This window comes from Micromys minutus (assembly GCF_963924665.1).
Source record: "Micromys minutus genome assembly, chromosome: 10".
In the NCBI taxonomy this organism is placed as follows: domain Eukaryota; kingdom Metazoa; phylum Chordata; class Mammalia; order Rodentia; family Muridae; genus Micromys; species Micromys minutus.
In genome coordinates this window covers 34,009,677-34,153,855 of record NC_137979.1, presented here as the reverse complement: position 1 = coordinate 34,153,855, position 144,179 = coordinate 34,009,677, and the positions used below count along the sequence as shown (strand labels likewise).

General features: G+C 44.2%; 5 protein-coding genes, 1 long non-coding RNA gene and 1 pseudogene across 8 annotated transcripts; 2 read left to right on the top strand and 5 right to left on the bottom strand.

The window, feature by feature from the left end:
• Window positions 1-45,084: 45,084 nt before the first annotated feature.
• On the bottom strand, window positions 45,085-45,423 carry LOC308426143 (small ribosomal subunit protein uS10-like; annotated as a pseudogene). Its single transcript has one exon. The product of its transcript is annotated as a small ribosomal subunit protein uS10-like (transcript).
• A 7,056-nt stretch (window positions 45,424-52,479) lies between these two features.
• LOC308425069 (MOB-like protein phocein) lies at window positions 52,480-53,395 on the top strand. Its single transcript, XM_080922268.1, has one exon. It carries the CDS (start codon window positions 52,488-52,490, stop codon window positions 53,163-53,165), a length of 678 nt encoding a protein of 225 aa, XP_080778394.1. The 5' UTR covers window positions 52,480-52,487; the 3' UTR covers window positions 53,166-53,395.
• A 3,895-nt stretch (window positions 53,396-57,290) lies between these two features.
• On the bottom strand, window positions 57,291-82,411 carry HEATR6 (HEAT repeat containing 6). The gene is made up of 20 exons (XM_080924374.1): window positions 82,161-82,411; window positions 80,304-80,411; window positions 78,677-78,817; window positions 77,739-77,854; window positions 76,913-77,027; window positions 75,430-75,531; window positions 73,832-73,969; window positions 72,719-73,017; window positions 71,686-71,863; window positions 69,765-69,971; window positions 69,246-69,345; window positions 66,396-66,751; window positions 65,058-65,180; window positions 64,548-64,634; window positions 63,629-63,763; window positions 62,788-62,910; window positions 62,171-62,295; window positions 60,790-60,886; window positions 60,105-60,309; window positions 57,291-58,373 (listed from the first exon to the last, which is right to left on the bottom strand). Exons 1-20 carry the CDS (start codon window positions 82,377-82,379, stop codon window positions 57,808-57,810), a joined length of 3,540 nt encoding a protein of 1,179 aa, XP_080780500.1. The 5' UTR covers window positions 82,380-82,411; the 3' UTR covers window positions 57,291-57,807.
• A 1,136-nt stretch (window positions 82,412-83,547) lies between these two features.
• On the bottom strand, window positions 83,548-91,853 carry LOC308426389 (protein Wfdc21-like; the record flags this gene model as incomplete). 2 transcript variants are annotated; one of them, XM_080924122.1, is made up of 3 exons in its annotated part: window positions 83,548-83,648; window positions 89,428-89,528; window positions 91,757-91,853. In XM_080924122.1, the coding sequence occupies 2 exons, from the start codon at window positions 91,851-91,853 to the stop codon at window positions 89,434-89,436; spliced, it is 192 nt and encodes a 63-aa protein (XP_080780248.1). In that variant the 3' UTR covers window positions 83,548-83,648; window positions 89,428-89,433. The 2 variants fall into 2 exon arrangements, with proteins under 2 accessions (XP_080780248.1, XP_080780249.1); XM_080924123.1 differs by lacking the exon at window positions 83,548-83,648 and adding an exon at window positions 85,029-85,128.
• On the top strand, window positions 83,625-88,628 carry LOC308425199 (COMM domain-containing protein 8-like; the record flags this gene model as incomplete). Its single annotated transcript, XM_080922425.1, has 3 exons — window positions 83,625-84,253; window positions 84,776-85,104; window positions 88,418-88,628. The coding sequence occupies exons 1-3, from the start codon at window positions 84,008-84,010 to the stop codon at window positions 88,626-88,628; spliced, it is 786 nt and encodes a 261-aa protein (XP_080778551.1). The 5' UTR covers window positions 83,625-84,007.
• A 22,402-nt stretch (window positions 91,854-114,255) lies between the features above and the next one.
• On the bottom strand, window positions 114,256-115,263 carry LOC308425674 (glyceraldehyde-3-phosphate dehydrogenase-like; the record flags this gene model as incomplete). The annotated part of the gene is made up of 1 exon (XM_080923113.1): window positions 114,256-115,263. One exon carries the CDS (start codon window positions 115,261-115,263, stop codon window positions 114,256-114,258), a length of 1,008 nt encoding a protein of 335 aa, XP_080779239.1.
• Window positions 115,264-122,533: 7,270 nt separating this feature from the next.
• Window positions 122,534-124,726, bottom strand: LOC308426540. The gene is made up of 3 exons (XR_013975214.1): window positions 124,613-124,726; window positions 123,815-123,963; window positions 122,534-122,713 (listed from the first exon to the last, which is right to left on the bottom strand). It is a non-coding gene; the product is annotated as an uncharacterized lncRNA (long non-coding RNA).
• Window positions 124,727-144,179: the final 19,453 nt, after the last annotated feature.

Here is a 144,179-nt window from a genome sequence, read left to right as displayed (position 1 = left end):
GGTTGTTGAGACCTCAATACAACCACACTCAAGGAAATAAAGAGTATAATAAAGCCCCGGCCCTTCCCCTGACTTCTAAGATGCTTGCCCAGCAATTTCCCTCTGTGAGTACTTTCAATTTTAAAATGACAGTCCATGAAGATGTCAAACAACTACTCAGTCTGCACCCATCTCTTTCTCTGAATATTTAGACACTGCTATGACTGTGGAGTTGACTGTGGAACCCACAGTGGAGACCCTATCCTTCGGTGTCAACACCAAAGGTCACTAAGCTGTGCTCTCGAGCCTTGCGTCTGCCATTGGCTGTTCAGGAGATCTTGGCATAGTTACTGCCTTTGTTTCCCCCCACCACGAAGAAGCAGAGATACTACAAACATGAGGTGGCAATTGAGAGGGTTAGAAGTAGAGTCTATGCATACTGAGAGAGAGAGAGAGAAAGAGAGAGAGAGAGAGAGAGAGAGAGAGAGAGAGAGAGAGAGAGAGAGAGAGCCGCTCATAGTTGCCACTGGAGATGAGCAGTCTCTAATACCACGACAGGCACCTTTTACAACATTTCTTCTTCCTGGGAGAAGGGGCCCAGAAGTGGAGTTGTGAAGCTCACAGACTTTTTTTGTGATTTTCTTTTTTAGGATGCATTACCTGTGCCGTCCAGGATTACAGATAGTTGTTGGCGGTGTGCACAGCATGATTCAAAGTTAGCAACCAGAGAAGGGTTGAGAGGAGGCCGATTATCATGAGAACATTGTGAAGACAAGCAGTCTTTAGGATCAAGGATGAAGCAAGGGATAGAAGCAGGGACTGAAGAGCAGCAGGGAACCAGAGATGAGGCTGAACACAATGCTACTGAAGAATGATATCCTGGGTGATGTCCATGTACACCATCTGGTCCTTCAGGGACTTGATACTAAAATACGGCTTTCCCCAAACTTATTTTCACTATTCACCCATGATGGAATTTGCCTAAGTCTTGAGCTTATAGCAAAATATCTCCATTCATTTCTCTGGTTCTTTTCTTGAGGAATTTGGTAAGCTGTAAAAACAAGGTGCTCGTCAAGTATAGTGTGGGCCAAACCTGTGACCTCAGCACTTGGGAAACTGAGGCAGGAAGATCATGAGTTCAAAGCCATTGTAGGCCACATGGTGGCCCCTGTCTCTAAGAAAGGCTGGGTATGTGATATGATGGGAGACCCCTTGTCCCCATCTAGAATACTCTGGGTTCAACCCAGCACTAAAAACCAAACAAACAACAACAAAAACAAGACCTCTACCCATCTAATCTTGAATCTTTGTGTGTTTTGTTTTATTTTTTGAGACAGGGTCTCTCTACATAGCCCCGGCTGTCCTGAACTTCACTATGTAAACTAGGTGGTCTTGAACTCATGGAGATCCAACTGTCTCTGCCTCCTGAGTGCTGGGATTAAAAGTGGGCACCATTACACGTGTATGATATTGATCCTTATAAGCCATCAAAGCTTGGTTTCTCCAACCCACCGGTTGGCTTGTTTTCCTCCAGGTGTCAGTAAGCCTTGGTGCACAACTCTCATGCTCCTCTTTGGGATGTGCAGTTGAGACTGTATTTTCACAAATGACTTGGTATTTATGGTGCTTCTCTGCAAGTGGGTAGGGCAGCACTGGGTGAGTACTAGAGTGATCTGGGTTCAGGGCTGGGCTTTTGTCACTACATGTCCTCTGAGAGGGCAACCCATGCCGGTGGCCATGCTCCTAGTGGTGAATATGGCTTTTGAGCTTTCATGAATTAGTTCTTATGATAACATGCCAAGAAGATTTTAATGAAATAATTCATCTTTCTGTAGATGCATTAATGGGCCAGAGAGATGGCTCATTGCATAAGGCATCTACCACCAATCCCCCGGGGGACCTGAGATTGATCCCAGGACCTATTTGACTGAAGGAGAGAAATGACTTCCACAAGTTGTCCTCACACACACACACACACACACACACACACACACACACACAGTCACAGACACACAGACACACAGACACACACACTCACTCACTCACACACACACTAAACAAATGAGTGTACTAAAGTACTCTGTGGGTATCCTCAAGGAAGCTACCCACCCTCTCTCCTTGCTCCCATGCTAAGGTTGAGGTTGCTAGCCCCACCATGTGACCACTGCTCTGACTCCGACTCTGTACTTGGGATCTATGGATTAGATCTCCACTTAGCTTAACTTTTTACCCCATTGGTCTTCCAGAAAGTAAGGATTAATACAGAGAACTAGAGATAGACCTTATGAGCTAATGGATTTCAGCTGGACAGCCCTCTGGACAGCTTCCTCTCCTTTCTGTTCTCTTTCTTAGACCAACTTCGGGAGCTATTTGGGGATCTCATGGGTAGAGTGGGTGTGCCAGCCCCACCGGGGGCCGGTGTAGGCTCTGCACATCTCTGAACTCTCAGGGGACCCAATCAGGAAGTGACTGCAAGCCCCAGACAGAATCTGGAGACTTACGTTTATTGCTAGTGAAAGAAAAATCCCCAGGGCAATCTAGTCAAATACAGATGAAACTATTGTAAAACATTTTTAAAAAATCTTTTAAGATAAAAATACATATATAACAAACAGGTTCATGGTGTCAGAGTAGCAGAGGGAGGGGTTCTTCAATGGAACACTACAGCTTTTGAGGCATGACAATTCATAAAGACTCGAATTTCCAACTAGATCCCTGGAAGCCCTCCCCATTCCAAGAACTCAGGTGCTCACAGCTTTCACAGAATAGAGGCTATACAGTAACAAGGGAGCTTAGAGGGCCTGGGTTACTGCCGTGTGCCCAAAGGATCTGGTGTCATTAAGGCCGTGAGTGTGTGGAGATTGAGTCCCTGGCTAGAGAGGGCACATGAGGAAGGCCACCTGGCTCTGTGTGTTCAGTTTGAGGACTCAGCATAGGGTCCTCAATCTTAGTATTAGTCACCAGGAAGGGAGTCACTGACCTGTATGGGAATAGATCAAGGTTCTTTTTCAATGGCTCACCCAAGCAAAGGTGGCCTGTTCTTCCCTTTGGGGAGTGTTTAGGATATTATATATGGAAAAGTGGACTCCACAGAGGTACCTGTGTCTGGCCTGTGTCTTTTCATAAAGCTTCTTGGAATTCTGAGCTTTGAGAGTCTGAATCTTCCTTTCTGAACGTTGCTGTTCTTTTCTACCCATCACTCCTAACTCTCAGTGTTTCTGCATCTACCACAGTTTGGCTCATATGGTATGTATGGTCAGGGATCATGGCCCCAGCATCATTTGGGAACATATTAGATCGCTCAGGCTCCATGTAGACCCATGCAGGGTTGCAGTTTCACCAAGCTTCCTAAGGGGGTGGTGGTTCATTAAAGTGTGAGAAGTACCAAATTAAGGAACTGATATTTGATGGCTGTGACAGGATGAGGTCAACAAGAGACACATGTCATCTATTGGCCGTTGCTATCTACACACAAGGCTGAGCAAGCCACTGAATTTTAGGCCTTGGATTTTTTCATGTGACATGGGGTATTTGGATTGCACCAAATGATACAAAAGTAAGTTCTGAGCATCTATAAAAGATGGACCAGCATGAAGCCTACCTTCAAGGAACTTGACAGTCCAGGGGTGGAGATAAGGGAGATATGTAAGGAATGACAACACAAGGCAAAAGATGAAAGTGGCCTGGGGGGGCAGGACTCAAGGGAGGAATAGCCCTACCAGCTCAGCCTGAAGTCTTACTCAGAAAAAGAGGTTCATGTGGGACATGTGTTTGAGGCCACCAATCACTGCCCAGACTGTATGTGCTAAGGGCCACACAGAAGTTGTAGTGGAACTGATCATCAAAGGAAGGTTTACGTCAAGGAAAAATGAAAGGCAGGGAGAGCTTTCACTTTCTACCCGTGTTTGGTCTCATCCAGCCTGTGGCTACTGTGAGGGCAAAGGCTTTGTTCTCGCTTACCTCCATGACCCCGGGGTATGGCACGGAACAGGATCCTGTGAGAACTCAGCCAGTGTGTGCAGAATGGAACCAAACTGGGATGGAGATGTAGCTCTCTGGTGGCAGGGTACTTGCCTGGCTTGTGGGAGCCATAAACAACAATCTCTAGATCCATAAACAACAAGGAAAAAATTTCTCCTCAAAGAATGGATGTCAATGGATGGTTTTCATAGGTAAGCCAAGGACACCCTGGGCACTCAGGGAACATGGGTCTTTCTTTGGCAGTTTTAGGACAGTGTGAACAAAATCCTATGGCATAGCAAATGGTCCTTCTATCTTCATCTTAGAAAGCACATCTTTAGTCTCTTAAAAACGGATTTGGATTCTCTGGGGACTATATTTCAGTCTCCCACCAGTAGCCTAGGGTATTCCTAAAGCCCAGGAAGACAACCTGGGTATGTGTGTGTATGTGGGAGGTTGGGCTGTTAGCATTGTTGGAGAGAAATCACAGGGTACAAAAGTTTCATGTAGAGTTCTTTTAAAACCTGTTTCAGGTTTCCTGGGCACACTGTATGCCAATTTCTCCCAAAATATAGCTAGTGAGAAGCTTGGTCTGTGGCCTTTCTGTTAAGTTCCCCTCACGTGGACTTTCTGGGTTCTCACCAGAAGAGCAGTACAGAATCTAACCTAAAGGAAACTCGTACGTGAGCAAATGTCTGGAGGCTGCAGGCTAATGAGACACATGGACTGATAGATCCTAATTTCTGCTATAAAACTCTGAATTAAGGAAAAAATAACACGAGACCTTTTTTTTTTTAATTTCCAAATACATTATTAAGCAGGAAGAAAGGTGTGTCTCAGATTCAGGACAGGTAGTGGGAGTTAAAATTTTAAGATCATTGTTTTAATTTAGTGTGTGTGTGTGTGTGTGTGTGTGTGTGTGTGTGTGTGTGTGTGTCCATGGAAACCAGAGGAGTTGGATTTACCTCAGAACTGGAGTTCCAAGTAGTTGTGGGCTGCAGACATGGGTGCTGCGAACAAAACTCTGGTTCCCAAAAGATCAGGACACACCTCTGGTTGACTGGAGAGAGGAGTCATCTCCCCAGCCCCAGAAGTTGTTTTAAATAGTCGGTGGATGCACAGAAGACAAACTCTGAGGGTAGAGGGACGTGAAGATGGGGCTTAGGTTGCAGAGGTCAGGACTGGAAAATCACTCCAGCATAGGGAACAAGCACGAAACCTTGATGCTCGTGACTCAAGTGGAAAAGCAGACAATGAGCAATCTAAAGCGAAGGTGTGGTGTTTGAATCACAGAACCAGGCTGGGTAGTAAAGCAACCGGTTCACATTCCTGAACTACCCAGGGCCCAGAAAACGTAAAGCAGTGCTGTAAGTGCCCACGGAAAAAGAACCCCCCCACACACACAAAAAAAAAAAAAAAAAATACAAACTGGGTTAAACTGGAAGGTAGCTCAAAGGTAGAACATGTCCCTCATCTCCAGTCTTTCTCTTTTTTCCCCCCCACCCCCACCTCTATCTCAGGAACAAGTACTCTGATGGGCTGTTGCTAAGAGTCAATAGATTACCATTGTCAGAACAGCAGGTAGCAGGATATTCAGAAAGAGATGATGAAATGTATGGATTTGAAATACTTAAAGTGAGCCAAGAATGGAATAGTTGGGAAAAGCACAAACAGGAAGTGAACATTTAAAAGAGAAAATATAGTTACTGAAACTCTAAACTTAATAGACCAGCAAGATGATAAATAGTTCCTAATGAAGAAAGAGTTGGTGAGGGCTGGAGAGATGGCTCAATGGTTAAGTGCACTATCTGCTCTTCCAGAGGTCCTGAGTTCAAATCCCAGCAACCACATGGTGGTTCATAAGCATCTGTAATGGGATCAGACACCCTCTTCTGGTGTGTCTGAAGAGAGCAATAATGTACTCATATACATAAAATAAATAAATCTTAAAAAAAATAAAGCATTTGGGCTAGAGAGATGGCTCAGCAGTTAAGAGCACTGACTTCTCTTCCAGAGGTCCTGAGTTCAATTCCCAGCAACCACATGGTGGTTCACAACCATCTGTAATGGGATCTGATGCTCTCTTCTGATGTGTATGGCTACAGTGTACTCATATATGTAAATAAATAAATATTAAATTATAAAAAAATGGTGAGACATTGTTGTTGATGGACAGGCCTATAATCCCAGTGCTTAGGAGGTTGAGGCAGAAGCGTTTCCAAATACCAGGCTGTTGAGTGACAAAACTTTTTCTAGGGAGATGGAGCACACACCCATCTATTCACCCCAGATAGGGAGCCTATGACATACCACCAAAGTCCAATTTATTAAACTGTGAGTTTTATTGGGGTTACTTACAGGAGCAGAAATGACTCAGACAGCTGCATCACCACCCCCTGTCCCCAGTATGGATGACAGCTCACAGTGCTGGGAACCTGGAGCACACTGCAAGCCTGCAGGCAGATCATCAGGTTAGAGAGTGACTTTGATCTACACCTCCTGCAGGCAGCTGGGAGGCTTCTGCTTCTCCTAGGCAATTGGTCTGGTCTCAGAGACTTTCCAGCTTAGCTCCTTGAGTCTTCTTTGCTTTTGAGGCAGTTTGGAATCTTGTTGTCGGCTCCCCCCCCCCCCCCAGCAAGTCTTAAGGAGAGGTTCAGTTTTTACTTATTGCTTACTGGGGTAAGGAGGGGCTTAGTGAATCTGGTCAGTTTCAGGGACTTCCTGGAGCTATTTTGAGTTATTTACCTTCCTGTTTAAGGAGCTTCCCTGAATGATAGATTGTTTCAATCTCAAAGGAAACTATTACACAACATGGACTAATCTAGGCTATAAGATCCTATCTAAAAATTAACAGAAAAATTTTAAAAAAGCAAAACATTTTTTAAGTGGGTCTGGTGGTGAAGGTCTGTAGCCCCAACTACTGAAGAGGTTGAGGCACAAAGGTTAAAAGTTCAAGGTCTAACTGAGCTACAAAATGAGTTCAAGACTGGCCCAGGCAACTTCGGTAAGATCCTGTCACAAAAACAATAACTGGGCCTAGAGTTGTAGGGTCTGTGGTTATGACGGTACTGATCTTGCAGAGGACCCGAGTTCTGTTCATGTTCCAGTGGCTTCCAATCGCTTTTGACTCCATCTGATGCCTTGGGCACTTGCATGTGTGCGCACACACACAGAGTCACACATGCATACTCACAGTTATTATTAATCTAAAAACAAGTGCAAAACACTTCTGCAAGTACGGGCTGGAGGATGTCATCTGAGATGAAACAGGTGGTTAAGGAGGAGCGCATCACGGAAAGGGTAGGAGCCGGAGACCCTGGTTTTCAAACTAAAATGATGAAAAAATGATGTGAGGCAATTCAGGTAAAGGAGTGTACTGAGTCTGACTCAGGAAAATTAAAAACTAAAACAAAAACAAAAAGCTTACAGTTGCATACAGCACAATGAAGCAACAGAAACAACAGACACAAAACAAAAAAAACCCCTAAAAACTGGTGGTGCATGCTTGTAATGCTGGCACCTAGGAGGCAGAGGCAGGAGGATTGCCCTGTGCTCGAGACCAGCCTGGGCTACACAGAGAATGTGTGTGTGTGCATGTCTAAGTGTGCATGTTTGTGTGTATGTGTGTGTGTGTGTGTGTGTGTGTGTGTCTGTGTATCTGTGTAAGGCAGTGTCTCACTGTGTAGCCTTGGTTGGCCTCGAACTCTCTATGTAGTTCACTCTGGCTTGAGCTCTCAGGGATCCACGTGCCCATTTCCTGAGTGTTGGGATAAGGTATAGTCAAGACTGAAAAACAATATAAAGACATTTTTTTTTTCAGATAAAGAAGAACTTACTGTCATAATCCTTCAATGAGAGAATTACTAAAGAATGTGCTTTAAAGATAACTGACCCTACATGGAGTGGCACCGTAAGAAGCAACACAAACAAAAATAAATATATACTCATATATTCCTATTTAAATAACAGTGACTATAAATTATTTCATACAATAATTTTGTTGGATACAAAATGACACCGAAGAACTAAAATACTGTACAAACTTGGGAAGGACTAAAGTTCTTATATTGGGGGAAAGAAGTTGGAAATAATATCATTACATTAAAATTTCAACCCTAGGTGGGGCCAGGGACAAAGAACAGAAAAGACTGTTTCCAAACCAGGAAGAAGTGAAGGAAATAAGATACATTGTTAAAGGGAAAGAGAGACATGGACCAAAGAAGTGAAATGAAAATGGACAGAGGCTAGAAAGATGGCTCAGAGAGGACCCAGGTTTGATTCCCAACACCCATATGATGGCTCATAGAGATCTTTAACTGTAGCCCCACTCTCTTCTGGCAACCCTGGAGACCAGGCACAAATATGGTGCTCAGATATACATGTAGGCAGAGCAAAACGCTCATACATGTTAAATAAATAATAAAACCCTTTTTATAAAAATAAAGATTAAAATGGATTCCACTAATGGAGACAATTCTAATCGGATAAAACGTGACATTTCTGAGCTCACCCTTAATGCCAGACACTATGCTGGGATAAAACGTATAAACAACTTCTTCCATAAGCTCAGTCTAGCTAGGGACAACTAGAGGTGATGTGTCATGAAAGAACAAGTAGTGCCCGGAGGCTAAGGGGAGGGGCATAGGGAAAAGGGCAGGGACAGCTTTCTGAAGATGGTGACCCCTTTGCTTCATCCCGAAGGATGAGTGAGAAGTCAGAAGAAATAGCACGTACCAGGCCAGCGTGACAGCTCAGCTCGTGGCAAAGGCATGGAACCGGGCCCGGTCTGCTCCCCGTCTTCTTTTGTTACGGATGAGGAGTTTGAAGCTCCAGAAAGGTAAGGAGTGCCCCTAAGGTCGCCCGGCTAATTGGCAGCAGAACCAGCATCTGTCCTAAAGACTCATTCACACGCACCCCCTTCAAAAGCCCCCCCACCCGTGCCTTAGGTTTGCTCCGGATGGGCTAGAGACTGCATGATGGTGAGGTTTCAGACGCCTTTGAGAAGGTGTTGCCTGTGGGTGTGGGTGCTGTGGGTGCTGGATCTGTCTCTGGCCTGTGCCGGGCTGGAGCAGAGCCAGGAACCTGGGCAGTTTTCAAGACTGTGCTGCCTGGCTCACCCCAAAGAAGCCTCGGCCTCCAGCCACCGCTCCGACGCTGGGTTTAATCATTAACTCCAGGTTCACAGGCCTGAAGCTGGAGAGCACAAGATCTGGGGAGCAGCCTGGGTCTTTAGGGAGCCAGGAGAAAGATGGCTCTGGAGGGGGTGAAGGGGGCAAAGTTTAGAATGGGCTTGCTCATCCCTGAACGGATACACTCCGAGTACAGGGACAAGGTTCTGATTGTGACTGTCGATTTTGCTGAAGTTTATACAACGTTTTGTAAGCTTGACTTAAGTCATCTTTTCAATGTTCACAGAACGTTGTATTTCTACCTGCTACAGCCTTCAGCCTGTGGGATAAGGATTAATACCTTCCCATTTGCCCCAGTAAATGTAGCTCATAGATGGCGGGACTCTCTTTCTTTCCAACAGCCTCAGTACCTGGCACAGCCTGGAATATGATCGATGCTGATTAAATTTTTGTTGGGTGAATGAAGCCCCAACTCTGCCTAAAAGTATTTTTTAAATATCCCCTTTTTAAAAAAGAGAGATGGGAACTGATTTTAATTTATTATTATGATTATTGTTATTGTTGTTCTTGAGATAAAGTCTGACTCTGTAGCCCAGGCTGCCTAGAGATAGCAATTTACCTGCTTTAGTTCTCCAAGCATCACACTAACTTGTCTTTATTTTTTTGAGGCAGAGCCCAGGCTACAGTCAAACCTGCTACTCTCCCGCCTCAGATTCTTCGATGCTGGAATTATATGTTTGCACCATCAAGCCAAACGGTGGATTTTATTTAAAAATTTCAATATACCAGGACACGGTGGAGCATTCTTTTCATTCTAACACTCAGGAGACAAAGGCAGGTGGATCTTTGTGAGTTCAAGACCAGTCTAGTCTACATAGAGAGTCCCAGGCCAGCCGGGGCACAGTGAGACCCTGTCTAACAAACAAACAAACAAACAAACACCCAGCAGCAGTAATAAAAGGTTCAGTGGAGGTTTGCAGACATCTCTTTTATAGCATCAGACCTGGGTGAAGTCTGCTGGTCTCAAACAGGTGGCAGTCCTTTCCTCTTTGTTCCTAACATCTCAGAGAAGACAGTGTGTGTCTGAAGCTGTTTTGGCGTCCTCTGGACACCAGTTGTTATTCAAGCACAAGGCCATATTTGAAGGAGGAATGGAAGCCCCTGGTCATTTCTGAGGTCTTGCAATGGGAAAGACTATTAGCAAAAGTGTTGCCAAATCCTGGGAGTTCAATCCTTTAAAAGGTATTTGTGTATTCTACCAAAAAAAAAAAAGGTCCAAAAAACCAGGCAAAAAAACACCACCTTCCACTAGGGAAATAAGGTGCAGGTAGCAAGACTCCCCATCTCTTGCTGATTCACTGAGTTCCTGGTGGGTAAATATGGCCATGCCTTCTTCCCACGGTATCTGTGAGGATTTAGTGGCTGCATGGCATGGAAATCCTTCGAGGCTATAAGATGCTCACACATGGTGGGAATACCTTCTGTCTCTTGAAAGTAAGACTCCTGACTGTCTCATAGAGCCACGCGTGGAGACACTGTTTGCGCCCAGAAGCTGTGTGAACATGGGCATCAGGTCAGAGCCGAGGCACTCTCTCTGCTGATGGGCTTCAAATGTAAACATTTGTGGGTGGTATCTCTGTATGGGATGCTGGGGGAAGAAATTCCCTTTGCAGGAAGAGCCGGCACACCTTGTTGGATCTCAGCCAAGAAATCTGACTCTTCTCCCAGCAAAATCTGTCTCAGGCCAAGGTCCCAGACTGTGAAAGAAATTGGCCAATGTCAGGGAGCCTCCATTTATGCTACCTCTGGCGGTTTACTTTAGCAGGTGGTGGCATGTATAGTGACCAAATTGCCTTCACCTCATTTGCCACTGGAACTTCCTCTGGGTTTTGAAAGTCTTTTAAGGTTCTAGCCCTCCACTGTAGTCATGTCAGGAGGTAAATCTGTTCAGAAAGGACCTCCTTACCCTCATCTCAGCCCACTGTCTCTGTAAAGTGGACACCTCTCCCTGCCCCCATCCTCTAAATCTCAATCTCTTGCCCTAAAGCCTGAGATGAAATAAAAGGTAAATTGCCAAGGGAGGTCCTCTCCTGGGGCAGATTTCCTGTCTTTTTTCTTGTGAGCACGGAGACCCTGAGTGGGGAGGCCAGTGGCAGAGCACTCTCCCAGAACCAGCCCTCGAGTGACAGGTGTATCAGAGATTAACTCCATCAGTGGTGGGGGAGGGAGGAATTAAAAAAGAAGAGGAGGTAGAAAGATCCTCAGGGCTGCCCATGTTTTTCTCTATACCACCCAACTTGAAACTGCCTCCAGGAATATAGAGAAGGAGGGGGGAGAGGAAGGAGAAAGAGGAGAGGAGAGGAGAGGAGAGGAGAGGAGAGAAAGAGAGAGAGAGAGAGAGAGAGAGAGAGAGAGAGAGAGAGAGAGAGAGAGGTGGGAGTGGGAGAAAGAGACAGGGAGGGGGAAATCAAAGAAAATTGCAAAAGTCAATGGCCTGGAACCAGAGGCAGCCTCAGCAACTGCAGTGTGACTTTGATTCTCCTATCATAACTCTGAATTAAAAATTCAGGCAATTATCTGCATGGCTTCCTTCTGATTAGAATGAACCGGAGCCTCATTAATGCAACGGCACAGAGGAAAACCATTAGGGTCTGTGAAATGGAATGTTTCTCTGAGAACAGGTTCCGCTTGATGTAAAATGCCCAGCAAAGAGAAATTTCACACATTTTTAAGTTCAGAGTCACAGGACGGCACCCTGCTTCAGGGCTACAGACCATGCCACAGCCATCCCTTCTCAGCTGGCGCTGGGTGAAAGCCACCTTTGTCTCCCCGCCTCTGCTACCTCCACGAATGCTGCTGGGTGCAGGGAGGCGAGGGTCCTGATATCAGCCTGGATCCCCCAGCCTCAAAGGACCTTGGGCCATGACAAATACCCGAACTGTCTGGGAACATAGTGTCCTCTGCAGAAGAACTAGAAGCCTGCCCAGGACAGGGAAGGTTCTAGACTCCAGAAAAGATCAAAATAGCTGCGTAGCCCCAACCAAATCGGTATTTCCTCGATCCTTGTGGCAATCTGAGCATCCCAAAGGAAGCCACGCAGGATCTGCAGAAGCTGAGCTAGCGCTGGAGGCTGGTTGATTGAGAGAGGGTAATGGGTTGGAGGTAAGGAAGGAATTTTTGGCTCATCCCTCAGGTTGTAAGGAACAAGTTGCTGGATATACACAGTTTGACTGCCCAGTGCGTGTACGAGTAGCTGTCCTTTAGTCTTTAGAATGGGAAACAAAACACAAAATAAAAGAACAACCTGTAGCCTAGGATAACCTTGAACATCTGGTAACTCTTGCCTCCACCTCAGAAGTACTGAGACTGCAGGCGAGCATTACCACATCTGGTTTACAACGTGCTGAGGATCAAATGTCACCCCCTCCCCCAACTCACTCATTCATGTGAAGCACCTTTGTGCATTTCTGGGGGTAGTATTCTTCCCCTGGATTACTTATAGGTGAGCCAAGAGCACCTATCGGTGAAAGTTCTCAACCATTTCTTTCTCAGCTCCCCCTGAAGTCATTTGGAAGAGGGTGAGAGCCTTCTGGATGACAGTGTCTAAACCAGTGGTTCTCAACTTGTGGGTTGCATATTAGATATCTTGCATAGCAGATGTTTACATTACAGCTCATAGCAGTAGCAAAATTACGCTTATGAAGTAGCTACAAAAAATAATTTTGTGGTTGGGGGTCACCACAGCAGAAGGAACTATATATTAAAGTGTTACAGCCTTGGAAAGGTTGAAAAACGCTGGTCTTCAAGCTAGTGAGTAGGACTTGAGTTCCCACATTGCAGCTAGCTCAACATTCCAACGTGAAGTCAACAAATGTTTGTCCTTGAGACAAACAACATCAGTAACTTCTTCGGGAGAGAGGCAAAGCTTGTGTGGCAAAATTCAAAACAGTAGCGGGACGATTTTGTAGGAATACAGCTGACCCCAGCCAATAGGATGGCAGGAAAAAAAATCTTCCTTTAAACTGGGGGAGCCACATTCTTCTCCTGGAACAACTGCTAATTTCTCAGAGCGAAGAATCTGGATTTGTGAGCTTAAACAGTCTGGAGTCCCTGGAATGGAGTCAAGGCTTTACTGATAGAATTTGTATCAACAGCGCCCCCTACTGGATATCCGCGCAACGCAACAAGCACTGGTCATTTAAATTTTTTCTTTCTTTTTTCTTTTCTTTTCTTTTTTTTAAAAGCGTTTTCAGCGTCTCCCACCTTAGAGGGGTACATTCCTGGTCACCAGGGAGGTTTTTCTTTTTCTTTATTTTTTTTAATGAAGTGTGTTTTTAATACTGCAGACAGTTTTATGGATGAAGGCTCCCATAGTTTACCTCATCTTCCAACACAAATAAGAGACTTGATGATTTAACCATGCCCCCCCCCCCGCCCCACACACAAGTTCTGAATCATACATTTCCCTAACACTTTGCTGGACCAAAATACAACACAATTGGATGCACCTGGGAGCCGCTGGTGATTTCAGATGATCCCTGGTCAAGGGCCGACTTCCAGGCACCCAAAGTCTAGGATAGGTGGGGGTTGTCTCTGTGGGCTCACCGGTTGGAATGAATGTTTGAAAGGAGCCAGCCGATGGTCAGGAATGTGAACCTTCCAGACCAGGCAGTCTGTCCCCAGCTCTGCAGAACAAGCTCCCTTCTGGCTCTAGGAACGAGTCTCTTAGCCATCCACCGTGTCTCTCTGGCTATTTCGGCTCATTCTTTTCTTCCTTGGAAGGCTTTCCTTTTACTACAAGACAAATGAGTGTATCAGACATTATGCTGTGAGCAAACACAGCTGGAAAAGGCGCACAGGTTGAAGACAGAGTCAACCCTGTACTTTCTCTTTGCCTCATCTGTAAAATGGGGATAAAATGGCGCTAACTTTTTTCCTGAGAGATAGATGTGAAGAACTTCACGCCCTTACTAGCAGTCAGTGATGCTGCCTCCACCCTGACCCAGCCTCCACTTGGGTCTCTTCCACCTGCCTCCAATTTACGTGTCATTTGTGAAAAAAAGATGGGCCTCCCACAGAGTGCAAGGAACCTGATAGAAATGAAGAGATGTAAAACATTTACGTATTTTGTGTGTGTGTGCATACGTCGCGAGGCACATGAGTTAGAGGACATCTTATGGCTCACTGGTTCTTTCTTTCTCCATGTGGTTTTTCAGGAATTAAAACTCTGCACTTCAGGCTTGGCGACAAATATCTTTATCTGCTTTCTCTCTCTCTCTCTCTCTCTCTCTCTCTCTTTCTCTCTCTCTCTCTCTCTCTCTCTCTCTCTCTCTCTCTCTCTCTGTGTGTGTGTGTGTGTGTGTGTGTGTATTTGTGTGTGAGTGTAGAGTCCACAAGTCAATCTCAGGTATCAAACTCAGGAGGTGACCATCTTGCTTTTGATACAGGGACTCCCACCGGCACCTGGGGCTCACAGATTGGGGTGAGCCCCGAGGGAACCTCCTGTCTCCACCTCGCCAAAGCTGAGATCACTAGATTTTTTTTTTTTTTTTTGTAAGAGTGTTGGGGAATGAGCCTAGAGCCCTAGAGCTCATGCTTACAGGACTGTCAACTTGACAGAATCCAGACTCACCTGAGAGGTGGGGCTCTGGGCCTGTCTGTGGGTGAGGGAGGCCAGCTGGGCACTTCTTGTGAGTTTCACTCTCTGCTGTGGCACTGAGGACCCAGTGTGACTAGTTGGTTCAAGTTCTTGCCGACTTGGCTCCCCCTGCCTTGGACCCTGAGCCAGAATAACCACCCCCATCCCCTTGTAAATTGCTTCCGTCCGGATCTTTTATCACAGTGACTGGAAAACAAACTAAGACGGGGTCAGCACTTTTCCTACTAAGCTGTCTCTCTCCGAATCCTTTTAAACAAAACATTTACCCAATTTTGCACAATTGATTTTGTGGGCTATTCATATCCTGCTAGGGAAATCAGGTGTCCCCTGGGGAGCCTTGCCAACATTTAAAATTACACAGTTGAGTTTAATTTCTCCCTACTAGGCATCTTTATATACAGGACCATGTACCTGTCACCTGCTTGGCTTTCTAGAAAACCAAGTCCTCAGGTGAGTTGTCACTTGCAAGCCTGTTTACAAAGAGCTCAGCCCCAAAGCAAGGAGGCAAAGGAAAACAGGTCTAACTTCTCCATACTCCCTGAATGGAGTTCAATGCAGAGATGTGGTTCTCTTTAACATAGGATTTACTAAAGGCAGGTGGTATATTTAGATTTTTTCATTAGCTTTCATTTTTTACTTGAAAAAAATCAGTCTGTACTTATATGGCTTCACAGTAATCTAAATACCACCATTATGGTCAATAGTCTCCTATGTGCCTGGCAATTGTCCCTGTCTTAGCACTGAAAACCCCACTTCCTAGAAAGCTAAGATGCCCTAAATGTCCTGGGCCAACTCTGTCAGTCAATCAATGGATCTGCCAGTCCCAGGGGGTGATGGGAAAGGGCATGAATGAAGAAGGCTCAATCTTTGAAAATAAGAGAGCACATTGTCTCTGGTGGAAAGAAAAATGGTAAGTTTGTGTGCTTTCCCCCAGACCACCCAGGTTTGGCAGGCTTATCCTCCAGAAGTTCAAATTCAGGATATCCCTTCAGAAGAACGCTTTAGTCCTCAACGAAGAAATGAGAGGCAGGTAGGAAGAGGAAAGAATCTAACAGGATCATGTGAAGGGCCTGCCACACCTGTTACAACCTTCCCAAGAGGTCCCTTGCTTTGACTGAGTCAGGTTCTGGTCCCACAATGGATTCCAGCCATTTTACCCAATCTGTTTTCCTGGGTAGGGGTAGAGGCCCTGAGATTTTTCTCTGTGCAAACACACAACCCTTCACATGGCGGTTCCTCAGCACACCCACAGTGGCCATCTAACCCTGTGTGCCCACTTCTCTCAGGACCACCAAGGGCCTTCACATTTGTTGTGTCCTCAGATTTCCCAGTGGGTAGGCTGCATGAGAAGTTTCTGGTCACAGAGAATGGAGCCCTGCCTGATCAGCTTCATGGACATATGACAGACCCAGCCATGTGGGCAGCGAGGTTTGAGGCTGGATTCTTAAGGCTGTAAGGTTGTTTCCACAGGCCAAGCTTGGACAACCAGCTTTTCTATTGGCTGGATGGAAGGAATCTTGGTTTCTCACCCCCAAACCTGAGAATCAACCTGACATAGCAGAGAAAAGTCTTCTTCTTTACTGGCTGGTTTTATGCCAACTTGACACAATCTAGAGTTATCAAAGAGAAGGGAGCCTCAATTGAGAAAATGTTCCCATAAGATCTGGCTGTAAGGCATTTTCTTAGCTAGTGATTGATGGGAGAGGGGCCAGTCCATTATGTGTGGTGCCACACCTGGGCTAGTAGTTCTTGGTTCTGTAAGATAATAAGCCGAGCAAGACATGGAGAGCAAGCCAGTAAGCAGCATCCCTCCATGGCCTCTGCATCAGCTCCTGCCTCCAGGATCCTGCCCTGTTTGAGTCCCTGTTCTGACTTTTTGATGAACAGCAATGTAGAGGTGTAAGCTGAACAATCCCTTTTGCTCCACCTTGCTTTTTGGTCATGGTGCTTCATTATAGCAATAGAGACCCTAGTACACTTTCCTTTCCTGGGGACCACAGGGCAGATTCCTTTCAAACTCACAGGTCTTTAAAAACTTTGGTAGCATTAGGAATGGTTCTCCATGGGTGAAATGAACAGGCCTGGCTGTCTAATGTGTGGGGCTGAGTATAAGAGAAAAAGCAAGGATAAGAGTCAGGAAATAGGAGACAGCCCTCGTTTCCCTGCCCCATTACTTTCAGACAGAGTCAGATCTGTCACTTTCTCCTAGTGTCAGCTTTTCCCTTCTCCTATTGGCTCCCTTTGGCCCTGAGAAAACGGATAAGCGGTCCATTGCTATGGGTGCAGAGAGGAGAGCTCTGGGCTCCTCTATGTGACTCTGGGTGAATTCCACCATCTTTTCTGTGTCGGGTTCCTTGTCTCTGTGCTAGGTTTGTGGTTTTAGGGATGACTAGCCGGATCAAATAGAAGCCCCGTGAGAACTGCCAAGCAGTTTTACTAATGTGAAGAATTTTTATTTGGGTACTGGGGGATCAGATGGGATATTATCCAATGTCTGTGAACATCTTGCTTCCTTTATTCCTGGAGGCCTGAAGGAATTGCAAACTCAAATTTTGGATTTTAATCAAATTTGGCCTAAAGACACAAACAGCAAAATAAGTCAGCAATTACCACAGAGATATGTATTGGGCCTCAAACCACTGGCTATAATCTGTACTCAGAGATAGCTAAGACATAGTCTTAACTCTTAGGGAGGGTGGCTTTGGCATTTCTGTGTGTGGGTTCGGCTCCCACTTGGCTAAATTTACAACCTGGGTATCACCAAGCTTCAGTGTCTCCTCCAGAGCCCCAGCTGACTGTACAAGGCCCAGTAGACAAATGATTTGAGCTCTGCAAATCTTGGTGACTGTGTGAACAGGTGTCTGAGATAACCAGAGAGTCCAGAGGATACCTCCTGCTGAAGCCAGCCCTTCTCTGTGGGGGGCTTTCTGGCAAGCTTTGAAGTATCTTCTGGGAGAGGGAGGCTGCCCCATCTTGTAGGTGCCATCACTTGTAATTTACTCCTCCATTCGTGCTTCAGAGGCTGTGTTCATAAATACAGCCCCCCACGAAGTCCTGCCCTGTGTAAGGGATGAGCCACAGATGCCCAAGCCACAAGGGAGGGCTAGCTGAATTACAAAGGTCGCTGGGAGCAGGTGGTCTAATGACACGAGTGAGACTCCCGAGTTTCTCTCTTCGGAGCACAAATATTTCCAACTCTGATCACAGACTCCCTTCTCATAAAAATCAATGCAACCGCAAGGAAAGTGGCGTCCCGCATGACTGCCCCACAGACATCTCAGTTCTTTCCCCTTCCCAAAACACAAGTGTGCAGAGGCTCAGGTTGTGAAACCCATCTTATGTAGAGATTAAGCTGTGAGGTGGGCGGGTCCACGCCAGGTTCATTATACTTGGGGAACCGAACAGAGGGCAGAAGCTGTATTCTGTGAGGGAAGGGCCATTTGCCTTACTGCAACACTTGCTTTTCTTTAGAGATCAGGGCTCAGGCTCTTCCTCCACGTGACTACTGATTTAGTGTTCCAGGGCAAAGCAGACATTCTCCAAGCTCAGTTTCGTGTGTTAGAGGAAGACAGTTGTTTAAATTCTACCTGTCTAATTAGAGAGGCAAAGAGATTAAAAGACATCTGTTTGTGTAAACATCTTTTTTATTGTAATCTCCTGATAATTTTATTTCAACAGTTAAGCCACTGCTTTATTTTAAGATATTTTATTTTTTAAAGTATGGTTCTTCTCCCATATAGTACATCCTGACCACAGCTGCCCCTTCCCCCACTCCTCCCAGCATCCCCCTATCAGCCCTCAAATTTCATTCCCCACCCACCCCCATCTTACCCTAGAAAAGAGCAGTCTTCTGAGGGACATCAACCAAATATGGCACGACAAAAATATAGTAAGATCAGGCATAAACATTCACATCAAGGCTGGAGGAAGAAATCCAGGAAGAGGGAAGGGTCTCAAGAGCAGACAAAAGAATTGGAGACCCTCTAGTCCCACTGTCAAGAGTGCTCCCCACAGACCAAGCCAACAACTATAATGTATATGCAGAAGACCTAGCTCAGGCCCATGCAGGCTCCATGATTTTGCTCGAGTCTCCGTGAACCCTATTCTTCTGCTGTCTGTGCTCCTCAGGTGTCCCTGACACCTCTGGCTAGCAAGTTATATAAAAGGATCGTTGTGGAGAGACACAAAGTCACTCAGAATACTCATGTTCCTGCTATGATGTCTTGTAATGTGTCTGGAATTTGAGACCAGTTTGGCCTTCAGCAAGAAGATCCTTTGACTTAACTCTCTAAGAAGAGCAGAGATAGGGGTGCTCTCATCTCTCTGCCTTCTGTGTATCACCCTCTGACTCCAACCATGTCATTAGGGCCACAAATACCCATAGTGACTGTAAGTCTCGTGTCTTCATGGGATGCCATCAGGGGAAGAGAGACTTCTTCTTAATACTTTCCTTAAAGGAGAGATGGAGAAAATAAGGACATTCCTCCTGCCCCCTGAGACTTAGATTCTGTTTCACTGGCTCTATTGATTAGCCAGGGGTAGCCTAGGCTATGAAAGCCCGGTCCAAGATCTGCAGGCAGGATGGGGATAACATATCTGCTTTGGGAGACACTTTATCAGAAGGGTAATGGTAGTTTGTAAAGTTCACACATGTCCCATACTGTTCACCATATTTAGCTGGCCCAGATCCCTACAAGCAACACCCTTCAAAATGCCCACCTTCTATCCCCGGAGATAGGGTATAATTTCATCTGATCAGGACTGTTTGGGTGGCAGGCATTCCTAACATTGGTCCTGTGAGGCTAAATGGTTAAATCTAATCGGCACCAATGCACTCCATTAATAGCAGTGGCGAAGATTGTGATTAAAGATTGTCAAGGGTGCTGGGCGATGGCTTAGTTAATAAAGCATGAGGACCTGAGTTCAGATCGCTAGCACCCATGTAAATGTCAGTCTGGTGCAGTGGCCCTCCCAGAATCCCAACACTCAGGAGGCAGAGACAGGAGGTCTCCAGGACAAGCTGGCCAGCTAGACTAGTTGAGTAAGTGACTCTGGGATCCAGTGAGAGACTATCTCAATAAATACAGTGGAGAGTGGTCAAGGAAAACATCCAATGTCATTTTATCTGGCCTCTACATGCTTGTAACATGCACACATACCCATCCATTGTACAATGGGTGCCTACATGCAACACATATACCACACAATTGCTTCAAGCCCTGATGTCATTTGGGAAATGAAACCATTCCTGGTGGTCACTGGTTTATTGCCTACTGTGTTCTGCTGGAAACCACATAGATGTCATGTTCCGGGGACGGGGTGTGGGGGGGGGCACAGCTTTCCTCAAGTCTTTTCTGCAAAAGGCTCCCTTCCCCTGTGGTTCCAGTTTTTCTCTCTTGGAAAATTCCTCCTGTGGATTGTCTTGTATAGGATTATGAAACATGTACACCTGGGAGAACATCTGGGTATCATTCTATTCTAAGAGGCATCTTCCTGCACATGTGAGTCTGGGGGTCTGAAATAATTTTCACAGACCATTGTGCCCAAGGCTTGAGGTTTCTTTGGACAGATGATACTCTTAAAACATTTGTGAGATTCTGGCTTTTTGGGTTTCTAGCCAACACTGTAGATCATCCCTGGGAATCAGAGATCTCATTGTATCCCGGCTTTTTGCCTTCCTGGCCCCACCCTTCTGCTAGTATTGGCCCAGGTGCCCTGGCATCCCATTGTACCTCGAGCTTTATGTCTTGGCCTCTAGTAAAAAATATGCAAAACCACAGGCTGGGTGGAAACAACTCACAAATTCATCCATTTTTCCACAGTTAGCACAAAAATACTGAGTTTTTATCAGTCCCTCGGTGTTGGCTTTCCTTCTCTTGAACCTCACAACTCTGAAGGTAGGAAGCTATTGGCATCGGCAGGTTCTGAAACTAGTCACAAACAGAGATTGGCTGTCAAGGCTTCGTGTTTCCAATTCCTTCTATCCACTTAGAGCTGATGGTGAAGAACATGGTCCCCTCCCCCCAGCTCTCAGAGAACTGCTGGCCATTGGCAAATAGGCAGCTCTCAAATACCCCTATCTATTCCTCTCCGGCTTTCAAAGCAGCCTGTTTTTGTCTGTTCTTTCTTACTCTTCCCTTTCTTCAGAGAAGTCAAACTTTCCCTACAGTGTCCTTCAGTGTCCCAGCCCAGGGAAGCCAGGAAAGGCTTACTAGACAATGTTTTATTTGTTCCCTGCAGTACAAAAGAGGATGGCTAAATTCTCATGGATCAACTATTCTTCTGCTCAAAGGCCAGAGCTTAGCCTTGTAACACCCAGCTCTCATCTATTAATCAGGAGTCTTCAACTTGCTACCGAAATGAACGTAAGTAAGAAAGTTTGCTAGAAGGTGGGGTGGTGTGGCTTCTCAGGTGGCTAAGGGAGGAGGCATACCTGCGCTTGGGTATTTGAAGCCAACTTGGACATCAGACAGAGATGAGGGAGAGGATGGGAAAAGCAAAGCAAAGGAGATGGCAGTGGTTTGAAGATGGCCCCCAAAGGCTCATGGGGAGTGACACTATTTGTAAGGACTAGGAGGTGTAGCCTTGTTAGATTGGTGTGGCCTTGTTGGATGGAATGTGTCACTGGGAATGGGCTTTGAAATTTTAAGTACTCAAGCTAAGACCAGTGTCTCTCTCTCTTTCTTCCTGCTTCTTGCAGACCTGGATGTAGAACTCTCAGCTACCTCTACAGCACCATAGCTGTCTGTCTGCACGCTGCCATGCTTCCCACCTTGACAATAATGGACTGGACCTCTGAACCTGTGGCCATCCCCAATTAAATATTTTCCTTTTAAGAGATGCTGTGGTCATAGTGTTTCTTCAGGGCATGACCTTAGAAACCCTAAGATAGAGACAGAGAGAAAGGATAAATAGACAGATGGATGGATAGATAGATGGATGCATGGATGGATGCAGGGATTTCATGGCAGGCTACCAGGGGCTTAAAACATTAGCAGGAAGCTAGAGGATGAGGCTGGGAAATCTCATCAGGGGCCCGGGGAGGGGCTGTGCTTGCCAGCGCTTGACAGAGTGCCACAGGCAATCCCCACGTATTTTCTCTTTGCTCAAGTTCCAACCCAAGTAAGGAACATTAGATTGATCAATCACCTCATCAGCTGCTTAGCCAAAGGTCAGGAGGACGCACCAGACTGCCTGGTGCAGCAGAAGAAAACACAGTAAAGGGGACAAAGAGGAGGAGAGGGGACAATGCTCAGCCAATGCTGTGCAGACATGAAGATCTGAGCTTAGGTTACCAGCACCTAAATTAAAAGCAGATGTGGTAGTGCACATCAGTAATCCCAGGACTAAGGCGGAGACAGGAGGATTCTCGGGGTTTGCTGGCCAGCTAGTCCAGCCAGTCTGTGAGCTCCAGGTTTGGTGAGAGACTGTCTCAAAAACTAAGGAGTAGGCACTAGAGTAATAGTTCAGTGGTGCTAACTTACTTCAAACAAAGGACCTGGGTTCGGTTCCCAACCCCCACAGGCAGCCTTGCAACTCTCTGTAACTCCAGTTCCAGAAGGAACCAACACCTTCTGACCCCTGTAGGTACCAGGCACACACAAGGTACACATATATGGTTGCAGTCAAAGCACTCATATACATAAAATAAGAGTGAAAAAAATCACAAAATAAGAAGAAGGTGGGGTAAATTGAAGATGACACCAACATTAACCTCTGGCTTATATAACCACGTGCACACTTGTGCAACAACACACACTTGGAAGAATAAAAGCGAAACACAAATGTTGTCAGAGGGTAAGAGGACACAGGGCAGCTGGTCCAAATGTAGCCAGGTCCTCTTATGCCGGGTACCATGGGTCTTCTGGCGGCATGGTTGCATTCTACATCAGCCATGGCAGGGGAGAAACCTCGAGAGGCCTAGAGGACATCAGAAAGAGGCAGGCAGTAAGAGTTAGGTTCTTAGGGAGCATCATTTTTGTCTAACGCTGTCTTTTGTTAAGTACATAAGAAGTCATTTAGGTAGTGGGTGGTTATCGTAGTCTTAGGACCTGGCAAGGAGCTGAGGAGACATAACTGTGCATAATATAATGTGTCTTTTGGTGGCAGTGGGTGACAGCAGCAGTAGAATTACTTCAGTCTACCAATGGGAAGGGCTCTGAGGTGAGATGTGAAAAAAGAGCAGTGTTGGGCTCAAACCTTGATCATGTGACTTACACAAGTTACCTCATCTCTCTGAACTTCAATTTTCTCATTTCTGTACTTGGGATGGCACCATATGCAGAACATTATATTTTATAGGAATTGATGGTCAGAATGAATATAATTCCAATCAAAACACCAACTTAAAGAATGTGTGTGTGTGTGTGTGTGTGTGTGTGTGTGTGTGTGTGTTGGCACATGGTGTATGCACACATGTGGGTACACTTGCTTTGACACATGTGAAGACCAGAAGAGGATATCAGATCTCTTGCTCTGTTACTTTCTGCCTTGTTCTCTTGAGACAGGGACTCTGACTGAACATGGAATTAGCTATTTTCCCTCTAGGGTGGCAGCCAGCCAGCCCCAGTGACCTCTCTGCTGTCCTTTCATCTCCCAAATACTGGGATTATGGGAGCATGTTCTGGGAGTTGCTCCTTGAACTCAAGAGATCTTACCTGCTGGGCCATCTCTCCAACCCCTGATGAGTGTCCTTTTAATAAACATATTTGATAAACACACGTATACCCAGGAGCAGAATTGCTAAGTCATCGAATACATCTGCGTGTGTATGTATGTTTTACCTTAATGCCTGCTTCCAAAGGGACTGATAGCTATACATTCTGTCTTTAGAAGAATTCTAGAAGCTCCAAATACTGTCTGACATTTTGCAGTACTTGTCTGTCACTGCGGCAGTCCTGTGAATATGTAGCGATGGTGCACTGGGCTCTGAAGAAAAATGAAACTGACTCCTTTCCCCCTTCTCTTCCTTCAACTCCCTTCCTCTTTTCTTTTTCAAAAAATGATTAAATCCTAATTAAATTTAACTTTATTTTAAATGAGTTTTAAAACTCAGATCTATCATTTGCTAATTTATCCCAGTTGGTATATTAGTGACTTTCAATGTGGGGGAAGGGGATGCGTTAATGACAAAATTTCTGACAGAGGCAACCTCAGGGAAGAAGAACTCAGTTTAGCTCACAGTTTGAAGGGACACAGTCATTGAAGGTCCGCAGTGGGAGCCTCTCAGTTGGTTGCAGTGTTAGAGCAGTGGCTTGTTTCCTGGCTGACCGGGACTCAGAGCTGGGCTATCACCAACAAAGGATCCCCTCCAATCACCTTTGACCACCAAAGGTTTCATAGCCTCCCTTCCCCCACAGCACCACCAGCTGGGATCAAGGTTCAGCACATGAGCCCATAGGAATTTTTTTTTTCCGCTTCAAAAACATACACTCTGCCTGTAGCACCCCTAGGCTCACAGCCATCTCCTAATACAAGATGCATTCTGTCCTACTTAAAGAGTCTCCAGAGATGGACCCAGCACTGTCCAAAAGTTCAAAGCCCAAAGCTCTTCTGAAAGACTCAAAACTCTTAGCTATGAGTCTCTTTTTTAAAATTAATTTTTATTGGATATTCTCTGTATTTACATTTCAAATGTTATTCCCTTTTTCCCCACCTCCATTCCCCCTCCCCATCAACTTACTTCCATGAAGGTGCTTCTTCTCCCAACCACCCACTCCACCTCAGTGCCTTGGCATCCCCTACACTGGAAAAATACGCTTTCACTGGACCAAAGGCTTCTCCTCCCATTGATATCAGACAATGTTATCCTCTGCTACATATGCAACTGGAGTCATGGGTCTCTCCATGTGTGCTCATTGGTTGGTGTTTTAGTCCCTGGGAGTTCTGGAGGGTTTGGTTGGTTGAAAATGTTGTTCTTCCCATGGGGCTTCAGACCCTTTCAGCTCCTTCAGTTCTTTCTCTAGCTCTTTCATTTGGGTCCTCATGTTCAGTCTGATGGTTAGCTGCAAGCATCCTCAACTGTATCTGTATGACAGTAGAGCCTCTGAGGAGGCATCCGTACCTGGCTCCTGCCAGTAAGCACTTCTTGGCATCAGCAATAGTGCTTGGGTTTGGTGGCTGCATATGGGGTGAATTCCCTGGTAAGGCAGTCTCTGAATGATCTTTTCTTCAATACCTGCTCTTCTATTTGTCTCTGTATTTCCTCCCGTGAGTGTTTTGCTCTTCTTTTTAAGAAGAACTGAGGCATCCACATTCTGATATTCCTTCTTTTTGAGCTTCATGAGATCTGTGAATTGTTTCTTGGGTATTCAGAGCTTTTGGGGGCTGGTATCTACTTATCAATGAGTGCATATCATGTGTGTTCTTTTGTAACTGGGTCACCTCACCCAGGATGATAGTTTCTAGTTCCAGCCATTTGCCTAGCAAATTCATAAAGTCATGGTTTCTAATAGCTGAGTAGTACTCCATTGTGTATATGTACCACAATCTCTGTATCCATTCCTCTGTTGAAGGACACCTGGGTTCTTTCCAGCTTCTGGCTACTATAAATAAGGCTGCTATGAACATGGTATTGCATGTGACTTTGTTATATGTTGGAGCATCTTTTGGATATATGTCCAGGAGTAGAATAGCTTGGTCTTCAGGTAGTACTATGTCTAATTTTCTGAGGAACTGCCAAAATAGGGGGGGAGGGTCCCCCTCAACCAAAAGTACTTATTCTAATATTTAATGGCACAGAGCGAGCACTTTGAACTCAAATATGAAGATTGGGGTCATATCAAGGAAAGATCCAACTAAAGCAAGACTGAAAGAAACCCAGCAGGACACACATACTGTAGCTCCATATCTGCCATTTGGGACACACAATTGCAGAATGAGGGGTCAACAGGCTTGGGGATCCTCACTCTCGTGGGTCTGCGACCTGCAGCAATGCCTGGCCTTTCTCTTAGTCCAGTTCTACTTGGTGCCTGCTACTTTCCCTGGCTCTGGAGTTTCCAGGGGTCCACCATAACTTGGGTTAACCTTCAAGGCTTTACACACTGAGCATTCTGAGTCTCCCTGCAAGGAGCCTGACTCTCTGCACGTCACCTAAGGGCAAGGTCTGGCTGTGCCAGTGCGTGTTTGGAAATCCCAGTATTCAGGCGGTGGAGGCAGCTGTGTGTGGTTGCAGCCAACCTAGGCTGCATAGGAAAGGCCCAGCTTCAGAGAGGACAAATGGGCAAACTAAAGACAGCTCAAGATTTTAGATAGTTTACCTATAAAGCAGAAGAGAGGAGCAGATGCAGGGAGCCTATACAACAGCTCGTGTCCCCGGAGAACATCTGGAGGGGAGGGGCACACAACTGGAGCAGGAGTGGGAGACCTTTTTGGATGCTATCATTAGTTTCTTCTTCTATAGCTTCCGATCCATTTCCCACAACGTGGCTCCAAAGGACTCTGTCGCATTTTCGAAGACCTTCCTTGCTCACTCTGTTTAACATCCTTAAGTGGCTCCTTGTGGCTTTCAAAATCAAATCTAATCTTCCGTGTGCATAAAGGGCCCTTTGTTACCGACTCCTGGCGTGCCTCTTCATCTCGAGCCGCTGGTTGAGCCTCCTCGGTCTGTCTGTGTTCCTCATCTCTAGCGCTGATACAGCTTTACTTAATTATTGACTTGCTTACCTGTTCTCCCTAGATTATGATCTCCTAGAAAAGAGGATCTGAATTCGAATTGCTGTGGAAGTCAGGCTGCCCGGGCTACGGTCCCCGCTGCCTCTCTCGCTATGCTACCTCCCGAACACCGGCCTGTTTCCCTACTTGCAGTCAGTGGCACGTGGCATAGAAAAGGTACTCGAAAAATGTGTGCAGAGCGCTTCCATGCAGACCAGGGACGTTCTCAAAACAGGAAGGAACTTCTCAGAGGAGAGAGAGGCTCCAGTCTGTCAGGATGTTTGATTCATTTCCGGAGCAGGGGTCCCGACCTTCAGAGTTGTGAGGATGGTTTGAAAACTTCTGACCTTATTCCTCTCATTATCCACGTGTTCATCTAAGGCTCTCAGTCTTTCAGATGCTGGGACCCTTTAATACAGTTCCTCATGCTGTGGTGACCCCTCCCAACCATAAAAAAAAAGCCTCTATTTTTTACTATTTCATTGTAATTTTGCTACTGTTATGAATCGTAATGTAAATATCTGCTTTTGGACCATCTTAGGTGACCTCTGTGAAGTGGCCTCAGCCCACAGGTTGAGAACCACTGACTTAAGGCACCTAGACACTCACAGATCATTCTTAGATTTCTAAAAATTACATCTGTTCATTTGTCTCTCTGTGAGTAAGAGGGCATAGACATGCCACAGATTGTGTGTTAAGATCAGAGGACAGTTTACAGGAAGGACTCAGTTCTTCCACCATGTAGGTCCTGGGGATTGAACTCAGGTCGTCAGGCTTGGCAGCAAAGACATTCTGCGGATTCCCCCAAAGACCATTCTTACGAGGCTGGCAAGCAGCACATCCCTTTGGGACCCAAATTTTTCCAAGTGTGAGTCTGTTAATTATCAGTCCCTGAGTGGGGATGAGGGTGTAGCTCAATAGGAGAGCGTTGTCCTGCATGTGAAAGGACCTGGTTGAGTTCCCAGCTCTATAAGGAAAGGCAAACAGAGGACCAGGGGAAGCCCAGGAATGTGCACCCATTCTGCAGATGGCAACCTTGTAATCCTCTCTAAACTCCTCGGAGCCTGAACACTTACACAGCTTGTCAGCACTCTATCGAGAGGTCTCTGCCCCACAAGCGGCCCCTCCCTTGTCAAACGGAGGTTATCTGCTCTTTTGTCCTGATATTGAAAGCAGAATCCTACGGGACACAAGTGAGTTGACTCCTCTTGACCTGTCAGCAGATGTGTGCAGAAAGGGATGGGTGGTCTGCCGTGCATCCCGTAAGAAGGCAGACGTAGTAAAGACTGAGGCTTCCCACCCTCAGACCTTCCACTTCCTGTAGCAGAGCGGGTGTGACTGGGTGACTTCCAAGGAGCCCTTTCATGTAGAACATCCTCAGCTTACTTCTGTCTTCTCCCTCTTCTCTCCCCTGCGTCACAGTGTTTACACAGGTAGAACCCACTGGAGTCACACCTGTGACATGGTTGTGTGGACAGTACAGTGAGTGTGACCCTGAGGTGGGGTGGGGTGCCATGAATTTGAGGGTGTGTTATAGTTTTCTCCTTTTCTAATGACCCTGTAGAGATCCTGTGGTCAAGAAGGGAGAGTAGCCAATGCATGTGGAGAAAGAGTGGGGGTTCCGGTCAATTTCTTGCATTACCTCCCCCCCCCATGAAGTGTTAAACTTGAGGTTGGCCAAGAGGCTGGCTAAGGGCAGGTATTAAATACAAGGATTTACATCATGTGTCATTTACATTTTGATCAAAATATTCTCATTTTTACACGTGGCCTATCTATGCTGCTCTCTGTCTAATTGGGCCCTGAGGTTGTGTGGCTCACACTAGTGCAGGATGTGTGAGGTGAACTACACCAAGCTGTTGCCAGAGAAAGCAAAGGAGGTCAGTGGAGCGTTCCAGACCTTTGCCTTGATTATACAAGAGATGCAGTCAGGACAGGAACTCGGTGACAGGAGACAAGCCTGGGTGGCAGTAATGGGTTAGGGTTCGTTGAGACTTTTGGGCACTTGAGATGTCTCTCAATAGTTGTGACTGTATTGTCATGATTGTTTGGCTCATTCCTGTCACTCTGAACATTTTCTCAAGCATGCCATCCCTAAATCCTAGTAGCAGGAGAAACCAACAGCTGTTTACACCCATCCACAGGTTGCCAGCCGAATTCGAATTTCAGATGAACATCGAGTAAATTTTTTAGTATACGTAAGTTCTGGGTTACATTGTGCTTATTTGAGATTTCTAGTTTAACTGGGTGTCATAGGCTTTCTCTTGCTAAATCAGGCCCACATCCTCCACTCCTTTGGATTGACTTCTAACAGAGACAAAAGCAGTCCTATGAAAGGCTAGCTTTTGGAACGTGTGCCACCTAGTGGCTATAGGAGCAAGGAGGCGACCAGGAGAGCAAAACCCAACTGTAAACCACAACAGAAAGATTAAGAAGAAAAAAAAATTACTCTTTAATTAAAAACAATTTTAAACATATTTCTTTACTTTCTTCTTTGGTTTTACATTTTTCTTTCTTTATATTATATGGCCTAGAACTTTGTAGGTAGACCAGGCAGGCCTTGAACTCACAGAGGCTTCTGCCTCCAGAGAGAGATGAGATTAAAGGCATGCACCTCGATATCTGGCTTTGGCTGGTTAGAACATCTTAGATTGAGCTGTGAAAACGTAAATCCCTTATGGGCCGAGCATTTGAACAGACAAAGGTCTTGGGCTCTTCTGTTGGCTCATAGAGGCTGGTACAAAGTCTTGGCCATGTTCTACTAGGGTTCTTAGTGGTTATCTTAGCAAGAAGTACAAGACATTCCCGCGGTCGCTGTCACGTACAGTGTGATTTTATTAAAGCAGTGGAGGTGAGAAGGGAGCTAGAGAAGCAAATATATCCATATATCCAGTATACTGCCTGCTGTACTGTGGTGGAGTTTGGTGTTGAAGGCCTGTCTCTGGCTCCTAGTTAGTATCACCTGGGGTGGGAATTAGCCTTGGTGTGTGGTGATAGCACTGATTTCCACACTGTAAGTGTGAAGTTACTTTTTTCCTTTTCTTTTTCTCTTTTTATCTTGTTTTGTTGCTTGAGGTAGTGTCTCCCTATGCAGCCCTGGTTGTCCTGAAACTCAACATATAGATCAGACTGGCTTAAAACTCACAGAAATCTGCCTGCCTTAGAATGCTGGGATTAAGGGCTCTTACCACCACGTCAGGGTTTGTTTGTTTTGTTTTGTTTGTTTGTTTCGTCTCTTTTTTTTTTTAAATCATGGACTAAATGGCCAAGGAGTGTTTTGTACTGAATACATTGAAAGAAAAACCTAAAAGACAAAAACAAAAACAACAAAAACCAAACTCAATTACTCCTATGAGTAGGTTTTATAATAAATTAGAGAAAGGGAATTAATGTTTTAAAATTATGTTTTCATTAGTTTGTGTATGTGTGTGTGTGTGTGTGTGTGTGTGTGTGTGTGTGTAGCATGCATGTGGCACAGTGCTTGTGTGGAGGCCAGAGGACAGCTTGGGGGAGTCGCTCTCTCCTACGTGTGGGTCCTGGTGATTGAACTCGGGTTGTCAGGCTTGGAGGCTAATACCCTTGCCTACTGAGCCATCTCAACAGCCCCAGGGAGGGTTTTCTTTGATGAAGATTTATTTTTATTTTGAGTTTGGGATTTTACTATGTGGCTGAGACTGACCTGGAACAGTCTATGCAGCCCAGGCTGGTCTTGAATGCAGAATCTTTCTGTATTACCATGACACCCAGCATGGAAATATATTTTTAAATGATCCAAACTTACAAAGTGCCTTTATAATTGCAATATTGATGAGAAATATGCCCATAGCATATTGAGTCTCTTATAGCATATTGATTGGCTGACATCAATCAGGGTGATTTTTATACATTCCCTCTATCTCCCTCTTTCCCTTTCTCCCTCCCTCCTTTTATTTCTCTCTTTCTTGAGACGGGGTCTTTCCATGTGGTCCTAGCTGTGTACTAGGTAAATAACTGAGCCTTTAATTGACATGTAAGTGTGACTTAACATTCATTCCTATTCTTTTCATTGTCTCTTTGGGGCAATGCTAGGCCAGTCTGTGTCTCTCTCTCTTGGCTTCTATAGAATTGGGAAGTTGGCTACAAGCTAGGCCTAGTACCCTCCCCACACTGTGCAGCATATGTACCATGTATGACAAAATGACTCCCCTCCCCTCCGTGACCAGAGACTGCCACAGTCTGGGTTCCCTTCTTTTCCACACCAACCCAGGCTGTTGTATTTAGGTGGCTCCAACTTCATCCCAGCCTCATTTCACCACCCCCAGAATGTGGCTCCCCACCTCCAGGGACCCAGTGAGCATCTCAGGACAACAGCACCCAGATTAGGACCCATGTCTTGGCTGTCCCCACACCCCTGCTGACATAGCACAAAGGGCAGAGTGACTCGGGTCACAGACAGATCCACGCACACACTGCACCACAGTGGAGACTCTTTCGCCCCAAGGGGCTGTTTTGGTTCAGCAGCTCCTGTGGCTCGAATAAGTTAATCACTGATGACACAAGATTAATTTATAACTGGACAGCAGACAAGATAGTTCAGGTCTCAGCGGGCGGCACTGAACTGTGGCGGGGCATGGCTCAGAAGACACCTGCGTGTGCAGCTCGGTGCTGAGGCTGGGAACTCCCAGATCCCCACTGTTTCCTCACCGGCACCTGCTGAGGCCTTTCCCTTCCTCTCCCCAGTGTAGCTGTTTGTCTTAGAAAACCTGTCCAGGCTGCAGACAGGATGGCTAGCTTGGCATGCTAGCCTAGCCAGACGTAGGGGCCACCTGTATGGGTCTGAGTGTGGAGAAGGAAGTGACTAGAAGATGTGGAAGGAGAGATGGGAGGCAGACAGCTTATGGGTTCCCCAGGAAAGCAGATATTTGGGGCCATGCGTCCCATTCCACGGGCCTCCCTGATCTCTCCTAGCCCTGGCTGCCTTATTCTGGCCTCCCCAAAGACAGAAGTGAGAACAGATGGGCAGGTCTGTCTGTGGCCTGCCCCACTGGAACTTGTGGGTGTGGGTGTGGGTGACAGGGATGGCTGCCACATACTGCCAGTTATGGCCATCTCAGACTCACCGCTGTACAGCCCAGGCTGGCCTTGAACTCATAGAGATCTGCCTGCCTCTGGATGCCTTCAGAGTGCTGGTTAAAGGTGCATGACACCAGGCTTGACCCTCCATAACGAGGGTCTTGGGTCAGGCTGGGCCGTGAGCTAGAGGGATGGATCTGTTTTGGAGGCGTCCAGGGAGAGCACGTGCCTGGAGGGAACCAAGACCACTTTTCAAACAGCATCTCGTATACATCCCACCTCGCCTGAGCTGCTGAGTCAAGCCTTTTGGAAATAGCATATACGTAATTAGGCAAAGACACATTTCTTCTTGCCGGAGCAGCCTGCCAGCACAAACAGGTGCCCTTGCCCAGTTCCACCTGTACCTCCGTGTGAATGGATAGAATTAGGTGCAGAACTTGACCCGTGGATCTCACCCTATTCATGGTCTCCCCTTGGCTCCCCTCAGCCGGGCACCAGCTTCTGTGGTGGCCCTGATGATGTGCCTCTTAAGCATTACAGGTTGGCTCTTGGCCCTTTGCCACTACTGGAGAGTTCTTTTATCTTACAAAGACATAATTACGTCTTCTATGAGCCTAAATTGGTTTGGCTATTTAGAGAGGCATTTAAAAAAAATTTTTTTTTTTCTGAAGAACCAGTTGTTTTTCTTCACTAAGTTGAAATGGTGATTCTTTTAAATGGGGTCCAACTAAGTTCTTTCATATGGAAATTCATACACTTGCTGGCTGATAAGCCTTAGACTTGGCATAAGGTTCAAAGTGGAAATTGAGTTCAGATGAGGAAGAGGGTTGCTTTTGGTCACTGGCATTGGAACCAATTTGGTCTCTGTGGTAGGTACAGGGTTGGAGAAGAAAAACATTGTGAAACCAGATTTTGTAAGAAGAACCCCAAACATGGTACCCAGAAAGCATAGAGGGGGTGTTACTGTTTGGGAGAGATAGAAAAGGAAACACTTTCTGGAGAAAGAAGATGTTCTTCATATTGTCACCAAATCTGAGGCTTTGTTTAAGTGACCCATGGAAGACACCTCTTCCAGATCCATCCATCTAACAGTGGAGAAACTGTTAGCAAACAGACAAGGCTTGGCTTTGGTCACAGGGTGAGTGGTGGAACCAGACTGGTGTCTAGCAGGTGCTTGCTTCTACACTTGAACCCAGTACTGGTGGCTTCTTCAGAGAGGGGCCATGGTGTCTGTCCATCGACTGATGGCTCATCAATCTCATTGTGGCATCAGGGACCGAGTGTCCTCTGGGAGGGAGGGAGAGGAAGACAGAGGCTACGCTCACAGGCACAGGAGTGTCTGTCTGGGAGTTCTATGACACACCTATCCCCATTTCCCAAGAGACTGCAATGATTGGTTCTGAAATGCTGGAGGCTTGGAGGAGTCAAGATGGCACACACTCTCAAGTCCAATCATTTTTGGAGAAGCATCTTCAGTGATGAACTAGCACCGGGCACCTATGGATGCTTTTTTAACAGTAGCCTCTCTCCATAGAGACCCCATTAGGGAAAGAGACAGAGGAGCTGCAGAAGCTGCAAATAATACTCCTCTCAAAGGTGCTTTAAAAATATTATTCTCTGTATCTCAAAGAGAAGCATACAGGATGTAACCCCTGTCCAAAGTCAACACACCTCTTCTGGTTCTGTGGCATTTCTTCAGAGCCAGGCCAATGTCTCTTAGACTCAACCTCTGTTCCCCACTCCCCAGAGGACATTCACGCATTTGAATAGAAGTGTGGGTCAGGGAGACAGTTGCCCAGATGGACATGGGCATCTCTTTCCTAAGGCAGAGTGACCCAGGAGCATTGTTGGGCAGCAGCTAGGCATGCATTTCTTTTCCACCAACACCATCCTGTTTATGTAGGCCCGAGCTTCATCGGTAAGCCAGGACCCTTTGTAAGTCATGCTTTGAGGTCAGTGCAGGGACTGGGGGAGTGGCTCGGTGGTAGAGTTCTTGTCTGTAATGCACAGGGTCCTAGGTCCAATCCCCAGCACCGCACACAACAGCCACTGGGTAAGCGTAGGTTCTTCTATGAGGTTGCTTCCTGTCAGTCAATGACACTGTCCCTTGTAGCCAGGTCCTCTTCCTTCCCTTGTCTCCTAGTTACTGTACATCCCAGGGAGGGACAACTTCAAGTGAAGACCACTAAGATTTCTTCAGCAAAGCTGTCTGAGGCTTCAGCAAGGCTTGCTTCCCCAATGAACCCTAAAGCCCAGCATGCAGTATTTCCAGTCTGGAGCATTCCAGCCTAGGAGGAAGGAAACTTACACTATGGGCTTGATTCAGCAGATTGCTTAACTTCTCTGGGCCCAAATACCTGTTAAAGATCCTTCTTACACAAATATAGGTTATAAACGCTGACAGAATCTTTCAATCGTCCAGTTCCTTTGTGACACCAACCTTTATACATTCCAGCTATGCTTAGAATCTTCCTTAATTTTGTTTCATTTATTTTGTTTGCTTGTTTGTCTTAGGGAAGGGTCTCACTATGTGCCCTGGATGCTCTGGAACTCTCTTTGTAGACCAAACAATAGAAGAACCCTAGGATCTACCTAAGTTCAATCCTCAGGACCCTTATGGCAGAAGGCAAGAACTGATTCCTAAAGGCTGTCTTCTGAATCCACGGGAGTGCTCTGTGTATGAACTCTTTATGTGTGTAAACTGTAATTCAAAAGAAAAGCATTCAGTAAGGCAGAATCACAGTCATGTACTAAGAAAGGCAGGATTTGGGTTAGGTCAAGCAAGAAAGCAAGGACCACAGTACGATCCTAACTGTCCAGAGAGGACTGAGAGAACAAAGAGTACTTGTCAATAGTTGTTTCTGGAAAAGAAAAAGAAGAAGAAAACAATAAGAGCAGAGGTCCCCAGCCCTACAGCCCTGCCCTCACATTCTCCATTTAAAAGAGAGGCCCAGGGAATTCCAAGGAGAGATAGATGCCTTCCCAGATAACACAGACATCGAAGACAACCAAACTTTTCAAAAGTAAGCATTCTGATCTTCGTGCAAACATGGAGTTAATCCGGGGACAGCTAAGCACAATTGCACAGATGAATTCAGTGTGCGGAATGGTCACTGAGCTCAGAGAATGCCAGTTCGGTCCAGAGTCCACGCTCTGTAGGGGTCATACCTGAACCTGCTGAGAGAGGCACACGGACGTCTCCGTGTGCAGTCAGCCTTGACCATTCCGTCTAAATCTGTTTTGCAGTTGCTCACCTGGTGGTTTCAGGAAATGCAAATCAAGTATCCAGAGCGGCATTTGAAGATGTGTGTTAAACTGAAATCGTAAATCAAACTCTTTGGGCCTCTGTTTACACTGGGGAGGGGGGTAAAGTTGTTTCGGCTCTGCTGCCTCCCACATCCTTTGCCCCTTCAGCCAGGGACATTTATTCGGGTTATGCAGAGACGCCACTGGTCCTCCATGCACATATTTCTGCTTCAGTTGTGTCTTTAGTTTATCTGGTGGTGAGATGTCTGCTCTTGGGCTTTTCCAAGGGTAGGCGCTGTTTAGGGAGGAGGAGTCAGTAGACATTCCTAAAGACCTAGCAGAGAGCATGATCCACATCAGCAAGGCCTACTCTCCAGGGTCTCACATCACTCCAGTTGTTGGGGAATGCAGGCAGGCACGTGATTCTTGGGTTCTCCCTGGTGCTCTGTAGGGAACAGTGAGCTACTGAGTGGGGTACAGTGTTTCCACTTAATCATTACACTGCTGACATCCATGAAAAGTAAGGAATGCGCATCCCCTGCACAGGACCACGATGAGCGGAAAGAAGGCCGGATTCTTAGTAAGTGATGGGCAGAGGCTGGGGAAGCAGTGTACTGTGGATCACAGCCTCACCCCCATCATCTGCCGAGGTTAAAGGTTGCAAAAAACCCCAGTGCGAGAGCAGAAGCATGCCTTTCACCAGAGGATGAGAGGACTCAGGGTAGCCTTGAAAACAAACACACCTTTTATCTCAATAGGAAGCTGCCTGTTTACTTATGCTATAAAAAGGCTGCATAAGCTGAGACGTGGCTCCTGAGCCTTCGAGTGACCTGACATGGCCCAGAAGCTCCTTCTGGAGGAAGGAGGATTCTAGGCTCTTGTGTTGAGTGCTGGGCCCAGCAGCATGTTAAGAGGAAGCAGCCCAGCAGAGGCCACAAAGACAGCTTTCTTAAACAGGTGATGAGGGCCTGTGCCAGTTCTGAGTATGTAGCTGCCCAGGTGAAGTAGAGGCCACTATAATCTGGTTTCAAAATTTATTTTGTGACATGTTAAAAATTGGACAAGGGGGCTGGAGAGATGGCTCAGCGGTTAAGAGTACTGGTTGTTCTTCCGGAGGACCCAGGTTCGATTCCCAGCCACCCACATGGTGGCTCACAATGGTCTATAACCCCAGTTCCAGGAGATTCAATGCCTTCTGCTACACTCTGCAGACACCAGCATGACTCAGTGCACACAGACATACATGTAGGAAAACACCCATACACATAAATTTAAAAAAAAAATAAAAATGTACAGGGCTGTGGTGGTCATGCCTTTAATCCCAGCACTTACATGGAAGGCAGACATAGGCAGATCTCTATGAGTTTGAGGCCAGCCTGGACTATAGAGCGAGTTCTAGGACAGCTATACAGTGAAACCCTGTCCCAAAAAAGAAAAGAGAGAAAGAAAAAGAAAAACTTGCTGCCAAGTCCCCAAACCCAACTCAACCAACATAACAAAACCCACTCAAGTCTCTATATAAAAAGTATTAATAATTGGGTTCTGCACAGACATGGTATATCAGCAGCTGCTTCCTGGAGTTTAGAAGACACGAGTGACTCCACTCCGAGGTGTGGGTAGACCAGTTAGATCCACCGGGTTCTGACACTTCCCAGTAACTCCGCTCTTGATCTTTTAAGATAATCTACCTTTTCCTTATCATTTGAGGAGTCAGTGAAACATTAGTATAAGGGGAGAAAATCAGGGGCTGGAGAGTTGGCTCAGAGGTTAAGAGCACAAAAACAAATCACCACATAGAGTTCCAGGCCAGGCAAGGCTACAGAGCGAGACCCTGTCTCAACAAACAAACAAACAAACAAACAAACAAACAAAAGCATTGGCTGCTTTTGCAGAGGCTTCAGCTCCCACATCCTGGTTCGAAACTGCCTGTAGCTCCAGACCCAGGGGACCTGATGCCTTCTGGCCTTCCTGCCCTTGCACATAGTACATAGATACACATGCAAAACACATAGACACATAATACATTTAAAAAGGAAGACAAAATTACCCATTGTCTCAGCTTTAAGAAATAACCTAATGCATTGGGGAAAAATCTCTTTGTAAACTGTCAATTGTTATAATAAATGTATAAAATGTATATATATATATAATGTACATACACATACACACACAAATACATATATCTATATATACATATATAGATATAATCTTATTTTATTTCCTTAACATTATAGTTCAAGCATGGTTCCTCTGCTTCTTTTTTTTTTTTTTTTTTTTTTTTTAAGTTTATAAACAGGGCCTCACCATATAGCCCTAGCTGTCCTGGTACTCTCTATGTAAATCAGGCTGGCCTTGAACTCACAGAGATCCTGCCTGCTCCTGCCTACAGAGTAATGGGATTAAAGGTGCGCACTACCATGCCTGGCAATGTAAAAGTTTTCTTTTCTGAACCGTTCTAACATATTTAAAGTAGATAAACCTCATATAGTCTAACCCCAGCTGTTGGACTGCCTTTGATTTCATCTTGTCAAACACAAAGACCTGTGAGTTCATTTGCATGTCTTAGTCTTCATTCCTGGAAAATTCCTGTGCTGGAGATTTTTTTTTAAAAAAGCGTTGGGATGCTGGCAGGCTTTTCTTGGAAGGATACAACCTGAGTTTCCTCAGAATAAAGGTAGTGGCAGGATACATTCTGTTTGCAAGTTGGGTGGATGCTGGAAATGGTTCAGACTCTTGGGCTTGCCGGTCTGTCACCCCACCATCTCCTGCTGACACAACAACACAAAACAACTATACACAACCGACCATCTCAGAAGCCCTCGAATGTCTCCCATTAAGGTTGGGAAAGTGTCGGAGTCCTCAGGCCCATTCTGGGAGATTTTTCCTTCGTGTAAAGGGGTCAAAGAGACTTTTGGAAAAGTACCTGTCATGGCCCATCAGTTGACGGAGGGAAGGTTTGGGAAAGCTTTCTAGCTTAGGGGAAAAGTTAAAAAAAGGCTCACACTAGGCGGTGCCACCAGCACTCTCCACTGAGCTTGTCAGTTCCCAAGCATCGTCCCTGCCCTGTGTTACAGAGAACACTATTACTCAGGACACACACACGCACACACCACACACATACCACGCACACACACACACACACACACAGAAAGAGAGAGAGAGAGAGAGAGAGAGAGAGAGAGAGAGAGAGAGAGAGAGAGAGAGAGTTGGAAACATTTATGGTAAACTGCGCCAAGCCTGATGACCTGAGTTTGATCCCTGGGATCCACAGGGGAGGTGAGAACTATCTCCTCCTATACATGGTCTTCTGACCTACACAAGCATACTTCTAAGCTCCCCCTCCCCCAAGTAAAATTGATACCAGTGAGCTCTATGCTTTAAGAAATAGCCCTGTCCCAAATCCCTGTAATTTACTCCCCAACCAAGCTCCATTCGAGCAGCTGTGTCATCTGCTCCGTTTCCCAAGCCCACGTCAACCTGTGCTGCCTTCAATGCTAGCGTAAGCCACACTTAGACGCTTAGAGCCAGCATCAGGCGTTGACAAGTATGCGCATGCGCCCCGACAGGGCTCTGGGGATGTTACTCAGAAGTTTCATAATCTGTGAGCCACAAAGCAGGAAGGATAGCATTTGTCTCACTGTTAAATATTGTTCTCAGATGACATGGCATTAGCGAAACTGCCTCACATGTAAAAGATACTCACGAAATGCCTCAGTAAGCGATGAGCTTCCCTCCCAGACAACTGACACTCCTCTCCTTTTTCGCCAGCCCTCTTCCACTGCCTTTCCCTACACTCTCGCCTTGCTATGCTTTTGAGATGGGGCCAAAAGTGCCAGAGATTCTTCTAGTACCTACTCTGGCACCTTACTCACCATCCTTGTTCAAGGCAGAAAGCATAACCAAGCCTTGCCACCCTCCCCCCTTTTCTTTTTGGTGATGGTCATTCCAGGATGGAAGTTGTCTTGTTGCTTGAGAGACATGTTATCATACAAGTCTCATGGCCACCCCAAATCCAGCCTTTCAGAACCAGAACTCCCTGGGCCCATGCCCCCTACAATCTAGGGCTCAGAGAACAGTGTTGCTTCTCCACATTTGGGCTTCTTAAGCCTCCAGGGCACATTTTGCAACGCATGAGTTATGTTGGGTTTTCACAGTTAGTGGGGGGGGGGATTCTTCCTAGCATCTGGTAAGAGATTTGAGATCCCACAATGCACCACAAGGAACCAACCTGCCCCAGGAATCAGTACCATGGCTTAGAGGGAAGCTTCCATAAGGAGGGTCTGATCATAGCAAAGCTCTGCTCACAGTGCTCCCCCCATGGTTCCCATGCTCCTCCACTTCACGGTGGAAGACAAGGCCAGGAGGTCCCACATCCCTGTTACCACACTCACCCTCCCCCTGTTCCCACCCGCTGTCCCCCTCTGCCGCCTCTGCCCTCTAAGATACCCTACGTGCCACCTGCCTGTATAGATCTTCCCTGGTCACCACAAAGTTCACCTCCTGCCTGCCTCTGCTCAAAGGTCGCCTTCCCAGGGAGAACTCCCCTCACACCCCATGCCAAGCTACAATCTGCCTAGAGCTTTCTCTCCTGCCATGGTCTGTTTTGCCTTGCCTCTGACCTCCGAGACCCCAGGTCACTCACTGTGTTGGTTTATTGTTCTGATCAAGTGTGACATCTGTAGGGAAGACTTTCCCCCCCTCTGTTCCCTGATGTTTTCTCCTGCCTAGTTCTTACAGTATATGTGATAAATCCTCCAGGCACTTTCTCCAGTGAATGGATGGACAAATAAATGGATGAAAATCATACTGTTCCACTTTATGAGATCAAGCTCATCTGACACTTGTGTCATGTGAGTGAAGTTGCCCTCATAGTCCAGAAGAGGGCACTGGATCCCCTGGAATGACAGGTGGCTGTGAGCCACGGGTCCTGGGAACCCAACTAAGGTACTTTCCCTTATTATCCCCAACACCTGTCCCCTAGGCTTAGGCAAACACTTAAACATTTCCGACTGTGGGGGTTGCCAATTCTGGACACCTCATGAAAATGGCTTCTTTGACTTAGCACAGCATTTAAAGGCTCACCCACGTTGTGGCGTGTATTGACATTTCACCGTTTCTACAGCCCAATACTATTCCATTGAGTAAACACACAACCTGCCGCTCTCCAGCCACCAGCTAAGCAGCTGTTTGGGGCTACCCCGAATGCTGCAGCTGTGGGCACTGCTGTACTTGGTCACATCATTTGTTTGGGGTGTCACCTGGAGTTGCTGAGTCTCGGTGACTGTGTGGAAACTTTGGAGGGACTGCCAGCTGTGCTTCCCTCCTAGCTCTGTGGATTCACACCCAGCACTTTCTTTCCTGGTGTTATGGCTCCACATCCAGCCAAGGGCTGAGCTCCTTCAGTCCGTGCTGACGTTGGTTGTACCTAACCTCTGCTCCTCACACCTGGGAGGTTGAGGGGGGAGCCCTCTATGGCCAGCACCTCTGTCACAAGGAAGGAAGTTTCAATATCCCAGGGCTCAGGCTACCTGTGCAGGAACTATAAAGAAGCCTCGGGTGAGGACCCTCACCTCCTCCTTTCTGTCCGTGCTCCACCTGCTACATGAGTGCTCCCTAAAGTAAATCTATTCAAGTCTAATAAGTCTACCTGACACAGCCCATGACCTCTCTACTGGCTCATCATGCTGAGAGCCACAAACTAACCCAGCTGAGGCCATCTGCTTGGCCAAACCTCCCTGCCTTGGGATAGGCCACTCCCTCCTCAAATGTGATTTCTTCCCTTTCCACCCTAATCAGGAAAAACTACCTGACTGGTTCTCCTCCTTGGTCCAGTGCTGGCCTCTGTCCAGCCCTGACTATCCTCATCTGGAAGTGCCTTTTGGCTTGAGTTGGCTCAACCTTCACCTTTGAATCTGCAAAACTTGGACCTGCCTGGTGTTTTAGTAGGTTACTCTTGCTGTGAGTTGGGGGTGGAGTGATAAATGACGGGATGAAGGAGGCTGAGTGTCTACTTCTGAGGTAGGAGAAGGGTCATCATTGCGACCTAGCCGCCTGCCCCAAGTCTCCGAGATCTTGGGAGGGTGGGGCAGGCATTCCCTTGACTGTGAGTTGGACTTTATTTACCTGCCACAGAGACACCTATCTGCATTTCCCCAGGCTTGAGTGTGTGTCCATCACTGCTTTAGCCGTTAGCATAGGTACCAAGCATGTGTTGTAAAGTCAGGGTAGGACAGTTCTTGAAGTTTGGGGCGAAAGATCCAACCTGGAGACACAGGCCACAAGTGTCCATTCAGAGAGCCAAGGATGAGTGAGCGGAAGGCTTCCAGTCCCTTGTTTCACCACCAATCTCTAGGCTTGGAAAGGCGACACGCTTCTGCGGCCTCAGCAGAGAGGGCTCCGCAGTTAAGAGAACTGGCTGCTCTCCCAGAGGGCCTGGGTTCGATTTCCAGCACCCACATGGCAGCTTACAGCCATCTGTAACTCGAGTTCCAGGGGATCCAAGGTTTGCTTTGTGGTAGGGAAGGCTGGGGTCCACTTCACTGGCTTGTCTCAGTACTAACCTTTATGACAATTTTAGCTTAGGTCCTGTGGGATAGGAAAAGCCATGTCTGGGAATTCAAATGTGGTAAAAACAAAAATAAAGCCCCAAGCTTGGAAATAGTGTTCTTTATGTGTTAAATTCCCTCCCCCCCATTCTGGGTTTCACGAATGCATGGTAGCAGAACCATGTAGGAGACAGTAGGAGATAAAGAAATCTCCAAGACCTGAATTCCATTCCCTCCGTCCCCTTGGTGAGCCTGGTCATGGGGCCTCCATTTTTCCCTTTGAGGCCTCAGTGCTCACCGATTCAAGGGGGTGTTTCATTCCTTTCCAATTCACTCGACAGATGCTTGCCAGGGCCTGCTCAGGTGGGGGAAGGTCACCCAGACAGGGAGTGACTTATATCCAGTAGGGAGGGCCGCAGATAAACAGGCGGGTGAACACACCGGAGTGGCAAAGTGTGAGTTTTCAAGCCAATACTGAACATTCAATGATAACGACCTCAGCAGACGATGGAAAGCAGAAAAGGCTCCAGGAAAATAAAGCTGCAACCTTGGACCTGGGACAATGGTTTGAATACCAGGGACAATTGGTGAAGTTCTTAGGAATCCCCTTTCATTTCTACCTCAGGCTACATCCCGGGAGATCCAGATGCCCTCTGAAGTTATATAGCTGGGTGTGGAGCCGGTGGTCCCAGTCCTGGGGAGGCCAAGGCAGGAGGGTTGTGATTGTAACTCCAGTCTGTGCATGCAGTGACAGCTCATCTCAAAACAAAAACCTACCCCCCCAAATGAACAAACAAACAAACACAGAAAACAAAATAAGGGAACTGGAGAGGACGCTCAGTAGTTAAGAGCAAGTGCTGTTCTTACAGAGAACCTGGGTTTGGTTTCCAACACCCACATCAGATAACTCCCAATGCTATCCTCAGTGTCAGGGGATCCAACATCCTTTTCTGGCCTCAGGTATCTGCACACATGTGCATATAGAAGCAGGCAAGTATATGCACACATAAAACAGCCCTCCCCCCCCAAAAAAAACCAAAACCAAAACCAAAACCAAATCAAACTCTGCCAAAAACTCTCCCCATAAAACCTCACAAACCAGAGTTACATGTAAATCACTCTTAAGTTAGAAAACACCTTCCCACAGCAGGAAGCTGGCTAACTCACTGTCTCGGAGCAGTGGACTACAAACTAGCCTTCCAAGTCATGTTTTAGAAGACTTATCAATGCTCACCACCGGGTAAGCAAAACATCCCAGTGCAAATAATCCAAAGCCAAACCTCAGCTCCAGAGCTCAGTCACCCATAGCAGATAGAATACCCACGTGCACACGCGCACACACACACATTTGCACTACCGACCCACATGTATAGTGTAGATTCCTGTATGTGCGCATACCTTCCCAAACGCCTATGATGGAATGTATCAAAACAGTAGCGATGTCCTTGGAGGGATAAGGTCATCTTTACCCACGTCCTTCTTAATTTCTCTTTTCCACAAAGATCTGTTCCTTTTGAAATGTGAAAGGCTATAGTAGATCTTACTTAGAAATTAACATGTAATGGCTGTAATGTAAGAATAATGTACACACTTTCATACGAGGAAGCGAAGGCACGCTGGTAGTTAACATTGAAAATTTCCCATGTGGTGTTTGTCAGGGGCTGGGGAGCCAGCTCAATGGTAGAGGGTTCCGCAGCATCTGAAGATCCAGCTTCTACTTACAGCGCCCCAAAGCAAAGCTTGGAAACACATGGCTCCCCTAGTTACTCTACTAGACTGGAATCTCGTGAGAAGACCAGTACTAACTGTATTATTTTATTCTCTGTAATGTTTTTGTTAACAGACTTCTTATTTATTTACACACAGGGTCTCACTAGGTAGCCTTGGATGGCCTGGAATTTGTTTTGTGGAACTGGCATTGAATTCAGAGATCTGCCTGCCTCTGCCTTCTGAGTGCTGGGGTGGATGGCCATGAGACACACACCCAGCCTGATTATACTGTTAACTTGGGTTTAACGTATTATCATCAAAGAATATGCTGATTTTCCAGAACAAGGACTACAACATCAGGGGTTCATAAATTCTCCAGAAGGTTCTGCAACCCACCAACCTACCCTCGTGGCATGTTCTGAAGTTTTAGACTTTTCTGGAAGTAGAGACAATAAAAATCTCCCACAGGCAACATACCTCAGACTACTTAACTCAGAATCTGTGAACTTCCATAAGTTATTAAAGTTGCCCCAGGTGACTTCAACATTAAACCTGCCCTGTGCCATTGTTTCTAATGAGCTCTTGATATCCACCCCACCTCACTCCACCCCACCCTAATACTCAGGACCAGTCTAAATGACTTTGTGTTCTCTGTCTCCACCTGCTGGCTATTATGCCAAACTGCAGGAGTTCAACAGTGCTACTTGTATATCTAAGATGTTGCTACTTTTTTAAAAGTTTGCTAAATGAATAAAAAAGAACCAATGAGATGAAAAGATTAAGTAATAAGAACATGTAAAAATCATATCACTTCCTATAATGAGGTTGTCTAAGAGTTTTAAATACATTAGGATAAAGCATGTAAGAGCCTGGGAAGTATTTGGGAAACAAAACGCAGCCAGTGTTAACTGTCGTTATAATTAAGCATAAGTTATAACCACTCTGTCTTGTACCAGTGATCCATTGTTAATGGATTTTAATTTACTCAAAGTATATTTCATCCTATTTTTCTGATGTATTGAACTTAGTGGTGAGGGGTGGTGGGTGGGAAATACAGGTCTTGGGGCTGGAAGAGATGGCTTAGTGGTTAAAAACACTTGTTGCTCTTGCAGAAAACCCAAGTTTAGATCCCAGACCATACGGGACAGTACAACCTCTTGTAACTTCTGCTCCTGGTGGAGTGGGGGTGTGGGAATCCGATGCCCTCTTCTGGCCTCCGAAGGTACTGCAATACTGGTCACAGGCATATAGGTAGGCAGAGCCCACACACATACAAAGTAAAACAAACAAACAAACAAACAAACAAACAAAAACCAAAAACCCGAATTTAGTGGTGGGGAGATAGCTCAGTGAGTAAGAACACCTCCTAGTCGATCTTGAGGAGCTGAGTTCAGACCCCCAGCACCCACATTAGAGAGCTGGATCAAGTGCATATAACCCCAGTACTATGCAGAGTGGAGAAAGGACAGGTCACTGGAGCTTGCTGGCAACCAGCCTAGCTCCATGTTCAGCAACAGACTCAGTCTCAAAGGAATGATGCATCAAGTGAGAGAAGAACAGATGCCCTTCTCTGAACGAACTCTACAGGCACATCACAGAGGCACAGCTGCCACACACCTGCACACAGACACACATGCACACACACACACACACACACACACACACACACACACACACGCACACACACACACAGGCACACCCACAGATGCACAGCTGCCACACACCTGCACACAGACACACATGCACACACACACACACACACACACACACACAGGCACACCCACAGATGCACAGCTGCCACACACCTGCACACAGACACACATGCACACACACACACACACACACAGGCACACCCACAGATGCACAGCTGCCACACACCTGCACACAGATACACATGCACACACATACACACACACATACACACACATACACATGTATATGCACAATCACACTGCCGCCACCACCACCACACAAACATACACACACACAAAATATAATTTTGATTCTGATGAAAAATAAAGTTAAAGGCTTTTTATACTATTGAGTTCTTCAGCCTAGGAACATGAATTTATTTTCTCTTTTTGTGTCTCTCTCTTTTTTCTTTCTTTCTTTTCTTTTCTTTTTTTTAAAACAATTTATTTAAACAGTTGACTTAGGCATCTGCAATGGTGACTTCAGCCTCCACTCCTGGCTCAGTACTGATGGAAGTGATCTGTTTAACAATCTCAGAAGGACTGTGTAAGTCAATGAGTCGCTTGTGGATCCTCATCTGGAATCGATCCCACGTCTTGGAGCCTCACCACAAGGTGTTTTTCTGGTAGTGATTCTCAATGTCTTGGTAGGCATGCGCACTGGTGCTTTCACTTTCATATTCTTTTCCTTAGCGCTTCTGATCAAGTCCGCACAAACCTTCTCCAGCGACTTCACTTTGTGGCTGGTGAGCCGCCACTTCCGTCTCCACCGGTGTCTTTCCGGTATCTTTAAATGCCATGGCTGAGGCACAGCTTCCTGACCGACTTGTTCCTCAGCAGGAGCGAACAGCGGTGAGTCAGGACGGAGCCGACTGGAAAGAGCTCCGCAACTCTCAGAAAGCTGTGTCTCTTTTTATGACCTTCAGAACAAATTTTTATTTCTGCCATAAAATATGTGCAAAATTTTTCATTGTATTTATTCATCTATATATGTTATCATCTATCTTGCCATTGTGGGTGTTAATACAAAAAACAAATTGATTATTGCTGGTCTGTGGAAAGGCTACTACTGATCTGGGCATTTTTACTTTTTACCCAGCTGCCTTATAGGCTTTTTAAATGGTCTGTTATTTTTCTGGGCTCGTTTCTTAGTTTTCTGCACATGTTGTATATCAAACTGTCTCTATACAGGAAATGATCATTTAGAATCCTTTTTAAAAGTTATTTTTGATGTTAATCACATTGGTCATTAATTCTTGTACAATGTCAGCTGACAGTAGTAAGACTTGTTTGGTTTTGACATTTTAGATGCAAACATTTGTTATTTTAATGAACTACATTTGTTTTGTTTGTTCGTTTGAGACATGGCCAGGCAAGCTTTGAACTCACAGAGATCTGTCTGCCTCTGCCTCCCAAGTGCTGGGATTAAAGGTGTGCCCCACTATACCTGGCCAATGAACTACCTTTTAATTCTTTCTATCTTTACATATTTTAAAAATAGATTCTAATTATAAAAAAATTAAATTAGGTGTGCATGTGTGTCTGGGTCTGGGTTTGTGCACAGACTGAGTGCCCACAGGGCCAGGAGGAGGTCTGGATTCATTTCCTGGAGCTGGAGTTCTAGGAGGCTGTGAACTGTCAGGTGTGGGGGCTGGGAACTAAACTAACATTTCTGTAAGAACATAAAGCACTCTTGACCACTAAGACATCTCCCCGGCCCTTCTCCATTGTTGAAGAGGAATCTTGAGTGGAAAAGGACACTGTTTTACTGTTTTACCATCCAGAAAGATGAACGGCTAGCCTCTCCGACTTGACAGGCAGATAAGGTAATGCTTACTGATGGAACTGGTCTTCATTCCCATAGTAATGTCCCCTCGCATTAGACTAGACCAGGCGTTCTCACAGATCTGTCCAAGGGATGTGACCCACTACTGCTCTCCTCTCTGCATCCCTCGACAAGCCACTGTCACTGATAGCTGTGATGGCCCTTGGCTGTGTGGACAGAGTTGGCAAACATGAGTACTTGTTATGGGAGACTCAGCCGCAACTAGCCCTAGTGTGATGTCCTTGTCTGCTAGAGCCGAGGTTCCCTTTAGCTAGGCAGGAGGACTGAGAAGGCTGGGAGGACCAGGAGGATTGGGAAGACTGGAGAACTGGAGGAGGGGTGGAGGAGGGGGAGAAGAGGACTGCCTGCTCCAATGGCCAAGTGACAGGATTACTCATTTTATGTGTGCTACTTGTGATCAGACCCAGGGCCTCATGTAGGGTAGACAAGCACTGAGCTCCACCGCAGTGGAGTTTGGCCCCATGCACAGGATACTGAACCCAATGCCTCTCTGCTGCTTTAGTATCACAGTGAATCTACTGCTCCCTGTTGTGTCTGCTCCTGTGCTAGGCAGCCTGAGAAAAGCAAGGCCCAGAACACCTCAAATGAATATCTGTCCCCTGAAGACAGAAGTGGGGACCAGGACACTTGCAATATCTAGAGGTGCTTCTATATTTTTCCCTTTAGGTGAACCCTGACATCCATACCAGAGACCCAGAAACCAAAGGGTTATGAAGAAATGGGAAATTTTATTCCAGGTGAGCAAAGGGCAGGAGCAGATGAACCACCAGATCCTGTTTCACAAATATTTTCACCAAGATGCAAACCAGTGAAAGCTCAGAGAACCAGACAGAGCCTGTCAGATTCTGTCTCAGGACAGTGTGTGAGAAGCTGTGGCTGAAGAGGGGATGTGGGAAGGTTTTGGAAGCCATGCAGGGTCAGGGCAGATTCAGCTCGGCCCGGAATCACCACTGAAGGAATGCAAGTTCACACACCGTTCTGTGCGGGCCCCTCTGTGCCGGTGGACCTTCAGAGGCTGGCCCTCTACCATCAGGACATGGAGATTTAATCAGTGTGAGTGTATGTTTCCCAGGCACTGTCTATACAGCAGTTTCTGAACCACCATGATAGAAAAGGGAAAAAGGAAACCAGGGGTAAAGGAGGAAAACTGAAGATCTATGTGCTAAAGTGTGTACTTTCTGTTAAATGACAACTTTGGTTCCTGTTGTATTTCTCGTGTGTGTCTGTGTGTGTGTGTAGGTCTGAAATGGTTGTCAGGAGTCATTCTTCAACTGGTCTCCATCTGAGGTGGGGTCTCTATTGAACCCAGGGCTTGCTATATTTGCTCATATGGTGCCCATCTGGCTTTTTAGTGGCGTCTAAGGACTCAAACTACAATTCTCATGCTTGCACAATTAAGTTTATCACGGAGCCATCTCCCCAACCCCTGTTGGGTGTTTCCGTTTATTTGTTTGGGACAGACTGTCATGTAGCTCAGGTTGGCCTGGAACTATGTAGCAAAGGATAGACTTACAAACTCCTGGCCCTCCTGCCTTGATCGACTCCTCAGTGCAGGGGTTTCAGGTGTGGATCATTGCACCTCAAATTATTTGAGCTTTCTGAGACAGGGTCTTCCAGTGTAACCCAGGCTGGTTTCAAGCTTGCTCTTCTTCTACCTCAGCCTTCAGGGTGCTGGGACAACAGATGTGCAACTTTGCCCAGCTAGCTTACATCTCACAATTAAATATCATTAGAACCAATCTCTGCATCTTTGAATTTATCCCACATCAAATATAATCGTGAAATGCTTTCTTTCTTATATAATCCTACATTTTGGATGTGAATGATTTTACTAAATTGTGGTCAAAAGTGCAAAATCTAAATGTAAACAGTTAATCAGCCAGAAATTACGTTAACAAATGGATGGCATTAATAAATAGATTTAAAAAATCTCTCAGGGACAGGATCAGCCTGCACCTGGAGCTGGCCCTGTGCTATAGATCTCTATATCTAGACCCTGCTGGGAGAGAGGCGGTCCTGCAGAAGTGCTGACACACCTGAGAGCACAGGTAAGACCATCACTTCTGCTCTCAGGGACCAGCTTGGAGCCTTCAGGACACAGGAATCGAGAATCAGTTTGGGATACAACCCTTCCAGTTTCTGTCCGTGCCCTGTGCTGACCCTCTGCCACAGCTCTCTACATCCAGACCCTGCTGGGAGAGAGCTGGTCCCCCAGTAGTGCTGAGACACAGGCTTACATGAGGGTCAAGCCACTGTCAGAATCAGCAAGACCAGCTAACACCAGAAATAAGCACATGGTGAGAGCCAAGTCCAAGAACCTAAGCAACATAAACCAAGACTACTTGGTATTATCAGAACCTAGTTCCCCCACCATAGCAAGTCCTGGATACTCCAACACTGGAAAAGCAAGATTCTGATTTAAAATCACAACTCATGATGCTGTTAAGAGGACTTTAAGAAGGTCATAAATAAGTCCCTTAAAGAAATACAGGATAACACAGGTAAACAGATAGATGCCCTTAAAGAGGAAACACAAAAATCCTTTAGAGAATTACAGGAAAACATGACCAAACAGGTAAAAGAATTGAACAAAACTATCCAGGATTTAAAATAAAAATATAAACAATAAAGAAATTACAAAGGGAGACAACCCTGGAGATAGAAAACCTAGGAAAGAGATCAGGAGTCATAGACACGAGTATCACCAACAGAATACAAGAGATGGAAGAGAATCTTAGGGGCAGAAGATACTATAGGAAACATTGATAAAACAGTAAAGAAAATGCAAAATGTAAAAAGCTCCTAACCCAAAATATCAAGGAAATCTAGGACACAATGAAAAGATCAAACCTTCTTCTTTGAGCCTTAGTAGTTTCTTTTTTGCATGTAGATGCCCTTGCATTTGGAGCATAGATATTAGAAATTTAGAGTTCATCTTGGTAGCTTTTGCCTTTGATGAGTATGAAGTGTCCCTCCTTATCTTTTTTGATAACTTTTGGGTATAAAAGAGAGCTAAGATTCTCAACTTAAAGGGTCAGTAAATATCTTCAACAAAACTATAGAAGAAAACTCCCCTAACATAAAGATAGAGATACCCATAAACATACGAGAAGCATACAGAACTCCAAATAGATTGGACCAGAAAAGAAATTTCTTCTGTCACAAAATAGTCAAAACATCAAATGCACAAAACAAAGAATATTAAAAGCACTAAGGGAAAAAGGTCAAGTAACATATAAAGGCAGACCTATCAGAATCACACCAGACTTCTCAACAGAGACTATGCAAGCTAGAAGATCCTGGGCAGATGTCATAAAGATCCTAAGAAAACACAAATGCCAGCCCAGGCTACTATATCCAGCAAAATTCTCAATTACCATAGATGGAGAAACCAAGATATTCCATGACAAAACCAAATTTACACAGTATCTTTCCACAAATCCAGCCCTAAAAAGGTTAATAGATGGAAAACTCCAATACAAGGAGTAAAACTACACCCTAGAAAAAGCAAGAAAGTAATCTTTCAACTAACCTAAAGGAAGACAGGCATACAAACATCATTCCGCCTCTAACAACAAAATTAATAGGAAATAACAATCAATGGTCCCTAATATCTCTCAACATCAATGGGCTTAATTCCCATAGACTAACAGACTGGATAAATAAAGAGGACTCAACATTTTGTTGCATACAGGAAACACACCTCAGTGACAAAGAAAGATACTACCTCAGATTAAAAGATTAAAAAAAAAAAAAAATCCAAGCAAATGGTTCCAAGAAACAAGCGGGAGTAGTCATTCTAATATCAAATAAAATCAGATATCAACCAAAAGTTATCAAAAACGATAAGGAAGGACACTTCATACTCATCAAAGGCAAAGGCTACTAAGATGAACTCTCAATTCCCAGCATTTATGTTCCAAATGCAAGGGCACCTACATGCATAAAAGAAACTTTACTAAAGCTCAAAGAACACATTGCACCTCACACAATAATAGGGGGAGACTTTAATATCACACTCTCATCAATGGACAGATCATGAACAGAAACTAAACAGAGACACGGTGAAACTAAGAGAAGTTATAAACCAAATGGATCTAACAGACATCTATAGAACATTTCATCCTAAAACAAAAGAATATACCATCTTCTCAGCACCTCATGGTACTTTCTCTAAAACTGACCATATAATTAGTCATAAAACAGGTCTCAACAGATATAAGAAGACCAAAATAAACCCATGCATCCTATCAGATCACCATGGACTAAGACTGGTCTTCAATACAGCAAAAACGACAGAAAGCCCACATACACATGGAATCTAAACAATGGTCTACACTCAATGTTAACTTGGTCAAGGAAGAAATAAAAAAAGAAATAAAAGGCTTTTTAGAGTTTAATGAAAATGAGGGCACAACATACCCAAACTTATGGGACACAATGAAAGCAGTGCCAAGAAGAAAACTCATAGCTCTCAGTGCCTCCAAAGAGAAACTGGAGAGAGCATACATTAGCATACACTTGACAGCACACCTAAAAGCTCTAGGACAAAAAGAAACAAATACACCCAAGAGGAGTAGACAGCAGGAAATAATCAAACTCAGGGAGGAAATCAACAAAGTAGAAACAAAAAGAACTATATAAAGAATCAACAAAACCAGGAGTTGGTTCTTTGAGAAAATCAACAAGATAGATAAACCCTTAGCCAGACTAACCAGAGGGCACAGAGACAGTATTCAAATTAACAAAACCAAAAATGAAAAGGGAGACAAAACAACAGAAACTGAAAAAAATTTAAAAAATCATTAGATCCTACTACAAAAGCCTACACTCAACAAAACTGGGAAATCTGGATGAAATGGACAATTTCCTAGACAGATACCAGGTATCAAAGTTAAACCGGGACTGGATAAACTATCTAAGCAGACCCATAATTCCTAAAGAAATAGAAGCAGTCATTAAAAGTCCCCCCCCCAAAAATAGCCCCAGATGGGTTTAGTGCAAAATTCTATCATAGAAGACCTAATACTAATACTCTCCAAACTATTCCACAAAATAGAAACAGAAGGAACACTACCCAATTCCTTCTATGAAGCCACAATTATACCTAAACTACACAAAGACCCAACAAAGAAAGAAAACTTTAGATGAATTTCCCTTATGATGCAAAAATACTCATTAAAATTCTTGCAAACTGAATCCAAGAACACATCAAAATGATCATTCATCATGACCAACTAGGCTTCATTCCAGGGATGCAGGGATAGTTCAATATATGGAAATCCATCAATATAATCCACTATATAAACAAACTCAAAAGAAAAAAAAACACGATCATTTCTTTAGATGCAGAGAAATTATTTGACAAAATTCAACACCCCTTCATGTTAAAAGTCTTGGAAAGATTAGGAATTCAAGGCCCATACCTAAACATAGTAAAAGCAACATACGGCAAACCAGTAGCCAACATCAAACCAAATGATGAGAAATTTGAAACAATACCACTAAAATCAGGGACCAGGCAAGGATGCCACTCTCTCCCTACTTATCCAATATAGTACTGGAAGTACTAGCCAGAGCCATCAGAGAGCAAAAGAAAGTCAAAAGAATACAAATCGCAAAGGAAGAAGTCAAAACATCACTATTTGCAGATGATATGATAGTATACTTCAGTGATCGCAAGAATTCTACCAGAGAACTCCTACAGCTGATAAACAACTTCAGCAAAGTGGCTGGATATAAAATTAACTTAAAAAAAATCAGCAGTCTTCTTCTATTCAAAGGAAAAACAGGCTGAGAAAGCAATTAGGAAATGACACCCTTCACAATAGTCCCAAATAATATAAAATACCTTGGTGTGACTCTAATAAAGCAAGTGAAAGATCTGTATAACAAGAACTTCACGTTCCGCAGGCTGCCGCCCCTCCCCGCAGCCGCAGCCCGCCGTGCCCCGCCCCCCGCGCAAGCTGCCGGCCCCCACATCCGGGTACCGCCGCCAGCCGCCCAGACTCTGGCACTATGGTCATGGCGGAGGGGACGGCAGTGCTGAGGCGGAACAGGCCAGGCACCAAGGCGCAGGATTTCTGTAATTGGCCTGATGAATCATTTGATGAAATGGACAGTACACTTGCTGTTCAGCAGTATATTCAACAGAACATAAGGGCAGATTGCTCCAATATTGACAAAATTCTTGAACCACCTGAAGGCCAAGATGAAGGTGTATGGAAGTACGAACATTTAAGGCAATTCTGCCTTGAACTAAATGGACTTGCTGTCAAACTTCAGAGTGAGTGCCATCCAGATACCTGTACTCAGATGACAGCAACTGAACAATGGATTTTCCTCTGTGCAGCTCATAAAACTCCAAAGGAGTGTCCTGCCATAGATTATACCAGACACACACTGGATGGTGCCGCATGTCTTCTGAATAGCAATAAATATTTTCCCAGCAGGGTTAGCATAAAAGAATCATCTGTAGCAAAACTAGGATCAGTGTGCCGTAGGATTTATAGAATATTTTCACATGCCTATTTTCATCACCGGCAGATATTTGATGAATATGAAAATGAAACATTTTTACGTCATCGGTTTACCAAATTTGTGATGAAATATAACTTGATGTCGAAGGATAACCTGATTGTACCAATTTTAGAAGAGGAAGTTCAGAATTCAGTTTCTGGGGAAAGTGAAGCATGAAGGAATCATGTAGAACAATGATCACATAATTAACAATTATGTACTGTATATATATATATCATTTTAGACACGTCAATCATGTATTCATATTATAGCTTACATGTTTAGTATAGGTTTTGTATGCTATGTGTTGCCTTTTTAAATGGAAATACATTCTAAGTTATTCATGAGCTGTGTATTCACTGGTTGGCACTCATGGTTTTTAAGTAAGTTTAGTATTATCTGTTTATAATGCCTGTTAATAAAAGAATTTACAGTTTGGTAAAATTGCTGCTAAACAATCATTGGATCACAATCTTTTCAAATCTATAAGAGAGTGAGCTTGTATTTCACACAAGTATTTACAATTACTAAAGAGATAATGTTTTCTTTTGTTTTCACCCCTGAGCTTTAATACTTTAGAAAATTCAGTAGTACTCCACCTGTACTGTTAACTTTTCCAAAATGACATAAAAGAGTTTTAAGAGTTCTGTTTATAGCTTTTGATATGCATAACCGATAATGTATATGTTGAGAGAAATTCAAGGAGGCGTTAGTAATACATAAATAATCTCTCTTTATAAAGTCTCCTCTAGGTCAGTGTACTTGGAAACGTTACGTTCTTTGTGACAGTGGATTATTAAATACATGATGATGATGATCAGGCACATACATGATGTTCCCGTGGACAACCCGCCCCTTCTTGTTTCCCTTAGTCCTCTGGGAAGTACACTAGTCATGAAATGTATTTACCAAGCTATGGGTAGTGCTGGCTTTTCCCGATTTATATTTGCATTAATGGCTTACAGAGCATACCTCATACTAGCCGTGACGTTACACTACAGGAAAACTGTGCTTCCTACCTTTGTTTTTTAAAATTGTTGTAACTACTTAGAAAATAATCCTTAATATAGTTGGACTTTTCCTGTGAGTAATATTAATCTTTTCACCTAACCCTAGGCAACATTAAATAGATATGAAAAAAGATAGTGTATTTATTTTTTCTCCCTCCTTAAAAGTTTATTGTTTGAATTATATGCACATGTAAGACTATTTACAATAATTCACAGGTTAAGTGGTGTTGGTAAGTGATCATACTTTGATTTCTTATTTCAGTGTCTTAAGAATTTAAGTGCAGATTTATATAACAGGATTGGTGGAGCTTCTCATTAAATGCTGAGGTCTCTATGCCACACTGTAACAAGGCACTAAGATGAAACGGAGACCTGTGCACTTAGGACAGTTGAAGCCATCTTTACCAATTGAATAAACACAAGAAACTTCTTTTTATTTAAGAGCTATTTGCAAATGAAAATGAAAAATGCATTCATCTTGTTTGTTTTTATAATTATTTTATAATTATTGTATCATAAGACAAGTACACACAGAAGAATTGGGAAATGACAGCATGCTGAGAGTGTGTGTAGCTGGCGCCTGTCCGAGCCTGTGCTGAGCCAGTGCTCACCGCCATCACTGTACCTGAGCCCACAATGTCTTCCAAGACGTTCATGTTCGCAGTGAATAGAATACTGACTGAAGTTACTGTCACCATAAATCATTGGGGTTAGTAATTTTTAAATAAACTTGGTAAATATCTGAGAGACTAACGTATACTAAGCTCATAAATTATACATAGCCTAGCAATGTTGCTGTTCTCTAGTGGGAGTCTCATGGTGGATTTCTGTCATTTGACTATTTCTCAGTGAAGAGTTTAAGGCAGTGGTTGGGTTGTAGATCTGACTGAGCAATTGGAACACTTTGTGACTATATGGCTTAGTGTTAACAGGAGAATAAAGTATGGTTTCTTTATACTACTCCAAAAAAAAAAAAAAAAAAAAAAAAAAAAACAAGAACTTCAAGTCTCTGAAGAAAGAAGTTGAAGAAGATTCCAGAAGATGGAAAGATCTCCCATGCTCATGGATTGTCAGGATTAATATAGTAAAAATGGCCATCTCGCCAAAAGCAATCTATAGTTTTTCAATACAATCCCAATCAAAATTCCCACTCAATTCTTCATAGAATTAGAAAGAACAATTTCCAAATTCATTTGGAATAACAAAAAGCACAGGAATAGTGAAAACTATTCTCAACAATAAAAGAACTTCTGGGGGAACCACAATCTCTGACTTAAAGTTGTATTACAGAGCAATAGTGATAAAAATTGTATGGTATTGGTACAAAGACAGGAAGGTAGATCAATAGAACAGAATTGAAGACCCATAAATAAACCCATACACATATGGTCACTTGATCTTTGTAAAAGGAGCTAAAACTATTCAGTGGGAAAAAGATAGTATTTTCAACAAATGGTGCTGGTCCAACTGGCGGTCAGCATGTAGAAGAATGCAAATGGATACATTCTTATCACCCTGTACAAAGCTCAAGTCCAAGTGGATCAAGGACCTCCACATAAGACCAGATACACTCAAAATAATAGAAGAGAAAGCGGGGAAGAGCCTTGAACACATGGGCACTGGAAAACATTTCCTGAACAGAACACCAATGCTCTAAGATCAAGAATAGACAAATGGGACCTCATAAAATTGCAAAGTTTCTGTAAGGCTAAGGACATTATCAATAGGAAAAAAAATGGCAACCAACAGATTGGGAAAAGATCTTTGCCAATCCTATATCCAGTAGAGGGTTAATATCCAATATATACAAAGAACTCCAGAGAATCAAATAACCCTATTAAAAATGGTGGACTGAGCTAAATAAAGAATTTTCAACTGAAGAATATCAAATGGCTGAGAAGCACCTAAAGAAACGTTCAAAGTCCTTAGTCATCAGAGAAATGCAAATCAAAACCCTGAGATTCCACCTCACACCAGTCAGAATGGATAAGATCAAAAACTCTGGTGACATCAGATGCTGGCAAGGATGTGGAGAAAGAAGAACACTCCTCCATTGTTGGTGGGGTTGTAAGCTGGTACATCCACTCTGGAAATAAGTTTGGAGGTTCCTCAGAAAACTGGACATAGTACTACCCAGCTATACCACTCCTGGGCATATACTCAAAAGATGCTCCAACATATAACAAGGACACTTGCTGTACTATGTTTACAGCAGCCTTATTTATAATAGAAGCTGCAAAGAACCCCGATGTCCTTCAATGGAGAAATGGATGCAGAAAATGTGGTACATTTATACAATGGTGTACTACTCAGCTATTAAAAACGACTTAATGAAATGCTTAGGCAAATGGATGGAACTAGAAAATATCATCCTGAGTAAAGCAATCCAATCACAAAAAACCACACATGGTATGCACTCACTGATAAGTGGATACTAGCCCAAAAGCTCAGATTACCCAAGATACAATTCATAGGCTTCATGAAGATCAAGAAGCAGAGCGAAAAAAGATGCTTCAGTCCTTCTCAGATGGGGGAACAAAAATATCCACAGGAGGAAATACGGAGACACAGTTTGAAGCAGAGAGTGAAGCAAAGGCCATCCAGAGACTGCCCTACTTGGAGATCCAGCCCATATATATCCATCAAACCCAGACAATATTGCTGATGCCAAGAAGTGCATGATATAGCTGTCTCCTGAGAGGCTCTGCCAGATCATGAAAAATACAGAGGCAGATGCTCACAGCCAATCATTAAACTGAGAATGGAGTGTCCAATGGAGGAGTAAGAAAAAGGACTGAAGGAGCTGTAGGGGTTTTCAACCCCACAAGAACAACACCAACTAACCAGAGCTTCCCAAGACTAAACCACTATCTAAAGAGTACAAATGGATGGACCCATGGCTCCAGCTGTATATGTAGCAGAGGATGGTTTTATTGGACATCTATGGGAAAATAAGCCTTTGGTCCTGCCAACACTCGATGCCCCAGTGTAGGGGAATGTTGGGGCAGAGATGTGGGAGAGGGTGGGTAGGTGAGGGGCACCCTCATAGAAGCATAGGAAGGTAGGAATGGGATTGAGGGTTTATGGAGGAGAAACCAGTAAAGAAGATAACATTTGAAATGTAAAAAAAAAAATGTATCTAATAAATTAAAAAAAAATCTCTCATTGTAACCATCTCAATTATACAAATAATCAAAAATACATACATTAAAAGGTGGTTGGTTAAACAGCATATTTAATGTATAGAACCATATTATCCTGAAGGTCATTTGTGAATTTAGACAAAAGTTGGTGTGGCTGTGGCCCAGGTTTCTGGATTGTGGGGAGGTGGAAGGGCCCTGGGCTGCATGCAGGTGCTGGTGAGCAGCTGACACTCCCCCAGAGGTGCTCTTGCAGGAGTTTGCAGCCGCTGCAGCGGTGCCAGCAGACACTGCATGAGACCTGCTCCACTGTGGCTGTGCTCTTAGAAAATCAGTTTATTATTAAAAACCAGTCTTGAAAACACAATTCTAGTAAGATTCTAATTTCTAAATTTATTGTCTTTCTTTCTGAGACTAAAAAAGACCTCCAGTTAGTTATCTGGGCCCAGGCTCCATAGGTCCTGACTCCTCACATCTTAGGTCTGGGTTAGAACGGCCCGAAATGGAACCACTCTCCAAAGTGGTGGAGCCCTTTGAGAAAAAGTTAAATAGCCACTAACCCATTTTAAGTAAATGCTGAAGGATGCTCCTGCCCTCGAATGAAGGTCCATGTGTCAAATGCACAGGCTTGGTGTTTGGTTCCCACTTGTGATGTGTGAGGACGAAAAGTCACTGATCTGAGGACCCACAGAGCACCACTTGTCCTGTGGAGTCACAGTGAATGGTCAGGATGTCCTCTAAGAAGCCCATGACCCCTCTGGCTGTGTCTCCAGCCGGTGCCTGCACACTGCATATGTGCTTCAGGGCCGCTCTGACCATCTGGTCTCTTTCCTGTGGGGTGTGGACGGCTGCGGGATCATCTCCCTCTGCTCCTGATTTTAAGAACTGTAGGACGTAGGACTGGATCATATCCCCGTTCAACTTAAGAGTTTCCTGAATGCAGGGCAGGTCTGAGGCATTGGCTAGGCTCAGGAGGTGAAGCAGCGCCTGGCAGATGTGAGTCCGCAGGCTGGCACAGTACTTGAACTCCAGGAAGTCTGTAGTGTCTTCACTCCTCTGCAGGGCAGTGACCAGTGCACTCCAGATCTGGGCAAACTGTTCCAGGGACCCGTATTGTGCTCTCTTGCCTGGAACGGAAAGGGCTGCGGCAGATCTGATGCGCACTTTGAAGTTCTTGCATGACATCACAACTGATGTCAGGGCTTTGTAGGCTTGAGAGGACCACGGCGCTGTCCCTAGGAAGAATTCACAGTCACTGCAACTAGTGAAGGTTTAGAGACAAGCAGAGTGGGCAGGAGAGGGTAGAGGGAGCATGCATTTTTGTAGTTGCTCTACTTTAATGATTGCTCCATGTAGTGAAGTTATAACAAGAATGTTTCCATAGACTCATGTGTTTAAATGCTTAGTCATCAGGGACATGGCACTATTTGATAAGGATTAGAAGGTGTGGCCTTGTTGTTTGGCTGGGCTCTGTGGTTCCATAAGCCCATGTCAGGGCCAGCCTCTCTTTCTACTCTCTCAGCACCATGTGTGCCACCATGAGGATAACGGACTGAACCTGTGTAAGTATGCCTGCAATTAATGCTTTCCTTTACAAGAGTTGTTGCCTTGGTTATGGTGTCTCTTCACAGCTACAGAACAGTGACTAAGACTCCTCATTACACCAGAGCAGCAAAAGCCAATTTGGGGGGTCACAGGGAAGGGACTAAGCACTGATCCCTGGCTTCCTTCCCTATTTCCTTAGACAAACCTAAAGCATGACCTCTGCTATCTGTCCAAAGGGGCAAAGCCTGGAGAGAGGAGCGGGAAAGAACTGCACCCACCTGCTCTCAGCAGCTCGTGGCTGTATACTGTAGGCGGAAGCACCCCCCTCCTCCCCCTCCCTCAGTTCCTGGATCTATCTGCTCCCGGCAGCGTGTGGCTGTGTATGTAGGCAGCAGCCCGATTCCTGCTTGCACCAGAGAGCAACGTGCCACAATACATCATGCATTTTGTTAAGAAGTTAAACATTCTTCTAGTTTCAAGAATAAGATGCTCACATCTGCCTTTCCCCATTTCTGTGGCCACCCCCAGATTAGTATGTTTTCCGTCTCCTTAGAAGAGTTGCTAGCCACTCTGGCTTGAGGGTCTCTCTCCACAAGACAGCTGTTCTCTCAGCCTGTCCCTTTCTTTGTTGCCCCCCAGAAAAACACTCTTTCTGTTCTGTAAATTCTAGTGACATTTACAAGGGCCTCAGATCTCACTGTCCAAACTCTGTTCCTACATCAGTCTTACATGCTCCCTCACAGCTCCCAGTCAGTCACATCTCCACGGCCTCCCTGGGGTTCCGCTGCCTGGGCATCCTGGGAGGTGTGGATACTGTGCCAGCTGCCCCTCACATGGTGCCTGCTCTGCTGGTCTACATGCTTGTCCCCTCTCTCAGGAACACACTCTTAGCTCTCCAGATGTGACAGAGGCAGAGATATAGAGCCAATGCTGGCTGCATTCCCAGTTGCTAGGGTCTGTACACAGAAGCTACTGGCTCAAGGCGATGTATCAAGCAAGGCTGCAGTATTCAGACAGCAGGACAGAGGGAGCCCAGAGCATCCATCTCTGAAACCAGAACTTGTGAGAAACCTGTACCCTCTGTTCCAGAGGTAACTCTGTGGACTTGGACAATTTCCTTTCTACCTTTTCTCCTAAGTATTTAATGAGGTGATACAGTAGAAATGAGTTAAACTCCCATTTCAATTTGCTTAACATAGTATTTTCTCAGCTTATAAGAAGCAGCTTTGGAAATACACTTTTTTAAATGGCAATAAACCACCCCATCAAACACTGACTTGTTCCATTGTCTCACCAAACTTGGTTCCTACTGTTTTTCTACTCCTGTGACAAAAGCCACTGTGATAAATATCTTGAGCAACAGCACGGACTATTCCTTCCCTAGAGACTCTTGACAGGCAAGGGGAGGGAGACCATCTTACCAAGTGGAAGAGCAGGGTTTTTAAAAACATTTCCCATTGCGTAACAAGCATTCCATCGGACTTTCATGGCAGCCTCGTTTACAACGGTGGAGATCAGAGCCTGGATGGACTCCTCAATGATTTCAGCGAACCTGGGTCTCTCTATGTGGGCGGGCTGCAGAAAATGAAGCAAGTTCCCGAGGGCCCGCACCGCATTGCTTTTGACCTGGAATGAAACATAAAAAGGCCTCAGTAATTGTACCAGAGATGCTTCAGAAAGTATAAATTCCATCTTTAAAGACCCCCCTCCCCCACCAGGTCATAAAGCAAGAGAATACATGAGACATGAATCCTGAGAGAGCTGAGTCTGAGAGCTGTGCGTGCTCACCGACCTAATGCCAGACCAGGCTTTTCAAATGTTCCGTGTAACAGGCTCGTGCAGGCTCTTTATCTTTCTTGCCAGTTCTACTTAAAGATGATTCTTTTTCTTTTCTTTCCTTCTTTATAATAGCACATAACCATGAAAAAAATCATGTGGCAATAACAAGAGAATGCTGGTTCTTTACCGGGATACAGGCAGCAGAATAAACCGTCTGGTGTACAGTGGACAGCACCCGCCTGGGCTCCTGCCAACACAGGGTGGCTGACAGCCGCCCCTGCTAGAACAGTTATGCTTAAGTGTGCACGCGCACCATCCTGCATGTACCTTGTCTTTGTCCGTGGAGGCTTGTATTGCAGACTGCAACATTTTCAAGAGCAGGAGTCCAGAAAACTCATCCTGGAAACTTGGGTCTGATGTGTCCCTGTCCCACCCAGGGCGGGATAAAAAGAAAATACCACTTAAATGTGTACGTACAAAGATAGAGTCACCAGGTATAGAGGGTAAAAGCTTGAGGGAAACATCTTGACAGGCCTTTTCAGATTACACCAACAACTCGGGCATCTTTCTTGTTTGTTTGTCTGTTTGTTTTTTAGCCAGGGCCTCATTATAGAGCTTAGACTGGCCTGGGGCCTGGTATGGAGCCTCTGTTGACTTCAAATTTGTGATCCTTCTGAATCAGCCTCCTGCATGCTGGGGGTCACAGACACGTGCTACCACACCTAGGTGTCAATCCAGCAGTTCCACACCTAAGAATGTAACCACAGGGGATATCTCAAAATGGACATTTTGTGCCTGGAAGAGTTCACTGATTGTAGATACCCGAAAGCCCAAAGCCTAAAACAAGCACTCAGGAAAGGGATGAAGGATGCATCATCCCTAGGCGGGCTCTGTGTGGCTTATTAAACACCCAGTGCAGAGAATGGCTCTGTGTACTACACATGCCTCTTATGCAGAATTAAGTGACAGAAAGTATACTGTCAGTCATCTCTAGCTATAGGAATGGGGTGTTATGGGAAGGAGGCAGATTCTATTTGCATACCCCTTAGTACTGTTCAAAATCTTTTGACTTGTGTATGTATATATATAAATAATATATATATTTCTCCAATGTTTTCTCCAGTGGAGTGTCCTGGGCATATCAACTACACTCCAGGGCAGGCTCTTGTTTTCTGAGGGAGGGAAGGAGGGAGGGAAGGAGGGAGGGAGGGAGGGAAGAAGGGAGGGAAGAAGGGAGGGAGGGAAGGAGGGAGGGAGGGAAGGAGGTTTAGGGGAAGAGAGAGAGAGAAGGAAAGGGAGAGATCAAATATGAAGTTGGATGGATAGGAAGGTGGGAGGATCTGAGAAGAGTTGGTTGGGAGAAAATATGATTAAAATATATTATATGTAAAAGCATTTAATAAAACAAAACCCAAAAGACCTCTGCTTCCTAAGAGCAGGGTAAGTGTTACAAAGATTTGTAACCTACTGCCTACACTATGACAGCACTTGGTATTTTTGAAGATATATACTGTAATAGAGTAATATGTATTCTTAATACATAAAAAATCCTACTAGGTTTACTGCTTAGAGGAATATTAAAACGGAGTAGCAAAACCGCCTGCATGAGATGGGAGAATTCTTGCTAATTCTTTCATAGTAGGGATGAAAGACACCTTTAGGAATTCTAGAACAGATGCCACTCAGGGAAAGCAGCTGAGTCACTTACATGTTGACGATCAGAGTATCTGTCAGGTTGCCCAGGGACCAGGCTGCTTTGGCACGCACGTTTAGTGACTTATCTTGAAGTGACATCAATATAGCATTTGCTGTGTCTGCAACAAATATGACGTCCTGTACAACAAAGCAGGAGTTTGTTACTAAGGAGTTCACACTGCTGCCTCTGAACTTTGCAGTTTGTTTTCACAGAAAGCTTCAGGCATTTATGGTAATTTTAATCTTGATTTCAAAAGTCTGCTGCGGAATCAATGTGAGCCTGTGGATGTCACCTGTGTGTTCTGGGCTTGGGTTGACTTCCACCTCCTTCATCAACACCGCTCTGACAGTGAAAGCATTTCCCAAACACACTGTTTCTCAATCGCTGCTTCCATGTGATACCATCCTCCTTTCATCCTTAGTCAGCCATTCACTAATTCAACATTTGCTGCACACTCAAGTCCCAGGCAGCGCGTCAGATAGTTAGGAAAGGAAGCACAGGTACTGCGCAGTGTAATCCGATCACATAACAGGCTAATTTCCTTCTCTCAACTCAGAAGCCTCACACCCACACTAGCGGTACACACAGGAGCTGAGGAACTGGAGGAGGGGTGCCAGGCTTTCTCTCACCTGTCTGAGGCAGGGGAAAAGCACGTAGACTCCAAGGGCCCTAGAGGTCGCGGCTTTCACTAAATGGTTCTTGCTGTCATTCAGGCCGAGCAACATTGTAATGCACAAGATCTGCTTGTCATTCTGCACAGAGAAGGTTCCAGAAAGGAAAAGTGAGAAGGAAGAACCCGTGAGCCAAAGTCTTCCCAGAGCGGCTGTGAGGAGACTGTGCCATGTTCAAGCCCCACTGTGACCTTCAGCTGACTCTGGTAAAGGGCAGGTGCCCAGCACCAGCGCAGGTACGTGAGCAGAGACTCTGAGTAAGCAAACACAGAGCATCTAATCACACTGCACCTTTCAAGGATGTGAACAAGGTCATCTAATCCTTCTGTTTCATTACCGCCCACCGCCTCCTGTATAAAGCTAATTTACACAGCTAAGAACAGAAACCACTGAGGAATGAAGAACAGGAGCAGCCAAAATTAGATATAAGAACCTCACCCAGAGTGCTGGGATCAGGAGGTATGGGCTGAGCAAAGATCCCAGGGTCAAGGCCTCAGAACAAGGATCTTCACCAGTTACTGCTCAGTGACTCCCCTGGTAAGTGGATGATACAAAGCTTTAAAGAAATTCCAGCAGCCAAAGAGGAATGGCTGGGATGTGGATCTAAGTCTCATCTCAGGACACGAGGTGTTCTTCTGAAACCTGCCACCCACACCCTCTAAGGCCCGGGAAGCAAGGCTTTCCTGGAGGAGTAACACTTCACTGCCCTCACCACAGCTCAAGATTTCACAACAGAGAATCACACTGGAGCCCCACTACGCAGGGCACAGTACAGGAGTGAGGGCACATGGCAGGTTACCGGCAGACTGCTGAAGGCCTCTGGCAAGATGGAGGACAGGGCATCGCAGGCGCTCGCCTGGAGAGTCGGGTGCTCTGCGGACTGCAGGGCTCGGGGCAAAGGACCATTCAGCATCGCAGTCCAGAACATCACCACCTGGAACAGAGGCACAGTGGCCAACGCGGGGCCTGCTGAAGCCATGCCCACCAGATGCATCCTTGGAGATGAGAAGAGCTTTGCTGAAGTGGTAGTGTTTTATAAGTGCTTTCACTGGTCACCTCCCACAGTAATGGAGACGTCTGAAATAACCAGCCACATCCAGTAGGACACTATGGTGCAACTGAGGTGACAGAAGAGGTGGGTGGTGACGATGATGGTGGTGAAGATGACAATGGTGGTGGTGGGGATAGAGAACAGAGGGTAGGTAGCTACAGGGTTGGTCAGCAGTAGCAGCTTATAGTTCAACAGGGGTAAGAAGTCCTGAGGCAGGTGAGATGGCTCAGTGCATAAAGGCACTTGTTGTGCAAGCTGGGGACCAGAGTTCAATCCCTGGGACCCACAAAAAAGTAGCCATAGAGAACCAACTCCACAAATTATCTTCCAACCTCCACATGTGGACATTAGCACACACGCCATATCCCAGTAATAATAAACAATTTAATAAAAATATTAACATTTTATAAAGTCCTGGTGTGCTGTTCCACAACAGGTACACCATAGATTTGTTGGGAATTTGTTATTAGTGTGTTACACGTATGACACAGGTGGGCACACTCAGACTGTCAGGGGTGCAGCCTTGGATGGCAAGCACCCTTTTACCCATAGTGCCATTTTATTGGCTCACCATGGTTTTCAAACACTGGAAGAAATGACATCACCTGCTCCACTTCATTACTGGGCACAGCAGAACAGAGGACACTGGGGATGGCGGTGAGCTTACCAGGTGGACCGGCACTCTCTGTTCAGGTGCCGTGTTGGAATCTGGCTTGTACTGCTGTATCAAGCCTGTACCCAGTTCTTCCAGGAGCTGCCGAGATACAAGAGATGAGCTGTCAGAGCAGACTCGGCTCTATGGGGGCCACAAATACTGCGCTGCAGTTTGTAGATTACCTCAAATCAGCAAAAAAGTAGTTTCTCTTCCTTTCTTTCCTTTTTGTTTGTTTTTCCAGACAGGGTCTCATTATGTAGCCCCGGCTGGCCTTGAACTTAAGAGATCCAACAGCCTCTGCCTCCCTTGTGCTGGATTAAAGGCGTGCACACAACTTATTTCTAACTGGCTTTTCTCTTCTCAGCAACTATTCTCAGAACAGAGCTATTCTTTCAAGGAGCAAAGCTGACACCTTATGCTGTTAGCTAACCCTCAGCAGAGGAACCAGGAGAGGAATGTGCCCCTCCTCACCTGAAACCTGAGAAGCCGCAGAAGAAAACACGTCACTTGTGACAAAATTACCTTCACACCGTGGAGCTGAATGGACGGGTTTGCTTCGCACATGCACTTACAGATCACCTCTCCAAGCTCCATCAAGTACAACTGAGCCATTGAAAAATAGCCCCTTGCCAGGTGAGCCAAAACCTACACAGAGAACAGGCGATTAGCTCATCTGCAAGCGGGTAAGGCTGCGCAGTCCTGAAGAGCTCCCACGTCTTGGCAAGCAACTCACAGCATGGACTTAGGTCTGCCGCCGAGGAAGGGAGAAGCAGCCGTTCCCAGCTACTGCTGCCGTTAGCTCTGTGACACTGTACTGGTCTGCGATGTCTCACTCAAGAATAAATCTTTGATGTAGATTTTTTTGGAGTTCACAGCTGAAATGAAGGGTGTGTTCGGTGTCCTCAGATGATTAACAGCCTGCAGAACCCAGCTGTTGTGGCTGAATTCTGACTACATCTGGAATTAACTAAAACCCAAGTGGCTGGGTCCATGTGTGAGGGAGTTTTTTTTTTTTTTTTTTTTTTTTTTTAATTAAATCATTTGGATCAGGAAGAGCCACTTTTAATCTGGATCTTTTCTGGTGGGAGGGTGCACCTTTAGACTGCGCCACACCTGCTGCTGGTGGCCGATATAAAGGCCATGGAAGAGGACGCTCGTTCTCTCTGCCTGCCTGCTCTTACTCTTGCTGCCAAGTCCATTCCTTTACAGGCATTCACCCTCCATTGGTAGAGAGCCATTGTTGGACTAGCTGGACCACAGCCTGTGAGCCATTCTATTAAATCTCCTTTGTGTGTGTGTGTGTGTGTTTGTGTGTGTGTGTGTGTGTGTGAGTTTTGATCCTCTGGAGAACCCTGAATACACACAAGCCTATGTCTTAAACTACTTCTGAGTAGAGGCATGTTTTCTTTTCAAATCTTTCTCTCTGTGTGTCTGTCTGTCTCTGTCTCTGTTGAGATGAGCTCTGGTGGCCTAGAACATGCTATGTAAAACAAGCTAGTCTTATATTCACAGAGATCTGCCTGCCTTTGCCTCCAAGTGTTTCCTGGGAGGGGCATGTCCTTCCTTTGAAGGAGCAGCCATTTTGTCTCAATAAATAGATACAAGATGGCCACAGGGAACCTACAGAGAGTGAACTTTAAGTTGCAGATGTCAAACTGAGCCATTGTGTCTTTGTCACAATACTTGACATGACTACAGTAGTTTAGGACAAAAGAACAAAAGGGAATAAAGGACTGATGGCCCCAAACACAACCGAGCAAAGGCCACACCAGATGGCAAGGCCATCTCATGCACCCATTTCTCAGTCACCCTCCTGAGAAGTCACCTTCCTTTCAGACAGGGGAACAGGGCGCTTCCTACCTGTAGCGCCTCCAGCCGCATGGGGGATGGCTCATAGGTGCTTCCCAGGGCGGAGCCAGCATCACTACTGGAGCAGGAATCCTCCTTGGGCAGCACCACAGTGGAAATGCAGAGTCGGACGAGCCAGCAGGGCTCTGATGACCCCTTTGGTGAGCTGATGGATGCTTCTTCCAGAGAGGGCCCTGCAGGGAATGTCTTCCAGCCGTCCGGAGTGCTGAGGTGAGGGGTTGCTGAGCTGCTGCTGCTGAGCCCAGAGGAACAGGGCTGCTGAAGAAGCAGCTGGACTTCTGGCAAAGGCGCGTGAGTGGACACTAAAGCTCCTAAGAGCGTGAGGCTTGACACTCGAACATTAACATCTGTCACAGAAAATATGGGGCGATATCATGAAGAGGCAATCTGAAAAAGCAAGAACACTAGACATTCTACATTCTACAAGACAGCTGACTACGAGTATCCAAACGTGAGGACTAGAAGAAACACTGCCAGCTGGAGGGACTTCCTCATTTAAAAAGAGCACAAACCCAGGCATGGAGCTGGACTTGTGGAATCCTAGCACTTGCTCCTGCAGAGCACCAGAGTTTGGTTGGTTCCTGGGGACTTTGTCCTCTGCTGACCTCATACACACCATATACATATTCACAGTCACAAAAATAAAACCAATGAATTGTTTCAACCCTAGAGTGCTTCATACAGTAACAAAGATGCTAATTCATCAACCTGAATGATCCTGGGAGTTAAAAGAAAAAGCTATAAAACACAAACCAGGGCCAGAGCGATATCTCAGCAATTGAAGCAAGTGCTGTAAGCATGAGGCCTAGAGTTTTGATCCCCAGAACCCATAAAATTGCTGAGTGGGTATGGCGGTCTCCTCCTAATTTCAGTGCTAAGAAGACAAGAGGTGGAACCTGGGTGCTACTGAGAGATTCCGTCTTGATGATGAATGAAGTGGAGACTTCAGAATGTGCCCAATGCCAAGCTTGGGCGTTCACATGCATGTGCCACACTCATGCAAAGGCCTACAGACACACGAACTCACACCACAGACACACACTCATACCACGGACATACATACACACCATGGACACACATGCACTCGCACCACAGACATACATGCACTCACACCACACACACACACACACACACACACACACACACACACACACACACACACACACACCACAGACATAATAAATGAGGAAAAGGAAAAGCTGAAAGACCCGCACTTGGGTTCAGTTTTTGGCATGTGGCTGCCTAGCCAGCTGCCCCAGCACCATTTGTTGAAGAGCTGTCTTGGCTCTTTTGCTGTGACCAGCTGCTGAGGAGGAATGTGAGTGTATTTCTGGGCTCTCTACTCTCTGCTACTGATCTATGTTCTATACTGTCTGTAGTGGAGTTTACAGTAGGTTTTGAGGTATTGACACAATCAGGTCATTTTTTTTTCTTCCCTGCATACACTGAGGATTGAACCCAGGGCTTTGCACATTCTAGGCAAGTGCTCCGCCACTGTGTTCAACTGTCAGCCTAACTTCTCCATCAATACTGTGCTTCCTACTCTAGCTCTGCCAGATACACCTTTTGCTGGTAACTTGCTTAGGATTCCATTATCCCCCTCTACCCTGATCAAGTTGGAAGAACCGAGACTGACTCCTGTCCATCAAAAATGGCTCTTCCACTCCTTCCATCCCTGTGTAAGTGTCCAGATAAACCTTCTATAACTTTCTTTACACTTACCAAAGTATGTTAGACTCTGAACATTTTAATAATGAAAACATTCATGTATAAAGTCAAACATCTGAAAAGGCCTGTTGAGATGTGGGGCCTGAAGATGCAAATAAAGAAAATTAGCTGCTGCCTGCAGACCTGAGGTTTTTTGTTTGCTTTTTGTTGTTTTGTTTTGAGACAAAGTTTCTCTGTATAGCTCTGGCTGCCCTGGAACTGGCTCTGTAGATGAGGCTGGCCTAGAACTCTGAGATCTGCCTGCCTCTCCCTCCAGAGTGCTGGGATTAAAGCTGTGTGGGTTGGGTTCTTAACTGTGTTTTGCCATCGCTGATGGGGGCCCTCAATTCAGGACTAATCTTTTTGTTTCCTCACTTAGACTGGTGTAAGGAGTAGGTTGAACTCAGCTTGTCATTTGAGCCTTAGGAGAATCTTTAAGAAAAGGCACAGGTCTTCCTGTTAGGAGGAAGTTGGGTTCAGCACGGGCCATGGCTGTGAGAAGCAGGAGCAGTTGTAGGTTCTTAGACTCCAGGGCCAGTGTCCCTTCTGCAGATTCCAGAAAACACCCACACTGCCTCCTTACCCTGCAACTGTGACCAAAAACTCAAAGGGCGAGTCTGATCTGAAATCTTGCAAACAAATGAAAAGGAACATTTTACAGGCAGGTGCTATATGTGGGAAAAATTCAAGACACATAGCACTAAGTCTACAGTTAGAGATGTGAACCAACTTCAGGGGGCTTTATGTGAACTTCACAGATCATGGTACAGAAGTCAGATTCTTGTACTACAGATTTTCTTCCTAATACATGACACCAGCCATCAGTCCATCCACCCATCTATCTTTCCTTCCTTCCTCCCTCCCTCCCTTCACCTCCACGTGTTGATTCCTGCACTTGACACAGCTGCTTGGACTTGGCTCACTCGTACTCTGAGACGCGGTTTCTTTACTGTGGAGAGCCAGGCACCCCACTCACGGTCAGCTCTGCTCATTCCGTTCCCAATGGTTGAAAGCCTTGGAAGGCTGAGTCTTTCAGAGACCTCAGAGCGGAGAGGCGCTGAAAACTTACTCCTCTTTATTTAAACACTGCTACTCTACATTTGATGGATATAAAGAAGCATCCGCGCTACCAACCTTTGTGGCGGATGTAAGGCTTTATGTGGTTCCAGACTTTGGTAAGCAAGCTGAGTTTCAGTCGGTTGTAGGGGGCATTTGATACTAGATTTGCAAGGCACTGCAACAAAAGAGAAATACACATTTGCAATATTTAGTTTAAAAGGTTTTTTTAAATAAAACATATTTTTACATTTATTGTTGTGAGTGTGTATGTGTATGTGGAGGTCAGAAGGCAGCTGTGGGAATCTGTCCTCTCCTACCACATAGAATCTGGGGATCAAACCTGGCAAACAACTTTTTCACTGAGCCATCCTATCAGCCCTCCCTCCCCTCATTTTTAAAGGTCTTTATACTTAAAAAAAAAAAAAAAAACAAAAACAGTTTTTTTAATGTCTATTGTTAGATTTAAAAGTATAGACTTCCAAACAGGTGTCTTTAATATAACTATTACTTATACTCTTAGGTCAAATTACTTTTAGATGATATGTAACACTATATTCTATATTAACTGAATTCTGCAGGTAATTAGGGACTTACCTTAATTATTTGAGTAAGGGTCTGGGACGAGGACTCTGCCACCAAAGCTAACAAAAGACATCTGTGTAACTCTCTAATGCTGGATGCAATCGTGACCGAAAAGGGTGTGAAAGCCCGTTTGTGGTCACTGGTGTCTTCAGCAACAGAAAGAAACTGCTTTGAGCCTTCCAAAATGGCAGACAGAACTTGAAGAGCACAGGCACGTGTCTGTAATTTCAAGGCAATTCACACTGATCAGTCAGAAGTCGGGAGCCAGGCTCCCTTTCTCCTACACACTCAATGCTCCGTATTCAGAGCCAGCTTATTAGAACTAAGGCAATGGAGGGTGTATTGGGTATTGAGGGCAGCTACACAGTAACACACACGGTGAAATCCTTGACCACATTGCCATGGGACAACTCCAAGGTCTACCACAGCACACAGATCTGCAGGTCTAAGCATAGGATGATGAGAGATGAGAGCCCTACATTACTAAGCATAGGGCCGATGGAAAGAGCCCAGCAGCTCCTGGGATAGAAAGACACAAAGCTAGAATGTAAGTCAAAGTTCTGGAGAGTATCTGCTTCCATTCTGAAGCATCTGAGTGTGTGTTTGTGCATATATTAACAATGGTAAGTCCATGTTTAGAAACACTGGGTATAGGAACTAACACCTTCAACAGGGGGCATATGTGATAAAGAATGTAATTTGTATATGTATATGTTCATGTGTGTTTTCACATGCATGCACATGTATGTGGAAGCTAGGGGTTGATGCCAGGTGTTTACCTCAGTTGCTCTCCATTTCATTTTTGGAGAGAAGGCCTCTCACTGGTTTGGATAGGCTGGTTGGCCAGTGACCCCTAGGGATCTATCCCAAGTCCCCAGATTCCTTATGGCTGTGCTATGAATCTGAGGTCAGTTCCTCATGGCTCACTTAAGCACTGAGCCATCTCAGAGATCCTAAACATCATGTTATGGATGGAATGGGGGGAACCACCAAAATCCACATCCTTGCCATGAATTGCTATTTATTAAGGAAAAGTCAGCTACAGAAGGTTGTGAGCTGTCATGTGGATTCTGAGAATTAAATCTGGGTCCCCTGGAAGAGTAGTGCTCTATACAAAGCCATCACTCCAACTACAAAGATTGTAATTAGCTATTCAAATGATTATGAAGCAGCCCACTCTACTGTGAATTACACGATCCTTTTAGAAAGAAACCTTTAAAATGGGTAAAACAGTAGGGCTTTTTTAAATACTCACTTTCAGTGGTAGTTGGGCTTCCTAAGGAAAGCCAGGAGCTACTCAGTGTGACGTTTTAATAGCCACAGTTGTAAGGCTGAGAACAGACTCCTTTTCTTCCTTGGTTGAGAACTAGTTTGAAGAGGCACGAACAGATCTGAAGAGAGGCAGACACTCCACCTGCCGTGGGGTAGCTGCTGATGGTATCAAGAGTGCCAAACCATTGTTTTCTCTTTCTTGAAAAATTGCCTTTTTTTCATTAAAACATGTAAATCATTCATGGGTTTTTAAGGTATGGGAAACTTTGTAGCACCTTATCTTATATATAGCAGTACCTTGTGCTTTCACGCAACATTACCAGCCAGCCCTGTCTAGATAGCTTCTAAGACCATTACGCCTGCAGTCCACAGAGGTAAGTCACTTCCTAATTGTGCCCATTATAAACACCAGCGCTTCAGTGGGGTTCACAGGAGACACAGAAGTTACAGCTCAGTGGGCTCTGACTTCAAGCTCTGGGCCTAAGATGTAATCCAACCATGTGGTCCACAGAAGCCTGAGCCCATGTCAATTTTTGCCTGCTAAGGTTCTCGAGTCAAGGCTTGGGATGGAACCAGTGAGAGCAGAATTCAGATAAGGCAAAGGGGGGAAAGAATACAAAATGTGACTTCTTCTCATAAAGTTTTGGTTCAGCATCCTTACCTTTGGAGAGGGATCCTTTAATGTGAGTGTCATTAAGGACACAGACTGTGGGCTTCCAAGCTCCGGTGTGTCAGGAACAAAGGCAGACCAGTAGCCATATAGAACTTTTTTTTCTATTGATTTGATAGTAGAAAGAAAGCAGGCCAATGCCCCTTGGCGAACCTTGGCTTGGTATGACCTTTCAGAATGAGAAAAAGAGTTTTAGAAGTTTTTAAAAGTGTAAATGGAAAGGCTATGTATTCTAACCAGTTCAAATGCTTTGAGAAATTAGGCATCCCGAACATCCCTAAGGATGTTATTATCCCTTTCAAAGCACAATTAAAAACATGTATCTTTGCTCCAAGCTATTAAGAGAGTCACCAGAGTTAGACAAGTGGCAAGCATCCATGCATCTGCTCAGTGGATACCCCGAGTGACTTTATATGGGTCACAGTGCTTGAGGAGGCCACACACAAAGCCCCCGCCCTTGATGCACTTTTTATTAATAGTGACAGATGATTCAAGAAAGAACTGCCAGGCTGGAGAGATGGCTTAGTAGTTAAGAGCACTGGCTGTTTTCCCAGAGGTCCTGAGTTCGATTCCCAGCAACCACAAGGTGGCTCACAACCATCTGTAATGAGATCTGATGCCCTCTTCTAGTGTGCAGGTAGAACACTGTTTACACAATAAACAAATAAAATCTTAAAAAAAAAAAAAAAAAAAAAGAAAGAAAGAAGTCACACACTTTCCATGGCACTAGGGCAAAGATTAATTACAGCGTCATGTGACTGTGAGCCTAAGCCAGAACAGAGGTGTCAGAAAAGTTTTCCAGAAAAAAAAGACTTGTGAGCTCACTCTGGAGAGGAATAGTGATTAACAAGATGGACAGGCCAGAAAGCAGCATTCACAAGGCAGATCAGGCAAGTGGCCATGAGCTAAGTGGTGCAAAGCTGCCCATGACAGAGACGTCAAGGTCAGTGCCACAGGACAGGCACGTTCTAAAAGTCACATGCAACTGAATATCAGGTAGAGCATCATAACAAAATACTACTACCTCATTTTACCCTGCATGCCTCCTTCTGCATCCGAATAGTCTGACTCACTGCTGTTGACTCTTTTCCAGCTGGAGGAGGTGAAGGGTGAGACCTGCTCTCTTCCGGCAGCTCTGTCTCCATCCACAGGCAAACCCTGGGAGCCCCAGGGGGAGGAGCACCAAGCATTGTCACCACTCGGGTTCACCCGGTCCGTGCTGAGCCCTGGCTCTGCTTCCACCTCACCACAGGGCTCCTCCTCCTCCCCTTTCTCTCCTTGTTGGGTTTTCTTTGGTTTTACTTTGTGTTTTTTCTTTTTATTCTGATTTTAGGAGCAAACAAAAACATAATACATAATATATATATATACACATATGCACATGTGTATAAACATATTTTTCCATGTACATTATGATAGTCATCCCAATACTACTTTTCACTGAAATCACTGGTAGCTTTTCATTTGAAAGTGACTGGGGATGCTCACACATGCAACAGGAGGGAAGGTGAAGAGGACAAAATCAGAGAGCAGCGTGATGTGCCCAGTGTGATACATGACACACACACCTGCTACTCTGCCTCAGAGTCTCCAAGGGAACTGAGAGAGGAGAAAGCTGTCTAGGAAGGCAGGGGTATGACCGTAGGTAGCATAGCGGAGACAGTGACCTGACAGGCAGGGGGACGTCGATAGCTCCAGAGAAGAACTGCTGAGCTATGAGCCAAAGGCTAAACACAGCTGTTTCTGTTACTACGATTCAGTGGAATGCAGCCACACCCACCTGCTTCTGCGGTGAGACCTGGCCTGCTTTTGGATTCATGTACCTATGACATCCATCCCTTTACAGAAAGGAGTGTATTGATACTTCTTGGTTTGGAGAGGCTGAGGAATGAGCCTTCCCTGTTGGATGTAAATGCTTGTAGCAGTTACACTGCCCAGACCACTGAAGCACCCGGTGCTCCAACTGGTACTTTCGGGAATCCAATTGATTTAAAATTTCTATATTAACCACACTAACTTGCAAACAAGCTTAGTGGCCTTTTGAGGAAGTCGAGAAGTAAATCACAGAAAGCACACATAGCCACACGGCAAGCACTCGCATGCTCCACAGCTGAAATCTCAGTGCACAGACACGCACCACAGATGGTCGGGCAGCACTGGATTCCGGCTGCTGGGGTTTAACAGGTGATCGCCCATCGTACTGAGGAAGTGGAGTTGGGTATAGCACCGCCGGCATCTCTATGTTTAATCCAGGGAGTCCATGAAACATGGCTTTCTAACAGTGAAAAGTGAGGAGAAACAAACACTGTGTAAATCACAAAACAATCAGCGTGTTCTTATCAGAACAAAAGCAGACCAATGTTTCAAAACTATTACAGAATAAAAATGAGGCAGAGTAAATACTGGAAGGTGGGTGCTCTAAGGAGTGTTTAATCTCATCCTCCCCTTCCCCCATGTTCCTGACTTCATCTGATCAGGGTTGAGCCTCTCACAGTGCCGAGCCTCAGCTGCTCTCTATGATCCCTTCATGACTTCAAAATAGTACCACGTGGGTGACTTACACATTACCAAGTCCAGCTGCCCAACAAGGTGCAACCTTGGCTATCTCTGGAACACAGCTTCTCTGTGCTCTCAGAAAACACTTCTAAGAAGATTTCACCTCAGTGATGCTGATCTCTTCTCACCACTAATTTCTCAGCTCCAGCTGACCAGCATCAATTGTCCCAGTGGTCCCTTCTATTCTTGACTCTAAAGCCAGAGGCACATGGTCAAAGCTGCTGAGTTCTGCTGCTTGCTGGGGTTGGAACATGGTTCCTTTGTCCTAGTACATCATCACCAACTTTGTGTACTCCTTCACGGCCTAAACTTGGCTGTCCTGGAACTTGCTCTGTAGACAGAACTTGAACTCAGAGATCTACCAGCCTCTGTCTCCTAAGCTGAGATTAAAGGCATGGTCCCCCATGCTTGGAACTAAACTTTTCATGGCCATTATGCCTCAAGATCAGGATCAAAATCTCCAAGATCTGTATTACAAATGTAACCTCCATTTCTGGATTGAAGTCATTACAGATTAAAAGTCCAAATGGAAACAATAATCAGGAAATAATAATGCCTTACATGATATAATTATCCCTTGTTCAACTGCAAACACACAAAAAAGAAGCTTAGCTGGGTGGGATCTTGTCTGGAGGTCACCATTCCCTAAATTCCATTTACTAGCCTTGAACACAGGATTTAGCTCCACTGCACTTCCTGGTGCCTATTTAATACTTGAGCCATACATTTTGTATTTTTCCTTTCTAAGCTTGCTATGCTTGATCAAAATGCTCCTTATAAAAGTGAACCACAGAACAGAGTCTAATTGATTGATTTGAGACATCCTTTATCAATGCAATTAATCTGAATCATTTCACCTTAGCCTCAGGCACACTTTTCAGACTAGGACAAAAAGCAGCCACATTCTTCCCTAAAATATCACAAGAGTCTCTAGGCACATATTAAAATTCCCCTCTGAAACATCTAGAGCCAGGCCTCACAATTCTAATTACCCTTAGCCCCAGTGTCTTCCATATTCCTTCTAGGATGGCCCATTGAGCCCCACTATTCTGCTCTTAAAATCCATGTGAGAAATTCTTATACCACAGTTAGCTGAAGAGAGGAGAGAGGAGGATATAGGCAGCCCTCATATTGAGGTATGAAATAGGAACAAGGACCTGAGGTGAAGACCTGCCTTACCTTTAGCACGGCGAGAAGTGCTCCCAGGTGCTCGGTCTGTGTCAGTCTCATCTTCCCACCATTGAGGAGTGACTGTATGCCTTTCAGTGCATTCTGTAACAGCTGAGGGTGAGGAGGCAGAGATGCAAGTTAGAAGGCAGAATAAAATCTGGCTCCTTGGGGACCAACTCGGTAGCAGAGGAAAAAGTCCCTTAGATGGTAACAACCCTTTTGAAGAACTCAGCAGAGATGAGCACTCTGGGCCACTTTCTAGAAGAGGTCTCTTACTGAGTAGTCTTACTGTGCACACCTATACACCAAGTACAAATGGTGAGCCAGAGAGGGAGCAGCTGAGACCATGGGAAAGGTCTGTGGGACAGCTTAGCAGGGATGGCCACCTGCTGCCAAGCCTGGCCACCTAATTTCAGTTCCCAGGACCCACATGACAAAGAACCAAACCACTTCTCCAACATCCTCTGACTTCAAAACAAGTGCTATGACAAGCCTCCATGCTCACAAACATGTATTAAAGTGCCACTTAAAAACTTTTGAAGGACCAGAGAGGTGAAGTGCAGATCTCTGCAAGAAAGCACCCTGAGCGGCCCAGGAAGGCGAGGCATGGGTTGGGTGGGAGGGCAGCTCTGATTACCTCAGATTTCTCAGCTCAGTAATCTCATCTCCCCGGCTCTGTCCTTCAGAAATAAACCAACAGCTGAGGGTATGAACTGGAGACTTGTTAAAACAGTGGGGGAAGTTAATTTTCATGATTATGGCTACAATGATAATACAAGAAGCTAATGCTTGCTAACTGTGAAAGTTAACAAGGACATGACTTGGCCACACTTTAAATGCTGTATCTTGTGCACCGCATAAGAGCCCCACAATATAGTTTTATCAGTCCTATTTTAGGATAAAACGTGAAGGCACCAGAGCATGATCTTCCAAAATTATCCCATCTGTTGCCACTAGAAACTATAATGTGTACATAAATATGCACTGGAAAGCTGTCCAAAAGCCATTAAAACTTAAAAAAAAAGTGGAAGGGTTGTAAAACAGCCCATCAAATGATAAATGTGCTGCTCATTCAGCCCAAAGAATGAATCACTTCCAGGCCTCAGATATGGGCGGGGTGCCAAAAATAACTTTTATTATCTAGGATCTACAGTGGTTAAAATGTATGCTTCTTAATTTAAAATATGCCCACATATCACCGTATTTGTCATTAAAAAAGACATTGAGCAGATTTTCTCCTTTTTAAAACCAGTCATAATCATTGTATTGTTTTTAGACAAGGGAGTAGAAAGAATATGGGGCTTTTAAGTTGTCAAAACAAAACTGAGAGCAAACCAAAGCAAACAAAACTGATCCTTATCATTTGAGTCCAAAGGTGTGACTTCAGTACTACTGACTTATAGACAGCATTTATGCGTGCATGCCCGCACACCTTGAAGCCTCTGTCATATGCCCCTACAACACTCGGAGGTCGAGTAGCAGCCCCACCTACCATGCAAAATGTTATATCATTTGTATCAGACGATTTTGGAGACTGTAAAATGGTCAAGAAAGCTTGGAAGCAGACATGCTGGTAGGACTCCTCTAAGTATGGCTGTCCTGGCACACTGAAACACATGGAGAAGACACAGTTCAGTTGCCTTTGAAATGATACCTTGGGAAGAGCAGGTGTTAGCAGTGGCAATGCAGGTGGATAACCCCGGACCACGCCCTGAAACAACGCAGACATATCTTTTGGAGAACGTGACTGTCTGCCTTCCTAGGCAACGGACAGGGCAGTGCTACCCAGAGACAAGCTCAAGTTTGTGCTGCCTGTTTGCTACTGTATACTACAGACCTGCTCCACCTTCTTAAAGAAGAAACTGAACTTAATGGAAACTCTCACAAGAGCCTAAATTCACACGAATATTCTTTCTAAGAGAATATGGCTAAAATTTACACCAGTGGAAAATAAAACTGATGTATTGCACACCTATTCTAGCACACATTCCTCCCTTCACTTCATGATAGTCTTTAATTAAAAACAAGCAATAAGACAACCTTGTTGGATGGCATGGAGAATGTAAACTAGGATTTTTTTCTTTCTGTCAAAATAAAAGCCTGTAGCCCAAGCTGGTCTGGAACTTGCTAAGTGGAACAGCCTTAAGATAAAAATCCTCTTGCCTTGGCCTCCTGAGTGCCAGGGTTACAGGAATGTGTTTCCAAGTATAGCTTAAGCTATGCCAGTTTTCTAAGTTGGTTTCAGGCAGACAGAACAACCTATAGAGGGCCCAAGAGAGGTCCTATCTTCTACTACTGGGAAACCTGGATGCACATACCTGAGACATAAATTTGCCATACAATGCACTGCAGCTCTCCTGACTTCAGGATCAGAGTGAGTCAAGTCACTCAACCTCATCAGGAGGCCATTCTTGCCTAGTAAGTCTGGGAGATGCTGAAACAAAATATCAACAGTGTGGGTCTAAGAACAGCTTGTAGGAAGGCTGTACTTGTTAGACAATATTTTCTTAACTAAAGGCAGTTAACTAGTAAAAAGTTATCTATTAGGTAAATCCTTCAATGGTTACCCAACATATGCTGGAAGTCAGTAGTAAGAATCAGTACTCGGTCATTGCTGGGATCCTTAGTCTTGGCTTCATGGACAAAGGGGGACGATAATAATGGCTGACAGTTAATAGAGTGCCAAGCACTATCTCACTCCATCCTCGGAACAACTATCCTACACAGCGATAACCAAGGCTCCAAGACATTCAGCAAGAACTTTCCTTGGCTATACATGCAATTAGTGACAGGATGGATACTGGAAAACAGGTATCTTGGCTCTTAAGTCTGTGCTACTAGCCTTTCAAACGAAAGACGTAATAGTTTAAACTACCTGTCATAGTTAACTTCAGGAGTTAACCTGACACAAACCTATAGCCACCTGGGAGGAGGAAACCTCAACTGAGGAATTTTCTCTGTCAGGCTGGCCTTCAGGTATATCTGTGGGGCATGTTCTTAATTGCTAATTAATGTAGCAAATACCAGCCCACTGTGGGTGGTACCATCCCTAGGCCTAGGCAGTTGAGCCTTCATTGTATAAAAGAGCAGCTGAGCAAGCTAGAGAAAGCAAGCTAGTAAGTAGCCTTTCCCCATGCTTTCTGCTATAGTTCCTGCCCTGGCTTCTCTTAATGAGCTGTAAAATGAAGTAAACCCTTTCTTCCCCAAGTTGCTTCTGTTCATTATGTATATCACAGAATAAGACCCAAGACACTACCTTTTGACATTTTGAGCCATTGCAGTAAACCAGAGCTGCCAGGGCTTGAAGAATTTCCATGTGTGTCCAAGAGCTACACTGCTGAATTGCTGAGATTGTATAGGTCAACAGGAAATCCAAGTTCTGCTCATCCACAACCACCTGCCAAGGAGAGAACAGAAATGCTCTAACTTAGGAGAGGGCATGTGCAAGTTTGATCAGGATAGGAGAGACCTTCTCCTTGCCCCAGGGTTTCTGTCACTTCTGCCCCTGTGATCTCTCCTAAGTAGAATCTGGTAGTCTTTGTAACTTTCCCCAGAACTAATTAGAAACTGACAGATATAAATACAGATACAATTTCGATACACCGAAATGTCTTAGTTCAATTAAATTGGCTTAATACATAGTAGTTACTCAACTAACACACAGCAAATAAACATATCTGCTAAATACCTGCTCTGGAACTGTCATGATTCCAGGGAAACACCAAGAAGATATGACACATTCCTGCTGCCAGAGAGTTTATAATACTCTTGAGAAAGAGAGTGGGCTAACCAAAAATCAAGTTATGGACATTTAATTCCATATACAGTGCCATCAAATGCTACATTGGCAATGGGCTGTAGGTGCCCCAGGTGATGGGAAGTTTTTCAATTGCCAGTGACACAAAGATGAAGCCCACTGGTTAACAATAAAAGCTCAGAAGCCACCCCACAGCCATCTGCGACTTTCTGGAAACAGCTTCCGCTCATGTAACACACACAGCTGGTTACACCTCAGCATGCATCTTACTCCCTGATGGCAGGGTTCTATTAGATGCCCTCCTCTCTACAGTCTAAAGGATTCTGGCTGACACAAGGCTAATCGTATTCACACATTCATCTACTTAGGGATCCACTCAGAAGTTTGTCAGATGAAGAACTGCAGAACAGATCTTCACAGAAATAACTATGGACTTTTTATCCTGGGGCTCCTTGTTCCCAAGTTACTTTGGGGGTTTTATGTAGATTTCAAAAATAATAGTTTCAGGGGGGAAAAAAACATTGGTAGGAAAGAAATAGGGAATCATGTGATTTTGTTCTGGGATATATCTTGGTCAATTCTATTTTTCATGAAAAAAACAAACAAACAAAAAAACAGGCAAACAAAACCTCAAAACCTCAGATGGCATGAAGGATGTTGGCTTATTGGACAAAACACAAAATAATATTTCTCATAAGCAAAAGTCTAGAATTTCTCAGAATATATATTTGGTCAGTTAAATTTGGATTTATTGATGTAATCTTATTAAGCACTGGTTTTGTTTTGGTTTGATTTTTGGTGGTACTGATGCAGGGATTGAACACATGGCCTCATGTGTGCCAAGAGGCCAAGGCTCCACCATTCACTGAGTTACATTTCCAGCCCAAGACATTTTGCTTTTCCAGGCTTTTCAAAAGATTGGACAACTGACCTGGGTGTAGCAGCAAACATCTGTAATCCCAACATCTTAAAGGAGAACGAAAAGGCCAGAAGGTGAAGGTCTTTCTCAGGCCAACCTGAGCTAAGATCCCATCTCAAAACAAAACAAAAAGGTGAGCTTATCCGATCTACCAAAATGTGTAGTAGTATTTCACAATCGGAGCCTTCGAGTTACATATATGATTACCTGTAGTCTGTTAAGTAAACGATGGATCAACTGAGACACTTTGCTCACAAGGTGATTCTGAGTAAGAGGCACCAGCTGACAAGCTCGCACAAGAAGAGCACTGACATCCTATTTAAAAAAAAAAAGGGCAAAACAAAGATAAACACACCTGTTAGCCAAGTGAATACCCCCAAACCCCACAGTCAAATGGAAAAGTTCAATTACTATTCCACACTCAATGAGGGAAAATATCCAAATCAAAGTTGAGGCAGAAAGTAGGGTGGGGGCTGGAGGAATAATGTAACAAAAATTAGTAAGTACTAAAGGGAAGGAAAAGAACTTTTACCATACAGTATTATTAAATAATAAAAGAAAGACTTCTGCACAGAAATACTACAACTAAAAATTACAAGTGGGCCAGAAATGCAATGCTGTTGGGGCAAATCAGAAACAACATTTAAACATAAAATTAGAAAATTACACACACACACACACACACACACACACACACAGAGAGAGAGAGAGAGAGAGAGAGAGAGAGAGAGAGAGAGAGAGAGAGAATGCTATTCACAAATTACACCATCTACAGATACTTAATGAATAAAAAGGGACTGAGCATCTAGTGTGTGTTAGGCAGAAGGCTAGGTCTTTGACTCCAAAGGTGAAACAAACATTTCCCGGACCCATGGAGAATTCACAATCTTGAGAGGGAGACAGAAAGATGACAAAGAAGATTTGAAGAATGAATAGAACTTTGCCAGACAGACAAGTAATCAAAAAACAAGGGGAGGGGATGGATTGTAGGAAGCCTTGGAGATGAAACAAGTCCTCAGGTGAACCTGAGGCAGCAAGTTCCAAGTGACTGAGCCCAAGAGGAGAAACAAGAGAGAAGACAGGAAAGGCACACATTTTGTTGTACAAAATATCCAAGTATATAAATAAAAATTTCCCTTAATTTCACTTAGTTCCACTCTGCTACCTTATGGGTGAGCTGTTCTGGAGTTTTCCCCCTTTATATCCTTGAGTCTTATATTTGTCTCTTACTGTATGGACTGTCTTCTTGCTTCTGCCATGTGCCAATATACATTGAAAATCTCTGATTACATTTACACTTGTACGGAATTAAAAAACAAACAAACAAACAAATAAACCGTAGACTCTCTCAAAGACTAGTCTGGAAAGGGGCTCAAATAGAGGAAGATCGATGAGAGACCAGAAGAATAGTCCAGGAAAAAAAATGTTTTGCCTACAACACAGCCAAAGAGAATAGAGAAGAATGAACTGAGAAACATGTTTGAGACAGACTCTGAAGAACTTTAATTCAACAGGCTCCAGGATAAAGAAAAGAAGCAGTGTGTATTTGGGGTGGGGTAGGATAGAATGAATTGGGGGTTAGGAGTGTGGGAGACAATGCATTTATCTTTGCGAGCTATCAAGTCTGAGAAGCTCGTGTGTAGGACTGGGAATTAGTGATATACAAGATCTGATGTGTATGAATGAGATCACTCTGACAGCAAACGAGCACTAGTGCAGAAACGAGACAGAAAATACAGGCCTTCTGGCAAATTTAGGCTTTAATCTAGCTCTGCCAAAACCTTGACGCTGGATCCTTGTGAACTTCAGTGTGTTCATCAGCGGAATCAACTAAGACTATCCTCGTTCCTGGAATCGCTCACCAGCTATGGCACCTGAGGGCGTTAGAGCAGGATCCTTTGAAAGATGCTGGCTTGCAAGCTTTCAGAGGGAGGGCAGAGACTATGGCACGGACTAAGGGAGAAAGCCGGCCTGGAACGAATTCGTCTGGGATGCGGGTGAGACCCGGAGGAGCCGGAGGGAGGAACCAGCCGTTGTCCAGACAGGGTGAGGCGCGCTGCCTACCTCGGGGGCCACGCCGCCGCCCTCGCTGTAGTTCTCCGAGATGAGCTGGTCGAAGAGCAGGTGAATCTCCATGCGTGACACGGTGCTGTCATCCGGCTGCAGCGCGCGGAGCCTGGCAGACAAGCGGCGGAACCCATCGTCCTGCTCCAGCGACAGCTCCCGCGGGGCCTCTCGCGGCTGCCCACAAGGAAGAGAGGCGGCGACCTGAACCGCCGCCATTTTTCCTACGTGAACTAGCTTGGGAAATACTTCCGGGGCAGGGCCTCGTTGTGCGCTCTAGTTCCGGAAAGCCTTGTTTTGCACTACAAGGTGCAAGCCCTGCTGTGATTAGGAGTAAGGTGGCAGAAATAAAGCCCGGAAACTTGTCACCCACCACTACTTACCCTCTCAGAAAGTTTGCTTCCAGGCATGGCTGACATTGCTAGAGTTTCAGATTCTGGCTGGAGTTGGAGAGCACTCTTCTAGATGACAGTGACATAGGACATCTTATCAGAGTCCTTGACTTTCCTCCACCCCTAGGCACAACATAACCCCACCCAGAGAGATAATCAGGTTGTTACCGCAATGGTTCTCCTTGCTTAAAACCCAGAGTATTTGAAGCAGTACTGAAGATATGTTCAAAGATTGCCTGAGCTAGAAGGATATGGGGCCTGGTTCTTACCACCATAAAGGTATAAAGAGACTGTGTGAACTGTCTGGGTTTAATGACATATGTGACCCACATAAAGAATCATTTAAGACTGACTGACCTTTGTATTGTGTATACTGATGCTAAACTGAGTTTCCAGTCTCAGAGTGGGAAGTGGGTGTGTAGGGGCACCTACCATGTAACTCAAGTCAATTCAGGAAGTCTTCAAAGGTCTCCCTGGGAAATTTGTATACTTTTTCTCCGTTAGTTGGTGATGACCACAGAATAGATTTCTTTGTGGATTCATATTGCCAACCACAAGGATATATGCTATCAGAACTTAACATATTGGCATTAGTAGGTTTTCCATGATTAGGATTAGATAACTGAGAGAAACAGTTTAAAGGAAGGATTATTTATTATTATTAAATTTTTTGTGCACTATTTTAGGGGGTTTAAGGCAATGCTTGTCTGGATCTCCCGCTTTGCTCTGTAGTAAAGCAGAATTATCACAACAACAGGAGTGTTGAGGCTTCTCACCTAGAACAACCAGGAAGCAGCAAGAAACAAGTCAGGCCCAGGATAAAATACCCCAGTGACCTACCTCCTCCAGCAAGGCCTCTCCTTCCTAAATAGTGCCATTGGCTATGGACCAGGCAGGCATGTCATATTCAAACCATAACAACCTTTAACCAAATAACTCAAGTAGTGTGGAGACTTTTACATTAATGGTTTATTAAAAGAAACACCTCCTTGTCCCTCCCCACTGTGCTCCTTGGAATCTCCATGCTTGGCCTCCATTTTCAACTGTTTTCTTGGTCACAGAGCTCCAACAGGCACGTGTTTTTTCCAGGTAGAAGCTATAGGAAGAAATAAACAGCAATCAGAGAAGATGATCTTTAAGAAAATTCTTTGTTGGAGAAATTAGATATAAAAACTATACATGAGACCTGCTGCTTTGGGTGCCTGGCTACCCAAAATTCAATGAGAAACATCAGTTCTCGATTTTGGAAATCCATAGCACCACCAAAAAGCCAGAAAGCACTATAGGCGGGCTGGACAAGTACATGTTCTGAACGTGAGCACTGGTGCTGGGGGCTAGCCGTGGCAGGCTCTTTTATCTTGTTCGTTCTCTGTGAAGCAGCCGAGGGGGCAGAGCATTGGCTAAGGGTAAGACCTTTGTCTTCAGAGATATGGGTGTGATCTTTGCTTCTCCGGGATGGAGCCGGAAGAGCCCACACCGCTTTGGCGGCTGCAGAAGCTTCCTCCGGAGCAGGGCGCTGGGCTTCTTCACAAAACCATTGAAGGCGTCTGCGGCCGAGCTTACCCTGCCCACCAGGTTTACCGCAGCGTCTGGAATTCAACGGAATGGAAGCATGTTCTAGAAGATGTTACCACGTTTTTCAAAGCCGTAGTTGTCAAAAATTTGTCTGAGGAAGAGACACCGCGGCAACTGAACCAACTGAATTTGAAAGACCCCTCGTCCGCCTTAGCTGCAGTAACGCCATTTTGTGGAAGGCTTAAATAGAACAGAGATAGAAAAATACTAAACTGAGAGTCAGACAAGAAATAGCACAGTCCTTGCCAAACAAGATATCTGTGGTTGACCACCTGGACCGGGGTAAAGACACAATATTTTGCCATACATGCTGAGGCAAGGACGAAAAACAACACCCTGTCCCAGAGGAGGGGGTCAAGGCCGCCCTTTCCGAAAACTTGGGGCTTGTCCCCAGTTCACCCTGGCCACATTTAAACTAACCAATTAGAACCCTGTTGCTATGCTTCTGCTTCTGTACCTTGCTTCTGCCCCCCAAGCCCTATAAAAAGGGGACTGCCCCTTTGTCCGGCGCGCAAGTCCTCCGAGAGACTGTGTGCCCACAGGTACCTGTGTAAATAAACCTCTTGCTGTTTGCATCCGAACTGCGTGGTCTCGCTGCTCCTTGGGAGGGGTCTCCTCAGGCAGAAGATACCCTCGGGGGGTCTTTCAAATTCCTGCCATCAAGAAGCTGTTTTGAAATGTTTGAAGAGTAGGAAAAATGAGATCAAGCAGGCCTTGCTAGGAGAGATAGTTGATATTTCTTGTGCGCAGCTGCAAGATTTTGATTGGCAGTTAAAGCTTGGACTTTCTAGTGACAAGATAGCCACCTTGCAGATGCCCCTTTTAAACCTTCATCTGGACGTGAAGGAAAATGGTGAGGTGAAGCCATACTCTGTTGAAATGAGTAAAGAGGAGTTACAGAATCTGATCAGCTCCTTGGAGGCAGCTAATAGGTGGTCCTGCAGTTTCGGTGGCAGAGTGAACGCTCCGATCAGAAGGTGGATGCTCCGTGCTGAGCCGTGCTGAGATTACAAGGATGAAAATCTGTCAGAAACCCCACGCAACAGGAAATTGTGTGGCTGCTGGAAGTGCATAGGACGGAACGCTGAAGTTGCAGCCTGTGTTCTCACAGTGACTGCTTTGTCTCATTTATCGAATATCTGAGAAAACTTTATAACGTTTTATCAGAAGGTAAAAGTAAGTTCTGAAGTGATGTAAACACACAGCACAGCACACTGGACTGTTCCTAAATGTGAATAGCAAGGCATGTATTGTCAGTATAGAATTTGCGATATTTGAAAATAACATGTTAGAGCATATCCAGGCTACACATGGAACTTAGGAGTTTCCATGTCTCTCTCATGGTTCAAAGAAAAGATTTTTAAGTCATAAATTTTCAGAGAAAAGTCCGTTATCAGACACGAACAAGAAAACATTAAAAATTTGCGTGCATAATTTGGGAATAATTTGAATAACATAAAATTCTAAGGATTTTATAAATTAAAGCATAAACTACAGAAAGTGAGGATAACATTGTTATTTTTCACACCCACACTTCCTTGGGAGACCATGCTCTGAGAAAATGAGACAGCTGTCACGGATGGTGTGGTTACAGATTGTTACTCACCTACAAGAGTGGTTTGTAAGGTTCAAATATGGAATTTGAGTTTTTTGATAGTGACAGAGTAATTGTAATACAAACCACCTTTCACCTCAGCAAACTAAAAATTAGCATCCTGAACAAATAAAGGTGTCTGGTTGTACACTTATCTAAGTCTAAGCTACTATGCTACTGTAGCTGACTCTGAGAAACTGCAGTCTCTAGCACTTAGCACCTCATCCTAAAACAGCAGGAGACTAAGTAAAGGAGTAATTGCTAGAGCCTTTCCCCTTTTGCTTGTCAGGCTAGGGGGAAGGTAGAAGCAATAAACTTCTACTGAATCAGAACAGGAGAAGAGAATCATTCTCACAGAAGGAAACACTTTTACATAAGCAAATATGCATAAACTCACATAAATTCACATACAGATCATGCATGCATGTTTATACATTTCCATTCTAACCAGTTGGGTCCAGCTTACATAAATTCTCATAATTTTACACACACACACACACACACACACACACACACACACACACACACACATCCATACTTACATATGCATTTGGAGAAAAAGACCAAGCACCAGTGCAGAAAGCACTCATTCATTCTGGTTGAAAAATGAGCTCCAATCTTTATTACATAAAGAAAGAAAAAAGCTTCTATCTTTTTAATGCTAAATGAATTAAACCCAAGCTTTTAGGAAGAAAACTTTGCTTCTTTTCTAAAATTAAAAAAAATATATATTTATTTTAGGTATAGGAATACACTGTAGCTGTCTTCAGACACACCAGAAGAGGGCATCAGATCCCATTACAGATGGTTGTGAGCCACCATGTGGTTGCTGAGAATTGAACTCAGGACCTTTGGAAGAGCAGTCAGTGCTCTTAACCTCTGAGCCATCTCTTTAGCCCAGCTTTGTTCCTTTTAATAAGACTAAGCCTGCCTTGTTATTAAAAAAAGACCTGTTTTGTCCAATGGTAGGAAAGCCTGCCTGCTCCCTCTGCTCTCTGCAGCTTCCTTTTTCCTTTTTCCCTCTGTATGCTGCACATTGCTTTCTTAGTTTTTATGTTACCTGTAGTTTCTAGGTTATTCTACTCTGCATTCTCCTTCTAATCTTCTAATCTCTCTCCTCCTGCTCTGATGTCACAATAATGCTTTTACTCTCAATCCCTTTCCTCCCAATGCTATGCCTGTACTTCTACGTTCTTGAGTTCAGTTCTGTCTAAAAAATTCTCCTCAGCTCAGTTCTGTGTCTCCTTTTTTTTTTGTCCTCAGTACTTATATATCTTTCAGAACACATGATCACATGGTAAAAAGTTTATCACAAGTTTACACAAATTCAAATAATAAATCGAAATAGAAGTTTACAACAGAGAATGTTTACATGCATAACCATTAGGACTAATTATACCACTAAACATACATCACCTGTCACAACTCTGCAGATTCAGTGAGAGTTAAAAAGTAAGTTATTAGTGATGTTTTGTATAATAAATCCAGTTAATATTTTATCTTCTGTCCTAGCACCTATAATAAATCATTAGTTCCCCTCTTATGACCTTTGATTAATTGTTTTACAATCTGTTGTAATGTGCTTTGAGAAGTAGAAAGTCTGCTTACTATCTAGAAGCAATTAACTGATGACATGTGGGAGACTGACAGAGTTCTCACTGCAGGTCTATCAGAAAAGGGTCTAATAGTAGTCCCACTGTAAACGAGCTTAATAAATACTGATATAATTTTAGGAATTCTAATAAGATCAGCATTAAGAATGAGGAAGTCATTTGTCTATATAGCATCACTACCAGGCGGTACCTTCATAGATCTGCTCAAAATGGTGGGCTAATACCTAGTGATTGTCATATATGCTTAATAATAACTGAAAAGCATATTAATAACAGGGATTTTTCCTAAAATGATTTCATCCTGTGCTTAGCCTATGGGAGGAAATTTGTCCACAGATTCTTATATTTGAGGCAGACCATCTCAGGAAGATCACCTGCTAGTTATTAACTTGTCCTATAATAGCTCCAGACACTTTGGTTTTTGTTTTTAATTTAAAATGTGGTATTTTCTGTGTGTGTGTGTGTGTGTGTGTGTGTGCTCGTGCAGTCATGTACATACCATGGCACACATTGTAGAGGACAGAGGACAGCTTTTGAAAGCCAGTTTTCTCTTTCCACCATGTGGGTCTTAGGGATCAAGCTCAGATCACCAGTCTTGACAGGAGGAACCTTTACCCACTGATCAATCTCATTGGCTCTGGTAGATTGTCCTGAAACTGTTGTCCTGAAGCTGTTTGTATTTTAATGTTAATTTCACTTCCCCAAGAAGAGCTGTCTAGTGTTGAACTCAAGAGGTGACTTCAGCTGAACCTTCCTATTTTAATTAGTAAAATAAAGGAAAGCCAGTGACTGGGCGGGGTGAGGGAGAGAGGAGAGGGCTGAGGAGGAGAGAGGATGGAGGGTGGAGGTCGTGGCAACCTGGAGATTCACAAAGACCAGCTTGACCCAGGTGAGATTGATTGGTGTTAAAAGCTATGAACATTAAAGATTTTATAGGTCTAATATCTCATATGAAGGGCAGTTTGTATCTTTGTCTATTTGATGCAATCTTGTTGTGTAGAGGGTTTGTGGATTGAGAGTTGAATATATAAACCCGTATGAAAAGCTATCAGGCTGTAGAGTTGTGTTTGTGTTGATTTTTAGGGTAAAGGAACACCCCGGATGGAAGTGGAAGAAGGGAGTTGTGCGGACAGAGTTGGGCTATGGTGGCAGCACAGACCTGGTGGTCAGAGGTGCTCGAGGCTCCATATCAGGGTCGGGCCTGAGGAGTGAGACATCAGGGATGATAGAGAGATATACCTTTTTATTTTTTAATATTTACTACAACATGGCTCTCAAACAGTTTGGTGTTTAGAGTACATGCTAAGTCTGCTAATACAATCTAATCATATTAATACAACTTAATCATGGTAGCTTTTTATCCTTTCTTAAAAATTAATTGGTACTGAAAGTTAAATAGGGGAACATACAATAATATGAATCTCATCAAATATTTCTACAGAAAAAGGATCTGCTTAGGTCAATATGGCAATGTACATTGAAGGACTAACCTGAGCATCTTCTTTGGTCATTGACATTTCATGTTATATCCCAAAGGAATTAGTAAGGGTGTGTGAATTTTAATATTCAACACACAGACAGCAGTGTTAATATTAAAAAATAACTATTTTAGGCATCCATTTATAGTGATTGCTGGTAGAAAAGCATATACAGTGGACTACAGAGAAAGCAAAGATGTTAGGTTGGAGCTGAAGATACTGAGATTAAAATTGTCTACTAAGTATTCAAATGAAATAGCTAAGAAATAAAATTATACACACACACACACACACACACACACACACACACACACACATGTTAAATATGCACCACAGTCGTAAACAGACATCACTTGGGGTGATTTTTATCTTTTTGCTCAAATATGGTTTTATCTTTCTCCTGGGTAGACTAGATTGGAGAATTATTCTAAAGGTTTGGAAAACACCATCCTGTGGTAGGTGCTTCTTCATGGAGTAAAAAAAGGAGCTATAGGGAGACACATAGATTCCATTCTACCAACTTCTAGAAAGTCCCATGGAAGTCAACCTGCCTGGTCTGGGCAAGATTCAGAGGAACAGTAAGGGCCAGATGTTTGTTGTTGTTGTTGTTTTTACCTGTTCTTAGTATGTAGCACAGATGTCACGGCATCCAATACTGACACATCGTTCTCCTAGCCCACAGTCCCAGTCACCGCTGCAGAATTTAGCACAGGTGCCTAAGTCAGAAAAGATGAGCTGAAAGCAGGCATGGAATAAACCTATAATCCCAGGACTTGTAGGCTGAGGCAGGCAGATCAGCAGCTAAAGTCCAGCCTGGATTATTCAATGAGTTTATCCTCTCACAGACAGACAAATAGACTAGTGAAAACCACTGTGCTTTAGATTCAGGTGCTGGGGATGACAGTCCTTGATTAAGGAGTACATTTTACCAGTTCCTTTAACTTAATTCAGAGTACCATTTGTAAAGTGTTACTGTCTATTTCTGTTAAAACAAGGCACACACATAATCTCATTAAACCAAACCTACTTTAGAGACACAGATAGAGAAATTGCATCTGTGGAAAGGAAGGAAGAGGTTGCTTAAATGAAATCACTTCCCCCCACATCACAGTACATGGAGCAGAGAAGGGAATATTCAGACTTGCTGATTACCTTACAATCACTCCATGAAGTCTGTCTCCCTAGCTCTGCTTTATAGCATGATTCCTAAGTGTTTCTGGTGCTGTTGATGGTTTGAGGTGAGAAAACTGAGACCCATTGTCCCTCCCTATTCATAGTAGTTTGATCAATCATTAAATATTTATGATCTTTTGGTATATATATATATATATATATATATATATATATATATATATATATATATATATATATATATATATATACACACACATATATATGTATACATATATATATATATATATGTATATATATAGCATTTAGGAAGGACAGTGACATTAAAAAGGGCCTCCTAAAGCCTTTCAATGCAAGTAAGACTTATGTCTAAGGTACTGGAAACAAAGCAGCGTTTCACAAGTGTCCTGCAAGGTGCATCCAGAGGACTTAAGGGGCTCAGAGGAGATGAGACATTATTTCTTGTTCATCAGAAAAGTAGACCTTGGAGTGCAGGGGTATTCTCAAGAAAGAGTAGTGGTAGAGTGTGTGAGGAAAGATGCAAAAAGTCACAAGGGGAAATGTAGGGTAGGGCTCTGGGGAGGTCAGTATGTTACCTGAGACACAGGACCTACAGAGGCACCCCGCCCCAGGACCTGAGATTGACTCTTTAAGTCCTGCCCCTTAGACACACTACCTGCCACTCTCAGTTCCCTGAAATACAAGAGGCCAGGAGGATTGGCAAGCAGAGATCTGGGCAAGTTTGGGAGCAGGAGAAGTAAACATTGCAGAGGGCAAGCAGGTCACCAGGACCTGTGGATTTGGAAATTGAGAGGTCACTTGGCAGGATTATTTGCTGCAAAAACATAGACAGAACCAGCATTCAATTAGTAAGCACATCAAGGAGGGAAGAGGGGCAGAGAGAGTTTCTGGGAAGCTATTGCAATGGCAAGGTGTGGAGTAATCAGGGATGGACACTGTGAGGCAATAGGAGGGCAAAGGACAGAAGAGATGCAAACTGTTTCAAAAACAGGCAGTTGATGGAGTGAGCATGGGAGGCTTAAGCTCTAAAGACATTTCGGAGCAAGCCATTCAGTCCAAGATAATCCATGAAAGAAGCAAGTTGCAGTGTGGCGTCTGTAGGGTAGAGGTGGGCAGACAGCATCAGGGCTGCAAAGATGAGACTTTACAGGGAAGAGTCAAGAGTCTCATCCAGAGGCCCTGAGAAGAATATGTCAGGAGTTTAATGAGGCTGTGGTCATTAAGGGAAGAATAGGAAGAGGATTATGAGTAGTTCTTTGAGGCCAAATGAGGTAAAGTGGATTGTGTTTGTAATCCCAGCATAGCAGGATAAAGCAGGAAAATTGCCGTTAGTTTGAGGTCAGTCTGGGCTACACAGTAAGTTCCTGGCCAGCTTGAGCTGCAGTATGAGACTGTCTCAGAACAAGCAAGCAAACAAGCAACAGTAAAAACCCATGGCAACAAACCCTTTCTGAGTATATGGTTGGTAACGGAGACTGAGATTGACCTATGTTTAACATAATTACAACAATCTTTGCTGTAGATAGGACAAGGTAAATGCTGGTAGAGAAGGAGAAACCTGGGAGATGGAGAATGGCTGAGGGGAGAGTCCAGTTAGGGGACCCAGCAAATGGAGAGAGAAAGCAGAAGAGGGATTTCATTCTGGGGAACCAAGAGTTGACCATCAAGGAGGATTTTAGGGAGAACTCTTTCTTTCCTCCATTTTCTCCCCACTTCCTGCCCACACTGGTTCTGGCTGTCTTCTGACCCCTATACTCGAGGAAGAATAATGCAACCATTTGCCCAGACATACCTAAAAGCTGCAGAGGTCTAACTGCAGCCTGCAGCTCCTGTACCTCTAGGCTGAGGGTGACGAGGAACACCAAGAGAAAGAAGGCTCCTAGCTTCATTCTGCTGCTGAAGGATTTTAGCCAATATGCAGCAGGGCTAAGAGCTGCTAGAATTGAAACTTTTTCACCCACTGAGCTAGACAGCAAGGTTAGGAGCAGGCCTGCATACCACTGAAGCCAAAGCCACGCCCAGAAACCAGCATTGCCAGCAACACAGGCTATGACTGTCCTGGGTAGTGCCATGTTACTCAAGCTGGACTCTGCGCCAAAGAACACCCTCCTCTGTCCCACAGGTAGTCCTCCTCAGTCCCACAGGTAGTCCTCCTTTGTCACGAAGGTAGTTCTTCTCTGTCCCACAGGTAGTCCTCCTCTGTCCTACAGGTAGTCCTTCTGAAGCTGGGAAGCTGGGGTGGGTGAGGGGCTATCATTCATTTTTGATGAAGTATTGGAGATCTACTCCAGGCCAGGAAGGAGCTGCGATAAGGAATGTGTCCTCAGGGAATTACAGTCCAGGAGCTGGGTGTCAGCATGGACACCATCTGCTTTTTTACTTCTCCCTTCCTGCTCTAGGACAATCGTTCCTGTAACTGAGGACTAGGAGAGGCAGTGGGAGGGCTAGTGGGGTGGGGCCACCTGTGGAGACAGTAAGCTAGTGTCATTGTTTTCCTCCTCTGTTTGGGGAACCTGCAGTCAATATCCACATTAAACCTACCAGGATGCCTCTTAGGCTGCATCACTACTGTGGGACTTGGGGAATGGGGTGAGAGTGACAACCAGCCTAGGTGTGAACTTTCATTTCCTCCTCCTTATAGACACGCCTACTAATACAGATGAGTGATCTGTAACTCAGACAACCCTTGGCTTGGATGCCAGGGGATATCCCCTCTTCTTTCCCTGTGGTGGGGGAGTGGAACACATAATTGTCAACCTGGTACAAGCTAGCGTCATCAGAAAGGAGCCTCACTCACTTAAGGAGATGCCTCCATGAGATCCAGCTGTAAGGCATTTTCTCAATTAGTGATTAATGGAGGATGGCCCAGCCCATTGTGGGTGATGCCATGCCTGGGCTGGTGATACTGGCTTCTCTAAGAAAGTGAATGAGCAAGTCAGTAATCAGTTTCCTTCCATGGCTCCTGCCTCCTGTCCTGACTTCCTCCAATGATCTGAGAGTGTAAGCCAAATAACCCCTTTCCTTCCCAACTGGCTTTTTGGTTGTGGTATTCATTGCAATGATAGAAACCCTAAGTAAGGGGGCTGGAGAGATGGCTCAGTGGTTAAGAGCACTGACTGCTCTTCCAGAGGTCCTGAGTTCAAGCCCCAGCAACCACATGGTGGCTCACAACCATCTGTAATGGAATACAATGTTCTCTCTCTTCTGGTGTGTCTAAAGACAGCTACAGTGAACTCAAATACATAAAATAAATAAATCTTAAGAGAGAGAGAGAGAGAGAGAGAGAGAGAGAGAGAGAGAGAGAGAGAGAGAAAGAGAGAGAAACCCTGAGTAAGACCAACACTATCTCATAAAATACCTCAAGATGAAATGAACTGGAAGCAGGGGTAATAGGGAGAGTGAGAAGTCACAATGTCAGTTTGTTGTCCCTTTGTAGGTGTCTGGGAAAATGGTTGGTTTCACTTTAGAGAGTTAGTATTTGGGCTGGGGCTATAGCCTAATGGTAGAGGGCATGAGGCCCTAAGTTCAGTCTTAGGAACACACACACACACACACACACACACACACACACACACACACACACACACACAACGGGAGGGAGGGAGGGAAAGGGAGGAAGAGAAACTTCATGTTTTACAAGGACCATGGTTTCTAATTCTGGAGCTACTTTCATTTGTCACAGCTCTAACATGACACAAGTTGGAAGACCTTCTGACAGACAGCTGATGCCATGAACTTGCAGCTCTGCCACAGAGGTTAAAAGGCAGAGTTATGGGCTGTGCAGAAAATATTTTCGCTGGCTGCTCTAACTCCACTCTGTCCAGCCCAAAGGGAGACCCACTGGTTTACAATTTCTGCAATAGTCTAAAATCTGGCTTATCACTGTGATAAAAATCCTGGCTAATGAAACTGGAGGGAGGAAGGTTTTATTCTGGCTCATGGTTTAGTGTTTGAGGGTGTTGTTATAATGGTGGGGAAGGCATAGCAAAGTATGCAGCCAAGACTTCTCACAGCTTTTCAGACAAGAACAGGGAAAAAGAGACAGAGAGACAAACAGAGACAGACGAGATGAAGAGATACTGAGAGAAACAGAGACAGAGAAGTACACAGAGATCAGGTCCTAAGCACCCCATCCCATCCCCAGTACCCTAATTCCCCCAAGCAAGCTCTAGTTCCTCAAGTTTCTGAAGCCCCCCCCCTCAGACAGCACCCCTTACTAGGGACCAAGTGTTCAAACATCCAAGCCCATGGTGAGGACAAGTCACACTTGATGCATAATGCCTAGTAAAGATTTTAGAGACCTTAAGCACTGAAGGGGTTACACAGTGTGTTTTCACGTAATTCAATATTTTCACAACACTGAGGCCTGAAATAAAAAACATTTTCTGAAATTGCACAAAAGACAAAGATATGTGGATATCATTCTCATTTCTTTTCAGATAGCTTTAATTATGACTTTACTTTTGGTGCCCTAAACATTGACTTATTGGGTTCTGAGAGGTACACAGAGCTGAACAGGGACCTTTGAGTTTGAGGGTTATGTTCCGTCCTGCCTCCTCATGTCTTCTCTGGGCCCCACTTGTCTCCACTATCTAGACGCTCCCAGCTGCCTTGCTTCATTCATGGGGCTGAGTATGGTAACCTTTACCCTGCCCAGTACGCAGAATTCCTTTCCTGTTCTTTCATGAATGTGGGCATTCTTGTCTGTCAGAAGTCAAGTCTCTGGAACTTCCCCAAGCCTAAACCCTGAGTAATGCGGTCTTCAGACCATCATAGTTCTTATTGAGTTCTGTTAGCATGTAATCCTTAATTACTGGTGCCTTACATTTCTCTTCTGGGAGGCTTTGATATCAAGGAGGGGTTGGTTTGCAATGCGCCACGGTGGGTGTTTATTGTCCTTAGTGACTCTGGGGAGTGATGGTGTAGATTTTTTTTTTTTTATTTTTCTAGCCAAATGATGATGGGGTGGAGAGAAGACTGAGACTAGGAGAGGGCAAGAAGCTGAGGTCCTACCTAGAACCCACACTGGGATCTTGAAGCTGCCAGACTGGTATTCAATAAAGGTGCATACCCTAAGATGACAGCGTTGGGGCTCAATAAACCCCCACCGGAATCCCACTGTGTTGCCACTGAAAGTGTGGCTGTAGGTAGATAAGAATTCATATTAGCCAATAAAGAACTATGTTCATTTTGAACCCAGTTTATGCATCTGCTAGCGTGTGCCATAGCTGGTGTTCAGTGTAGAGGCTATGGAGGCAGGGGGCATGGGACTTATTTTAAAGGAGGAAGCTAGAAACAAAGAGCCTACAGAAACCCTGCTGGCTGAGAACAAAGTCTAAACTTGACACAGGCTTGAGTCAATTTGGAAAAGGGGACCTTAAGTGAGAAACAACAGTTGAGAAAATGTCCCCACCATTGGCCTGTGGACAAGTCAGTAGGACATATTTAAATTAGTGATTCATGTAGAAGGTCCAACCTATTGTGAGTGGTATTATGCCTGGGCTGGTGTAGGAAAGCAGGCCGAGTCAGCCATGAGAAACGAGTCAGTAAGCAGCACCCTCCATGGCTTCAGCATTAGCTCGCGCTTCTAGGCTCCTTCACTGACTTCCTCCAGCAACGGGAGTGTGACCTGAGTTGTAAGCTAAAATAAACCCTTTCTTCCCCAAGTTATTTATGGTGTTTCATCACAGCAACAGAAACCCTGACCAAGACAGAAAGTGCTTTGTTTATAGAAATAAAAAGTAGAAACCAAAAGTCGCCTTGCTTACCCAAGACTACCAAGGGTGACTCTGTTTGCATTTTGCATGGGTGGCCCATGTTCTCTGCTCTCAGTGTACAAATGCCCTTTCGAGATTTAACTTAACTCGTGCCGGATTATTTTATGCTGCCAATGAAATAGAGTGTGCAGTGCTTCTGAGAGGCCAAGAGGACTGGCGCTGAAGAAGCTCACTGCAGGCAGGAGCCAAGGGAGTGAGTGTTCACCTGCCTTCACTGAGCACCGGCCTTATTCCAGGCCGAGCCCTCTACCAGTGTTCTTGCAGACACTCGTGCTCCAAGTGCTCCAAACGTCAGGCAGGTGACTTGCAGATACAGTGCTGGTTGCCCTGAGGGAGATTTGTGTGAGGATGTGGCAGAGCCATCTCTGCTTCCCTGTCACTTCAGCTCTGCCCTTTACTCCCCTCTGACCCCCTTCCTCTGTCTTGAATCATGTGGGGATACCAAAAGTGAGAATTTAACTGGTGTAATGTCAGCCAGACATCTTTCTTGGTACCAGCACAGGTGAATAGGCAAAGCCTGTGAGCTACACAGAGAAACAATGTGTTGAAAAACTAGAGGGGGGGAGGGAGGGAGGAAGAGAGGGAGGGAGGGAGGGAGGGAGGGAGGGAGGGAGGGAGGGAGAAAAAGAGACAGGTCTGCATTCATGTCCCGTGCTATCCTCTTCTTGTCTAAATTCTAAAACTCACTAACTGTGCTCTCCTCTGGCTTACCCTGAAGTTCTTTTCTGTGGTCTAGTCAAAGCGCTGGCTTTACCTGGGTGGATGCCCCGAGATGGAAGGGGAATTCCTCAGGTTGCAGTTTTGGGCTGCTAGTCCTGTTGCACTGACCTTTTAAACGGTCAGTTCTCAGTACTGTGAATGTTTACAAAAGGCATTCCTATTAGCTCAGTGATCAGATACAGGTTCATGGTTCCCACACAGAGGCCAAGAAGCATAGCACCTGAGCAATTTTGATAAAAAGTCCTTAGTTTGGGCAAGATCAAAGAAAAAAGTTACAGGCAGTACAGAGCACAGCACTGTGGGGGGTGGGGGGGGGAACTGTCGCTACCAAGGGCTCCTGTTCTTGAGCATGTTTACAAGTCAGAGTGGTTGTCGACAGATTGATTATTGAAAACCAAAGTGTTCCAGATACCAACGGCCCTGCCCCTTAGTCTTTAGAACTCGAGAACTGGCAGTGCTGTAGGTTCACATCCTAGGAGAGTGAAGCACGTATCCATCTACCTGTAGCTTTTCTTCATCTGAGCCAGATCTGGACAGCGTAACTGCTAAGATTCTGCTGAGCACCAGAGCCAGACTGTCTGCCCTCCACCCCAGCCTAGCAGACACCCAGGCAACTGAGGACACGTTCTTAAACTCCAGTATCCTGTTGCTGAGGAAGTCGCCTTGGTTTCAGCACAAATGGGCCAAGACAGAGAGGATGATGACACATGCCCTCCCTCCCACTGAGCCAGGCTGGCATGTGCAACCTGGGCAAGATGAGTTTGGACGCCTCACCCTAATAGGTATCTGATGTTTCCAAATGAGAGACCTTTTCTTAGCTTTGAGTAATGATATCCTTTCATACCAGCATGCCAAGTGCAGGGAAGTAGCCCCTCTCCCTCATAGGTGGCCACGTTGAGTTACAAACAGGAATGAGGTGGGGAGAAAGGGAATTGGTACTCATTGGACAGTTGGCTGTGCTACATTTTACACACACACACACACACACACACACACACACACACACACACACACGCTATGCGTGTCTATCTCCCAACTCTATTCCTGTTATTACAAAAATTTTCAAGATCCAGCTCCATCTCACACATGGCCTCACCTAGTCCAGCTTTACACAGCTGCTGCCTCCTGCTTTTCCTCCTCCTCCTCATCATGTTTGTGGGCTATGTGTGTATTGGTATATACATGTGTGTATATGCAGGTGCACACACCTATGTCTTCATATAAACAGCCCAAAGGAGAATACCAAGTGTCCTACTCTCTGACTCTCTACCACTGAGCCAGGGTCCCCCACTGAAGTGGAGCTATGCTGGCAGCCAGCCAACCCCCATGATCCTCCTGAGGAACACCACATTCTTACTATAGTTAAATAACACCAACCCACTCTGTAATTCTATCGTAACTTCATGTCACCTGTTAGATGATTTCCTATGAGTGTGATGGCAAAGACACAAGGTTTGTTCTGGCTCCTGATGTCACAAGTTTCCATCCATAGTCGGCTCTACTCCTTTGCAGGCTGTAAGCAAGACTGTGCATCACGGTCAGACCCTGGGGCAGAGAAACGTTTGCCTACCTCAGGGCAGGCAGCAGGTAACAAAATAGGGAGGCTCACTGAGTGGTCCCCACATCTGCTTTAAGCTCATGCCTCCAATCACCTAACTTCCCCAAACTACACAGCACCTCCAGGATATTCCACCATCTCTGAATGGTGCCAGAGGAGGCTAAAGATGGTGCCTTTGTCACATGAGTCTTTGTGTGGACATTTGTCAAAAACCCTTGTACTTTTAGCCTACAACTGAGGTATTGGGTGTTTGGGGTGGTGTGTAAGGTGGGGAGTGGTTTGGGGTTATGTCAATATTTATATTTTGTCACACAAGAGAGGGAATATTTGTGACCTTCCAGGATTTCAGCACAAGATTGAGACAGTGGCTTTCAGAGAGAAGGGTGAGGTTGATAAGTGGTTTACACTTAGCCTGAAATAAGTGCAGACCTACAGGCCACCAGCAATTGCCCATTGCACGAATCCTTGCAAGAAATGAAGATTCTTAGATTCCACACCAGACCTACTGAAGCAGAAACCCTGGGGTTGGGGAGCAGTGATTTAGAGTTTGATGAGACACTTCCCCCCAGCAGGGTGCACAGAAATCCATTAAAAACCACCTTACTCTATCAAGTTAGTAGTGTGAGAGACACGTACTGGATTCTACACCCACATGTTAAGTGAACACATAGGGTGGGTCTAGATGGCACTGTGAGATGCCACCATCAGCTGGCTTCTCTAGTATACTCTTCCCCATTGCCCATCTATCTAAGCTTGGCCCGTAAGCCTGAAAGAAAGAGTATGTGTTTTCAAGATGTTCTTAAAACACTTGTAATATGTAATAAACACATATTACACTTCAGTCTCTGCTCCTCTGGCTTCAGGTCATTTTGACACATTTTCTAGGTTTATAAAGGCAACAATCAATCCTAGGCTTTGAGTAAAGAAGCAAGGGGTACAGAGGTGCAGTGACAGCCACACCCACTAGGTGGCAGCATGACCACTGGAATGTTGGCAGCTTGAATGAAAGGCAGGTATGTTTCACATGAGGACTGGAGAGCAAGGTTTGGGCTAACTTCCTTACAATGCTATGATTTCCAGCTCTTCTTGAGAATAAGAATAAATTGATATCCTAATGTCATCTAAACTTGTTTTTACTAAGAGCATTTCTAGCTTTCTCAGCTTTATAATGCCTTCTAATGAAGATATTATCCATCTGTGTCCTCATGGTCTTCTGACCATGGAGGGATGATATATTTCCTCTCTCTCTCTCTCTCTCTCTCTCTCTCTCTCTCTCTCTGTATCTATTTAGAAATGTTCATTTAGAATGTCAACATGGCTTTCTTTCTTTCTTTGTGAGAAGACAGGATGATACCATTTCTGAATTTCCCACCCCAAATACATATGACTTGTATAAAAAGGTAAGAGCAGAGAGGTCTATGCTCAGAAAAGGCTGGGAAAGCTTCTGTGATCTACTCTTCACCCCAGCCAGACAGACTTAAGAGCAGAGAGCCCCAGCACTAACCATGGATGCAAGGAAAGTCAGGGCAAAGCCAGGCATATGTTCACTGGGTTGTGTGGGGTGAGGGCCTGGCCAGGGTTTGGCGCTTCCACCCAATTCCTATGCTAGAGAGCAGACATGACCATGTCCCTTCTTGATGTTCTCGATTCCACAGACCCATGTCCCTTGGCAGCAACCCACACAGATTTCTGAAGACAGGAAAGACACCATGAACACAGACAAACCTCTGATATGTCACTCGAGGCATGATGACAACTATTGGCAATGAGAAGATGGGTCTATTCCTAGACAGTCTTATTATAGATGAAATATAATGTAACATAAAAGAACAGTGTTACTGTCATACCATGGAGGAAATGGGAGTAGTGCTTACCAAACTTTTAATGGAAATTATTTTAAAAGCATAAACTTATAGACAGAGCTGATTTTTTTGACTTATAGTTCTATAACACCTAAACTTTTGCATAAAATTTAAAGTTATAGTTTGGCATGTATCATGTGTACATATTTATGTGTACTGTACGACAGTTTTGTTTCTATACACATGTAGTGATCAAATCAGGTTAATCACCATGTGTGCTGCCTCAAACACTGATCACTCTGTTTAGGGAGCCTTCAATCTTTCCTAGTTATTGATAGTTATAGGTAAATTGGTGTAGACCACAGAGTGAGCTAATGTGCTGTGGGACCAAGGACTCAGTCTCCCACTGTGTTTTAGTGCTACTTATCCAAACCCTTTCTCCTGTGCAGTTTGCCTAGATAGCCTCTGACCTCTGTTCTGCTCTCTACTTCCGTGTTACCAACATTTTGTTCCTATAGTGAGTGAGAACACACAGCATTTGTCTTCCTAAGCCTGGCTTACTTCGCTTAACAGAACATCTTTGGGCTTTGTCCATGTTGTGGCAAATAATAGTACTTCATTCTTTTCATGACTAGAGAGAGTCCTACCACCCATATGTACTTGGCTGTTCATCCACTAGTCGACACCTTGGTTGATTCCATATCCCAGCCATTGTGGATAATGCTGTAGCAGGAAATGAGATATGTCTTTGATATAATGACTTCATCTCATTTTAATGCCCAGCAGTGGGATTGCTGAATCAGATGGCAGTCTTGTGCCGTTTTCTGTAATAGCTGTGTTAATTTACATTCCTACTGAGAGTTCCCCAGTGGGAGTTCCCCTTTCTTCACAGCCTCACTAGTTTTGCTATTTTGGGGTTTTCTATAAAAGTCATTCTAACTGGGGTGAGGTGGTGTCTCCAGTGGTTTTGATTTGCATTTCCATGATTGCATTACTTTGTCTTGTACCTATGGATTCCTTACAAAGGGCTGACTAAAGAAAAGCCACTACAAACCCCACTCGAGGGAAGACATCTAAGATGGTGGGTCAAGGCCTCTGTCCCTGTGTTGCTGCACTAGTAGAAATGCCTGAGTCTCTTCTTGGCAGAGGGTGCTAGGGGATGTACCTGAGAAGCAGGGATAAGGCGCAGGGCGTGAGGAGTGGCCCTCGTGCCACACATGTGCCCTCTTGAAAAAATGTCTTCCCTTGCTTTCAAATTTGTCTGCTTCTGTTACTTAAAGAGTCAGCTGTCAGGACTGAGCTTGTCATTACCCAATCAGATGGTTAGTGGAGGCCCTATCAAAAACAAAACAAAACAAAAAAACAAAGAGAAGAAAAGAAGAAGAAGATAAAGACTTTGGATCAGTTTTATGGCATGAATGATATGAAGAACATATGTGGGCAAGAAAGAAAACCTGAAACATTGCCTGTGGACAACAGAGAGTGACAGTTTGGGGTTGTAGCTTGAAGAAATGTCCCATCCATGGTTGTGATGCCGCTCTTCAGAGAAGGGTGGGGAAAAGGTATTGAAGTAATTTTATAGGGGTGTGGTTTCTGTCACACCCTTTCCCCATTTAGTTCCCAAGTAAAAAACACAAAGATATCAGAAATTTTTTTAACAACCTAAACTGTGCAGGTTCTGAGACTGTTGTGACCCAGCTAGGCTATGAATAACCAGGTAAGTTCCGGATTACTTGCCAACTGAGCCTTGCTCTGCTCCATGTGTGCCCTCAATGCAGGTTTCTTTTGGCCACATGCTCATGGTCCCTCTTCCTGGTCCATCCTGCTCACAGTGACCTCCTTCTTTGCTTACCATTTTCTTTCTCTCACGGTCCCTTCCTGTGACCCCCGACTCAATCTCAAGTCCTGCCTTTTTCTCTCTTCTGCCCAATCACAGGCTCTAGCCTTTTATTATCAAATCAGAGATTATTAGGGAGCATTCTTTAAAGCACATTTGTGAATAGAATGACCATGTCCAGGCTGCAGGGCACAGAACTCATCATGAGAATATGCAGTGCACAAGACCAACCCTGATGTAAAGCTGCTAGGGAGAATGGGTTGCTAGGGAGAATGGGGCACAGAGTAGGACAATGTTTTTATGCTCCAGCATCAGAGGGCTAGCACAAGCAGGAGAAGTGAGCACTATGTTTATCAGTAGAGACACTGGCATTCGCATGGTGTTGTGAAACCAGTACAGAATGTACACATGTGTCCCCACCACACTCACCTACCATGGCCTAGCTGTGAGGCTCCTATGTCTAGGGGAATGAGGCCCAGGTTTCCTGAATTCATGCTTATGACTAAATGATGGCTTCACCCTGCACACATCTCTCCTTTAGACTGACAAGATGCTTGAGGAGTGGACTTGTCATCTACTATTCTGGAGCTTTCCTGACCACAGAGAAGGAGAAAGTATGAGGCAGATAGGAGATTGTCCTGAAGCTGTTTGTATTTTAATGTTAATTCCACTTTCCCCAAGAAGGGCTGCCTAGTCACATGACTCCAATCAACTCTTCCCATTTTAATTAGTAAAATAAAGGAAAGAAAGCCAGTGACTGGCTCATTGCTTCTGTCCAGGAGACATCAACACTACAGAGAAGAGAGGAAAACAAACCAGAGCTTTCCTTTCATCCGAGCTCCATGGAGGCAGTTGCTATTTTAGATGGGCAGAGGACACTTGATGTGGGGTCATGATGATAAAAGCTCTGATTATGTCCCAAGCACTTAGCATCTTTCCCAACCCCTCAACCATTTCTAAACTTCATCTGTGTGGAGGGGAGATCTATTCTCCCACCTCCATCCTTGGCTACCCCCTCATTCCTCTTTTGTAAACCCCTTTATTTCAAAGGGTTATGTAGTTAGGGCAATGTGAGCCCAGTCTGGTAACGCATTCACAGCACACATGGCACAGTGGGAGAATATTCTGGGGTTTAACTCCAGTGGGTTTTTTTTTTTTTGTTCTTATCTTTCCAGACTTCTAGTTGTTCTGTCGCTTCCATATTCAGTGGCAGTTGCTCAGAGAGTGGTGTGCCATAGCCTGGAATAATGGGGCCAGGGCTCAGCAGGGAATTTCAGTTGGTTAAATTAGACATAATAACTTGGTTAAATTAGACACCAGCTGGACTTATCGGAAAAAAAGGGGCTGGGTTTGTTTGTTTGTTTGTTTTAAATCGGGGAAGCATAAGTTTTAGCTGAGTAAAGACTCAGGAAGGGTGCAGGATATGAGCCAGCTTTCATCTCAGAAAAGAGGAAAAGCTTCTAGGTAATAAGGAAGAGGGGGAGTTACTGGAACAACACCGTCAGAGTGTGTCATTAATGAATCCTCTGACTTCTCCCTGCAGTGGCACGGTTGAGTGGTTGCCAAAGCAACCTATGGTTTGCACAACTTAACATCTTAACCCCTGACACTTCATGGAAACATGCACTGATTCCAGGTACGAATAATATGAAAACATTTTTAAAAACATAAACATTTTATGGTGGAAAGTAAAACACGATAATCTCCCCTTCTCTCCCTTCCTCCCTCCCTCCCTCCCTTCCCCCTTCTGTGTATGTGTGTGTGTGTGTGTGTGTGTGTGTGTGTGTCTTTTTGCCTACATTTACAAATACATTGTTTGGAAATAACATCAGCTTATGTTGCAGGTCTGAGAAAGAGGTTCCATATATACCAGTAAAAAAAATCCAGGAAAAATCACAAATTGTAGTAATATGTGATTATTCTGTGCAACAGGAAGGAGCATAAGAAGCACATGGCCCAACAAGATAGGGGTGTTTCTCCTTTGATGGTAGCATTAAAGCTTTCTTTAAAATCTTGTTTTTCTGTAATGAGTATGGATAAATACGCATTCACCGAGAGATTTAAATATTAACCACCTCCAAAGATTCTCATACCTGAAAATGATGGGTTCTGAGACAGATCTTTCCTTCGAGAAGGGGAGGGGAAGTCACAAGGATGCAGCTAGATTTCTGCTGCATTTTTAGTAACCACATAATTGCGGAAACATTAGTCTTGGCCAATTGCTGGGTGGTATTTCTGTAATGTTTAAATAGGATGTAGTTCATTTCACTATATCTAATATATGTAGCTTAAACAATGTGTTTTTAAAACAAAATCTCAATTGTTCAATTTTACTGATGAAGACTTGGAGGCCAGATCCTGGGGTGAAAGCTTGCTAGCTCAGAAAGGCAGAGGAAGAACTCAGCTGACCTTCTGCCACTGCTGATGTCCCCCCCCCCAAAAAAAAAACAAAAAAAAAACCAAAAAAAAACAAAAAAACAAAACAAAACAAAAAACAAAACAAAACAAAAAAAGGTCTCCTCCACACCATCTCAAAAGCCCCTCAAAATGTCCTTCCATTCTACTTCCTGTGCATCTATCTATCTATCTATCTATCTATCTATCTATCTATCTATCTATCTATCTATCCATCCATCCTCTTGACTCCTCTTATTCTCTATGTTTTTCCCCCTATGTTCACTCTCTGTTAACTAGTTGCTTGCTCTGCCTCTTGACTTATAGTTGACTTTATTTAATCCCGTGTACAATATTTAAGCAGGATGCTCTTGCATTAAAGGCATTTGCTAGGGTTGAGCCACACCACAGATAGAAACAGGTTTTTTCCCCCCAGTAATTAATACAATCTCTAGGTTCACAATGTGACCAAATATTCTGTAACATTTCCATATTTTGTCTAAATAAGAATAAAACATTTTAACAGTAGCACAGTAAAACTTACAAAAATGAAGGTTCTGCCAAGCTTCCCACAATGTCCAGCTTGGTTGTATTTGGCAGTCGTAGCATTGAGTACTTTGAGCTCAAAGTAAAATGTTCACGTTGGTTTAATATGAACTCAGCATTTATCAAACTGATTGAGAAATAGAAGAATGGGTTAGAATACAGCTGATATTGGATCTCATGTTTATGATGCTACTCTGATAGGAGAAGTAATTTTTAAAAGGTTTGAGAAAAGTCAAAATGTCAGCTGTTCTAACTGTGGCAAGCAAGATCATTTGAAAAGGGAGTGTAGACAAGGTGTTCCTGGTTTTTGTTTTTTCCTAAAAGTAATACAAAAAGAAACCTTATGGACTAAGCAGAAGGTGTGGTAAAGGCTGACACTGAACTAATGAATGCAGATCAACAAGGGACAGACGAGGTAACCCTTTGCCATCAGGAGATACCCTAAGAGGCCTCCCAAAGATTCTGATATCAAATTCAACTTAATTGCTTCTTGTCAGCATCAGAAAACTCAGCTACAGAGCAACTAAAAGATTTGATGCCTGTTGTTAAGAAAAGAAAAACAAAAACAAGAACAACAACAAAACAAAGCAACAACAACAACAACAACAAAAAACACCGCTCTGGATGTAATAAGGACTGAACAACTTCAGCAGACAATGCAGCTTCAGGAGAGAACAGAAAACAAATATTTTAGCAAACTTATATAAATGATCAGAGACTAAAGCTAAGAATATAAATAAATGACATTGAAATAGAAGATTTAGTGGACACAGGAGCAGATGTAACAATTATTCCACTCAAATCTTGGCATCTAGATTGACCTTTTCTGGAGATAAATACTCAGCTTCTAGGAATTGGAACTTTATCTCAGGTAAAACAAAGTGCAAGATGGGCCAAGTGTTTAGATATAAAAGTAACTTTTATTTGCCAGATGTAATTGTTATCTCAGAGGCTTACTGCTGAATAAGTTTAGCCTTTCTAGTTCTCTCTGAACTCTGACTGGCTTGTTCAACTCAGCTGTTCTGCCTCAAACTCCTCTCTAAGCTGACTAATTCAGTCTGGCTTCTCTCAGCTTCTCACTGAATTGCTTTGCTTGGCCTCAAACTAACTCTGGCTATTTGTTCTAATCTTCTGTCTCCTTTTTGTTCTCTAACTCATTTTATATTCACCTGCAACCTGTCAACCTGGCTCTGTAAAACTGTCCCAGTAAAAGTGCCTCCACTTCCACCCAGCCCTGCTGCTCTCTTAAGTAACCCCTCCTTCCTGTGCTGTTCTCATGACTCATTCTGTCAAACCTTCTGATTTGTCATTTTGGCTGCTTGTCAATTAGATGTCACTTTCAAACATAGGTGCTTCCTTGTAAAAACTAACTTTACCTTCATCGTTTGGGATTAAAAGTGTGTGTAGGCATATATTTTTTCACAACGTACTTTAATAAGGGTCTAACCTCTCATCTCACCCACCATCTATCAGATGTAGGTGGATAGGTAGGAAAATAATGGTTATTAGAATGCAGTGGGAGTAGACCTGTTTAGAAATAGTTCTTTGGGGGAAATTCCAATCTTTGTTGTTCTCAATCCAGTGTTGTAAGACCCCGAGGAGTTTTAGCTCAGGAGCATGACCCACAGAACACAATTAGACAATAGACCACTGTAATAACAAAAGGTTTTTATTCCATGTACATGGGGTTGCTCATCCTCACAGGGAGAGTCAATCCCAAACTCAAAAAGCACATATCTTTTACTCTTTACAGCAGGCACATTTCAGCAACAGAGCAATTGGCTTACTCTCACTGGTGGATCTTAGGACAAAGGATCAGGCATTGGCTAGCCCCTCTCAGGGGTCTGTTCTTGGCTCTGTTAGTCATTTTCTCATCTACCCTTGTGCTTTGGCCTTGGGAAAGGGCCGGCTTGGAAGGTCCCCCATGTGGGGAGGAAGTGGGTGATTGGGCAGGGTCAGACTGACTCCTGGTGGTTTTTCTCAGAATTTATCACCAGGATGGGTAGAGGGTCTTTTTCTGAGAATTGTTTTATTTTAGATCAGCTTAGTCAGCATAGCCTGACCTATCTATTAAAACTTTGTTTTTACATTTTCAGAACGTTGTTTATATATTTCAAAACTTTGATGGGTTTTGTCCTTGTTTTGTTTCTCAGAATTGGGTGATTAGAGCATGAGTTAATTATGACATGCGTCAGGACCCTATCTAGGGCTTTCTAAAAGGCCAGGTGGCTATCAGTATATTCTGTGGTTTTTCTAAGAATTACTGGGCCATCATTTTTATTTGTCAGGCACAGGCAGGATCTCATAGCCTTGGGATGACTGGAAAGTCTCTGAATCTGATTTCAGCCATTTCTGTGTCTTTAGGGTCTCACAGTCTAGTAAATTTTGTCTTTGTCTACTTTCTCAAAAATGGGTGTTTTGAAAAGTCTCAGAGCCCCTAAAAACTTTGTGTGTGTGGTTTTTTATTTTTTGTTTTTTTTTTTTTAGATCACCAGTCCTATAGTAAACACCAAACACAAATCGGCAGCTACAGTCCAGTCCACTCGGCAGACACCACACACAAATCAGCAATGTCAATTCAATCCAGGAGAAAATGTGAGGCTTACTAATTGGCCCATGTCTGCAGAAGCCACAAGAAGCTGCAGGCATCTCACAAGAAGTTCTTTGGTGAGTTTCTCTCTGTGACGTCACCACAAGTGAAGCTCAGCAATGCAATCTAAGGTGAACCAATACATGCATGTTGTCACAGAAGTCTATTGAGGCAAAGCAAAGCTAACCAATGCTCTAGCTCCCACTGTCTGTGGATTCATATTTATATTTCATAACATCATGCATCCTTTCCTGTGTTTTCTATAACAAAACATCTTTTCACCTTTGTCAGCAAAGCATTCCTTCATATGTCTGCCTCAGAAAAACATCATTATAACCTAACTGAACCTTCTAAGAAACCACAAATTTCCACTTTAGCTGTGTAATAAGGGCATGTTTGTATTCTAGCCAGTGGGATTAAAGGTGTTGTCATAACCGGATTATAGAGACTTAGAAGGCCTTTGGACGTGACCCCTTGCCATCACATCCATTTTATTAGATTAAAATTCCTCTACAAAAATGTACTCTACATTATAACGTCTTTCATCTATATAAAGCTTATACACAATGTTATAATATAACGATGTATTATATATTATATAGTTGCTGTATTATGATTGAATTATTCTTGTGGAAAAAAAGGGTATAAGAAGGAGTTAGGTGTCTGTTGGGTAATCAGAATCCTTCCTTAAGGCCCAAATTTAGATACATTTGTTTTAATTAGATGATCTAGGTTGGAAACATATAAATGGATACTTGGGAGGTGAAGGAAGAGGACCAAGAGTTCAAAGTCATCCTCATATACATAGTAAAGTAGATTTGAGGCCAGTCTGGGATGCATGAAACTTTGCCTCACCCTCCCCACACTCCCCCAAAAAAGAGATGATGCCCTTAATAAATTATTTTGTGGGCATCATGAAAAAAGTGTATGGTGTGTAACTACAACCTTTAGCTAATGGAATAGTTCTCTGTTGAAAGGCTTAATTTAACATGCTCCACCCTCAAAGAAATGTCTACCTATGATGGTTGCAGTAATTCTGGAACATGCCTCAACCACTGCTCCTCACAGGCACCTGCTCAGTCTCACAGGAGAAAAATATTCTCATCCCCAAAGGACTGTGGGAAATCTCTACTCTTTATGTATCAGAGTATTATCAGCATCAATGGAAACATGTTTTCCATAGATTAAAGACATTAAAGACCAAAGAAATAAACCTTACAAAGCATTTAGTATAGTACCTGGAAAGTAAGTGTTTCTTTTGTAAAAGTACACTCAATAAAGTTTTTTACTTTTAAATACAATGTCTGGAAACCATCTGTGAAACCAACATTTGCTTCTTGGTTTGATAATATTTAAAATTATTTATAATTTCAATTTTATTTCTAGTAATTCACAAGAATCATCTCCCCAGAATACAAAGTATTAGTGTTACATTGTTGGTGTTCAGTAATCACCACACAAACCATGCAGACATTGATCTCAGTAAGCAAGAATAGTTTATTGAACACACACTCCAAGACTGATGGATCAGGACCATAAAGAGGACTCAGAGCCTAAATGTAGCACTGGTCTGTGTGGTGTGTTTGGTTTAATGTTTGTATTATGTTAATTGGGTTCCCAAAATTGCATGAGATTCTGCATGTAAGACGCTGAGGGTCCCTGTTCCCAGTTGGCCAATACCATTACACTGGGGACCAAGATAGAAGCACATGAACCTTTGGGTGACAGATAATATTCAGGCCTGTAGCAAGAAGCCCAAGGTTGAAGAGGAGAGGGCTGCAGGCTTGCTGGCATTTTTTTTTGAGATTTACAGCATTCTAATTATGGTGGGTTCTCTGCATACGTGAGTAATACTCCCTCTTGATGAAGAATGTCTACAGAGACAGGCAATTCTCCCTTTCACTTTCCTAGGAGTTTCTCCTACCATTATTCAAGACATTTTTGCATCATTTCTAGAAAAATGGTTCACATTAAGGTTCATCCATTTGCCACATCACTATGAAATGGGTATCCTTAATTTTTTTAAATTAAATTTGTGCATGTGTTTATATGTAGGTATGTGCATGTGAGTGTAAGTACTCATAGCGGCCAGTAGGGGGCATCAGATCCCCTGGAGCTGGAATTACAGGTGATTATCAATTGCTCTAGGTGGTTGCTGGGAACTGAACTCAGGTTCCCAAAAAGTTCAATTCCTACTCTGAAGAGAGGGCTCCTCTCTCCTGCACCAAAATAGATATTTTTTGACCCCAAATGTATGGGAAACTAAGCTCTGGGAGCATGAGCAACTTAACATGAAAGCAAAGAGCTAAGAAAGAATGGACAGAGCTTGTGAGCAAAGTCTTCTAAAGGGAGATTTAGAAAGAAACCTCTTCACACTTACCAAGCCCATGAAGCTAGTGGCTATGCTTGCTCACAAGCCAGAAGAATGAAGTTATCCCGGGATACCTCCCCCCCACTCCGGGTACTTCAGGATAGCTTTAGGTACTTGGTTAGGGAAAGAGGGCGGGGGGGGGGTGCTGCAGAGGAAGCGCATCCAGAAGGATGATACATAGGGAAGTTTCTCTTCCTGCCTAGCTTTTGCACAGAGCAGAAGGAACGATTCTGAGCTTGTTGCTGTGCCGTGAGTCATCAGGGGCAGCCACTGCTACTCCCATTTGTGGTCACTGCTCAGAAATTCTGGGTGCTTTTTCTCTTCCATCTTTCTGGACAGCTTAGAGGGAAGTGCACAAAGAGACAGACGTCGGCTTCCTGGGAGGTGGAATGGTTCGCAGGAAAGAGTTTTGGCTTCGGAAGCAAAGACGAGCTAGGCCATTCATAAGCATTTTGATTTAGGACACATGTGCCATATTTCTGAGACCCAGCTTCTATGCATTTGAATTAAGGGTGTTATTTATTTAGAATTACGGCGCTGTGAAGATTAAGGGAAGAAAGGTGAATTTTGCAGGCATTCTCTCATTCCACACTACATAGTATTAGCCAGCAGATGGCGCAATGGGCTTCATAACCAACATCCCTATATTTTGCTCTTGAGGCACGGAACAGACTGCTTCTCCCAGACCAAGGGCCAGGACACTAATCTTTAGTGCAGATTGGCAGACTCCGGTATCACTAAGTGCAGTTTGGAGGAAGCCATTAAGTTGGTCCAGTCAAGGGTGTGTGGAAACATTTAGTTTGTCAGAGAAGTTTAAGTGTCTGTGGGACTAGAGTTAGAAGGTAGAATAGGGTTAGGGCTAGGGACAGCAACGATGTGTGTCCTTGGGGAAGGAATGGAACTTTGGAAATATATCCACGGCTAGGGAAGGCAACCAGGGCAAATGGGCTGGTTACAGTCCGCCGCCATGGGTCCTCTTCCTTCCCCACATTCCGTGCTCTCTTGCACCTTCACCAGATGCCTAGATGAGGAGAGTGGTTCGGTTAAAAGCGTCTGGGCCTTATAAGTCATATCATCTTTTAAAAATGCTTATTCTGTCGTTAAAACACATTAATTGCCCAAGAATAAGTCCAGCAAATTATCCATTGAAAATTACATATTACAAAAAAAAAAAAAAATTAAGGGATCTAACAAACGGAGACACATACCTTGTTCAGGGTTAGAGGAGCTTCCATTTGTGATGAGAAAATAATTTCCCCTAAATCGGACTTTACATTTAACACATTCTCAGTTAAAATATTGCAAAGGCGTTTTAAAAAAATGTTTATTTTATGTATGTAAATACACCGTGGCTGTCTTCAGACTCACCAGAAGAGGGCATCAGATCCCATGACAGATGGTTGTGAGCCACCATGTAGTTGCTGGGAATTGAACTCAGGACCTCTGGGAGAGCAGATGGTGCTCTTGACCCCTGATCCATCTCTCCAGCCAGCAAAGGCTTTTAAAATGAAAAAAAAAAATCTGAAATTTACATGAGAATTCCAAAAGGCAATCATAACCAGTATAATTCTAGCCAGAGTCACAGAGTCAGAGGATTTAAGGTTATGTCTATACAAACTTACAATGCCTTGTAAATGGATACACAATGGCAACTGATCTAAGTGAGAAAAGCAACTGTCTACAGTCTACATGAAGGGAGCCCTGGCAGCTCAAACAAATGTTAAAGAAGGAAGGACTGTAGAAGTCGGTCTGGTTCTCCCTCCCAGCACCATGCTCACAGAAATAAGATTCAGCTCAAGAAAGATTTACAAATGCCTTAGCCATGTAGCTCAGCTCTTCTCTGACTTGATCATAAGTTACTAGAACCCAGTTACTCTAGCTACATTCTGGCACATGCTCAGGCACTGTGTGTGCCTCTCCTCACATCTTCCTGGGTAAATCGCCCACGCCTCATTCTATCCTAGAATTGTTTCATGTTCCACCTCCTATTTCTTTCTTGCCTAAGCCATTGGCCATCAGATTTATTATTGACAGGTGCTACATCCACACAGACATAAGACATTCTCTCTACAAATGACCTTATGAATAAAGGAGTTTTATTTCTTGAGTTACTCACATAAACTAAAAGAAAACATGACTCTCATTTTATGCCACTCCAAAAATCTGTTCTGAAAAGATCATATGCCAAAATGTAAGAGATAAAAATAAAAGCGTAGGAGACAGCGTGGGAAACACTTTATAAAATATATGGCTGTTTATAATAATAAGTCAGTTGAAATTAAGGGATTTTTTTCATTCATTGACACAAGAGGTTGGAAAGAAAAAGATACAGCAGGTGAAATGCTCACAGTCTCCAACAAACTACTCATGGGTAGAATCCCTTATACATCAATAGGAAAATACAGGGTAAATGGGCAAAAGTATGGAATTGCCAGATACCTCACAAGGATGAAAAATTCAACTTGAAGTCTGGCACGGTGTTTTTAGCTGTAGAGCGTTGACATAATTTTTGACTCTTCACAAAACTTCATTGAAAAAAATGGATAATTTAAAACACATAGATAATAAATTAGGAAGCAAGGTGTCTCCCTCAAGTCTAACATATGAATGGGAAGGCTGGGATGGACCCATTGCCACCCACAGAAAACAGAGTGCCATAAATCAGCTTAGAAGTCATGGAGGCAGTGAGGAGATCATACAGCCAGGGTTAGGGTTCCCCTAAGAACTTACTGTGGGTTCTGCTGCAGTCAGAGTTTCATCCAACCGAGGGGGGGGGGGAGAGAGAGAGAGAGAGAGAGAGAGAGAGAGAGAGAGAGAGAGACAGACAGACAGACAGACAGACAGGAGAGACAGAGACACAGAGACACACAGAGAGAGACAGACAGAGACAGAGAGTGAAGGGGGAGGAGGGAGATGGAGGAGAGGGTGAGGAGAGAAGAAACAAGGAAAGGAGAGAGGGGGCAAAGAAGGGAGGGAGAGAGAGAAGGAGGAAGAGAGAGAGACAGACAGACACTAAGGACAGTAAAAGTACAATTGCTGAAGAAATAAATCTACATAATCATTTGAGCAAGCAGCACATGACAATGGCTGTGTGATCTGACAACCTAACCACAATGGAATTGCCGGATGTTGTGGAGTGAGTACGTTGTTGTATTGCCAAACTAATCAGCAAAGTAAGTGTAAGAAAACAAACCATATGAGAATTTAAAAACACAGGTCAATGTGCACAAGCAGTTTCATGTAGTGCAATTTTTTCTCAACAATCATGTTGCCGGTTTGCTGTTCGATCATGAGACTGATCCATGAGATCACAAACTACGTCTGCAGTGAGAACTGAGTAGGAACGGAATGAACACTGGAGGAAGACTAAGGATATGTGTACGCTCTGCAGACGCTAGACAGAGACACTGGGACTCAAAGGTCCTCCAAATGCAGCATCAGGTCAGAGCTGAAGTCTTTGGGACGCATTTTCTGGACCATCTTGGGCTTAGTAAGATGTTTCAGAGTTTCTCTAGTTGTTCTGTGTTAGTCAGTTATGAAACCTAGAACTTCGGCTGTCATCGCGATGATGTTGTAAACTGGCCTACTTAGAACCCAAACAGCGTTCCCTCTTAGTGAAATGGAAAGAGCCTCTGAGAAGGCGGTGAGCTGAGGCTCCTGGCAGGAATGAATAGAGACAAAAGACTATTACTTAAAATCAGCTCCTCACAAATGAAGATGGAAAGCGGAAGGAGGAAACTAGCCCTAGTTCACGTTATTAATATTACTTATATCAAAATACAAAGCATGAGTATAGATCAATTGTTGGGCACTTTCTAGCACGGGAAAGGCCTTTCGTTCAGTCCTCAGCACTGGGGGAAAATAGGAAGGGCAGGGGAGATGGCTCAGCAGTTAAGTGCACAGAGTTCAATTCTTAACACCTACATGGCAGCTCACAGCTGTCTGCAACTCCAGTTCCAGGGCCTCCGACACCCTCACACAGACACATATGCAGGCAAAAAAAAAAAAAAAAAAAAAAAAAAAAAAAAAAAAAAAAATCAATGCACATGAAATAAAAAAAAAAAAAAAAAAAAAAGAAAAGAAAAGGGAAAACTAGCAACAGAGAGCAAAATCACACAAAGGACCAGGCATAGTGGCAAACACCTACATCCCAGCACTCAAGATGCTGAGGCAAGAGAATCACAAGTTCAAGGACAACCTGGGCTACATACGGAATAAACACAGAAGTGTGGGAAAGTATGCACTGGGAGGTGAGCAGTGATGTTTCTCTGGGTGATGTTGGCGAGGTAGCAGGAGCTGGTCCTTCACTCAGTGTTAGACATGTTTGGTTGTGGACTTGCTTTTCAACCATAAGTGTGTATTTTGGGAAGATGTAAACGAAGGTTTCCACGCTGAGAAAAGTCAAGAATGATGGAATGCAATAGAGCTAAAGGTAAAGGAAAAGAAAAGATTTTAATGATAAAACCTTATGCTAATTCAAGTTTTTTTTTTGTGGGTGCAGCAGAACTTTATTGATGGTATTCAAGAGAGTAGTGAGGGTTCCCTAAGTCCCTATTATTATGGGGGACTGAGATGGAAATCGTGAGGAAGATGCTCAGTGTTGGGGGCTGAGTTGGGATGGGGACTCCTCAGCAACTGAGGGCCTCTCTCTTGCTCTCAGTGTCCTTGCAGGGGGGGGTGAGTGGTCCAGGGTTTCTTACTCCTTGGAGGCCACGTAGGTCATGAGGTCCACCACCCTGTTGCTGTAGCCGTATTCATTGTCATACCAGGAAATGAGCTTCACAAAGTTGTCACTGAGAGCAATGCCAGCTCTAGCATCAAAAGTGGGAGAATGGGAGTTGCTGTTGAAGTCACAGGAGACAACCTGGTCCTCAGTGTAGCACAGGATGCCCTTCAGTGGGCCCTTGGCTGTCTGCTTCACTACCTTCTTGATGTCATCATACTTGGCAAGCTTCTCCAGGCGGCATGTCAAATCCACAACAGACATATTGGGGGTAGGAACACAGGCAGCCATGCCACTGAGTTTCCCATTCAGCTCTGGGATGACCTTGCCCACAGCTTTGGCAGCACCAGTGGATGCAGGGATGATGTTCTGGGCTGTCCCACGGCCATCACGCCACAGCTTTCCAAAGGGGCCATCCACAGTCTTCTGAGTGGCAGTGATGGCATGAACTGTGGTCATGAGCCCTTCCATGATACCAAAGTTGTCATGGATGACCTTAGCCAGGGGGGCTAAGCAGTTGGTGGTGCAGGATGCATTACTGACAATCTTGAGGGAGTTGTCATATTTCTCATGGTTCACACCCATCACAAACATGGGGGCATCTGCCAAAGGGGCGGAGATGATGACCCTTTTGTCCCCACCCTTCAAGTGGGCCCCGGCCTTCTCCATGGTGGTGAAGACACCAGTAGACTCCACAACATACTCAGCACCAGCATCAGCCCATTTGATGTTAGTGGGATCTCGCTCCTGGAAGATGGTGATGGGCTTCCCATTGATGACAAGCTTCCCATTCTCAGCCTTGACTGTGCCATTGAATTTGCCATGGGTAGAGTCATACTGGAACATGTAGACCATGTAGTTGAGGTCAATGAAGAGGTTGTTGATGGTGACAATCTCCACTTTGCCAGATCCTGAGCAGAAGGCAGCCCTGGTAACCAGGCGCCCAATACGGCCAAATCCGTTCACACCGACCTTCACCATCTTGTCTAAGGGATGGGGCTGGCACTGCACGAGAAGATGCGGCTGTCTGTAGAACAGGGAGGAGCAGAGAGCTGCTATTCAAGTTTTATGATCTGACGTTTACGACAGAGCAAAGGGAGGTGGTGTGAGCCTGTACACTCAATCCTTGGGAGGCCTAGGCAAGAAGATCACCACAAGTTCAAGGCCAGTCTGAACTTCTGCAGAGTTAGACCCTGACTTTTTAAAAGAAAGAAAGAAAAAAAAAAAAAAAACCAAAAATAAAGAGTTCATCACTGAGCTGGGTGTGGTGGCTTAGCACCTTTAGGAGACTGAAACAGGAGGGAGAGCTAGCCTGGTCTCCATAGCAAGACTATGTTTTAGGAAAATTAAAAGAAAAGGAAAAGTTCCTTGCTGGAACCCAAAAGTGACTCCAGCCACCCCCTCCCCTGCAAGCACTCTTGCCCCACAAGTACCCCCTGTTGAGCAGAACTTTCCCATGAACCTGAACCTGTAGCTTTGGGAGGTCCATATTGTTTTACAATGTAAAACAGAGTGAACATTTAGAGACATCTGCCTGGTGACCTGCCTCCTGTGTTATGTAACTGTGGGTTTTGGCTTCATGAGCCCTACTCTGTCTTGAAAGACTTTTTCTGGCAGAAGCCTTCTCTGAATGGCTGGCAGATAAAGGCCTGTGTCTTTCCCGGGTCCATCAATCATTACTGAGCATGCTTGAGCAAGACCAAGCACGTATTTTTATTGGGAGGAGAAAATATTTCAAGAGCTTCAGTTTAAACTCCCAACTTTAGCAAATACAGTTTATGTAAATGGTCTGGCTTAACGACATAGTCTACATTTTCTTCAGTCACTTGATTATTTAAACATGATCTGCACATGTGACAAGGATGCCTCGATCAGTCAAAGGGGAAGATGTGTTTTTAATAAATGGTTCTGAAAAATTCCCTGAACTTCTACACATGCAAGAGGAAATTTAGATCCCTACTCTCAGTCCTGTGAAGAATTCACTCAGCGGACCACTGGGGTTTCTTCTGAGTCAGGTGCTGACTCTGCAATTCTGACAGACTGAGTTCAACCCAGAACCCAAGATTCTCCTGAAGGTTCCTCTGACCTCCATGTGTGTGGCATGTGTGTGCACAGACACACTGCATAACCAATAAAAATAAAAGTAACAAAACAAAACAAATACCTCTCTCAAAATAAAGACTCTCAGAAAGACATGGGGACATAAATCTTTGATCTTGGATTAAATACTCATTTTTAAAATGTGGTGTAAAAAGGAAATAGAATAAAAAAAAAAAAAAAACAAGTAAACTGGATTTTGCCAAACTTAAAGACTTTCATGTATCAAAGGGTCAAGAAAAAGAGAGTTTTTTTAAAAATTTTATAGAATGGAAGACAATCTTTGCAAATTATAACTTTAAAAATGGACTGGGCTGTGTGTGGTGGTACAAATCTTTAATCCCAGCACTCAGGAGGCAGAGGCAGGCAGGCGGATCTTTGTAAATTTAGGGATATCCTTATCTACATAGTGAGTTTCAGGACAGCCAAGGCTATGTAGAGAGATCCAGTCTCTAAAAAACAAACAAACAAACAAAAAAGACTAGAAATCAGAATAGGTAAAGAATTTCTGTGACTCAACAAGAAAAAGATACACTTTATAAAAGGGCAAAGGGGTGTTAAAGATGCTTGTCCAAAGAAGATAGTTATTTAAATGGTTAATAATCACATAACCACATGGAATTTTGACTTTTCTGGGTATGTGCGTCATGATCCTAGCACTCTTGTGGAAAAGTGAGGGGGAAGGGTTGAGAGATCTGGAGGGGTCAAGGACACCACAAGAAGACTTACAGAGAAAATTAACTCTAGGCTCTAGGGTCAGGTACCAGGCTGGTCAGATGCTTTGATAGATAAAGATGCTTGTCACCAAACCTGACCACCTGAGTTCAATCTTCAGCCCCCAGGTGGTAGAGGGAAAGAACCAACTCCTGAAAGTTTCCTTCCAACCCCCACTTACACGCCACACAGTTAATCTGTCAATTAAAAACCAAAGCTAGGTAAGCTGCAAATTTGATTGAAACTGTGGAGAAACTAGGAGCCTCACCTACCGCTGATGGGAAGGTTTTGGAAACTCTTCAGAAAGAAGACACAGAGCATATGTGACGTAACGGAGCAGCTGAATCAAAACCATGCTCAGACAAAATTTGCCAAATGAACATTGCTGAGAGAATTTTGTAAAATTTACAAGGTGGAAACAGCCCCAGTGCCTACCAACCAATGAATGCGCAGACTCCATATGGCACAAACATACAGTGGATGTTATTTATCTTCCACAAAGAGTCAAGTTTTGGTAGATGTGGTGGACACGGGTGAACTATGAAAACATTGCAAAACGCCAGACTTATAAGAGTAGATATTATTTGATTCTATTATGTAAAATGTCCAGAATAGGAAAATGCCTCAATATGGCAAAGAGGTTTGTTGCCAAGGGCAAAGAAAAGAAAAGAACATTTATGTCCTCCTAAAGACTTATGAAGCTGGGTTTTTTTTTTTATGAAATTATTTTGTATCAGATAGTGTTGGCAGCTGTTGCAAACTGTAAATACACACTAACATTTGTAACTATATGAATTATATTTCATTAAACATATCACACAATTGGAGACATCCAGATAGTCTGATTTAATGAATGTCACTCAAGAGAACTGACACCCATGTTCTTTAAAAACTTCCAGGTGATTCTAAGGGATAGGCTAAGAATGGAGTCTGGTGAGGTGAGCTTCCATGGCTGCAATACTCCATGGGCATCACCACACCCTGCTACTGGGAAAAGCAAAAACTGCCTTCATAACTTTACATGGCAAGGGCAACTGGGCTGTCTGTGTCTTGAGCCTTCTGGCCCTTTGCCTAGGCACTTCTCTTGGCCAATTTTTATGGATCACTGGTTGCAGCTAAAAATCAAAGCCGTAAGTATGGATACAATGGGTTTTCTGAGTTCTGCGAGTTCTTCTAGGAAGTGTGAGCATGATCGTGGGGGATCTCCCAGGTTTCACAAACAGGATGATGGGAGAACAGAGAACTCCTAAGACACTCATCAGCATGTGATGTAACAGGAGCCTGCCAGGAGTAAGTTCTTATCCACAGTTGGTGAGCTGACATGGCATAAATATCCGGAACTTAGAAACACGGATCAGGAGGTTCATCTGGGAAAGGCTGATAGCAGATATACAGCAAATCATTCTTTACCACCAAGAGTCTCTCTCTCCCTCCCTCCCTCCCTTTCTCCCTCCCCCACCTCTGTGTGTGTGTGTGAGAGAGAGAGAGAGAGAGAGGGAGAGAGGGAGAAAGAGAGAGGAGAGAGGGAGAGAGGGAGAGAGAGAGCGCGCTTGCTTTATCTTGAATTTGGAGATGCTGCACTTCATTGAGTCAACCAAATTATTTTAAAAATTGATTTTGTTTATGTGTATATGTATACGTATGTGCACATGTGTGTCGGTGCTTTTCAAGACCAGAACGGGGTGTTAGACACACTAAAGCTGTAGTTACAGGCAGTTGTGTGCCATCTGTTTATGAGTGTGGGTATCTCACAGTGTGTGTGTGTGGAGGTCAAGGACAACAGCGGTCATATTTGCCAAGTAGGTCACTTGGGGTCCAAGCCAGATAGAAATACTGGTGACTTTTCTTTCCCAACAGGTTGCATAGCACCTTCCAGCTTTTTGGAAGGTAGTGAGCAGAAAGGAAACTTCTACTTGAAATGCAGCCTGCTTTCTTGGTGCCTTCCAACCCAGGTGTGTGGTATCTTCAACATTAGGATTTTATGTTGCAATAGACCCAATAACATTTAACGTTCTTAGGGTTTCTACTTAACAGACAACAGGTTCCTAAGGGAGAAACAGTGACTCTCCTCTCCCGCCCAGTGCTTTGGGTTGAACCCAGGGCCTTGTGCATAGTTGGTAAGTACACTACCACCAAACCACATTCTTATTTATTAAGAGGTTTGAAATTTAGGTACTACATTCAATTTGATGGGGCTACCCAAGATCAAAATGCAAGAGGCTAGACTTAACTCTTACACGTGTAACTATATAACCTAAGTCATGGTTCATGGGATTTGGCTTTATTACTACTGAGGAATACCCCTGGGAAACACACCCCCCAGCTATGCTTGTGGAAAGCTTTTACTTGTAACAATTTTTTAGATTTATCAAAAAGTTACTTGAAGGCAATATGAAGAAGTCTCTTATATTCTTCCTCCCCTAAATTCATCCACAGCTTTTTGACAGAGTAACGTTTCTACAAAATGACTCACCTAATTTTGATTGTGTATATAATTTATAATAAATCAAAATTCCCAGCTGGGCATCCATTGTTTCCAATTACATGGCTTGGTTCTTGGGCTGGGAATGGTATTGGCTGGGAGCTTACAGAGTTCTGGGCAGAGAATTCAGTGGTAGCTTGAGTTCCAGAACTTTCCATCTTTCACGGTGTTGAAAGGAAACTTACTTTCAGGGTTTGTTGTTGCTGCTGCTGTTCTAGTTCATGGCCTTACAGACTTAATCCATGGAGGCCAGGACAACCCGGGGTGCAGATTCCTTCTAATCTGCCTCCTCCTGCTTTGCAGCAAGGTGCCATTGCTGGGCTCTGCTCATTTTTAAAGCCTTTCTTTTCTCTCAGGGTAAATGTGTTCGCTGTTGCTCTGAACTCACTCAAGTTCAAAGGGTACTTAGCAGAGCCACCTGACTGCCATATTTGCATGAACTGGGCAAGGCTGTGGGGAAAAGTACATTGTGCCCAGGTTAGAGACAGACAAAAGAGAGCTTCAGGAAGAAGTTCACTATGTTCTCTAGCCCCAGGGCTTCTGAACTCTCTTGGAGACAATAATGTTGTCTCTTTTAAGCCCTTTCTTCCCAGAACACAGTGCCAAACATCCAGTCTCGTGAGAATGAGTGCCTTTGTGGTCCTTGGAGAGTCTTGTATGTTTGGGAGCATCTGGAAAGAAAGAGATAGGCTCAAGCCACAGATTGCTTGGCAGTGAGCAGATGCTAACCTGGGAGGCCATGTTGGAATGGCATGAGCTAGCTTTGTTCTTGGATCACCCTTAGAGATGCTCGAGATATGCATGTTAGGATAAGGACAAGGGTAGACTTACCAGTGTGAGATGGTAACTACTAACAGCAGGATGAAAGTATGAGCAAACCAAAGGCTACCCATTCTCTCCTCAGTCCACTGGGGCAAAGGAACATTGGGGTTTACACAGACCTCCATGCATGCTAGGTTATGAGAAAAATTCAAGTCCCAACAACTTTACTGAGAAATAGCAATGGAAAAGGAAATAGCAAAAAGGAGAACACAGTAAAACAGCTAGCACAGGGTCCTGACATAGCTGTCTCCCGAGAGGCTCTGCCAGAGCATAGCAAATACAGAGGCAGATGCTTGCAGCCAACCATAGAACCCCGTTCGTTCTCAGTTAGAGAAAGAATTGAAGGAGTTGAAGGGGTTTGCAACCCCATAAGAATAACAATACCAATCAATCAGTGCTCCCAGGGATTAAACCACTATCCAAAGACCCATGGTTCCAGCTGCATATGTAGCAGAGGATTGCCTTGTTGGGCATCAATGGGAGAAGCCCTGCCAAAGCTTAATGCCACAGTATAGGGGAATGTCAGGGTGGGGAGGTGGAAGGGGGTGAGTGGGTGGGTGAACACTCTCATAGAAGCAGGGAGAGGGGTGATGGGATAGGGAATATGGAGGGGAATCCGGAAAAGGGGATAACATTTAAAATGTAAATAAAATATATCCAATAAAAAAGAAAGAAAGAAAAAAAAATCCAACTAGCACTGTTTAGCTCACTTACAAATTAATTAATTTACTATATTTATGTATCTGTTGATATATGTATTTATCTATGTATATTTATTTATTTTTGTTTGTTTGGTTTGGTTTTGGTTGGTTGTTTGTTTAGACAGGGTTTCTCTGTATGGACTTGCCTGATCTAGAACTCGCTCTGTAGACCAGGCAGGCTTTGAACTCAAATAGATCTGTCTGCCACTGCGTCCCATGTGCTGGCACTAATGGCCTGTGCCACCATGGTGTTATGGGTTGTCCTGATGCTGTTTGAATTCTGATGTTAATTCCATCTAGAATGTGTGTTCTATCTCTTGTTCTCTCTGATTCATTTAGCAAGGCTTCTGGAGGAAATGGGCCTAGTTATAAGGTAAGCCATGTGAGGCATAGGAGAAGTGTTCTGATAAAGCCAGACAGAGGACACCAAATTTCCTGGTGAGATTCTCCCCTAGAAAAAAAAGTTTGCTTTTTTAATTTTTAAATATACCACTGGTCCTTTGCAGCAATTCCTCCATAAACCCTGAACAATGCTGAGAGGACCTGACAACCAAACCTGGACATAGCATGCATGCCGTCCAGTAAGATCAGAGGAAAGGCCTAAGCGCCTCAGACACCAGTGCCGAGCTTGGAGCGTAGGCACTGGCCCCACATTCCTAAAGATATCTTAGTTAAGTTCTGATTGCCAATGTGTACAAAAACTGCTGTTTCTAATTCATGCTTTAAAAGTTTAAAAATGATTTTAAACTATGTGTATTGTGTTGGGGTGGAAATAGGTACGCATGAGGGCAGGTGACGCAGGAGGTTCCAGGTATCAGATCCTCCTGGAGCTGGAGGTAAGGCAAGTTCTGAGCCATCTTTATGGATGCTAAGAACTGAACTCAGGTCATCGGGCAGAGCAGCATGAAGTATTAACCACCGACTCAGCTTTCCAGCCTCTTACCTCATGCTAAAAACAACTGACAGGTCCAGTTTCCCAGCCTCTTAACTCATGCTAAGAAGGACCCATACCCCAAAGGTCATGGCCACACTCCTGAATTAGCTATCCAGTCCTTCAGGATGTTGTATTGCCTTAGAATATGGAGTTACTGAGCCCTTCCTATTCCTCCCGTGTCAAAAGCCAGTACATACAATGCAGCTCCAGCAGGCCTGCTCTGTGATACATGCTTAGATCATTTCGATTGCTTGATGAGACTTATGTTCAAGACTGACCCCAGAAAATATTCTCATGTCCTCTGTGTTGTCTGTAGATACAGATATGTCAGGGAAAGAGGAATTGCTTAGGAGGACATTGCCTCCAATATGCTGAGATCCCAAGGACTCTATCTGTGTCCACGGACTCTCTGGAGGTACAGGAATGGTTCTCATAAATAGAATAATCAATGTGATACACAAATAAGAAGAACTCTTCAGCAAAAAGAAAGCTAAGGTTGGTTTATTTTGGACACAAACACGTTGGGAATTTGTCACCACAGTATAGATCTTCCTCTTCCGAGGATGCAATTCTAGGTCTAAGGAGAAGCCAAACATGAGCTCTGTGGATTCAGACGAAATCTTCTGGGGCTGACATCAGTTATGCTTGTAAAGATCCATCTTCCACGGGGCTGTAAGCCATCTACAATACAGATTTTATCACAACATTTCCTCTGTTTACAGACCTCTAGTGGTTCAGCCATGACTCCCTGCTGGCTAGCTCATTGCCAATTGGATGTGGGCTTGTTGTAGAGTTCCTTCCTAGACACTGGAGCTTTCTTTATAAATCATGTCTCAAATTCTCAAGAAGGGCCACCTTTCTCCCACTATTTGATCCTGCCTCCCTGGTGGGCTCTGTGTGTTCTAAATTAAGCTTCTGGTTGATCTCCACTCTGATATCTTTCCAGGCAAAGCTAGTCAGCACTGTTAGAACTTACTAGAAACTGGTGCAGAGCTCATGCTGACACACAGAGAATTTCTACAGTCTACTTACATTGACCTTTGAATCTACATTGTAACACATGCCTGTCTGACATTAAGGTATTCCATAAATGACTGTTCCCCTTAACTTCATTGTCTTCTCCCTCCCAGGAGGAGTTGTTGTCCTGAGAGTCAAATCTCTTTTGCTGGGGTGGAAAAGAGTGAGATATCCCAGTTTCTGACCATGTGAGTCTAATTTGTGGTGGCTTGTGTCATCTTAGTCATGGTGGAACTATCTTTGCAGTGGAGAGGACACAGATCAGGTGACCTTGTGTCTTTCTCCCATCTTCTTCCAGTTCCTTTCTCTTGTGCACATCCAGACTTGTATGCACCCAGTAGACAAAGCAACATGGTACTGTCCAAGGAAAGTCCCCTGGAAACTGACTCGGTCTCTTAGACATACCTAACAGGATGTTGTAGTAAGGGTGACAATGGCCCTTCTAGCCTTATAGATTTGAATAATCAGTTCACAGCTTTTGGAACTTTGGGGAAATATCTTGGGAGGTATGCATTTGTTGGAGGCATTGTATCTCAGGGGACAGGATAGGAGTCCCACTCTCTTCCTCAGGATTGCTTCTCAAGATGTAAGCCTATAGGCAATGCTCCAGTGCTGTGCCCTTGCCTGCTGCCACGCTCCCCACCACCATGGTCTTAGACTCACTCTCTGAACCTGTGAGCCCTAAGTAAACTTCCTTATATAAGTTACCTTGGTCATGGTGTCGCATTAGAACAATAGAAAAGTAGGAAATAGGTCTCTACTCACTTAAAAGACAGGGTGTTTGCAGACATGCCCACAGCCATTGCTGCAGCATTTCTGTTTTCCAGAGCACTGTTGATCTCCTGAGCATTGTTCAACACAGATGGCAACAGACCCTTTGGAATTCTCAGGACAGGCTCCAGGTTTTTCTAATGCTGAAATGTACAATGGTGTTTACACATCCTGAAGCATCCAGAAAGGCAAGGTTGAGTATTGATGCTCATCACCTGCCGGAGACTAGCTCATTCTCTATCCTCCAATCCACCCTGGGGCTCTTCCCTTAGCTTCACAAGCTCCAGTCTTGCTCTTAAGCTCTACTGTTGATTTTGTCCCTTGGAGGAGTGTTCTCCCCCTCCCCAGCCTATGCAGTCTCAGTAGAAAGCTCCTTCCACCATCGAAGCCCCTTCTTTTTTCCTTAGAAGATGCCATGAAGTCTCTAATGACAGCCACAACTCTCTCATCACACCAGACCCCTGGCTCGTCACTGAGCATGTGCTTTCACAAGTCCCAAATGCAAGACACATCTCCAAACTAGAGGAGAAACCCTAATCTCTATCCCAGCTTCTGTCAGATACATTTCCCTCCCTCTTTCTGTCTGTCTCTTTGTCTCTCTTTCTCTTCCTCCCTCCTTCCCTCTCTCCCCCTCTCTTCAAGAAATGTGGAGTGATCACTATTATAACCCAAAGGGAGCAAGTTTGATTCAAGCACTGTGTACGTGGCCTTCCCCCGTGGTAGCTCATCCCCAGGTCCTAGTGGGTTTTGAGCTCTCTCTGATTTCAGCTTGGAGCCCCTTAACATACTTACTTTTGGAATTAGATAGAGCCCAGGCTATATTCATCTTCATGGAAATCAAAGCTACCAGCACAAAGACTGCGGCTGTCTTCATGTTGACTCTGGCTGGAATGAACTGACAAAGCAATTTATACCCCCAGTAACAGTAAGAAGCACAGGTGTGGGAGGGGGCAGTCAACCAGGAAATATAAAAAAGAGCTTTCCAGTGGTGCATGCCAAGAACTTGGTTCTTTTTATATTTCATCTGACTCGTCTCTAGTTACAAATAGAGTATTGTTCCTTGTTCTGTTCAAATAATAACCAGGAAAAAGTCAAGAACACAGTTTAGCCCTGTGTTCCTCCTTACATCACAGCTTGGCTCTTGTATGGGTGGTGATCACATACTCATACAAGGAAAAGCCTATTTCTATGTATATCAGCATCTCACAGTATAAGCTTATGCAGAGACTCTCTGTGAGGTGTCTCAGGGCAATTCTGTGGCTTCCTAAATATCCAATTACATACAGAAGTGGCATGCTTCTGAGAGATGGTAGCTGTATACTTGGGGGATTTAGAGGTGATACCAAAACACTGTGAAATCTGAGCCCCTTTTATCTACAATAGACAATGAAGTCACTCTGGGAAGAGATGGATACTCAGAGATTTCAAACCGGCTAGGGTTGAAAGTAAGGAAGCAAATTCTACAATGATGGTTGGTTGCCTTTGACCAGTGCTTTTCTTTAAGTCAGGTCTTTATACATAAGCTGCATATGTGAGCTGTGGAAGGTAGGAAGCCCTAGGAGAACATGCAGTGTCCCTTGTTCCCAGCAGAGAGCCTGCCTCTTCTGCTCTCCAGAATACAGACTCAGAGACAGAGCTGTGGCTGGACAGTCCAGAGCTGTGGGAATACCACAGTCACCCCGTGGGTGGCTCTCTGTGTCTTCGCTCTATAGGCTTCCTTCTCACAGTCTGAGGGAGTTGTTTGGTCACATGTTTTGTTCCATGTGTGTCTAGTCCTTTCTTTATTTTGAGGAGACATTCCAGGGCATTCCAGAAAAAGGAAAAACCCTTGTATTTGTTTTTAATGTCATAATTTTAAGATGACCATAAACTGACAATATACAACAATGTTGTCATTTTTGTTTGTTTGCTTGCTTGATTTTTTTTTTTTTTTTTTTTTTTTTGCTCTTGTTGTTTGTTTTCTGGTTGTTGTGACATGGTTTTGCTGTGTAGCTCTGGTTCTCCTGAAACCAGCTCTGTAGACTAGGTTGGCATTAACGTTAGAGATCCACTTGCCTGTGCCTCACCTGCTCTGGGATTAAAGGTGAACACAACTACCAGTTGGCTTAAGACACAGCAGTTGTATGGAAATAACAGGCCAGAGACTTCTGCTTTCTTTGGCAACTTTGGCCAAGCAAACACAGGTATTTCTATTTCAGCCCTACTTATTACTGCTAACTCTTGGATCACATATTATACAACACACTATAAAAGTGTCTTTTTATTCATGTGTGTGTGTGTGTGTGTGTGTGTGTGTGTGTGTTATGAAGAGGGCTGTAAAGGGTTAATAGGCCGCAGAAACATTCAAGATGTTTCAGAAGTCCTGAGAAGCAGGGAAACAGATTGATGAGATGGTGGCTGCAAGTGAGGCCACTTCATGTCACTTACTTGAAAGCAAAGCTATAGAGTTGAATTTAGCTTCAGAAGCAAAGAGAGGATCATGCCCAGATAGAGATGGATGGCAGGTCCAGATGGGTGAACATCAGACAGACAATGGAGCTACATACAAGAGGACCTCAAAGATCCCAAGACTGCCCTTGTAAGATAAAAATAAACCCAAAATTTCTGGTGACCTTTCAGTTGAATTCTAACTTTTTATATAGACAGGAAGTGGGGTTTTTAAATGTATCCTTTTCAAAATTTTAAACATTATTTTAAATTATGTTTATGTGTAGTAAGGTGGGTGAGTACACCTGCACTAAATGCAGGAGTCTATAGAAGTCAGAGGTGGTAGATCCCACATGGACCTGGATTCATAGTAAGTTCTGAGCCACCTCATGTGGACTCTTTAAACAGAGCTCAGGTTCTATGAAAGAGCAGTATGTGCTATTTACCACAGAACCAGTTCCCCTGCCTCTTAACACTGAGTCAGTTCTCCTGACTCTTAACTTATGCTAAGAACCCACACCCCAAAGGTCATTCTTGTGCCTCAGGAGTTCGACAGCCACTCTTGCAGGATGTTGTATTGATTTACAATAGGGAATTCCTGAGCCCTATCTGCTTCTCCTGCATCATTCATTAAACAAATACAGCTGCAGCAGACCTGCTTTATGAGACAGGCATGCTCAGGTAACTCTGGCTGCTTGAGTAAACATATTCAAGAATGCTTCCAGAAAATATTGCTATGTCAATTGCCTTGTTGCTATAGATGGACAAGGCAGGGGCTGAGGAATTACCGAGGAGGAGCTTGTCCTGGGATTGCTGGGATCCTGAGGCCTCATCGTTCATGGAAAGCTGCAGGGATGGCTCTGTCATCAGAACAGGCAATAGGATGTGAAAATAAGAACTGTACAACAAAAAGATTGCTAAGCATGGTTTATTTTTGGACACATTAGGAAGTCGTCACCAAGGTATGGATCTTCCTCTTTTAAAGATGCAATTTTAGGTTTATGGACAAGCCAAGCATGGGCTCCGTGGATTCAGAAGAAATCTGGGGCTGGCCATCAGTCATGCTTCTGAAGATCAAATCCATCTTCCACATGGCTGTAAGTCATCTACAATACAGATTTGATCATGCCATTTCTTCAGCCTAGAAACCACTAGTTATTCAGCTTTACTCTCTGCTTGGCAGCTCGTTGATGATTAGATGTGGGCATCTTTTAGACCCTCCTCATTTATCTGAAACAGTAAATCTGCCAACTCCCAACTAGGGCCCACATTTTTCTAATCATCTAATACTGACTCCCTTGTCTGGTTGGCTTTGTGTGTCCTGACTTAAGCTTCTCCTGGTTGATCTCCACTCTGACATCTTCCCAGAGCAAGCTAGTCAGCTCTGTTAGAACTTATTAGAAACTGGTGCAGAGCTCATGCTGACACACAGAGGATTTCTACAGTCTACTTACATTGACCTTTGAATCTACATTGTAACACATGCCTGTCTGACTTTAATGTATTAAATATTGTCTGAATTGATGCCCTGATCAGAACTTGGGAGCTGGTTCCCTACCCATCCCCCAGAGGAAGCCCATAACCTAGGTCTTCTAACATGTCCAGGATCATAGGATCACAGGAACACAGGATCACAGGATTACAGGATCACAGGTATGCTAACAGGCCCAGGATCACAAGATCACAGAGGAAGCTTGACTCCCAGGAGTTTGGACATACCCAGGAGCACTGGAGTTCTGACTCACTCAAGGACCTCCATATCTTAGTCACGCTGGAACATCAGTATCTCAGAGGCAGCTTTACTCCTAGGAGCTCAGACACACTCAGGATCCCATATATTGCAAGGCAGGGATTCGTTGGAGGCATTGTGTCACAGGGGACAGGCTAGAAGGTTTTAGAGGCCCATATTCTTCCCAGTTATCTTACTCTCTTCTTCAAGATTGCCTTTGAAGCTATAAGCCTATAGGCAATGCTCCAGTGCTGTGCCCTTGCCTGCTGCCACGCTCCCCACCACCATGGTCTTAGACTCACTCTCTGAACCTGTGAGCCCTCAGTAAACTTCCTTATATAAGTTACCTTGGTCATGGCGTCGCATTAGAACAATAGAAAAGTAGGAAATAGGTCTCTACTCACTTAAAAGACAGGGTGTTTGCAGACATGCCCACAGCCATTGCTGCAGCATTTCTGTTTTCCAGAGCACTGTTGATCTCCTGAACATTGTTCAATGCAGATGCCAATAGTCCCTTTGGGATTCTTGGGACAGGCTCCAGGTTTCTCTAACTCTGAAATATACAATGGTGTTTTTGCAGCCTGAGGATGTCAGAGAGACAAGGTTGAGAATTGATGCTAGAGATGGGAAGGCTCATCACCCGAAGGAGACTTTCTTACTCCACATCCTCCTTTACAATCCGGGGCTCTTCCCTCAGCTCTTAAGCACAGCTGTTGAATCTCACCCTTGGATAAGTGTTCTCCTTCTGCACAGTCTACACAGTCTCAGTAGAAAGAACCTTCCACCATCCCAGCATGTCTTTACACCCCTGAAGGTGCCATAAAATCTCCAATAACACCCACACTTCTCTCATTCACAAGAGCCACTGAGCAAGTGCTCCCACAATTCCAAAATGCAAGGCACATCTCTAAAAGAGGGGAGCTGCTCTCATCTCTATACCAGCTTCTCTCAGATTCCTTTCTAGTCTCTGTCTCTGAGAAAGATAAGGAATGCAGAGTGATCACTCTCATAGAACAGAGGGAGTGAGCTTGGCCCCAGCAGATGTGACATGACTTTCCCCTCTAATAGTATAAGCCCAGATCCTAGTGAGCTGTAAAGAGTCCCCTGTCTTTTCAACCTGGATACCCTTAACACACTTACTTTTGCGAGAAGACAGAGCATAGGAAATGTCCGTCCCCACAGCAATCAAAACCATCAGAAGCAGGACTGTTGCTGTCTTCATGTTGGATCTGGATCGACTGAATACACAAATAATTTATAGTCTCAATAAAGCTAGAAGTATGGGTGTGGGAGGAAGCAGTCAATGGGGAAATCTATAAAAACAAGAGATTTCCAGAAAGTGCCTGCCCATCACCTGATCCTTCTTCTATTTCATAACTTCTCTCTAATTGTTCTTTGGTAGATGTAAAATAACCACGCAAGATTCATGAACATATTCTTGTTCCGCGTACTTGTTACACCACAACCTGACCCTCATAAAAATGATGAGCAAAGGAACTTTTTATTTGTATAGAATCTCATACTGAGAGCTGGAGTATAGCCACCCAGAGAGTGTTGTCAGGGCTGACCTGGGGCTTCCTGGACATCCAATTACATGCTGATGTAGCATTATTCTGAGAGAGATGGGGCTGTGTCTTTGGTGCTCTACAGATGAGATTCCTAAACACTGGCAAATCTGGGCCCCTCTTGCCTTCCAATGTAGGCATTAAGTCACCCCTGGAAAAATAGATACTGAGTAACTTCCAACTGGCTATGCTCAGTTGAAAACAAAGAGACATTTTCTGCAATGATGGTAAGTCAGGTCTTTATACAGAAACTGCATATGTGAGTTGTGGAGGGTAGGGAGCCCTAGGAGAACATGCAGTGTCCCTTGTTCCCAGCAGAGAGCCTGTCTCTTCTGCTCTCCAGGATACAGACTCAGAGACAGAGCTGTGGCTGGACAGTCCAGAGCTGTGGGAATGCCACAGACAGTGTGTGGCTGGCTCAGCTGTATCTTCTCTCTTATGGTTTCTTCTCTGGTTTTGAGGGGAGTTGTTTGGTCACACGCTTTCCTCCCTTTGTTTCCAGTCCTTCCTTCAGTTTGAGGAGACATCCCAGGGTGTGTGTAACATTTCTCCTTTGCTTCGTGCATACTTTGATAGGAACACAGTCAAATTATTTTGCATTTTAATAATGTTATAATTTATATAATATATATATAATCACAATATAGGCTTTTGTTTCTTTCTTTTGTTTTTGTTGTTTGATTTTTTTTTTTTTGGTGTTGTGACAAGGTTTATCTGTGTAGCCCTGGCTGTCCTGGAATTTTCCCTGTACACCAGGGTGCCCTCAGACTCAGAGATACACCTGCCTCTAGTTCCCACTGATGAAATTAAAGGCGGATACCACCACTATTTGGCTTAAGACAGAGCAGTTGTAATGGAAGCAACTGCTCAGATAGTTCTACTTTCCTTGGCAGCCCTGGCCCAGGTATAAAACTGAAATCATCAATATCAGCTCTCAGATCACATACTATATAACACAGAGTAAATACATCCATCTATATCCTCATATGTTTATATAAACATGTGTTACAGAAAAGACTGCAAAAGGCTAACTGTCCACAGTCCTGAGAAACGGAGAAATGTAAGTAGAGTCTAGTTTGATGAGGTAAGGAACCAGGGTGTAGGAGAGAAGCTGCAGAAACTGTGGTGGCTTGAAGTGAGGCCACTCATGTCTTTCATGTCACCATCTTGAAAGCAAATTTTCCAGGGTGAGTGTAACTGTGGAAGCAAAGAGCCAGACCAGGCCTGGATGAAGGAACTGGAGGACAGATGCATGGCAGATCCAGATGGGTGAACAAGAAGAAAGACAGACAAGGGAACTACATAGAAGGAGACATAGGTCATCGAGTAACAGGTGAGCCATGAGAGAACCAGGAGGAGAGCTATGAGAGAGACAGACACGGGACACCTAACTTTGCAGATAAAGTTGGGGAATGTAGTAAAGATAATGGAGGTTCACTATTTGCTGGTTCACTATTTGCTGGTGAGACTCTCCTCTGAACAGGAAGGGTTTACCTTTTCTTCACTGAGCCTTTGCAGTGAATCCTCCATAAACCACAACAATGCTGGGAGAACCCAAAATCAAACCTAGATATGCCTTGTACCAATTCAGGAAGAAAGGGGGAAGACTAAAAGCACCTTGCAAATACCAAGTGCTGACCTTAAAGGATGGGAATGGCCCAAAATTCTTGGTGGTATTTCAGTTAACTCCTAATACAGACAAGAAGTAGTGCTCTAATTTATGCTTCTTAAGTATTCTAACAATTATTTAAATTAATCTGTATGTTTCTTTGAGGTAGGGCATTTGTGCACTGCATGCAGGATCTGAGGAGGCCAGAGGTATCAGGTATCTCTGGAGATGGAGTTGTAATAAGTTCTGAACTACCAGGTGCAGATGTTGAGAACTGATCTCTGGAAGAACAGTATATGCTATTAACCACCAAGTCAGCTCATATGCTCCTAACCCTTGGTAAGAAGAACCCATATTCTGAAGGTCATGATTGAGCTTCTGGCATTACATATCCAGTCCTGCAAGATGTTGTATTGCCTATCACAGGGAATTCTGAGCCATTCCTGTTCCTCCTGAGTCATCACCCAGTAAATACAGCATCAGCAGACCTGCTCTGTGGAACCTGCTAAACTCATTTTGATTGATTGACCAAATTATACTCACACAATAGAAAAATTCTCTTGTCCTCTATGTTGTTTGGAGACACAGACATAATAGGAGAGGAATTGCTTAGGAGAATCTTGTCCTCAATTTGCTGGGATCCTGAGCTGTGTTTATGGGAGGCGCAGGGATGGCCCTGCTGATCAGAAGAGTCAATAGGATGCACAAACAAGAACTCTTCAAAAAGAAGAAAGCTATCGACAGTTTGTTTTGGACACAAACACATTGGGAAGTTGTCACCACAGTATAGATCTTCCTCTTCCAAGGATGCAATTCTAGGGCTAGGGAGGAGCCAAGCATGGGCTCTGTGGATTCCGAAGAAATCTTCTGGGCCTGGCCATCAGTCATGATTTTAGGGACTGAATTTATCTCCCACAAGGCTGTGAGGCATCTGAAGTATAGATATGATCATGGAGGTTCCTCTGCTTAGAAAGCTCCAGTTGTTTAGCCCTCCATGCTTGATAACCCATTGTTCTTTGTATGTGGACATCTTGTAGTGTTGTCCCTGACCCAGACATCATGTGCAATCATTTCCCATGTCCCCAAAGGGTTCACATATCTCCCACCATCTGATTCTGCCTCTCTTGTCTGGTGGGCTTTGCGTATCCTCACTTAAGCTTCTCCTACTTGACCTGCACATCTTTCCTGGCAAAGCTGTTAACCACTGTTAGAAACCACTAGAAACTGGTGCAGAGCTCACACTGATACACAGGCTGTTTCTGCAGTCTAATTACATTGATCTTTGAATCTCCTTTCTAACACATGCTTGCCTGACACAAGGCATTCAATAAAATAAATGTTTCCATTAACTGCATTCTCTTCTCATTCCCTGGGACATGAGTCTTTTTGAGAGAATCTAAAACCTTTCACTGAGGAGAAGAGTGAGATGTCCCAGGTTAGGACCATGTGGCCCTATGTCATGGTTACTTTTTTCCCCTTTAGTCACTTTGAGTTTGTTTTCACATAGTAGAGGACTGTGCATCCTGTACCACAATGTCCTGCTGCCATGCTTCTTACCATGATGGTAAAGGACTCACTCACTGAGCCTGTAAGCCCCCAATACTATTTTTTCTGTAAGTTTTTTTAGTCATGGTCTCATCACAACAATAGAAGAGCAAAACACAAGAGTATAGTAACTTTAAAGTGATTTGGACTCAAGAGATAGACACATGCAAGCAGGTCCAATGCTGCAACAGTTCTGGTCATAGGAGCATGGTTCCTTTCCAGTGCATCATCAATCCAAGTTCCCAAACCTCTTGGAGGCTGTTTGGGACATGCTCCAGGTTTTTCTAATGCTGAAATATGCAATGGTGTTTATGCAGCCAGAAGACATCAGAGAGACAAGGTTGAAAATTGATGCTAGAGACCTAAAGGCTCATCACTTGCTGGAGACTAGTTTACTTTATTTCTTTAATTGCACCCCAGGGCCCTTCCCTCAGCTTCACCAGGTCCTGTCTTGCTCTTAAGCACAGCGGTTGATTCTCACCCTTGGGCAAGTGTTCTCTCTCCATAGCCTATGCATTCTCAGGAAAAAGAACCTCCCACCATTACAGCCTCTTCTTTACACCCTAAAAGATGCCATAAAATCTTTAATGACAGCCACACCTCACTCATCACACCAGACCCTTGGTTCTTCTCTAAACAAGTGCTCCCACATGTCCCAAAAGCAAGGCACATCTCCAAACTAGGGGAGCTGTCCTGATTTCCATGACAGCTTCTCTCAGACTACTCCCCAGTCTCTGTCTCTAAGAAATTTAGGGAATGGAGAGTGATCACTTTTATAGGCCAAAGGAATTGAGTTTGATCTAAGTAACTGGCACATGACTGTTTCCTGTGCTAGCTCATCTCCAGGTCCTAGTGGACTTTGGGTTCTTTCTCTTTTCAGCTTGGATCCCCCAACACACTTACTTTTGGAAGAAGACAAAGCAAGGCAATGGTCATCCCCATGGTGGATGAAACCCACCAGAACTAAGATGAGGGCTGTCTCATGTTATCTCTGGCTGGGCTGAACTCACAAAGTAATTTTTACCCACAGTAAAGCTAGAAGGTTGGATGTGGAACAAGGCAGTGAATGGGGAATTCTTTCTAAATATTTATGTATGTAAATATATATAAAAAGCTATCAAGAAGATGCCTGCCATCCAACTGCCCCCTTTATCTGTTTCATAACTGACTTCTCTCTAATTGTTGCTTGGTAGATGCAAATGATAGCCACAAAAGAGTCACAAACAAATTTTACAACTGAGATACTTGTTACATCACAGCTTGGTCTTTATATGAATGACGAGAAAAGGAAATATTTATTTCTGTGTAGCTCAGAGTGTCAGAATGGGAGCTGAAGCAGAGATGTCTGGAGAGGAGTATTACGACCTTCCTGGGATCCTGTTCTATAAGAATGTGGTGATGCTTGAGTCCTTTGGAGCTCTATAGATGAGATTCTTCAACAGGTGTGGAATCTAGGATCCTGGTACATGCAGATGTAGGTAATGAAGTCACTCCTGAAAGACATAGATACTCAGAGATTTCAAACTGGATAGGGTCAGTTGAAAGTTAAGAGGCAAGTTCTGCAATGATGGTTAGTCATCTTTGACCAATGCTTTCTGAAGTCAGATCTTTATCCAGAAGTCTGTATGTGTGAGTAGTGGAGAAATGGAAGCCCTAAAAGAACATGCATTGTCTTTAGTCTTCAGTAGAGAGCCTGCTTCTTTTGCTATACCTACAATCAACTCTCAGAGACCAAGCTGTACCTCAACAGTCCAAGAGCTCTAGAAATGTCCCAGATGCCCTGCGGCTGGCTTTGGATTTATCTTCTCTCTGTAGAGCTCATTCTCAGGGTTTGAGGGATTTATTTGGTCTCACTCATTGTTCCATGTGTTTCTAGTACTTTCTTCAGCTTGAGGAGACATTCCTGAGTGCCTATAACTTTCCTCCTTTGTTTTGGGCAAGCTGTGTCAGAAACACAGCAAATTCATTTGTATTCTTAATGTCACAATTTATGAAATACCTATAAAATCACGATATATTAGAGTGGGTATCTTGTTTGTTTTCTTTTTTTTTTTTTTTTTTTGTTTGCTTTTAGTTTTTGTGAAAGCGTTTTTCTATGTAACACTGATTGTTCTGGAATTTGTTCTATAGACCAGGGTGACTTCAAACTCAGAAATACACCTACCTCTGCCTTCCCACTGCTGGAACTAAAGGAGCACACCACCACCATTTGGCTTAAGACAGAGCAGTTGTAATAGAAGCAACTGGCCAGACAGTTCTACTTTCCTTGATAACCCTAGCTGAGTAAAACACAGGTTCATTTACTCCAACTTTAATCACTAATATTAATTCTCAGATCACATAATATACAGCACACAATAAACATACCTATCTACATCCACCTGTGTACATATACACATGTGTTAGAGAAGGACTCTGAAAGGTTAACTGGCCACAGCAGATATCAAGAGGTTTCAGAGTCCTGAGAAGTAGGGAGACAGAGACATATCAGTAGAGTCAGTTGATGAGACAGTGAACCAGGTGTAGGGGAGAACTGGACAAACTGTGGTGGCTGCAAGTGAGGCCATCCCATGTCACCGACTTGAGAGCAAAATGTAAAGTTGAGTTTAACTACAGAAGCAAAGATCCAGACCAAGCCTGGAAAAAGGAACTGGAGGACAGATGGATGACAAGTCCAGATGGGTGAACAAGAATAAAGACCGGTGAGGAAACCCATAGAAGGAGATGCAGGTCATCAAGTGACAAAGCAAGCCGTGAGAAGTGCTGAAGCAGTGCTGTGACAGAGACAGATATGGGGCACCTAACACTGGCAGGAAGTGGGGCGATCATGGAAACTTGACAGATGCTAAACATTTTCTGGTAGGATTCTCCTCTGAACAAGAAGGGCCTGCCTTTTCATCACTGTTCCTTTGCAGACTCCTCCATAAACTCCAGGAATACTGAGAGAACCAACAGTCAAAACCAGACAGGCTTGTACCTCATCCAGCTAAAGCCAGGGGAAGGCTCGAGCCCCTCGCAGATACCAGTGCTGACTTTCAAGGGTAGAAATGGTTCTGAAATGCCTAGAGGTACTTCATTTGGACTCTAACTCTGTAGGTAGAAAAGAATTGGCACTTCTAATCTATGCTTTTTAAAGATATTAAAATTAAGATATATGTATTGTTTTAGAAGGGTACACGTGCACTGAACGCCGGAGTCTAAGGAGGTCAGAGGTGTCAGATTCCTCTGAAGATGAAGTTACATGGAGTTCCAAGCCACATGATACATATGCTGGACAGCAAGCTCAGGTTCTCTGGAAGAACATTATGTTCTATTAGCTATTGAGGCAGCTCCTTAGTCTTTTAAGTCACGCTTAAAAAAGACCAATACCACAAAGGTCCTGGTTGTCCTTTTAGAATTACATATCCAGTGATGCCAGATGTTGCATTGCCTTAGAATGAAGAATTCCTCAGTACTTCACGTTCCTCCCTAGTCTTCTCCCTGCAAATGCAGCTCTAGCCTGCCTGCTCTGAGCAACATGCTCCATTTATCTCATTTGTTTGACCAGACATAAGGTCACAGAGTAGCCATAGAAAATGTCCTCATGTCCCTGATCTTATCTATGATACATATGTGAAAGAGGAAAATGACTTATTGGGAGGACCCTGTCCTTCATCTGCTAGGATCCTGAGAGCTCAGTGTTCAAGGGAATCTAAAGGGATAGCTCTGCTAATTAGAAGAGTCAATATGATTCTCTCTCTCTCTCTCTCTACCTCCCTCCCTACCTCCTCCCTCCCTCCCCCCTCTCTCTCTTTCTATCTCTCTCTCTCTCTCTCTCTCTCTCTCTCTCTCTCTCTCTCTCTCTCTCACACACACACACACATCTTCAACAAAAAGAATGCTAAGGAGAGTTTATTTTGCACATGAACACATTAGGAAGCTGTCACTAGATTACAGATCTTCCTTGTGTAAGGATGCAATTCTAGGGCTAGGCAGGAGCCAAGCACGGGTTTTGTGGATTCAGAAGAAATTCAATCAGTTATGCTTATGAAGACCAGATCCATCTTCCACAGGGCTCTCATATGAAATACAAATTTGATCATGACAATTCCTCTGCTTATAAACCTCTTGTTGTTCGGCCCTCACTCTCTGTTCATTAGCTCATTGCTAACTAGATGTGAACTTCTTTTAGTGTCCCTCGCCACCACAGCTATCACAAGCAACCTTTTCACATCTCCTAAGGAGGGCCCACATTTCTCCCATTGTCTGACGCTGCCTCCCTGTCTGCTCTGCTGTGCTTGTTCTAACTCCAGCTTCTCCGAATTAAACTCCACTCTGAATTCTCCCCAGGCAAAGCTAGTCACCACTGTTAGAACTTATCAGAAACTGGTGCAGAGCCTATGCTAACACACAGTATGTTTCTGCAGACTAGTTACATTGACCTTTGGATCTCCTTTCTAGCACATGCCTGCCTGATTCATAAAGCATTCAATAAATGAATGCTCCCTTTACCATCATTGTCTTCACCCACCCTGGAACATGTGGTTTCCTGAGAGAGTTGAAGCTCTTGGGCTGAGAGAGAGAAGCATATGATGTCCCAGGTTATGAGCAAAAGGCCCTAAATCATGGTGATTTTTGTGCCCTTTAGTTACTCTGAGATTGTTTTTACATAGTAAAGGGTTATGGAGCATGTAACCCAAAGTCCTGTTACCATGCTCCCCACCATGATGGTAAAGGTGAACCATCATAAACCTTCACTGAACCTGGAAGTAGTACACCATTTATTCTGTAAGCTCCCTTGGTCATGGTCTTATCACAACAATGGAAAAGCAAAACAAGGAGTATACTAACTTTAAAGTGATGTAGACTCAGGATACAAACATATGCAATGATTGTCAATGTCGAAGCACTTCCGATCATAGGGGCATGTTTCATCTCCTGAGCATTGATCAAGACAATCTCCCAAACTTCGTGTTGGCAACTTGGGAAAAGTTCCAGGTTTTTTGAATTATGAAATGTACAGTGGTGTTTATAAAGCCTGAAGAAGTCAGAAAGACAAGGTTTTCTATTGATGCTAGAAGTCCAAAGACTCATCACCTACAGGAAACTAGCTTAATCTATATCTTCCTTTGCACACCAGGGCTCTTCTCACAGCATCATCAGTTCCAGCCTTAGTCTTAAGCCCAACTGTTGATTCTGTTCCTGGGAAGAGTGTTCTCCCCCTCCACAGCCTAAGCAGTCTCAGTAAAAAGAACCTTCCACTGTCACAGCCTCTTCTTTTCTCCTTACAAGATGCCACAAAGTCTCTAACGACAGCCACAGCTCTCTCATCACACCAGACCCATGGTTCATCTCTGAACAAGTGCTCCCAGGAATCCCATATACAAGGCACATCTCTAAACTTGGGGATCTGCCCAGATCTGTATTATAGCCTCTGTCAGATACCTCCCAGACTCTGTCTCTTAGGAAGATAAGGAATAGTGATCACTCTCATAGGCCAAAGTGAGTGAAGTTGATTGCAGTAGTTAGCACATGGCATTCCCTTATGCTAGCTTGTCCCCAGGTCCTAGTGGTCTTTGTGTCTTCTCTCCTTTCTATTTAGATCCCCTTAATACACTTACTTTTGGAAGAAGACAGAGCACAGGCATTGGTCATCTTTATGATGATGAAACCCACCAGAACTAAGATGATGGCTGTCTTCATGTTAGCTTTGACTGGGCTGAACTCATGGAGCAATTTATACCTACAGTAAAGCTAGAAGTTTGGGTGTGAGAATAGGCAGTCTCTCTCTGTTTATATATGTAAAAATGTAGAAAGTGCTTTCAGGAAGATGACTGCAATTCAGCTGCCTCCTGTATCTGTTTTATAAACTGACTACTCTCTAACTATTGTTTTGTAGATGCAAATGATCATGAAAGAGCAAAACCACAGTTTAGAAGTATGTTACTTGTTATATCACATCTTGGACTTTGTATAAATGATGAGCAAAGAAAATATTCATTTCAGTGTAGCTCATTTCAGTATAGCTCAGCGAGTGGAAGTGAGAGCTGAGGCAGAGACATCCAGTGAGGAGTACCTGGGACTTTCTGGGGCTTCCTGGACTGTCTATCAGAATGTGGCCTGTGTCTCAGAGAGATGGTGCTTGAGTCTTTTTGAGCTCTACAGATGAGATTCATAAATAGGTATGAAATCTAGATCCCTCTTGCCTGCAGATATAGATAATAAAGTCACGCCTGGACAGAATGGATATTCATAGACTTCAAACTAGCTAGGGCCTGTTAAAAATCAAGAGGTCAGCTCCTCAATGATGGGTGGTTGTCTTTGACCACTGCTGTTCTTCCTACAGAAGGCTGCGTATGTGAGCGGTGGAGGAGTGGGAGACCTAGGAGAACATGCAGTTTCCCTTGTTCCTGAGCAGCTTTGTAGCTATCTTCTCCAAATATGGTTCTTTCTCAGGGTTTGTTTGGTCTCACACCTTGTTCTGTGTGTTTTCAGTCTTTCCTTCAGATTTAGGAGACATTCCTGGCTTTCCTCCTTTGTTTGGCGTGTGCTCTGTCAGAAACACAGGAAATAATGTGCATTTAAAGGTCATAATTGATTATTCCTACTAAATTACAATATATTGCAGTGGATTTTATGTCTGGTCTTTTGTTGGACTGATTGATTGGTTGATTGTGAGAGGGTTTTCTATGTAGTCCTGACTATTCTAGAGTTTGTTCTGTAGACCAAGGAGGTCTCAAACTCAGAGATCCACCTGCCTCTCCCTCCCCACTGCTGGAAATAAAGAAGTGCGTGAACACTTTGCCTCAGATCCAGCAGTTGTAATGGAAGCAACTGGAAAGATACTGCTTTTTTATTTTTTTATTCTTGGCAATTCTGGCTGAGGCAAACACAGCATATTCAACTTTAATCACTAATATTAACTCTCAGATCACATATTACACAACAGAAAATAAATACATCTATCTACATTCACCAAGGTACATATATACATGTGTTATAGAAAGGACCCCAAAAGTCCAACTGTCCACAGCAGAATTCAAGTGGTTTCAGAAGTCCTGAGAAACAGAAAAACAGAGAAATGTAAGCAGAGTCTAGGTTGATGAGGTAACGAATCAGGGTGTAATGGAGAAGATGGAGAAATTGTGGTGGCTGCAGGTGAGGACTCTTTATGTCACCAGCTTGAAAGCAAAGCTCCAGAGTTGCTGAGTTTAACTGTAGAAGCAAAGAGCTGGACCAAGCCTGGATGAAGGAAGTGGAGGTCAGATGGATGGCAAGTCCAGATGATTGAACAAGAAGGACAGACTGCATAGAAGGGAACTATATAGAAGGTGACGTAAGTCATCACATAACAAGGTAAGCTATGAGAGGACCAGGGCCATTGCTTTGATACAGACAGACATGGGACACCTAATGTTGTCAAATGAAGTGAAGGGATCTAGAAAACAGAAGTGACACTAAATGTTTCCTGGTGCCGTTTTCCTCTGAACAGGAAAGTGTTGCCCTTTCTTCACTGATCCTTTGCAGCAATCCTCCATAAATGCCAACTATTCAGAAAGAAGCAGTCATTAAACCTGGGCAAAGTTTACACACCCCATTCAGGACAGCCCTGGAGAGAACAAAAGCAATTCACAGATGCCAGTGCTGACCTTGAAGGATAGGAATGCCCCCCAAAATTCCTGCAGCTATTTCAGTTGCATTCTATCTTCCAATAAAGACTGATATTGGAGTTTCTATTGTATGCTGTTTAAATGTTTTTACATTCTTTCAACTTATGTTCATGTGTGGTGAGGTGGGTTGGTATACCTACACCGAATGCAGGATTCTGAGGAGGTCAGAGTTGTTAGATCCCACCTAGACCTGGAGTAGTTAGAAGTGGAGGCTAGTAACTGTGCAAAGGTTCTCTGGAAGAGCAGTATGTGCTAACCACTGAGATAGCTCCCCTGCCTCTTAACTCATGTATGAAGAACCCATACCTCAAAGGTCATGCTTGTGTATTAGGAGTTTGATATCCAGTGCTTCAGGACATTGTATTGTTTTACAAAAGGGGATTTCTGAGCCATACCTACTTCTGTATCATCATTAAATAAATGAATGGGGCTCCAGGAGACATGCTTTATGAGACAAACATGCTCAGGTCATTTTGGTTGCTTGACTAACCTTATGTTCAGGAATGTCCCCAGGAAAGAAACTTATGTCCCCTTCCTCTAGTTATAAATGTGTTATGGGGAGAGAAATTTCCTATAAAGACATGGTCCTGGGACAGCTGGGATCCTGAGAGCTCAGTGTTCATTGGAGGCTTCATGGATGGCTCTGCAGATCAGAACAGCCAATAAGAAGATGTGAAGATAAGAAGAAGAGTACAACAAAAAGGATGATGAGGATAGTTTATTTTGGACACGGACACATTAGGATGTTGTCACCCACTATAGATCTTTGTCTTCTAAGGATGCAGTTCTAGAACAAGAGAGTAGACAAGCATGGGCTTTGCGGATTCAGAAGAACTCTTCTGGGGCTGGCTATCACTCATGCTTATCAAATGGATTTCATCTTCCACAAGGCTTAAGTCATCTGCAATACAGATTTGATCATGACATCTTCAGCTTAGAAACCTCTACTTGTTCAGCCCTCACTCTCTACTTGGCAGCTCATTGCTGACTAGATATGGGCTTATTGTCAAATCCCCCAACCAGACAACACAACTCTCTAGAACAAGCAATTCAGCAACTCTCAATAGGGCCCACACATTTCCTAATTTCTAATCATAACTCCCTTGTCTGGTTGGCTTTGTGTGTCTTAACATAAGCTTCTGCTAGTTGATCTCCACTCTGACATCTTCCCAGGCAAACTTAGTCATTACTGTTAGAACTTACTGGAAACTGGCGCAGAGCTTATGCCAACACAGACTGTTTCCATAGTCTAGTTACATTGACCTTTAAATATCCATTGAAACACTTGCCTGCCAGACTTTAAGGTATTCAGTAAATGACCGTTCCCGTTAACTTCATTGTCTTCTTTCTCCCAGGAGCACTTGTCGTCCCGAGAGTCAAATGTCTTTGGCAGAGGAGAGAAGAGTTAGACATCCCAGTTTATGAAACATGTGGATCTAAGTTGTGGTGCCTGTGTCACTTCAGTCATGGTGGAACTGTCTTTGCAGTGTAGAGGACACAGATCCCGCGAACTGGTGTCTTTTCATCTTCCAGTTCCTTTCTCATGCACACATCCAAACTCTTGTGTGCAGTCAGTGGACAAAGCAACATGAAAAAAGTCCCCTGAAAACTGACTCAGTCCCTTGGACATACCTTGACAGGATGTTGTAGTATGGATGACAGTGGCCTTCTAGCTTTATATATTTTAATAATCAGTTCACAACTTTTGGAACTTTGGGGAAATATTTTGGGAGGTATGAATTTGTTGGAGAAATTGTATCGTAGGGGAGAGTATGGGAAGTTCCAGAGGCTCATATCCTTCCCAGATAGCTCACTCTCTTCTTCAAGATTGTTTCTCAAAATGTAAGGCTATAGGCAATGTTCCAGTGCCATGCTTACCTCCCTTCTGCCATGATCCCCAACACAAGGGTTATAGACTCACTCTCTGAAAATTTAAGCCCCAATAAACGTCCTTCTATAAGTTGCTTTGTTCATGGTGTCCTATTACAAGAATAGAAAAGTAAAATACAGGAATATACTCACTTTGAAAACAGGAGGTAAGCAGGTATGGCCATACCTATTGGGACAGCACTTCTGTATTTTGGGGCAGGATTCATCTCCTGAACATTGATCAACACAAATGCTCTCCAATCTTGGGGATCTCCTGGGACAAGCTCCAGGTTTTACTAATTGTGAAATACGCAGTGTTGTTTATTCAGTCCGAACCAGTCAGAAATTTCAGTTTGAGAATTTATGCTAGAGATCTGAAGGTTCATCGCCTGCAGGAGACTAGCTCCTCCTTTGTACCCCAGGGCTCTTCCCTCAGTGTTACAAGCTCCAGTCTTGCTCTTAAGCCCAAGTACTGATTCTGGACCTTGAGAGAGTGTTCTCACTCTCTCCACAATCTGTAAGGTCTCAGTAGAAAGAACCCTCCACCATCACAGCTCCTTCTTTACACCATAGAAGATTCCATAAAATCTCTAAAGACAGCCACACCTCTCTCATCACACCAGACCCATGGTTCATCTCTCTGAGCAAGTGCTCCCATGAATCTAATACGCAAGGCACATTTGCAAACCAGGGTAGCTATCCTGATATTTATCATAGTTTTTGTCACATGCAACTCTCTGTCTCTCCCTCTCCCTCTTTATCTCTTAAGAAAGACAAGATATGCACAGTGATCATCTATAGGCCTAAGAGAATGTGTTCGATTCAAGCAGTTGCCACATGGCTTTCCTCTCTGGTACCCTAGCCCAAGGTTGTTCTGGGATTTGAGCCCTCTCTGATTTCAGCTTTGGTTCCCTTAACATACTTTTAGGAGAAGACAAAGCACAGGCAATATCCATGTTCATGGTGACGAAAGCCACCAGAAGCAAGACTGTGACTGTCTTCATGTTGGCTCTGGTTGGGCTGAACTCACAAAATAATTTATAGCCTCAATAAAGCCAGACGTATGGGTGTGGGAGGAAGCAGTCAATGGGGAAATCTATGAAAACCAAAGCTTTCCAGAAAGTGCCTGCCCATCACCTGGCTCCTTTTTCAGTTTCATAACTTCTTTCTAATTGTTCTTTGGTAGATGCAAACGATAACCCCAAAGGAGTCACAAACACATTTCAGTACTGTGTGACTTGTTACACCACATATTGGCCCTTGTATGAATGATAAGCAAAGGAAATACTTGTCTGTAGCTCAGGGTGTTAGAGTGAGAACTGGAGCAGAGACACCCAGTGTGGGTTGTCAGGGCCCATCTGTGGAATAGCCTGTGAAATAGGTCAGGACAGCTACCCTGGTTTGCAAATGTGCCTTGCATATTAGATTTATGGGAGCACTTGCTCAGAAATGAACCATGGGTCTGGTGAAGTGAGAGAGGTATGGCTGTCTTTAGAGATTTTATGGAACTTTCCTGAACAGCCAGTTACATAAGGATGTGTCACATTTCTGGGAGAGATGGGGCTTCTGTATTTGGAACTGTTTAGATGAGTTTCCTAAACACTAAGGAATCTGGGTCCCTCTTGCCTATAGATGTAGGCAATGAAGTCATTCTGGGAAGAGATGGATACTCAGAAACTTCAAACTGACTAGGGCCAGTTAAGTGTAAGGAGGAAGGTTCTACGGTGATGGGTGGTTAGTTTTCTTTGACCAGTGCTTAACTGTAAGTCAGGCCTTTATACAGAAGGCTACATATGTGAACAGTGGAGGGTAGGAAGCCATAGGAGAAGATGCAGTGTCTTTTGTTTCTGAGTAGAGAGCCTGCCTCTTTTGCCAACCAGGCTATAGACTCTCAAAGACAGAGCTGAGCCTGACAGTCCAGAGTTGTGGGGATGGCTGACTCTGCTGTGTCCTCTCTCTATAGGCG

Excerpts from the sequence above, each read along its gene's own strand:
- LOC308425069 (XM_080922268.1), top strand. The coding sequence starts at position 52,488 with ATGGTCATGGCGGAGGGGACGGCAGTGCTGAGGCGGAACAGGCCAGGC.
- HEATR6 (XM_080924374.1), bottom strand. The coding sequence starts at position 82,379 with ATGGCGGCGGTTCAGGTCGCCGCCTCTCTTCCTTGTGGGCAGCCGCGA. Across the intron at positions 73,018-73,831 it reads GTGCTGCCCGACCATCTGTG|AATAAAAAGAAAAAACACAA; the intron begins GTGCGTGTCTGT and ends TCCTAAAATCAG. Across the intron at positions 65,181-66,395 it reads TGCGGCTGGAGGCGCTACAG|GTTTTGGCTCACCTGGCAAG; the intron begins GTAGGAAGCGCC and ends TTCTCTGTGTAG.